This window comes from Pleurodeles waltl, chromosome 7, assembly GCF_031143425.1.
Source record: "Pleurodeles waltl isolate 20211129_DDA chromosome 7, aPleWal1.hap1.20221129, whole genome shotgun sequence".
Classification (NCBI taxonomy): Eukaryota; Metazoa; Chordata; class Amphibia; order Caudata; family Salamandridae; genus Pleurodeles; species Pleurodeles waltl.
Genome location: NC_090446.1, coordinates 1,461,862,018 through 1,462,006,196, shown reverse-complemented (window position 1 = coordinate 1,462,006,196; position 144,179 = coordinate 1,461,862,018). Strand labels below are relative to the sequence as shown.

At 45.7% G+C, this 144,179-nt stretch overlaps 1 protein-coding gene across 1 annotated transcript; it reads right to left on the bottom strand.

The window, feature by feature from the left end:
• Positions 1–46,863: 46,863 nt before the first annotated feature.
• LOC138246497 (von Willebrand factor-like) lies at positions 46,864–105,896 on the bottom strand. The gene is made up of 4 exons (XM_069201144.1): positions 105,811–105,896; positions 86,554–86,638; positions 69,582–69,608; positions 46,864–48,752 (listed from the first exon to the last, which is right to left on the bottom strand). Exons 2-4 carry the CDS (start codon positions 86,591–86,593, stop codon positions 48,397–48,399), a joined length of 423 nt encoding a protein of 140 aa, XP_069057245.1. The 5' UTR covers positions 86,594–86,638; positions 105,811–105,896; the 3' UTR covers positions 46,864–48,396.
• Between the last annotated feature and the right edge of the window lie 38,283 nt (positions 105,897–144,179).

Here is a 144,179-nt window from a genome sequence, read left to right as displayed (position 1 = left end):
ATGCTCTCTCTCCTCTAAATGTTGTTGTTGCATACTGGTAACCCAGTATTTCACCCACAATTGGCATACTGGTGCCCCCTTATAAGTCCCTAGTATATGGTACCTAGGTACCCAGGGCATTGGGGTTCCAGGTAATCCCTATGGGCTGCAACATATCTTTTGCCACCCATAGGGAGCCCATGCAAAGGCTTCTGCAGGACTGCCATTGCAGCCTGCGAGAAAAGGTGCATGCACCCTTTCACTGCCATTTACACTGCACCTGGTCACTTATAAGTCACCCCTATAGCAGGTCCTCCAGCCCTGAGGGCAGGGTGCAGAGTACCTGTGTGTGAGGGCACCCCTGCATTAGCAGAGGTGCCCCTACAACCTCCAGGACCATTTTGGTATCAAACATGTTGGAATTATACCCCAAGGCTTTTGCAAGCATTGTTTTTATGATTCCATGCACTCTTGGGGCTCATTAGAGGACCCCCAATATTGCCATTCCAGTCTTCTGAGGTTTTCTAGGCAGCCCCAGCTGCTGCCACCTCTCAGACAGGTTTCTGCCCTCCTGTTGCTTGAGCAGCTCAAGCCCAGTAAGGCAGAACAATGGATTTCCTTTAGGAGAGGGGAGTTACAACTTCTCCCGTTGGAAATAGGTGTTAAGGCTTGGGGGCTTGGAGGGGTAGCCTCCCCAAGCCACTCAAAATGCTTTGAAGGGCACATTTGGTGCCCTCCTTGCATAATCCAGTCTACACTGGTTCAGAGACCCCCAGTCCCTGCTATGGCGCAAAACTGGAAAAAGGAAAGGCGAATGACCACTCCCCTGTCCAGCACCCCCCCAGGGGTGCTGCTCAGAGCTCCTCCAGAGGGTCCCTGGGTTTTGCCATCTAGGATTACAAGATGGCAGGGAACTCTGAGAGCATCTGAGTGACCAGTGCCAGCAGGTGATGTTAGAGCCCTCCCCTGATAGGTGCTTACCTGTTTAGCTGACCAATCCCCTTTTCAGGGCTATTTAGGGTCTCTCCTTCGGGAGGCTCTTCAGATTTGGATTGCAAGACTCCAGTAGGAATCCTCTGCATCCTCTACTTCACCTTCTCACCAATGAAACTGCATCTGGACCCACCAGGAACTCTACAAATTGCAACAAAGAAGCAAAGACGACTTCTGCAACATTGTATCTTCAGCTCCTGCCAGCAACTGCAACTGTGTCCCATTCGTGCATCCTCAGAGGACAGCCTGTCTTCAGCCTGCACCAGAAGAGCAAAGGAATCTCCCTAGGAGTGAAGGAGTCACTCCCCTGCTTCAGCAGGCACCTCTCTGCATCGACGACAAGCTGCATGGATCCCCTCTCCTGATGAGCTGCATCACGGGTTGTGGATTAAGTGGTCCCGATGGTCCTCACGTCCTACTGTCCAACTTTGGTGGAGTTAAGAGCTTGCCTCCCCACGCAAGACAGTACCCCGTGTACCATGGGTTTTGCAGTTGCCAAGGCTTGTTGGCATCCTTCCACAAAGTTCTTCATGCACCGTGCAGCTCTGGCCCCCTGCACTCTATCCTGCGATGCACATCTTCCTGAGTGGTTCTCTGGAGGCGTGGGATCCTTTGTGGTAGTGCTGCATGGGCCTCCTTTTGCACCTTCTTTGTCCCCGTGCTGTGGGAATCCTGTGCACACTGCCTGGCCATTCGTTGAGCTCTCTGTGTTGCTGGAAGCCCTCTCTGACTCCTCTTCCTGGGTAGAGTCCACCAGGTCCCTCCTGGTCCCAGGAGCACCATTTTCCGCTAACCGTGAGCTTTGCATGTGCCAAGGCTTGTTTGCGGACTCCAGTGACGCAAACGCAAACCAGACTGCAATCTGCCATCCAGTGTGGGACTTCATCTGCACCAACCAGGAACCTGAATCCATCTTCTTGGGTGCCGAGTACTGACTGTTCTTCCTCACCAGTGGTTCTTCTTTTGCACCTTCATCCGGGTTAGCAGGGGCTCCTGTTCTCTTTGGACTCTTCTGTGCTTCTTGGACTTGGTCCCCTTCTTCCACAAGTCTTCAGGTCCAGGAATTCACTGTTGGTGTTTGGCAGTCTCTTTTGGTTCTTGCATAATCTTATTTATCGTGTTTCTGTGTGTTCTGGGACAGTTACTGTGTTTCACTCCTGCTTTCCTTGGCTCTGGGGTGGGTTCTAATACTCACCTTTGGTGTTTTCTAATACCCCCAGCGCCCATCTACACACTACACTTGCCTAGGTGGGTACCCACCACAAACCAGGCCAGCCTCCTACACCTATTATAAAAATTACAGATGTTAGCAAATTCCATCCTTTTTATAAACAGGAAAACCCATCTATTAATGTTTTGAGAATAGGTTAATATTCCATTTAAATGTAATATTGTGTTAAATATTTGTAATATTGTATTGTGTGGATAGGCATAGATGTTATGTTGTTTGGAGTTGGGAAATGTAACCCATATAGTTTCTCCAACTTCTTTTTCAGAGGGCAAAGAATTAGATTCAGAGCAGCAACCTGACACACTTGTGTCTCATGACCTAAACTCCTAACTGCCCTCCGTGAATGATAAGACATTTAACCAAATCCTAGACACTTCAAATGATTCTCTTCCTATTCTGGCAAGGGATAAAGATGTTGCTGTGTTACCAAGTAACACAACCCTGTCTTCTTCACAACCGCTGCCTGTGTAATGTGCCCCAGAACCTGACCCTGATGTAGAAGTCAGGTTTGAGCATTAAGTGGTTGGGGTAGGACAATGGTTGGTGGAAGATATCATGTTGGGGATAGAAACCTTGGTGTGCACTCAAGAAGAAGTTCAGAGGTGCCTAAGCCCCCACAAGAGCTTGACACAGTCTATTCGAGGCACCCGTTCTTGGCTTCATGTAATTAATGCGTAAGCAGCTAACATTACGGTGTCATGAGGAAGAAGAGTCAACAGCATCACCTTTCTCCCCCATGCACTAGTGATGTTGCCACACAGCTAGGGCTCATCAATTCTGCCATCTGTTCTTTCCATCAGAGAAGGTAGCCAATGATGAACTCCTTCTTAGTCCCCATGAGTGCCCTCAACAGCAACTTTGTTGCTGTTATAAGAAATGAACAGGGTGCTGCTAAGGAATGCAATGCAGCCTTCATAGCTCTCACTAATGGGAAATATATCTTACATTCTTACTCTGATAAATTAGCAGTAGACCAAGGTCATGCCATGCCTGCTCCTGAATCTCTACTATCATCAATGTTCATCTTTGGATAACAAACTTAATTTCAACATAGAGTCTGGTAGCTAAACCCATAGTTTGTTGATCTTGACCTGTTAGGGCCTTGCTACTGTGTTTGTAATCATGCATTCTTTTTCAATTTGTAAGGCACTCCATTGGAGTTGCTATGGTTGTTATATTGTCCATGTACTCTTTGTCAGAAAGCTTTCATTTTTTATAAGGTTTATTTTTAAATAATTTCCATTCCAAATAAATTTTACACACGTTTATTTCCTTGTAAAAATACTTTTTGTGGTACTTGTTTTCCTCCTCTGGGAAGTTGGCTTTTCTTCTATCAACAATGAAAAGGATAGATAATTCAACATGATAAAATAATATTTGTTGTATAACATTTCTTTTCATTGTCTTTATACAATATTTAGATTGATGTGTCACACATCTCCTGGAGTTCGTTCACATAGAAATTTTGCTTTTCAAACATACAGCACACATTTTTTTAACATTTAAAATTCTGTTACAGCTATAGGCAACATTTCTCTTAAAAACATTTATTAGAGAAAAGTTGAAAAATCTAAGGGCCGTATTTATACTCCGTTTGCGCCGAATTTGCGTCGTTTTTTTCGACGCAAATTCGACGCTAAACTAACGCCAACTAACGCCATATTTATACTATGGCGTTAGAGGCGTATAGCGCCAAAGTTCCCGGAATGTGCGTCATTTTTTAGCGTGAACCCCTTCCTTGCGTTAATGATATGCAAGGGAGGCGTTCCCGTCTAAAAAATGACTCCCAGGCCTTTACGTGGTATTTATACTCCCGGGCAAAAGAGACGCCCGGGAGTGGGCGTGGCTAAAAACGGCGCATTTGCGCCGCTTTTTAACGCCTGGGTCAGGCATGGCGTTAAGGGACAAGTGGGCTCAAAATGAGCCCAGAGTGCCCTCCCCTGCCCCCAGGGACCCCCCCTGCCACCCTTGCCCACCCCAGGAGGACACCCAAGGCTGGAGGGACCCACCCCAGGGACATTCAGGTAAGTATTTTTTTATTTTTTTTTAATAATTTTTTTTGGCATAGGGGGGCCTGATTTGTGCCCCCCTACATGCCACTATGCCCAATGACCATGCCCAGGGGACAGAAGTCCCCTGGGCATGGCCATTGGGCAAGGGGGCATGACTCCTATCTTTACAATGATAGGAGTCATGTTGATGGGGGATGGGCGTCGAAAATAAATGGCGCAAGTCGGGTTACGACGATTTTTTCGACGTAACCTGACTTGCCCCATTTTAAGACGCCCATGCGCCATTTTCCCCCTACGCCGGCGCTGCCTGGTGTACGTGGTTTTTCTCGCGCACACCAGGCAGCGCCGGTCTGCTTGCGCCGGCTAACGCCATTCAATAAATACGGCGCCCGCATGGCGCTTCAGAATGGCGTTAGCCGGCGCAAAACTTTTTGACGCTAAACTGCGTTAGCGCAGTTTAGCGTCAAAAAGTATAAATATGGGCCTAAGTATATAGCTAAATTTACAGAAAATGACAGAAGCATAGATTTCGCCTTCCCCACATTAACAGATGTTTGTTTTTACATGTGACCTAGAGCATTATTCATTACTTGTGCAATAATTTTTGTAATATGTATGACAGTGAGTAATTATCCTAAACAACCATCGCACAAACATGTATTGTGTGGCATTGCATGGGCGAAATAGTGTAGTACTATGCAAATCATTAGGTTACACCCCAGAAATAAGGCAAAGGTTGTGGATAGCTGGAGTATGTTTTTCCATGTTACTTTCAAATTCTCTTTGGTGTGTTTGCAAGTTGGTGGTGTACGAGATTTTGGAGAGAATTTGGTCAAATTTGAGCATTTTGTTGAGTCTTTTTGTGAGTGTGTTTGTGGTATTTACTTATTCTTTCATCAGTGTACATTGTCTTTCTCAAATTATTTGTATTCATAGTCTTATTCTTGAATGTCCGTTTGTGGTATAGTTGAGGTTTGTTTTTGGTTTAAATTATAGTTAGATAGGTTATTATAGATAAATAAAAATATGTCTTGGAAGGGTAGGGCAGATGATTATTATGAGAGGGAGGTAGGTTCCTTAATTTGGCTCATTGTTTACAACCTCTTCCAGGTGCTTGGTGCTGGCTGAAATGTCAGCCAGGGCTGCCCATCAAGGGATTGACTAGTGTTGGGAGAGAATCGGGAAGAATTTACTCCCAGTCACTTGGTGGAACTCACTTCTCATCACCTACAGCACCAATGGGCAGATACTGTTTTCAGGGAAGCAGACTTGCTCAACCATGTTGGTCTTGAGGTTGCTGGACGAGTTGATAAGTGTGTTTTACATATGTTTACATATGCAAATGTTATACTAGTATGGTATGCTCTAAATATAATTTATTTGCCATAAAAGAACAACATACACAATATAAAACCATATTTTTATTTAGGTAATGATGTATTTTTTACTAGCTGCAAAAAGTATATAGTGCTATGTTAAAAAGCATCTTTTAAGGCACATACTTATTCACAAAGGGCCACATTTGTTAGTATTGTATGCACCACGCTACATCAAGGTCACTTTCAACTCAGTGTTTTATGAAAGTGAGAGTCGAAAATCTATATACTTAGAAAGATACCTGTAGTCACTTCTAAAGAGAGCCGACCCCTTCCACTCTTATGATGCCAGTGCCATCAAAACAGGTTGTGGAGCCCATCAATTTGCCATTCAAGAGAAATAAAAACAAAGCACTCCTCTATGCCTTCTTATGGAGTTTATTTTTCATTTGTAGAAGTGGCTTGTTATCATTTCTCTTGAATGGCATACTTACAAAGATATGGAGCATTTCTCCTTCAGCTCGGACACTGTATGCCACATAGTGCAAAGATGCCAGCATTATGTGTATGATTTCCTTTTTTTTGCTGGAAGGGACACTAAAAAAATAACTTAGAGGCAGAATAGTCTTCAGGGAAAGTGGCAGTAACCGGGAAAAATTAAGTTATATTTCATCATGATTTCTTGGTTCTGTAGGTGCACAAGATGTGTGCAAACCCAGATTTAAAAGTATTTTTAAATTTGTGTATGAGTCCAAATAAATGGATCAATGCATATGAACAGCCATGCTCCACCCATGTAATGTCAACCCAATGCAAAGTAAAGCAAGGCTGCCCTGTGGCCTGCCGTGCATTAATTTATATGTACCACACAACACAAAACCACATTAGTGGCTTTGCATAGCTTCATCATGGTAAAAATTATCTTGATTCACGCAAGCCAATGCAAAACCATAGTAAATCAGGACCATGGTGTCTGTAATGTACAATAATGATTGAAATAATACATTTTTAGTTTTGTCGGACTTTTTGACAATATTGAGTTATAACAATATAAAATGCTTTGATCACTGCAAATGAATATTATGATGTTTATGCTTGTATATTTATATTTATACTTATCTATATTTATAGATATATGTATACCTACAACTGTATTATATGTATATTGTTTTTTTGTTAGGTGGATACCAGCCTTTAAATGACGCTGAAATTGACTGCTTAAGTGAACCTGGAGCTGATGGTATCTACAAATATATAGGTATGTTTTTAACACTAGATTACTTTTTGTACACTGCTTTCGAATACATAAGTATCATATATCTAAGCATTAACATATTTCTAACAGGTAGCATTCCAATTTTAATTTTGCTCAAATTACTTTACCATTATTAAAAACGAAGTACAAATTGGGTGCCACATTTAACATTACTTTACACAAAGCAGTGCATCAAGGGATCCACCCATGGAATTTTATGCTATTCCAAATTAACTAAAGGTAGAAAACCAAGGATTGCAGCAAAATGTGCCTAATCCAAAGAGAAACATCAAGGAGAGAGACTTCATTTTTATTCATTTTTATTTTATTTTTCTGATAGTTGCTTTCAGCATCGCACATAGACAAAATTGCCTCTTAGGATGGATTCTGAGCAGGTAGGTGTCCATTCCTGGGAAATAAAGTTCCTGGCGCTAACGCAGCCATCTATGCACCATGGTGCAGGGGTGTCTGCATTAGTGCTAGGCAGCCTCAATTGTGCCAATGTTGGTAGAGAGCTTAAGACAACATATCACTGTGGTTATGGTGCTCATCGGCTCTCCCTGGTTCATGCAATACAACATACAAACCTAGCTGCTTGGTTTATTTAGTTTATGTGACTGGTAAATCTGGTCATCACTGTATTTTGAAAATGAACGAAGCCTATGGCTACAATGTTAAGAGTTAAGGGTAGCTAAGGTATGAGAATACAAACATCACCCAAGGAAGTGATCACTTAGAAAAATATGTGATTGGAGTTTAACATTGCATTTTAAAGGTGTATTTTATTGTGCCCAACTCAGGAAAAGAATGGTGAAGAAACTTAATTTATTTTTCTTTATTTCCCATTAATACAGCATATGTAGCCAACTTCACAAACCTTAAGTGGCAATTCATGATAAGACTAAATATTTTTGGTTGATGGGAAACTTTATAGAGTAATTTTTGTAATAATAATTGTATTGTACATCTAATAAGACTCAGCAGATGGGTTTGAAACTCGGCACATACAAATATAGGACTGATCTATTAATTTAGGTGCTGAGTCTATGGCCAAACTGCAGAGTGTACACAGTCTTTTTCAGTAACATTATTAGATTTACACTAGTATTTTGTAATTGAAGACAAGATAGATACCAATATTATAAAGTGTAATTTCACTTATACAGTGTGCTTATTAAATTGGTGATATTTATGATTTACTGTCAATCCAAAAATAATTCAAAAGAATGTTTCTGTGGTGTTTGATTCAATGCAGGAAAACTAGAGAGACCGGCTACACAGGTGTCAATCTTTTGGGTAAGGTCCTAGAACAGACCCCCCATTATTTGCCAAAACTTCAAATAAAGTACCACAACATTTTATTACTCTACTCACCCTAATACTTTCACCTCAACAGCGGAAGGTATTACCTACACTCATAGATTCTGGAACTACAGAAAATGTTTTAGACCTAGCCTTCGCTAGTTCTTTAAGTATACCACACACTAAGAAACACAAACCTGAACCAGTTAGAACTGTGGATGGCTCTGAGGTCTCTTCTGGGATGATTACATATGAAACCATCCCTGCAGCTCTAGTGTGTGAGAATGGGCATACAGACACCTTGACCTTTGCTCTCATTGACACACCCACCTTTGGCAAAATATTGGGGGTTCTCTGGCCTCAGCTTCACAATCCCTCATAGATTGGCCGCTCCACCTTGTCACCGTGGTTTCCCACTATTGTCGAACCTACTGCTAGAAAGAACCACAGGAAGTTTTATCTCCTTAGACATGTGCAGCCCTAAAACAAGAATGTATTATACAACTTCCCCAAGAATAGCAGGATTTTCAAGATTTCTTTGATGAACAAAAAGCTATGCAGTTACCCACCCATAGGGAATGTGACTTCCACATTGATTTAATTCTGGGCACAGCACTTCCTTGCAGTTGTGCCTATGCACTCTCTGAGCCCGAGGCAAAACAATTAAAAAAATACCTAGATGAGTTTCTAGCCCTGGGATTCTTCCTTCGTTCCACCTCCCCTGCATTTTGTCACTGTTCTTCATGCTGAAGAAGAATGGTCAGTTACAGGCATGCATAGACTATAGAGCATTAAAAATAGGTTAAATAAGGTTACTCATCTGCTTATCACCCACAAACCAATGGGCAGACAGAGTAAGTGGATCAGGTATTGGAACAGACGCTCCATTGTATTTTAACATCAACTCCTAAAGAATGAGAATCCTTGTTACCATTTGTTGAATTTGCGTACAACAATTCACAGCATTCTGTTACTGGGATATCCGCTTCTACTGTGTAACAGGCACCCATCCATGCATGTTACCTGAAAATGTTATCCTCCATCTGAAAATGTACCTGCTATACAAAACCTTGTAAAACATCTCTCAAACTCACAACAAGAGGCTTTAACACACTCACTTTCAAGAGGCCAAATTAAACATGGGTAAAGAATGCTAACAAACACCACCAACATCCACCAGCTTATAGAAACGGCGATCAGGTTTGACTGGCCACAGAAAACCTGCGATTGCAGGGTCCCTGTAAATTGCAACATAGATATATTGGGCCCTTCCCAATAGAGAATATCATTAACCCAGTAGCAGTTGAACTCCATCTGCCAGAAGACTTACTCATCCACCCCATTTTCTGATGTATCCCTCCTAAAACCCTATCATGTCCAAACCCATCCCGCTCCTCTTCTACCACCTAGACCCTCAATGACCATCCGGAATTTGAAGTACAAAGAATCCTTGACTCAAAACCTGTTATGGCTGTTTATTTCATTTAATTGATTGGAAAGGGTATGGTCCTGAAGGACAGTCTTGGGAACCAGCCAGCAATGTTTATGCCCCTTGCCTGGTTCGTTCCATCCATGCCCGGGACCCAAAAAAATCACATCTCATTGGTCCTTCCTTGTTGGGGGAATGATCACAACACTCTCTTGTGCTCTCTGTGCTGGGGGTTTTACAATCCTTCCCATGTGACACCTCTAAGCCTCGTGCAACCCATGATCCCCCTCCCAAAGCTCCTGAACCCTTAAACCTTCTATACCATTGTTCACATAGTCTTGCACCTGCAAAAGAACCACGTTTCCTGGGCAATCAGCTACGTCCTCCCTGACCTGTTGACTTTAACCATAATGCTCTTGGGTTCCACTAATCATGATTAATCATTTTCAACTGCCACTTGCATCTGCCACCTGCAAGGTTCATAACGTTTTTTGTAACATGTGCTCTTTCCCAGGTTTCTTTGGACCTTTCCACTCTTCCACGTGACTCTTGTGTCCTTCTGGAACAGTCTCTTTCATCATGTATAAATACACCTCTGAACCTGAATCGGGGCTTGACCTCATTCCACAAGCATCCTCCCTGCACTCATCCTTAGCTGGAACCTCCAGCCCTCTAGTCTTCCAAGCCTTCCTGCTAATCCTTTGATCCTAACTCCTACGACGCTTCCTGTGTCTTTGTTCCAGTGCTATGATTTCACGGTCTCTTGGGCTTCTTGCACCACAGCCTTTCGTCTTCCTTTACATTCCAGAAAAAGAATGAAAACAAGGCTAAGTACTTGATCTTCAGGTTAGTTAATACTAATCCATAGATGAGTTTAGTTAAGCTGAGACTGAGTTTCCTGAAGACATATGCCATCCTCGGAAATCAGATATTGTTTGTTTCACTAAGATCCTAAAAGTCCCAGTGCCCTGGATTCTTTTTCTAGTGGGCGCTCCAAACTTATTTGCACCAATGAACCGATGGTCTTCTACAGTATTTCTTGACAAATATATGGAGAAACCTTAGAGGGCACAATTATTGCACTCGAGTTTCAACTGAACGCTGTATGTTCAGACTTTCATGGGAACGCCCAAAACTCCATCATATTTTGAATTGTCCCTCCTCCTCTCATGCAATAGTTGTTATGAAGCCTGTACGTTTACATTATTGGAAATAATTGCTAAAACACTGAGGGGTGAGAATTGTAGATAAACAATGCTTTTTGTTGTTTCTAGTGCACCACACCTCCATCAACACTAATGAGGTCCAAGGAGTACAGACCCTCCTAAGCAGTGTTGCAAGGCAGCAGAGCAGACCCAGTGATGCTGTTCCATTTTTTTTGTTTTCTCCAACCCCACCCCTTCCTCTCAGGGATAGTGAGTGAATACACATAGTGGTTACTTGTTAATTCACTGTCCGGGGCGGGATAGGAGGTCCAGGGGCCATATGTATTATGAAATTAACCTACCCAGGGCAGCAATCAAATGTACTTAGATGTTTGGCCTGAAAGTGATAGATCATAACAGTACCATAGTGAGACTCATAAGCCAATATTCTGCTCCATGACAATGGTGGCCTGCTTGTGACTGGGTAGGCACTACACAGGAACCTTAGCGCCATGTTGCAAGTGTGCATGTCCAATGAGCAGTATTGATTTAGAGCAGTAAGGGATAACTTCATGTTCAGAACTAGATTACAAAATAAACTTCCTCTTTTTGTGAGGCTGAATGAATCAAACATATAAAGAGAAAGTAAAATATAACTGAATTATTAATATCATTTAGCGCTGTCTGTGTTAGGCATAAAAATGTTAAACAAATGCTGCATGACTATAGTTTATCAATACAAGCTATAGTTACTATACATATGGGGATGCACAGGAATGTCCATGCTCCAACACTGTAACACCACCATTACATTTTCTAATATGTCACACATGACCATGCAATTCACGCCTTTCATGCCTTTATTTTGAATAAGTGAAACATTATATTGGCCTGCGTTGCTTTACACAAAGAAATTTCAGTACAAATGTTTTCAAAAGCCTTTTTTAGTAAAGAATCTTATTACATTCTGAGCCATGAATAGTATGTGGAAATATTTGTTATTCCTTTCTTACATTCCTTGAGCAAGTGGCAGTCCCAGCAGCCTAGAACTTGACAGTGAGTGGTAGTGCAACTGCTCAATACCCTGTCTTCCATAGGTCCCACCTCGCTTCTCTCTCTCGCACATTGACTATCTGTCTCTCCACTCTGTCCTGTGTCCTTCACTGCTTATGCATTTTTATTGTGATATGTCACCTTTGCTTAATGTACTTCAATGCTCCCCGTTGTCAACCATCATGATTTGATGTTGTTTTTTATTTGTGCCAATAATGCCTAACTATTATTTCGTTACATTACTGTCATTCTATTTTTCTGCCATTTATCTTTACATTCATGACCCTCTTTAGAGATATTGCTTCTATACTTTCACCGTCCACACCATTCTTTCTTCACCAATACATCCTTATATGCTCCCTGGACCTTCTTCAATCTCTCTCATGCTTTGGTGTCCACCATCCATAACAGCCACACACACCACCACATGTGGTCAGCTACCCTCCCTTGACATTCCTATTTGCAACCACGGCACAGGCACACAGCAGCTGTGTGCAGTGGGGTATTACTGGCACAAAAAAGCAAAACAAAATGAAGTCTGCCTGCACACATATGCACCCCGACCAGACAAAGCACGTCTAAACCTGCTCATCAACAATTACAAAAATATCACTCTGTGCACCTACACTCCATCAGAACCTGATTATCCTCACCAGGCTACAGCAGCACCACAACAAACAAAAATTAAGCAACCTTCACCTGCACCTCGAAGCACTTCCCATGTGTCTGCAGCACCACACACCCTGACCCTACAATTACCTCAACCAATAGTTGTCAGCCCCACCGCACAACACCAGACACATCCTCAACCCTATGTGTAAATCATTACACAACATAATACTATAAACAATCGCCTTTATCACCCAGTCCAATCACAAAATTGACAGTTTATCATGCAACATTCAACACCACAGAACATCCACCATAAGTAAGCACTGTCAGGTTAATAAGGATCAACATATCACAGGTGGAGTTTACCTTAATGTTGCAGGAAATAGTACCTTTGCTCAGAGCCCTCCTACCCAGCTTACAGCAACACATTTAACAACTGGGACTATAGCTGCGACTAACTCCTGGTCCCACAGACAAAAAGGCAAATCTCAATAATGATAACACACCACCGAGTACACAGAGGAACTCTAAATGAGCAAACACCATTGCAAACAACTTGAGCAGAGGTGTAGGGCAAGCCAGGATGAACCAGAAAAGGACATAACTCTCAGTCACATATCATCCACATGTGCAACACCATAATGAACAACAAAAACAATAGGAAAATACTGTTGTCCCAATCAAACAAATCACACAGCACCAGCATACACATTTTAAATGTGCATGACTGAAGTGGCCACCTAGATGAAGTACAACTGCCTCAAGAATAATGCACACAAGACCATAATGGTGGTGTATTACTAAAACACCTTGCAATAGCAATGGACTTGGTGGCCTACAGAGGTGGGAAACAACACCCCCTAGCAAACTAAGACGTAATGTTGGATTCTTTATCAGCAAACAATAGAACATGTTGTCGCAAGTAAACTCAGTCACCATGTAGGGCCTCTACACATAGAAGTAGAAAAATATATTCAAGCAGGTTGTAGTACAGGAACATCCTTTACTAAGGACTAACAAATAGAGGGCCAGATATACCAAGGATTTTTCTGGTCGCAAACAGCCCATCAGGCCTTTTGCATCTGGAAAAATGTCTTTTGCCATGTACCAAAGGCAAAAAGCGACTTAGTAATGTGTTACCGCATCGCATCTTGCTTTAGCAATTTGGTATTAGGGAGAGGGTATTTAGGACGTCCCTTCCTAATACCAAATAGCACAGGTATGTAAGAATGTTTTGCAACCAGAATGCAGTCGTAAAACAATCATATTTAACCAACTCGGTAGAGAAGGTGGTAACCCAATCACAAACGGGAAGGGGTCCTTAAGAGATCCCTTCCCCTTCGTGAATGCATGTGGAAAAAAAATTTAAGGGCAGGCAGTGGTCCCACGGACCACTACCTACACTTAAAAAATGAAACTGAAATGTTTTATTTTAATTTTTTAAATGCATCCTGGTTTGCTTAAAGAAAAACGGGCTGCATTTAAAAAAAAAACTTGTGTTATTAAAAAGCAAACACAGACATGGTTGTCTGCTGTCACTAGCAGGCCACCATCCCTGTGTCTTTAGCGGTTCCCATTGGGTTGCAAATTGTGAACTACCTTATGAATATTAATGAGGTAAGTCAATTACGACCCCCATCGGAAATCATTAATGTGTCAAGGACACATTAGTGCATAGGTGTTTGCAATTTTCTAATAGCGAATCGCAAAGATTCGTTATTAGGAACTCGCAAAATGAAACCTACGTACATGTGGCCCAAAATCATTAAATAAATTCAGAATATCCAGAATGCAGCAGGAAAACACATTCTCTACCTCCTATAACAAACTAATATCACACACACACAATTGAGGAAACTCCAGTGGCTCAAAATAAATAAGGGCACACAATTTAAGGTATTCAGCCACAAATACAAAGCATAACACAACACAGCCCAAACCTACCTGGATGGGCACATGCATAAAAACTAAAATAGACTACTCCACTCAGCCTGATTCAGAGTATCACACATTGCACACATACACACTAAAACAGAGCAGAAGTTTATTTATGAGGAATGTATTATTATGTTATTACATTTAATAAACACATAATAAGTTATAAACATTTGTCAACACAAATATTATGAGGCTATAATAAGACAAGCAGATTCCATTATTTCGAGTTGGTAAAACTCAATGGTTATAAATAAATTCAGCATTTTTGCAATGCAAAAAATATTAATATTTGGAGAAATCTATTCCACTGTGATTTTTTTTTTACCAGTTAATTTCACCTCCTACAGCCTTCACTTGAATCATTTACTGGTCAGCCTGAACTTGTGACTTTCCCCCGCCTAGCACAACCAGATGATGATGAGTGGTGCTTTGTGCTTTTAGGCACTATTTTCAGCTAAATCTTTAAAAATGCATATCTTTGGTTCTACTGATCATATTTTTGTTGTTCTGCTCTCATTTTATTTATTAAATTTGACTCAAAATTGGTGTGGGATTTTTACTATTTTGCATTTTTACTTCATTACTGGTTGCGTGCTACACAAGTACCTAACACAGTGCCTCTAATTTAAGTCTGACTGCTTTGCGCCAAGCTACTGGAGAGTTAAACACAGGTTAATTTAGTGACTTTTCTGGTTCATGCTGACAAGGATTATGTTTGTTCCTCAAGAAGGATTTACACACCCTCAATCATTAACCCAATTTCTTACAATTATGCTATGAGCCTAACGCACCAAAGGATCAACTCGGTTAACCAGATACTCTTCTCTTGTTATGCTCCTTGATATCTCCTGTAGTTCACAGAACTATCTTCTGTAAATACGACTGCTTTTGCTCTGAGCAGCGGACGCCAAAACTTGATGTGAAGACTACTACTAATTTAGCTGATCAGAAAGGCCTTGATCTCTATGACTTGACACATGACAAAAACTGACTTCTTACAGGTAAAGTAAAAAACCACATTGACCTGTCTTGATCCCAACCAATGACTCAGTTGTGTAACAAAGGCCCCTGCAGCCCCTGTAGGGGGGGGCAACCTCCAGGGGCCCCCCTCAGCACAATACCGCCTGTGAGCTCCTGAATGAGTTTGAATGCGGCCCCTTCATGAACTTTGCAGGGGGGGCCCCTCAAGTCTTGTTACACCATTGCAATCACTTCCATTCCAGGAAATCACATTACTTAGTCAACTTGCTATATCTGAGTTTAGTTTGCAGTTAAGGGACGGGTTCTCAGACATAAACACACAGAAGATTCTGAATTTTGTCTACAAATTTTGTCTACAGTTGGTGTGAGGGATTTATTAGTAGCTGACGTCAAGCTGGGTCGCAGGCTTCATATAATTTACTTCTTTGGGAACTGAATCTCAAATGGAGTAAGGGAATGGGGCAGAAGAGTGTTATAGGTGCTTCTGCCCTGGTTATTATGAAGAGGTCAGAGAAAGTGTTGGGGACTTTTCTTACAGGTGTGGGGGTAGAAGAAGCACAAGAGGATTGTAACTCAGCTGAAGCCGAGAAGTGGGATAGGATCTTCTTTACCAGGTTTTAAAAATTGTAGTTCAGATTGTATATTTCGACAGACCTATTTTGGAAAGATTTTCTTATCGAGGTTTAGTAAACTTGCTCAAATGTAGCACAGGGAAACAATCACTTTGGGCTGCAGCATTATTTTGGTTTCAAATGACTGAAAACTGGGTAGTACACCAGTTCGCCCTCTAGCCCTTTAAGTTGGATACTGTAAGGGGCATATTTATCAATATTTTGCGTTGCCCTAGCACCATGCAAAGGTGACATAAAACATAGAAGAGATTTACCAAGCCACACATCACAACCTTGCATGGCCCTACAGTGCTTGGTATATGTGGAGTAACACAAGACAGCACAAATCATTGTCTTGCGTTACTCTGTCTCAGGGAGGCGTTCCATGGGTAGGGCATTGGTGTGCCCACGCATCCACCCATGGATTTTGGTGCACCGCCAGATTTACCATGAGGAGTAGACCTGGGAATACGTCTGACTGTTAAGCTTTCCCAGGGAAGCATAATAAGGAATAATATCTTTATTTCTCCTAGTTTTGTTTCCCTCTTTCTATGTGTTGCCTTCCTGCACAAAAAAACAATACTGCCTGTAACGCAGGCACCCTTGCTTTATGGTGAATGGTGCCTGCATTGGTGCTAGGCAGCCAAAAGTGCACCATCACAAAGAGAGAGGAGGAATGAGCTATATCTTGATAGATATGGTCTATTCCTGCCCTATCCCTTTCACGCACTGCAGCAAGGTGTCTTGCTGTGTTGCGTGACAAAATGATAAATATGACCCTAAAGGCCTCATTTACAAGAACCCAATGCATCAGCATTGAAGTATCAGATTTCTTGCTCTTCCTGCACATCCCCTAACAATGCCATGGATGAGCGGTATTTATAATACAGAGCTCCATGGCGCACGTTTTCACAGATGCAGCAGAAATTCTGATGCATCTATTGGTGCTAAACTCACGCATTGCTGGACTAGCGTCATTAAACTGATGCTACTCCAGCAATGTGATGAGTCCCCCATTGTGAAAAGCCCTGCACCAATTTTAGGTCTGCTCTGAGAAGGCACTAAAATTTTGACACAGTGAAGTCATAGAATGACGCAGGGAAATGTTGTAAATTTCACAACGTCAGTTCTGCGTGGCTTTTCCCGTGGAAATGCGTACCCTGCATGCATTATACCTGACGCAGGAATAATGTGATGCAGTGCTTTACAAACTGACGCATTTGGCCTAATGCGTCAGTTTGTAAATATGGAGCAGTGAAGTGCACTGCTAATGCCACCCTGCATCAAAAAAAAAATGATGGTGCAGTGGTGCAAAGTGCTGATAAATGAGGCTCTAAGTATCTCATTGAGAAATCTCAGGCTCACATCCCCCTATCATTATTGCGTGAGCTATGCCCCTGGCCATAACTCAGGCATAAGCAAAGAGAGAGAGAGGACAGAAAGAGAGAGGCTGGGGGCAGAGAGAGGGAGAGGGACAGAAAATGGATGAAACAGGGTAGGCTGGTTAAATTATTTTGCTAGGTTTGCTTTTAATTCCTAGGCTGGCCCAGTCTGCAAAGGGATGGAGTTGCTCACTATGGTTGATTAGTGCAATATAAGGCTTTTACTAAAGCATTTTTTTTTGTTTCCTATTGTTGCTGAGGTGCCTCCCTAAGTATGTAACGTGGCTGACTCGCCTCAGCTGCACTGACATTTAATACGCGCCAGCCTGGGCCTGACTTGACCATATAATTTACTTGTTCTAACTCCAGTCTTCAAGTATTAAAGAGGCGTTCATTGTGAAGTATTACTGGGACAAACAAGCATTTCCAGGTACTGGTGCCTCATCAATACAGCACAATGCCCCTGGACCATGGGAAGAGTTGACAGGACTCTGAAAGACTGCCTTACAGTGAGGCTTCCTTGTTCAGCTTTATTTCATTTCCACATAATAAAAAAGGTCGCTTGGATTAATCTGGAGAAGTTTTCAATTAACGGGAGGTTTGAAAAAAAATTCTGCTATACAGATTGGTCTTTATGTTTCTTGGGTGAATGGGCCGAGTTTCAGTTAAAGAAATCATTCAATTCCTTAAAGAACAACAAGAACCTTGCCTTTATCTAGTATCTTAGATGAAAGGGAATTGGAATTTTTTTTAACAACAAAGCGTTTTCCAAATTCCATGGAAACTTGGACTCCTGAGAAGACCCGTGGACCCTTCCCAGAAACACGGACTCCTGAGAAGACACGTGGACCCTCCCAGATCGGACGGAAGTCCAGAACCCATCATTGTTAAAGATGGGACTAGGTGAGTGCTCGCGCTCTGGGGCATATTTACAAGCAGCCTCTGTTGCCGGTGCTTCACTGTTTGTGATGCACCCGGCGGCACTGGCTGCAGACCAATATCGACAAGGCCATGCAAAGCCACTTTGTATGGCTTTTCATGGCCTTGTATATGTGGAGTAAGGCAATGTAGCCAAATACCTGTGTTGCCTTACTCTGCGTCAAAGAGGTGATTTGACGCATTCCCAGATTTACAAGGATTTTTAAACCTTGGAATGGGTCAAAAGCCTACGCCTGCCCAAGGGAGGTGTAACAAGGAGAAATAACTTCTCCTCATTTTTTTATCTCTTTCTATGAAGAAGAAAAACACCTCCATTGATTGTTTTTGTGCAGAAAGGTGCCCCATTGTACAGAAAAACAATCATTCCTCCAAAGCAGTCACCCTTGCACCAGGGTGCAAGGGTGCCTGTGTTGGCACAAGGCAGCCATTTGTGTGCCAGTGCAGTGGTAGAGGACAGGAATGAGCTGTTTCTCATAGATATGGCACATTCCTACTCTTTTCTTTTGATGCAGGATAGCGCAGCAAAAGGACTTGCTGTGCTGCTGTGTGTCAAAAAGTAGTAAATAAGCCCCACAGTATGTAGCGTGACCATTAATCAAAAAATAGGATCACAGGTATATCCAGTTTTGGCATGCAGAGCAAGGGTCACAACTGTACTTCATGAAGGGGACACTTCTGTCCCATTATTGACTTATTATGCTTTAAATCAATCAATCAGTATTTTTTGAAAGCACAGCACTATTACCCCTCAGGGTATCTGGGGGCTGAGGTTGCTGTATCGGTGTCAAAAAGCAAGGTCTTGAGTTGCTTTCTGAAGTCTGACAGGGAGGGTGCTGTTCAGAGGTGGGGGGGAGGTCATTCCAGGCTTTGGCAGTGATGTGGGAGAAAGCGCGGCTCCCACTGTGGTTGCAATGAATGTAGGGGACATGTGCAGGGGTCAGTGGGTTGGAGCACAAGTGCCTTAAGGGAAGCCGGTGGTTGATGTAGGAAGGTCCTTGTTTATGGAGGGATTTGTAGGTGAAGGCATGTGTGAGTGTCTGAACAGGCATATTTTCTGGTCAAGGATCCGGTGGAGTTTGCTGAGTGGGAAGTGATGTGGCTACGCTTGGGGAGGTCCAGGATGAGTCTGTCTGCCGCATTCTGTATTGTCTGAAGTCTTCTGAGGAGCTGGGATGAGGTTCAGGTGTAGAGTGCATTGCCGTAGTTGAGGCAGCTGGTGATGAGGGCTTGTGTGATGATCTTGCTGGTTTATACTGGGATCCATCTGAAGATCCTGCGGAGCATGCGAATGGTGTGGAAACAGGAGAAGGTGACTGCATTGACCTGTGGTTTCATGGTCAGTTGGCTGTCCAGGATTATGCTGAGGTTGCAAGAATGGTTTGCTGGTGTGGGGGGTGAGTCCAAGTTCTTCCAGCCACCAGTAATGGTCCCAGGTGGAGGTGTTCTTTCCAAAGATCAGTATCTCGGTTTTGCAGAGTTCAATTTGAGGCAGTTGTTTCTCATCCAGTCGGCTGCATTGGTTGTGGCATTGCAGAAGTTGGTTTCAGTGTTCGTGGGGTCTCTGGTGAGTGAGAGGATGAGTGAAGTGTCATCGGGGTAGGAGATGATGTTCAGTCCATGGGATCTGACGTTGTTCGCAAGGGGGGTCATGTAGATGTTAAAGAACATGGGGCTGATGGATGATCCTTGGGGAATGCCGCATTTGATATTTTTGAGAGTGGAGGTGAAAGGAGGTAGACGGATGCTCAGGGTGCATACTGAGAGGAATGAGATGATCCACTTGAGGGCACGTTGTTGGATGTGATGTGGAGTCTGTGGATGAGGATGTGGTGGGTGACAGTGTCAAATGCTGCAGGCAGGTTGAGGAGAATCATAGCCACTATTTCTCCTTGGTCGAGGTGGGTTCTGATGTTGTCTGATGTGGTGATGAGCTAGGTCTTGGTGCTATGGTCGGTCCGGAAATGTGATTGTGATGCGTTGGGTAGATGGTTTCATTCTAGGTAATTGGTGAGCTGTTGGTTGATGGCTTTCTCTAGTACTTTGGCTGGTATGAGAGCAGGGAGATGGTTCTGTAGTTCTTGAGGTTGCTGGGGTCGACTGAGGAATTCTTTATGAGGTGTATGTCGGCTTGCTTCTATCCGTCTGGGAAGGATGCCGTGGAGATGGAAGTATTGAGTAGGTTGGTGCATTCAGTGTTAAATATGTTGGATCCAAGGTTGAAGAGATGGTGGGAGCAGACATTGGTGGGTGACCCTGAGTGGATGGAGGCCATGATGGTCATGGTGGTCTGGCCGTCAAGTGGGGACCAAGTGGTTATGGCTGGGCTGTGGTTTGCTGGTTGGAAGAGGTTGTTGAAGCTGAGTGTGGGGGGTTGATGGTTATAGTTGTTGTAGATGTTGGCAATCTTGCTGTGGAAGTAGTCGGATAGTGAGTCGCAGAGTTGTTGGGAGGGGTGTATTGTGTTTTCTGTGGCAGTGGGTTGGAGAATTCCTTGATGATTGTGATGGTTTACTTGGTGTGGTTGGCTGTGGCATCGATGCTGGTTGTGATGGTTGCTCTTTTTGCCTTCTTGATGTGCCGGTGGTAATCATTGAATGCTGTTTTGTGTGCGACACTCTCAGACAGGTTTTTGGAGATGCGCCATTGCATCACGAGTAGAAGATAGTTGCGCTTGGTGGTTCTTAGTTCTGGGAGTGTACCAGCTGGCTTGCCTTGATGTTCTGTTGGCTTTTGCTGGCTTCAGAGGGTTGACTTTGTCAGTGCATTTGCTGATCCAGGCGGAGGAGTTGTGGATGGCCTGGTCAAGGTTGGCTGATGTGTCAGGTGGTGTGGTGCCGAAAGCCTGCGTCCTTTGACTCTCAGTTACTTTTCCCCAGCTGCGGTGGGTGGCACTTTGGTGCTTGGCGAAGGTTTCCTGGTTCTTGAAGATGGTAAAATAGACGATTATGTGGTCGATCCAGAAGAGTTCTGTGGTGTGGGTGAATTGGGCTCCGTCACTGGAGGACAAGATGGTGTTGAGGGTGTGTCTGACTCTGTGAGTGGGTTTGGAGAATAGTTGGGTGATTCTGATGTTGTTGAGATTCTCCAGTAGGGATATGGAGTTGGTTTCTTCGGGGTCCTCAATATGGAAGTTGAGGTCGCCGAGCAGCATGTAGTGGAGGGAGTCGATGGCAAGGGGGGTGATGATGTAGCAGATGGCATCGCAGCAATGCTGGCCGGGATCCTGGTGGTCTGTATGCAAGGATACCTCTTATGGTTGTCTTGGCGTCGATGTGTAGTAGGAAGTTAAAGTGCTCCATGACAGGCATTAGTTTGTCGTTCGTGGCAGAGCATTGGATTGTTTCCTTGAATATTATGGCAATTCCTCCACCATGCTTGTTGGGGTGGTCCTGGTGTATCATCTTATGGGTGTGGCAGTGGCAAAGTCGGGCCTCTTGGGTCGGGTTGAGCCATGTTTCAGTGATGAAGGTGACATCTGGGGTTAGGGTGGTGATGGTGTCCCAGATTTCCGCTGCGGGAGTCTTGACATCTGGGGTTGAGGACCAGGAGCTTGTCTACAGAGTAGCGTTGGATGGTGGGAAGACCAGGGGTCTTGGCCCTGCTCTCAGTCCAGGCGCAGACAGCTGCAGATGGGCTTGCCTTTGGCGCGTCTTCGGTTTTGGGATTAATGTGGACATGCAGATATGTAACTAGTGAATTGGAGTGTTTGGTGAATTTCTTTTGAGAAAATTGTGTACAAGGTTAGAGACTGTCTTAAGAAATGGGAAAATTTGGGTGATCTTGAAGAGATGCATAATTGCTCTAATACCTTATGCATAATATTGCAGTGGTATTTTAGACTACCTGAAGTGTATCGCTCCTCGGAGGATTACACACAAAGTACTCTACGACTGAAAAATGTGTAGTTTTTGGGACTCGATCACTTGAAGTGCAATCAGTAGCTGGCAACGGTTGTATGTCGGAATCACGCAGGCATTTACCACGCCTGTCCTAACAACTCAGTCTGGACTACGAATGCATCTTTACAACTCATTCCTTTACCACGTAAGTCGTTACACCGACTCCAGTCTGGCAACAGTAGGGAAAATGTTGAACTTAAATTCCAACATCAGTCCAACACCTCTTTCCTTAAGGTGAGTCATTGTAATGACATGCGTGGTAAAGGAATGCGTTATAAAGACGCATTTGTGGTACGGGCTGTGCTGTTAAAGCACAGCATGGTTCGAGCCCCATTGTAAAGGTTGTTTCCCGCTGGCAACTATTCTGTTTATGATTCTAATGTCTGAATAAAAAATACAATGTTAAAAAAGTATTTAAAAAATGTATTTTAAAATATTTCTCTTAGTATAAGCAAATCCTAATATATAACATTTATAATCTAAGACAGTCCAATGAGAAGAAAGATGGTGCCTGATATATGGCCAGATGTAGTGTAAGGAACTGCGCAGCAGGGAATACAATTAATTAAAATAAAATTATTAAAATACCACTTTATTTCATCCAGCACTATCAAACAATAACATATTGACTTGCTTGGAGCCCGCCTGTCGCTCACCTTTCATTGGTTTGCATGGCACTCTTCTTTACAACCTTGTAATTCGTCAAGGCAGGCCTACCATTATTTCCATTCCTCTCTGTGGAGCAAGGACCAAGCACTGATTGATTACACCTAATTAGTGCCCATCTGCAGCTCCCGACATGATTGAGGTACTATTTTGTTCCTTCTCCCTTCTAGTGCCCTTCAAACAGAAGGATTGTGACTGGCAATAACATGCCCAGCGGGACAAACAAAATTGCAATGTGATATTTTTTAAAGCTAACTTTCTTTTATTTTGCCAAGGCATCTTCTCTCACTTGTGTTTGCTTGTGCGCTCTCTTCTCAAAGAGGAATATTAACTTGTTCCAAATATTGCAAAGCAACATTGTTTCTTTATTTTGTGTAATATCTGAAATGATGCTTTAACACATAATCGTGCAGTACACCCCAATCCACCCCACTACAATTCACCCAACTCAATCCAATCTAATCTGCCCCACTCTGATTCACCCCATTCCATTCAAAAGCAATCTGCACCACTCAAAAACAACCTGACTCACTCCAATCCAAAATAATCTGCCCACTCCAATAAAAAACAATCTATCCCACTCCACCCCAAAACAATCTTCCCCACTGCAGTCTGCTGCACTCCAATCCAAAACAACCTGTCCCACTGCATTCCAAAAGAATCTGCCCCACTCCAATCCAAAACAGTCTGCCCCACTCCAGTCCACCTATCTCCATTCTGCCCCACTTTAATCCAAAACAATCTGCCCCACTCCAGTCCGACCCATTCCCATCTGCCCTACTCCAATCCAAAACAATCTGTCCCACTGGAATCGGCCCCACTCCAGTCTGCACCACTCCAATCCAAGACAGCCTACTTCAATCCAATTCACCTCACCCCAATCCATTCCACTCCACTCAATCCCAATTCACCTAACTCTCATCCAATCCACCCCACTCCCATCCAATCCACCCACCAGCCCAAGCCCCCCTCACTCATATCCAATCCACCCTAATACACTCCAATCTATAACAATCTGTCCCACTCCAGTCTGCTCCACTCCAATCTGGCCGAATCTAAAACAATTTGCCCCACTCCAATCCAAATCAATCTATCCCACTCCAATCCAAAACAATCTGCCCCACTCCAGTCTGCCGTACTTCAATCCAAAACAATCTGTCCAACTTCACTCCAAAACAATCTGTCCCACTCCAGTCTGCCCCACTCCAATCTACCCCACCTTAATCCAAAACAACCTGCCCCACTCCAACCTTCCCCACTCCATCCTGCCCCACTCCATCCTGCCTCACTCCAATCCAATCCACCTAACCTCACCTCACCCCTATCCAATCCACCTCACTTTACCCCACTACAATCCAGTCCACCCGACACCAATCCACTCCAATCCACCTAACTCCAGTGTGACCCACACCACTGCAGTCCGATCCACCCCACCCCACTCTACCCCACTCCAATCCACATCACTCGAATCCGACCCACTCCAATCCAATCCATTCCACCTCAACCCAAACCACCCAAATCCAACACACCCTACTCCAATCAAACCCACCCTACTCCAATCAAGTCCACCACTAACCAATCCACCTCACTCCTATCCAATCCACCCACCAGCCAACCCCCCTCAGTGCTATCCATTCCACCCCATTCCAATTCACCCTAATACACTCCAATCTATAACAATCTGTCCCACTCCAGTCGGCTCCACTCCTATCTGCCCCATTCTAATCCATATTAATCTGCCCCACTCCAATCCAAGTCAGTCTGCCCCGCCCCAATCCAAAACAATCTGCCCCACTCCAGTCTGCCCTACTTCAGTCCAAAACAATCTGTCCAACTTCACTCCAAAACAACCTGCCCCACTCCAATCTGACCCACTCCAATCTACCCCATTTTATTCCAAAACAACCTGCTCCACTCCAACCTGCCCCACTCCATCCTGCCTCACTCCAATCCAATCCACCGAACCAAACCTCACCCCAATCCAATCCACCTCACTTTACCCCACTACAATCCAGTGCACCCGACACCAATCCACTCCCGTCCAATCCACCTCACTCCAGTCTGACCCACACCACTGCAGTCTGATCCACCCCACCCTACCCCACTCCAATCCGATCCACTTCACTCCAATCTGACCCACTCCAGTCCAATCCATCCCACCTCAATCTAACCCACCCAAATCCAACCCACCCAAACCCACCCAAATCCAACCCACCCTACTCCAACCAAACCCACCAGACTCCAATCAAGTCCACCACTAACCAATCCACCTCACTCCAATCCAGTCCAGCCACACCAGCCCAGTCCATCATACTCCAACACAATCTACTTTAATCCACCCTCTCCAGTCCAGTCCAGTCCATATTAATCCACCATACTCTAGTCCAATCCACCCTACCCCAAACCATCTTAGTCTACCCCACTTCAATCCAGTCCACCCCTCTCCAATCAATCCACCCCACATCAATCCAATCCAGCCCACACTAATCCAATCCACCTTACACCAATACAATCCAACCCACTCCAATCCAATTCAACCCTCTCCATTCCAATTGAACCCACTCAGCCCAACCCACAACAATCCACTCCACGCTAATCCACTCCAACCCAGTCCAATCCACCCCAGTCAATCCAATCTAATCCACCCCACCCCTACCCAATACACCCCAATCCAATCCACCACACAGAATCCAATCCACCCACCCTAATCCACCCTACTCAATCCATATCCCCCCACTCAATTGAATCCACCTCACTCAGTGTAATTCACCTCACTCCAAGTCACTCCACCCCACCCCACCACAATCTGATACACCCCAATCTGTCACCCCACTCCAGTCCATCCCATTCCATTCCAATCCACCCCATTCCAACCCAATCCACTCCACCCCAGTCCAATCAACCTTACCACAATGCAATCCACTCCAGTCCAATCCACCCCACCCCAGTCCAATCAACCTTACCTCAATGCAATCCACTCTAGTCCAATCCACCTCACCCCAATCCAACCCACCCGATTACAAATCATCCCCACCCCAGTCCAATCCATCAAACTCCAGTCTGACTTATTCCAGCCCAAAACAGCCTGCCCCACTCCAGTCTCACACACTCCAGTCCAAATCAATCAGCTCCACTCTAATCTGGGCCGCTCCAATCCAAAACAATCTGCCCCACTCCAATGGAAAAACAACCTGCCCCCTCCAATCCATTCCAGTCTGCCCCACTTTAACCCAATTCAACCTGGCCCACTCCACCATGACCCACTCCAATCACAAACAACCCACTCCAATCCAATTAACTTCATCTCACCCCAATTCAATCCACCTCACCCCACTACAATTCAGTCCACCCACACCAATCCAATTCACTCCGCACCAGTCCAATATGGCCCAGTCCAATCTACCCCACTCCAATAAAATACACCTCACCCCAATCCAATCCACCGAACCCCACCCCAATCTTCTCCAGTCCACTTCAGTCCAATCCACCGACTCCAGTTTGATTCACCCCACTCTAGTCTTATCCACCCCACTCCAATACAACCCACTTCAAACCACCCCACCCCAATCCATCCCACCCTAAACCAACTCACCCTACTCCAATTCAACCCACCCCACTTCAATCCAATCCACCCCACCCCAATCAAGTCCTCCGCTACCTAATCCACCTCACTCCAATCCAATCCACCCACCTCAATACAATCCACTTTAATTCACCCCACTCAGTCCAATCGGGTCCACATTAATCCACCCCACACCAATCCAATCCACTCCAAAACAATCTAATCCGCTCCACACCAATCCACTCAACTCCACACCAATCCAATCCACCCCCTCCAATTCAGTCCAGACCAACCCACTCCAATGTAATCCACCCTACACCAGTCTAATCCACCACAAATTACTCCAATCTAGTCCATGGCACCCAACCCCATTGCAATCTACCCCAACCCAATCCAATCTACCCCACCCCAATCCAGTTTACCCAAATCCAATCTACCACACTTAATCCAATCCACCCCACCCCACTCAATCCATTCCACTCAATCCACTCCACCCCACTCAGTCCAATCCACCCCACTAAAATTCAATCCATCTCACTCCAGTCCACTGCACCCAAATCCAACCCACCCTAGTCTAATCCCACCTTTCCCTCTCCAATCCAACCCACCCCACTCCAGTCACGTCATTGCTACCCAATCCACCTCACTCCAGTCCAATGTACCCACACCACTCTGGTCCATCCCCCTCCAATATAATCCACTTTAATCCACCTCACTCCAGTCCAGTCCAGTCCATAGTAATCTACTCTAATCCAGTCCAGTCCACCCCACTCCAAACCACCTTAATGTACCCCACTTCAATCCAGGCCACCCCCATCAATCCAGGCCACCCCCATCAATCCAATCCACCCCCACCAATCCAATCCAATCGCCCCACCCTTCCAATCCTCTCCATACCAATCCAATCCACTCCACGCCAATCCAATGGAACCCACTCCAATTCACCCCACTCCAGTCCAATCCACCACAATAAAGTCCAGTCTAATCCACCCCACTCCAATCCACCCCAATCCAGTCCACCCCGATTACTCCAATCCACCCCACCCCATCCCAATCCAAACCACCCCACCCAGTCCACTGTGATCCAATCCACCACACTTTATCCAAGCTACCCCACCCTACTCCACTCAAACCAATCCACCTCACCCAATCCACCTCACTCTAATCCACCCCCTTCAGCCCAATCTGATACACTGCAATCCGATCAACCCACTCCACTCCAACCATTCCAATCCACCCCACTCCAATCCAATCCATCTAACCCCAGTTCAACCCACCCCAATTCAATTCAACCCCAATCCACCCCCTCCAATTCACCCCACCCATTCCATTTCAATCCATTCCAACCCACCCAGCTCAAATCTACCCACTCCAATCCAGCCCACTCCGCTTCAATCCACCCCACTCTACCCCAATCCACCCAACCCCATTCCATCCCAGTTCAGACCATCGCTGTCCAATCCTATCCATCCAGCCTACCCCACTCCAATCCACCCCACTCCAGTCCAATCCATTCCTATCCAATCCACTACAAATCCACCCACCCAATCCGGTCCACCCCACCTATCCCAGTTCAGTCCACCTCACTATAATCCAAACCTTCCCACCCAACTCCAATCCACCTCACCAGACTCCAATCCATCCCACTGCATCTCACTTCTCCTTAATCTAATACACCCCACCCCATTTCAATCCACTCCACTTCAATCCAATCCACCCCCTCCATTCCGACCCACCACACTCCAATCCACCCCACTCACTCCAGTTCAACACACTCTACTTCAATGCACCCACTCTGTCCAAATCTAATACACCCCACCCCATCCCAGTTCAGTCCACCCCACTCCAATCTGTCCAGCCTGCCCCACACCAATCCATCCAGCTCACCCCTTCCCAATCCACCCCACCCCAGTCCAATCCAATCCACCTCACTCCTTTCCACCCCACTCAAATCAATCCACTTCACCTCACTCCAGTCCAATCCACCCCACTCCAATCCAATGAATCTAATCCACCCCAGTCCAGGCCAATCCAGCCCACTCCAGCCCTTTCCAATCCACCCCACCCCAGTCCAATCTAATCCACCCCACTCCAATCCAAACTACCCCACCCCATCCCTATCACTCCAATCCAAACCACTCACCCAAATCCAATTGAATCCACCCCATTTACCTCACCCCATTTTAATCCACCCCACTCCAATCCAATCCACCCTACACCTATCCACCCCACTCAGTCCAATCCAACCAATCCACCCCACTTTACCCCAATCCAATCCACCACACTGTGCTCTAATCCAATTCACCCCACTACCTCAGTCTCTGCCAACCCATTCTACTTCAATCCAATCCACCCTACACCAATTCACCCCACTCAGTCCACCCCAGTCAATCCATCCCATTCTTCCCCAATCCAATCCATCCCACTCTTCCCCAATCCAATCCACCCCACTGTACTCCAATCCAGTCTACCCCACCTCCTCAATCCACTCCAACCAACTCCACCCTATTCCACCCCACCCCATGACACTCTCTTCCACTGAACTCCCCTCCCCTCTACTCAATTCTACTATAATCTACTCCTCCTACTCCACTGTATGACATACCAACAAATCCACTCTTTGACACCACTATGTTTTAGCCATGCTGAGCAGCAGCCACACTGGTGTAAGGCATGGTAAAACATGTTGCCAAAGCCAATAACTCTTGTGTAGGCGAGACCTTTTGGCTTTGTCTATGCTTGTTTTTTTTTTTTTTTTGCAGTTTTATAGTGCAAGCTCGACCCAAAGGCATTGCAGTGCTTTATATGAGCACCAGTTGCATTACACAAGGACACATTCATTTTTGGTAGGCACTGGGAGATTATGGCTCTCATTACAACCCTGGCAGTCAGTGTTAAAGCGGCGGTAATACCGCCAACAGGCTGGTGGTAAAAAATAATGGGATCACGACCACAGCGGAAACCGCCAACACATACAGCCACTTTAACACTCCGACCGCAATGGCAGTAGCAACAAACACCACAACGGTCACCGCCAACAAACAGACGGAAGTCAATGTACCGCCCACCCCATCACAACCCACCCATCCGCCAGCTTTTCCGGGGCGGTACCAACGCCATCAAAAGCACGGCGGAAACAGTACCCAGAAGGGGAACCACTCACCTCTCGACACTCAACTTAGAAGCAGGACGCCATGGAGCCCGAGCTGCACGTCCTGCCCATGCTGGTATACCTCCTCATCTACCAGGAGTACGAACGGCGGCGGTGACAACCACGTTGAGTACTGCACCCAGTACAAGGGGGGGAGGAAAAAGAGAGTGACACACACGCAACACCCCCACCCTCACCCTCACCCACAATACCATACACACAAACACATGCACCAACATCACATTTACACCCCGTAAACCCCTAGAAAAATGCAAGGACATAAGGAATAGAGTCAAATCAGTGATATGTTAGAAATAGTCCATAGTACATAATAATTTGAAAAACAGTATTTATAATAATATACAATATGTACATAAGGCGGTACAGTGTCCACTCAAAATGTCCGTGGGCCACTGGGCCAAAACTCATAGGCCAAGCCCACACTTGACTCCTGCCTCAATACAGAGAGAACACTGCAGGGGCATCAGGTTGAAAACACACAGGCACCTCAGGGGGACGGGGAAGGGAAGGTACCTCAGCCGGAAGATGGAATAACACCACTGCTCCTGGATGGGACTCCATGCCCACAGCGATGTCCTGGGGAGTGCAAGGCCAGAGTCTCTCAAGTGGGTGGGTTGCCCACTGCTTGGTCCTGGGGAGTGCAAAGCCACAGTCTCTCTAGTGGGTGGTTTGCCCACTGCTTGGTCCTGGGGGTGCAAGGCCACAGTCTCTCAAGTGGGTGGTTTGCCCACTGCTTGGTCCTGGGGAGTGCAAGGCCACAGTCTCTCAAGTGGATGCATATCTCCACTGGTTCAGGATGGGGCTTTGTGCCCAGTGATGCATCTCTTGGGGTGTGGCAGTTCACAGTCCCTCACCTGGGTGTCTGAGGCACAAGATTTGCAGGGACCAGGTTGCATGATAGTCCATGGAGGCCGGGCTAGTCTCCATCCGGCGGCAGCTATGGCTGCAAACTGGTGGTAGTGCCGGTGCTTGTGGGGGTCCTGCCAGTGGTGGAGGGAGGCTCCAGCCCCTCTCCTGCAGCCTCAGACGGCTGCCCACTGTGGCTGTTGCTGCTGGTAGTGGTGCTACTGTCAGCGGTGCAGGTGGTGATGCTTGCGGCAGTGCTGCCGGCGGTGCAGGTGGCAGTGCTGGCTGTGGTGCAGGTGCTGATGCTGCCAGTGGTGGAGGGAGGCTCCAGCCATTCTCCTGCAGCCTCGGACGGCTGCCAACTGGGGCTGCTGCTGCTGACAGTGGTGGTGCAGGTGGTGGTGCAGGTAGTCGGGGCTTGTGGTGGTGCTAGTGGCGGGGCTGCTGGCGGTGCAGGTGGCGGTGCTGGCAGTTGTGGTGGTAGAAACCAGGCCTTCACCTGCAGCCTCGGACGGCTGAAGTGCCTTGGCTGGTGTTTTGTGCCCCTTCCCTACCTTGGCAGATGGTGGTGTGACCTTGGGTCTGCCAGCTGGAGTCTTTGAGGTGGCCTTGCTGGGTGGTTGTGGCTCCTTCCCCATGCTGGATGCTGTCCCCCTCTTCACCTTGTCAGGTGGCGGAATGGTTTTGGCCTTGGCAGGGGTTGGTGGCACACTGGCTGGGCTGACAGGTACCCCTTTGAGCCTCTGATGGCTGCAGGAACCACAGCGGATGTCGACTTGGTGGCTGAGGTGCTAGGCTGGGTTCTGGCCAGAGGGGAAGGACGGGGGGATGGGTAGTGAAGAGGTCAATGTTTGCCAGGAGAAGCTTTTTAGGGACACTGGGGCGGGAAGAGGGAGAGGGTTTGGGAGTGGAGGAAGGAGTGGTTGTAGGAAGTGTCTGTCTGCTGAGTTTGGGTGCAGGTGCATGGGCTGGATGATGTTGTGAGGTGGATGGCTGTTGGGTGGGTGGGTGCTTGCGTTTGTCTACTTTGGGAGGAGGGGTCACAGACACAGTGGGAGAGGACACAGGGGATGTGTGCATGGATGTGGGCGTGGTGACTGCCCGTGAGAGGTGTGTTGTGATGGGCGTGCTGGTGATGGAGGTAGTGGATGAGGATGTAGTGCATGCAGGTGTGAGTGAAGATGCTACTGGGAGGGAGGTGGATGACGAGGAGGAGGGGGACACAGTTAAGGCAGTGGATGTTGGTGTGTCTGCATGGGGATGGTGCTTGTGTGAGTGCCTATGAGATGAAGTGTGGTGCTTGTGTTTGCCTGAGCCACTTTTGTGTGTTGATTTGGGTGAATGCTGGTCTGAAGGTGTGCTTGGGATAGGCTGGTGCTGAGGGGTTTGGGACTGGGTACAGGAAGTTGGAGGGGGGAGGCAAGAGACATAGAGACAGGGACAAGGGCTGCCATCAGGGAGGAGGCCAGAGCCTGAAATGCTCTCTGTTGGGCTGCCACGCCAGAGTGAATGCCCTCCAGGTATGCATTTGTTTGTTGAAAATGCCTCTCGACACCCTGGATGGCATTCAGAATGGTTGACTGCCCAACAGTGAGGGATCACAGGATGTCAATAGCCTCCTCACTGAGGGCAGCAGGGCTGACTGGGGCAGGGCTCTGGGTGCCTGGGGCGAAGGAGATGCCCACCCTCCTGGGTGAGCGGGCAGGGGAAACATGCTGAGGGGCTGCTGGGAGGGCGGTGCTGGAAGGGGGGGTGGCGGCTGTACCTGTTGTTGGGGTGGGCACAGAGGTGTCCGACACCACCAGGTAGTTTACATCAGAGGAGGAGTCGCTGTCTGTGGTGTCCCCTCCTGTCCCCGTCGTGGTGCTCCCCTCGCCCTCCGTCTCACTGGTGCCCTCACAGTCGGTGGATTCGGCCTCCAGGTCCATGTGGGATGCAGCTCCATCCGTCGCTGGTGCCTCTGCTCCTCTGCCAGATGATGCTAATGCACACAAGGACAGGGTGACAAAACAAAAAGGGGGGGAGAGACAGAGGATACGCTTGGTCAATGCCAGCAACACCACTACCGTTGGCGTACACAACACACAGGGAGCAGCCCTATGCACTAGGCCATGCACTACCAGTTACTAAGATAGTCACCAGCCCATGAGGTACAATGCCTAACGCCATTAGCTGCACACCTGAACTCACAGTACCCTGCCCAGTAGTAGATGGCCACTAACACTATTGGGGTTGGAGTGCTTCAGAGCCTGCCCAACAAGGGACCTACCCTGCCATGTTCACCCTGGCCTAGGGGCACCCACAGCCCACATCACCCACCCAGGTAAACCTTACGGCGCGCACAGTCATGATTCTGAATCTGTACTCACCCCCTTGTGGCTGCTGTGATGCCTTCAAGCGCCCATCCAACTCCGGCACCGCCAGGATGCAGAACATCGGGGGGTCAGGGTACGACGGGCACCCCTTCCTCTTTGGGAGGCCAGCCCCAGCTGGGCCTCCACCGCCTTCCTTGCCCAGTGGCGCAGGTCCATCCACCGTTTGCGGCAGCGGGTGCTCTGCCTGTCAAAGACCCCCAGGGTCCGCACCTCCTTGGCGATGGCACGCCAAATACCCTTTTTCTGATGGGCGCTGACCTGCATGGAAAAGACATCAGAAAAAGGAATTAGTTAACAGTCCGGACCGTCACGCTCATGGCCCACCAGATCCCTCCCATCCCCTGATGCACATACATTGACCACCATACATGCAGCACTCAGGCCAGTACGCCTCAGCCCCCCCTACATGTGGCTTACACACACAGCAATCCATACATTCATGGCCCACGCATCATGCTCACAGTGTATTCACCTGTTTGTCTGGAGGACCGTAGAGTAACATGTACTGTGGTAGGACTCCATCCACCAGTTTCTCCAACTCCTCTGCAGTGAAAGCAGGGGCCCTTTCCCCAGACACATGAGCCATTGTCGCTTCCAGACACAGGTCACTGCAGCACTTGCAGTGTAGGTCCTCTCCTGTTGAAGGTCAGGTAGCAAGTGAGTGAATAGACAGAAAATGGCGGTAATGTCCGCGGCGGTGCATAGCTTCACCGCCGGCGTACATCGCCATTGGCTCCTGGAACCCATAGGGCCCAATGATAACCAATGCGAAGTTGCGCAGCGGTCATCGACCGCCTACCGCAACGGCGCACAACGCCAGCGGAATTACCTCATTTCCACTTGTCCCTCCTCAGAGGTCAGGCAGCCCCCATTTCAGGGGGGCACAGGGCATGGCACCTAACTGCGTCACAGCAGACATTGGCACAGCAACTGACTCTCAGATTCACATACAGGTTCTGTAAAGGAAAAGATGCATCATTATTTCAATTGATGTGTGAATATGACCCTCTCCTCACTGTTTTCCTCCATAGGCTTTAACCGCTGAGGATGAATATGAGATGGCGACATCCTCCGGTGTACAGACTCCTGGTGGACCTTGCGACAGTGGAGGACAGACACATTATCATAACATACAGACTTGATCGGGCCACAATCCAAGAACAGTGTGCCCAATTGGCGCAAGACCTGATGTCAGCTATTGTCACAGTGTCCTTTCCTCGGGATCTGCACGTTGCTGAACAAAAGGCCCACCTTCCGGAGTCACAAGCTCAGAAAGCTATTATAGCACAGAGTTATGATGAAGCCAGTCGGGGGGAAGGGAATTAGGGTAGGGAACAGCAGGGAGAGAGATCTGAAAAGAAAACGTTAGAACAAATCTGCATTTACTCATTCATAGAAATATAACTCATCAATAGACTCTTGACTCAAATGCGTCTCCGATATCTGATGGAGACCCCTTTTGAAATTAGGACAAAGCCCCTTCTTTGAATCATAGAACAAGAATAAACTACGACCTCAGTACCAAGAGATGGCAAGAGCTTTGAACTATGATTATACTCAGAATATCAATCCTATAACATTTATGCATTCATAACATAAACCTTTGATCATGACCTAGAAAATCTCAAAGAATTAAATATGCTTTTCACATATTATGCTTTCCAAAAAACAATGAAAACTATGATTTGCTTATCTCCAGAAATACTTTCACATTCACAACTATAAAGGCCGAAAAGTTTTTACTTATTGAACTTGAAGAGCTTTACTTATAACACTAGAAGCGCTTTTACTTGTCTTGCTCGAAGCGCTACACTCGTTATGCTAAGGGGGCGCTTTACTCATGTGGCCTGAATCACTTTGATTGTTGTACCAACAGCCTTTTACTCCTGTGGATTGAAGCGCTTTGATTACCGTGCCAAGAGCGCTTTTCATCTGTGAACTGAAGCGCTTGAGTTGCCGTGCCAAGAGCGCTTTACACATATGGACTGAAGCGCTTGAATTGCCGGGCCAAGAGCGCTTTACAGCTGTGAACTGAAGCGCTTGAGTTGCCGTGCCAAGAGCGCTTTACATCTGTGGACTGAAGCGCCTGAACTGCCGTGGCAAGAGCGCTTTACAACTGTGGACTGAAGCGCCTGAACTGCCGTGCCAAGAACGCTTTACATCTGTGGACTGAAGCGCTTGAATTGCTGTGCCAAGAGCGCTTTACACCTGTGGACTGAAGCGCCTGAACTGCCGTGCCAAGAGCGCTTTACATCTGTGGACTGAAGCGCCTGAATTGTCGTGCCAAGAGCGTTTTACACCTGTGGACTGAAGCGCCTGAACTGCCGTGCCAAGAGCGCTTTACACCTATGGACTGAAGCGCCTGAATTGTCGTGCCAAGAACGCTTTACATCTGTGGACTGAAGCGCTTGAATTGCTGTGCCTAGAGCGCTTTACATCTGTGGACTGAAACGCCTTTGATCATTGCGCCTAGGCCGCTGTAACCTGGAAACTGAAAACGCTTTGCTCGTTGTGCTAAGGGGCGCTTTACTTCTGGAAGAAATGACTTCCTCCAAAATTGAAGTCATCAAGGCCTTACCACTACGAGTACGAACTACTTATTTTTGAATTCACCATGGAAACAAGGATACTTTGATCGGATGCCACTCTGCCATGCAGGAACTCTGCTCTTCTTCAGAGAATCCCCCACGAGGTCTGACTGCATCGAAGTCTTCAAAATAGTGAGCAATGTGCTTGGGTGTGGCTGGGCTTTATAGGCCTCCCACACTAAGATGGCTGCTGCCTCTAAAAACATGGGAATTGTAGTCCCTTCATGGAATAGTACTGATAAGTGCATCTTGTCCACCAATGTCCTAAACCTGCAGCTCTATGAGCTTTGCCACAGGGCAGACGATGCTGATGGCCACCTTTGGAGCAAGAGGGGATGACAAGTGGTGCACAGAAAGCGTGGCAGAGCCGCGCAGAGGAGTTTCGGGCGGGACCTGGACCACGCATGGTCTTATTCCTGACAGCTATCTGCCAGCCCACAGGTATCCCCCCTCTAGTGCAGGTCCTGTCAATGCTCCATTTCCTGGCAAGTGGTTCCTTCCAAACAACAGTGGCCATGGCACCAGGGATGTCTCATCCAATGTTCTACAACGTGTTGACCAGAGTGTTGTCACCCCTGCTAAAACACATGTGCAGCTACATCGTATTCCCCCAGGTGGAGGATTTGGCCACAGTTAAACCTGACTTTTATGACCTGGGACATATCCCCAACATCATTGGTGCCATTGATGGTACACATGTGGCATTTGTCTCCCCCCGGAGAAATGAACAAGTGTTCAGGAATAGAAAAAGCTATCACTCTATGAATGTGCAGATGGTGTGTTTGGCGGACCAGTACATCTCCCATGTGAATGCCAAGTATCCTGGCTCTGTGCATGACGCATTTATATTGAGGAATAGCAGCATCCCATATGTGATGGGCCAACTCCAGAGGCACCAGGTGTGGCTAATAGGTGAGCCCAGTATAAGTTGGTGTCTGGGTATGGGGTTGTCCCTAAGGGTTAGTTGTGTCTAACAGATATCCCTCGATATTTGCAGGTGAGTCTAGTTACCCCAACCTCTCATGGCCACTGACCCCAGTGAGGCATGCCAGGACAAGGGCAGAGGAACGTTACAATGAGGCACATGGGCGAGCAAGGAGAATAATTGAAAGAACCTTTGGCCTCCTGAAGGCCAGGTTCCAGTGCCTCCATCTGACAGGTGGATCCCTGTACTACTCACCCAAGAAGGTGTGCCAGATCATCGTTGCATGTTGCACAACCTGGCCTTGAGACGCCAGGTGCCTTTTCTGCAGGAGGATGAGCCTGGAGATGGTCTTGTGGCAGCAGTGGAGCCTGTGGACATTGACAAAGAGGAGGCAGAGGATGAAGATGTGGACAACAGAAGTAATATAATACAGCAGTACTTCCAGTGACACACAGGTAAGACACTGTAACTTCACTTTACATTTCAGTTTTCTGTTGGACATTGTACATGGCAGCCTGATTTCCCTATGTTTATGGCCACTTACTGTACCCTTTGACATCTCTATTTTCAGATCTCTGTGGCCCACTCTGGCTCCTGGTATGTTTACTGCTGCCCACTAAAGGTCATTCCAATGTAAATGTAACTGTACATATGACTTGCAATGCTTTGATAATTTTGTACTAATACATATTTGAATCATTTGACAGACTCCAGATTTGCATTTGTTTCAAGGGTGTTTATTTAAGTACTCATAAGTAGAGGGGGATGTGCAATGGGCTGGGGTGATGGTGGAGGAATGTCCAGTTAGAGTCCAGTTTTTGGTATCACAGCTGCATTGTCCAAGGGGGCATAGGAAGGGGGGCAATAGCAGTTCAAGGTGGACAGGGTGACAGAGTGGGACAGAAGTGTGACATTCAGGGGAGTCTTATTTCCTGGAGGGGGTCTTGGCAATGATCTCTGGCTTCTGCCTGGATCGCAGGGACCGTTTGCTGGGGGTGGGGTGCTGGTGGCCTGTTGTTCCTGTGGCAGGGCCTCCTGCCCACTAGCGCCGGCGGAGGTATAAGGCTGTTCATCGGTGTGGCTAGTGTCAGGGGCCTGTTGGTGTGCCACTGCCTCCCTCATGGTGTTGGCCATGTCTGCCAGCACCCCTGCAATGGTGACCAGAATTGTGTAGATGTGTTTGAGGTCCTCCCTGATCCCCATGTACTGTCCCTCCTGCAGCCACTGGGTCTCCTGCAACTTGGCCAGTATCTGGCCCATGGTCTCCTGGGAATGGTGGTATGCTCCCAGGTTGTTGGTGAGTGCCTCCTGGAGAGTGGGCTCCCTGGGCCTGTCCTCCCCCTGTCGCACAGCAATCCTCCCAGCTTCCCTGTTGTCCTGTGCCTGTGTCCCCTGAACTGTGTGCCCACTGCCACTGACCCCAGGTCCCTGATCGTCCTGGTTTTGTGGGTGTTTCCTGGGTTCCCTGTAGTATTGGACACACTGCTGACTGACGTGTCCTGGGAATAGTGGCATGGGCCCGCTGGGTGGGTGCTGTGGTGGTGTTTGCTGAGGGGGAGGCTCTCTGGTGGGTTGGGACTGTGGCAGGGTAACTGACTGTCCAGAGGTCCCTGATGGGCCAGGTTGGTATTCGTGATCCAGGTGTGCAGAGCTGCTGTCGTCACTGTGGGCCTCTTCTTGGGGGAGACTGGATTTTGCTGGCAAGTCCTCTACGGTGACGTTGAGTAGGGGTCCTGTGGGGATGCAGATGCAGTGTTATTGTATCTGTGTGTGCCATCTTGTGCATGGGTGTGTTTCCCTGTATGGTTGCGATTTCCCTGTCAGCTTTGCCTTGTGTGCGTGGTGATTTTGTGGGCTAGGTGATTCTCTCTACTGGGCATGCTGTGGAGATGGGTGTCCATGCAGGTCTGTGATGGGGGTCCATGGATTGTTGTGGCATGCAGGGCTTGGTATTGGGATGGGTGGGTTGTGATAGTGGGGTATGTGTGAGGTGGTGGAGTGATGGGAGTGAGGGTGAGGGTGGTGATATGTGATGGCATGCAGGTTGGGGGGTGATAGTAGTAAAGATTTGACTTACTAGAGTCCAGTCCTCCTGCTACTCCTGCGAGGCCCTCAGGATGCATGATCGCCAAGACTTGCTCCTCCCATATTGTTAGTTGTGGGGGAGGAGGTCGGGGTCCACCGCCAGTCCTCTGTACTGCTACCTAATGTCTTGCAGCCACGGAACGTACCTTCCCCCGTAAGTCGTTCCACCTCTTCCTGATGTCATCCCTTGTTCTGTGGTGCTGTCCCATGGCATTGACCCTGTCCACGATTCTCCACCATAGCGCCATCTTCCTTGCAATGGACATCTGCTGCACCTGTGATCCGAATAACTGTGTCTCTACCCGGATGATTTCTTCCACCATGACCCTTAGCTCCTCCTCTGAAAACCTGGGGTGTCTTTGGGGTGCCATGGATGTGGTGTGAGTGGTATGTGTTGGGTGATCTGTTGGGGTGTGTGGTCTGAGGTGCGTGGATGGTGTATGGGTGATAGTGTTTTGTGGCTCTGATTGAGTGGGTGCTCCTGACTTGTCTCTCTCTGTTTTCTATCTTTTTTTTGGTAGAAAGACTTGTGGGTAATGTGGGTGTGTGTTTTATATTGGATTGGGTGTGTGGGTGTGGTGTGTGTATGTGTGTCAGGTGTGTGTAGTTTGAATTGTCCAATGTGGTGTAGTTTTTTATGTGTGTGTGTATTTTGAGCGCAGCGGTGTGTACCACCAATGGTTTACCGCGGTTGAAAGACCGCCACTGTGATTCGTGTGTCCTGATACCGTGTGTGTATTCCTGTTGGCTTAATGGTGTGGGTTTTGCTACTGCCAATTTATCACTGACCTGTGGTCTGGCGGACTTATGTGGGTGTCTGTATAGTGGCGGATTTCTCAGTGTGGGTCATAACACCCATAGCGGAATACCACCACGATCACGTTATGTTGTTGGCCGTCAGCACGGCGGTAGGCGGCATTTATTGCCAGGGTTGTAATGAGGGCCTAAGAGATTTGTGCAAATTCACAGGATATTAAGCAGGCGCTGAGACCTGAACATGGTTCCCCAGCTCCAAAGTCACCAGCTCTAGTCTACACCACATCCTCTCCCCAGTAGAGAGATAATAGATAAGGTAGGTCACCTTACAACTCCCATGACTTTCTTGACGCTAGTGACATCACAGATGACCTCATCAATGACATGCCTAGTGACATCACATCTCACATCTATGATGACATAATTGATGTTGCTCAGTACCGCTGCCCACAACGCCAACTTGTTTGACCGCTGTTTTCCCCAACAGGCTACAGGGACAGATAATGTCAATGGGAGGGGCTCTATACTGAACACCCATTTCCCCTGAGCATCACTGTGCCAAGTAGGTTTAGGATACAGGATGCAGGGCTCAGATCTAACACCTAGTGCCGTAAACTTTAGGACCCTCAGAGCATGGGAAATGGCCATGCCCAGTGTGCTACTGATGCAATGCAGGGCCTTTAGTCGCACAAGGTGCGCAATTCCCATTCTCCCAGCGACCTCACAGAATGGCCTTTAGCAGTACCCAGTGAGCTGTGGGAGGTATGGAGTACCCTGCACCCCTGCTGCCGGGGGCTGTACCTGTTCTTTAATGGAAGGATAGGCACAACCAATACTGGTTGTGCTGCACTTCTTTTGTATGTGTGAACATGGGAGGCAACCTTACAATGTTTCTGTCAGTGCTGTGACTGTTCTTTAAGTGTGCTCTCCAGCACTGGTTTAAGGTTTGATGATGGGGCTCCCTTACAGATAGTATTGAAGGGCCCCTCAGACTCCTGTAGTGCACAGATATTCATAAGATTTAGGTGGAATGAGGGCATCCGGAACTGAGCACAAGACCTACAGCGGTTGTTGTTATGTACCTGGAACACTGATGTACTGCTGGAGATCTGTGGGTTGTAATTTCAGGCCCCTCTAGTCTACCAGAATGCCATGCCTCAGAATCTGATCCAAATAAACTGTGCAGTCTGAAGGGCCCAGAATAGACCTACGGCCCATCAGACATGCATTTATTATTTTTTCTCTTTTTTGTGGTGAGGGTCTGGTTGTGCGCTGTCAGCACTAGAAATACCCTTGGAGTGCAAGAGTGAAAAGAGGTGGGATGTCTTAAGTGTTAAGCTACCCCTACTCTTGACCTCTCATTATTCTGACGTTCTTGCTTTCCCCATATTTCCATGTGTTTCTCCTCTCATCTCCTGTGTCCGGTGTAGCTAGTCTGTCATGGGCCCTGTTGCAAGGAAGGAAATGGGCCCATTGGCTGCCGTTTGAAATGTGAAATACGGCAGTAATTGGGGTTCAGTGGGCCATCTGGACCCAGGGCCCCATTAACAAGGGCCCATTTTCTTCCTTCCACTGGCACCCATAACACACTGGCTGCACCATAGGCTCTCTATAACAATAAATGAAACATTGTTGCAACTTTGTGTCTTCTGCGTGCTCACTTCCAGCACAGCCCAAAGAAGAGGATGGTGCCAGCCAGGAGCAGTAGTTGTTCTCCAGGTTTTGCAGATCACACTGACACAATGTAGGAGTGCTCCGTGTTACGCCCCTGGCTGTGTTATAATCACACAAAAGGTGATGGGAGGAATGCTTGCACTTTGTCTAACCACTGGCAATCCTTAGGGGTAACATTCTAACCAATCATTCTTTTGCCCACCATGCCACCTCAGTTTGAACCCAACCATATGAAATTCATCTTTGCCCCTGGTCCAATAGGAACAACCCGGCCCAAACTGCCAGGCCAGATCCTCACTGAACAGGAACACAAGCAACCTAGGACCAGGTTCGCTCTGACTGGTGCTTATCAGCCCGGTGCAGATTGATTTCAGCTGCACATTAAGTTACTCTTCCAGGACACTTTCATAATCCCAAATCATGGTGTGCATCTTGATTATTAGAGCTTGATGGCTCGCTAATAATGGATACACTAGTTGTTGAAGGCCTTTTACCCCAGTTAATCACTTCCACTGCAAGCTTTTAGAGTATTCTAAATAATGAGGGAAACGTGGTAAATGAAACAAGGAGAAACTGAAAGACTAAGGGGATCTCGGAGCAGATAGCCACACCTATCCAATTTTCCTGCCTGTAACTTTGGGAGCCTCATTGATGACAACAAAGTTCTACGGCCCTAATAAAGCTTTCAAAAACCAGAAGGAGGAGGATTCAAAGTATTCTGTTTCATGAATGCGAGTGGCAGTGAATACATGACCTTCGCTGGTTAGAGAGGAACAAAGACAGGCAGCAATTATGCCACCATCCCTTGATTAACACATGACTAATATTGGCAATGCACTCAATGGTGGCAATGCAGAATATACGCACATACGAAAGTAGCCTACGTTGCAGTGGTACATATAACATTTCAAAAGACATTGCATGTACAGGTTCTAATCCGGTGAGATCACCCTGCCACAAGGTGAAAGTACCCGGCCTGGAGAACCAGAGCAGGGAAATGTGTATCAGAACACCAGAGCACACTCCTGGATTAACATAAAAAATCCACTTAATGCACATTAATCATTCACAGTGGGTTGGCATTTTCGTATTTAGGATTAGTCAAGATTATTATACCTCACTCCTACCAGGATTGTCTCAACAGGTTTGATCAATATTGGCTTTTAGATGCCAGCGTTTTGAACACAATGGGTTTAAAGTGTGTCCTTGGTTGAATTATGTTGGTACCAATTATTTTCAAATAGGTGTTATTTGTAGCCTTAATAAAGTCCAGAGGACAAAGCACGTGGCGGCTGCCACATTGCTGTGGCCTTTATTGTTTTGACTACTTGTGGAATAAATCAGCACTTCCATTTACCTTGGATTAATTGTTAAAGTGGACTTTATATGTTACTCCAGCAGTGTGCTCTGGTGTTCCGATTTGACTAATATTTACCTTGGTGGTGCAGTGTGGGCGGACACAGCTTACTGCAAAGGATCTAAATGATAAAAATGACTACATAAAGTTTTCCAGGTTATTCTGTGTGCGAACTCGTGACATATTCCAATTGTTCAGGCTCTTTTTCAGTCAGGAGAATCTTTCATTGAGTGTGTGTCTTTGTGAGTGTGTGTGTGTTAATGTTAGGACTATGTGCCATATATATGTGTATGCCTGTGACCGTATTATGACGGTGTATGTATGAAAGTGTGCACATAAGAGGTGCCCACAGTATGAAGATGTGAGTGAGGGCAGAGTGTCCAAAGTTCAAATGAATCTACACACAAACAGGTGATATGGGAAGATCTATAAAAGTGAAACAGAAATCAGTGAACAGAGGTGGGGATGAGATTACTGCAACCAGGCTAGAGAAAGCTTTCTGACCATATGAGAATGGGTGCTAGATGTCTGGGGCTAGGTAGACCGATAGAGGGATCTGAGTTGTAAACAGATTAAAGGTTAAATACACTCAGGTGAAGGAACTAGGTGCAAATCGGCTAAATAGAGACTGCTGTAAATAACTTAAATGAGCTATGTGCACACAGGCAATAATGTCTGAAAACCCACATAAAATAGATTAGGTTTCCAAAGGTGAAAGAAAACTACATGCGCACAAATGAGAGTGTAGTTATGTGTACACTGGATGACCACTGGAAGCTCAGTTTGCTCCCTTTAAGTCTGAGTAGCTGAGGAGGTTTGGTGTGAGGAGATAGGATCACACATGCGAGATGTGGTTTAGTGCACACAGATGATAGTGTTTCCTAAGGGCACACACACAAGATGGATGTGCAACCTACACACTGGTGAGATGTGACAAAAAGAAGAAATGTGCAATAGGACTAGGTATACATTCATGAGAGGTGTCTACATGCACACATGGTGGTGCACACAAGAAAGAAGTGGCTAGATGCACACCCCTGTACATTCTTCATGTGGTATTTGTGCATGAGACTCATTAGGAACATCCTGTGTCTAAACTGGTTAAGATAGGCAAAGCTTACACATTTGTATCACCCAAAATGAGGTTTTGTTTAACAAATATTTGTTCATGTATATTGGGTTATGTCTGGACATCCACTGGTTTTGGGCATGTGGAAATTCTGACTCAACTTTGACTATATTTTCGTCTTTGAGGCTATGTCTATGGCTTTAGTAAGGTATGATGTCTGATACAGGATGTTTGAGTGTGCAGCTGAGCATTTTAAACTAGTTTCAAAACATTTGAGGATTGTAGTTGGCCTATGATTTCTGGTCCCCTGGTTTGTATCGATGGCTTTTTGTGGCTGGGCCCCTGGTACACATACGAGATGGAGGCAGAAACTACACACTGGTGAAATGTGGCATAAACAAGACATAAACAAGAAACATGCAATAGGACTAGGTGTACTTTCGCAAGATGTGCCTACATGTACACATGGTGGTGCACAAAAGCTGGCCTTTGATTGCTGGTTCCCTAGTCATTGCTGATGACTTTTTATGGTTGTGCTCCTAGTACATGATCACAGTTGTGTAGTCAATAGTGCACTTTTATTTACGCTAGTAAACTATTAAATGTTTTACTGTCACTGTTGGAAATGGCCCTTTCTGCAGGGTCACCACCAAGCTTTTTGTCTTTTACCCTCCACTTGTTGCTGTATCATTCTGTTGGCTTTAGGACTCTGAGCACTTAACCTTTGCTAACCAGTCATAAAGTGCATACACTTCTCTCCTGAACATGGTAACATTGGTGTATACACAGTTCGCATGTTTATTGTACTTGTAAGTCCTTTGTAAAGTGGTAAACCATATACCCAGGGCCTGTGAATTGAATGCTAGTAGTGGGCCGGCAGCACTGATTGTGCCATGAACTTCAGTAGCCCTTACACATGTCTTTGGCCTGCCATATCAGAGCCTGTGTTTTCAGTGTCACTGCCACTGTGATTTGGCATTTAAAACCCCTTGCCAAGCCTTAAATTTGCCTTTTATTACATATAAGTCACCCATAATGTAGGCCCTAGGTAGCCGGCAGTGCAGAGTGATAAGTAAGTAAAAGGTAGGACATGTTCTTTTAAGTTTTATATGTCCTACTAGTGAAAAACTTCGAAGTCATTTTTCACTACCATAAAACCTTCTCCTCTCATAGGCTAGCATTGGGAATTCCTTAATATACTTTTGAATTGTAATTCCTGATTGGAAAGGAGTAGCTACATCATGTTTTACATCTTTGGAATGGTAATGATAAATCCTCTTTACTGTTAAAGTTGGATTTAACATTACTATGTTAGAAATGCCACTTTTAGAAAGTGGACATTTCTGTGCTCTTACTGCTCTGTGTGCCTTGCAGCCTGAATTCAATCCATGTCTGGGGCAGATGATAGCTCCATTTTGTGCATTCCCTCTAGACAGCCACAAACACAGGAAGGATGGGTGTGACTGACAACTCATCTGCATTCTGAAAGCTCTTCCTGGGCAGGAAGGGGGGAGGGGATGACATACTTCAATAAGCAGTGTCCTCTGTCCCACACAAAGGGCTGATTACACCCTACTGATAGTCTGGAGCCAGGGCTGGGATGAAAGATGGACCTGTGCACTTCAAGGAGCTGCTTTGAAGTCACCCATACTTTGAAGGCACATTTGGGTATAAGTACTCAGGCTCTACCATGAAAATACATTACTGGACCTGGGAAGACCTCTCCTGGTGTAAAGACTGCTGTGCTGTAAGGATTGTCACTTTGCTTTGACTGACTGTTCTGAGGAACTCCTCTCTGCTTGGCTGAGCTGCCCTGCTGCTTGCTGATCTCTCCCCTGCTGAAGACAAGGACTGGACCAATCTCACTTGAACCCGGAGTGACTCCAAGGGCTTGCTGGCTTGCCTCCTGTTTTCTGAAGTCTCAGGGACACAAAAGACATCTTCCAACTCACCTACTACAGATCCTGGATCTGTCTTCAATCAGCTCCTGACCCCCAAGAGGTGCCACTCCAGTCCTGGGTCCTTGGAAGTGGTCTTTCTGCTCTTCAAAACAAGCTTTTGGACTCTTCACAAATGGGCCAGTTCACACCGGAACCGCCCCACTCGCACAAACAATCAGCACCTGTGGGCACATTTTTCTCTTATCGCACAGCAGCATCGCTGCTTGTGACTGCGAGGCTCCTGCCCATCTGTCCACGATGCCCGGCGGTTCTTCATACCCGCAAGCGGACTTTTGGCACCAAGCTAAGAAGGTAAAACTATAGCAGGACTTACCTGAAACTGTATCTGACCCATGCTCTATCATGGATTCGGATTTGCACCGGTCCCTCACAACCTCAAGTAACCTTTTGACCACTAGTGGCTTCTATGCACTATTTTTAGTTTATTCTTTTAAAATTCATATCTCAACTTCTACTGGTTGGCTTTTTGTGGTTTTGATTATGTCTTACTCAGATAAATGCTTTCTATGTTTCTAAACCTGTGTGGAGTCTTTTTGTGGTTTTTTCATTGTTTTACTGTATGAGCATGTTGCAAAAATACTTTACGCATTGCCTCTTTAGATAAGCCAGACTGCGCTGTGCCAAGCTACCTGGGGTGAGAACAGGTTATCTTTTAGTGTATATCTGACTTACCCTGACTAGGATTGTGGTTCCTACTTGTACATGGTGCATATTCTGACAACCAGAAACCCAATTTCTAACAGTTACCTAGTGAGTTTTTTTCCTTTTGTCTCAGACCTGTTAATGTTGTTAATGTCACTAGGGTCAATGATGTATGACATCCTTTCCTGGGATGTTACCAGGGTCAAAGATCATATAACGGCACTTCTCACAATGGAATGGGGCAATGGGCATGCAAATTCACTTCCGCTGCCTCTGACATTTAGCAGAATCAATGTCCATCGTCTCTATGGAAAGTGTTCCTCTAATGGATGTTTTCTGTCCAACACAGCCACAGATATATGAAGAGTAGCCTCCTCCCCAGTGTGGTCCCAGTAAATGACTAGGCCCAACACGGAGCTGTAAATCACACAGGTTTATTCCCCTGTGTGTACCTGTGAACTCCAACATCCTAAACCAAGCTTTCATTACATTCTCTTCTAGCAATTTATCACACTGATACGGAGTCCTGAGGGAGCCAGAAAGGTTCTGTTCTAAATCATTCAAGACACTACATGAAGCATGGTTTATTAGGCAATAATGGCACACAGCCTTGATTGTTATGGTTTTCCAATCTCAGGACAAGATCATCTCAGACCTCAATACAAATGTCTACTAAGGTTTGTACAAGATTGAATTAACGCACACAGACTGACTTTGATAAACACACTTTTCCAAACAACAGCAATAGTTAATCATGAGCACCAAGTATGAGAGCTGGAGCGTGTGGCATCGCTGCAACCAGAGCCTCCTTTTACAGAGTTCACCCTCTTGCTGAACTGGTGTAGCAGGCCACGCCCCCTGCGTTCAAGTTCAACTAATATAAACATTTGCACACATCAAGGGATGCCACATACAGCGAATGACAACACTGTACTTATTCTGGTTTTTCTGATGAAGTGACATCCCTTGCATATTCTCAACCCCTTCATCTGTTTCTGGATAAGATTTCAGCTTTAAAGCACAACCAAAAGCATTATTTTATTGATGGCTGTAAGAAGCTCATTTATATCTCAGGAACATTTCAACAAGAACGTTTCAGACATCTCAATTGATATTGTATGCAAACTTTATTTTTGTCAGTTCTTTGAAGCAGATCAGATGTTTATGTTTACATATTCTGGTGATAGTTTATAGGTGCATACTATTAGCAGGGAACGATCTAAAGTAGATCTGAATTGCAAGCCACAGTCTTGGGTGCCTGGAGATCGTAGAGGGAGCAATCTCTATTCTGCAAAAATGTTTATACATTTCACATGTCCACGTACCCAAAGAGGAGCAGATGGTGCATAATAAACTGGTGTACCACACAGATGATGTTGGACCTTTGTAGTGGTAGGCACATGGGGCCAGATTTACAAGAAAGTGGTGCAACAGCTGCGATGAGGCACTTTTATTGCGCCCTCCTCATGACACCGTGTGCGACATATTTACAATATGGTGCACAATAGCGTCCAAATTTATGACGGTATTGTGGCACTTTGCAGGATTAGCGCCATAATTGTGGCCCTAATCCTGCAAAGTAAAGGGAGGCCCTTTGAAAGTAACGGGCACGTCATTTTAACACCTGCTCTGAGCAGATGTTGAAAATGACGCTATAAATGGTGCAGTGACATGTTGTAAATTTCACTGTGCCATTTTCACGGGCCTCCTAATGGGGGAACGCCCGCTCTTACATACATTATGCCAGGCGCAGTCATAAGGTGCATCAAGGGAGTGCAATGCAAGCATTGCGCCACTTTGTAAATATGACGAAGGAGAATGGTTTTCTTAATGCCACATTATCATTAAAAAAATGGTGCCGGCGTGGCTCTAATAGGAGCGAGGGCATTGTAAATCTGGCCCATGGTTTTAAAGTGAGTTAAATGATGATTAATGGGCAAAACAGGTTTGCATGGGAATCATCATTGTGAGCTGTGTGGTTATTACCACATGGGGTATACTTTTTCCTACACTCCTACAACATTCCCATCACACATTTCACCAGAAAAATCCTAGTAAAATCTATCGGGGGGGGGGGGTAACAAGAAACATGTCATACTCTCTGCTGTAAACACTGATTTCTCATTGTACGGATCATTCTGCACAGCAAACCTTAACCGGAAGGAGTTTATCACATTGTGTAATTGCCCCACCCTAGATAATTGTATTTATCATGTGCATAAAAACCACCCTCTGTTTTGTTCTATTCGTAATCAAAGTTTGGACTTTTGCCTGAAGACTTTTGCATAAGTGTTTGGAAAAAGGTGTAGAGAAATGTGCTTGTCCGAGGTGTGTCCTGGTGCCCAATCCAAAATCCACACACCCTGCAGCATGTACTGCTGTCCTCAAGCTCTCTAGAGATGGAGCTCAGGAACTGAGATTACCACAGCGCACCCCGTTCAAAAGACTGTCGATCAAAATGTGGGCAAAGCTCGGGCCATTCCCAATGTGGCAGCAGCGGTCGGAGCAGCTCTCGGGAGATATATGCTGGAGAGGCTAAATGAGCGTGAAGGGTAGCGCGCTAGCTGCGCAGCTTGGCTTTTGCTCTCAGAAACATAAACAAGCAGGGGTGATGCGCTCCCTTCTTTCAGCATCCTGGCGCTCAGTGCTTGACGCACTCACTTGTGTGAATGCACTTGCCATTGTGCAAGGCATATCCTTTGTCACAGACACACCCGGGCGCACACATCATGGGGCAGGGAATGTTTTCTTGTTTGTAGTTCTCGCAGGTTCGCTGGCATTTTGCACCACACTCACTGAAATGGGTGTTTTTTGGGCAGGTTTTGCAGTGCCCTTTCGGGATACAGGTGTGAGAACCCGCGCGCTCCAGGATCCATCCCTTGTCACAGACGCAGCCAGCGACGCACATCTTGTTACAAGGCTTCGGCTCATTTCGTTCTTCGCAGTTTATTTGACAACCGGCCCCGCATTCGGAATGATGTTGGTGCTCCGGGCAGTCTGTGGAGGAAGCAGTACAAGTTATAGCAACTGATTTGAAAACAGTACAGTCCATCAGACCAACAGCAATTGTAACAACAAAACCCTACTTGCGCTCTGCTGTAGATCCGAAGGTGTGGGGGGGGGGGGGGGTTCAAATTATTATTCCTTGTTTTATGCTGGCTCATGACATGAACCGGGCATTCTGGTAAATAAAGACATACCAACTACTGGGGCCTTGTTTAAAAAATATTTCCTGTGTGCAGTTGTGTTTTTTTTTCTGCCGTTGCAGTTGTGTTATTTTCTGCCGTTGGTGTAACTGTCTCCTGAATTCCCAAGAATATTGCACACACATGAAATAAAATAATTCTGAATGAATTCGACTCATAGACACGTTTACCGGCTAAATATCTTCCAAATTCATGATTAATGGAAACCTAGATGTGCTCTTTATTGTTCTAAGTCTTTGATATAATTAATAACAATACATGTAACATTATGATATATTGATATTTAATCACTTTGACCTAGGGTCCTCGATGTAATCTAAGAGCGAAATGCATATTGCTCACAAGCATTTCACAGTTATTCTTTGCACATGGACATCTGCATCAAAATTGACAATACGTATGTCCTAATTTCAAACCCTACAGCAGGCCAGATGTAAAGGATTTTGCGATGGTAAGCCCTCTTGGTTGCAAAATCACTTGGTTTGCAAAGATCATTTTTGTAATGTACCAAACCTACTATACAAGTTACTATACAAGTTGGAAAGTCATAACATTGTTTTTTATGACCCTTGGCAAATTTGGAAGCGCAGCAAAAGGGTCATTCCTCACCAGTTGCAACTCGGAATGCAATACATCAATTGTTTGCAGCTGCAGTTCCACTCGCAAACCATTGTAGAGTTACCAACACATGGACCGAGGCAGTAGTGAACTTGGGAATCGTGGTGGCTTCTCAAGGGGTCAAGAGACGCATCCTGCTTCCACTCATGTTGTACCAAATTGATTTCTTAATATTTTTTTGTTTTAAAATAGCTCATGTTCCTAAGGAACATGGGCTGCTTTTAAAAAATAAAGTTTTCCATTGTGAAATCCATACACTTGGATGGTGGTTGTGAGAAATTGGGTTATTCATTGAGGGGGGCAAAACCCTATTCAAGCAACAAGCACAATACCTATCAGGATGAACAATACAAGTAGCACTAACAACACTAAAATAACCTGTGCTTAACCCTCTGGTGGTTTGGCACAAAAGCAGTCAGGCTTACCTTAGAGGCACTGTGTTAAGTATTTATGCAGCACACAAGCAAAAATAAAGTGAAACATTCTCAATCCAGTTTAGAAAATCTCAATAAATAAAATAACACTAAAACAAATTTCATCCAATCAATAGAATCAGAGTTAACATTTTAAAGAGTTTTTAGTGAAACCTAGTGCCTAAAAGATCGAACCACGAATCGCAGTTATCTGTTTGCATGAGACCAGGGCAAAGTCAAACGTTAAGATCAACTGCGATGGAACACGGCCTGAATATACGCAGCGGACTGGGCCAGGGCTCAGCTTACCTTCAAAAGAAGAAATGTTGATGAAAAGTTCCTGAGGAGATATAGTTCAGAGGTAAAGAGAAGGTAAAGTTCAGCGGTGCAAAGCAGCTTGCAGTGTCTGAGGAGAATCGTCATCGTCAGAGAGCCGCTGGATGGAGTTCTGGTGAAGATTTCCACCTTCAGAATTTGTCCCTTTTTTTGGAAGTTGAAAATCTTCAGCTCAACAAAGCTGCAGTCTGGGCCCGACAAAGGCTCCATAAAACAAGAGACCTTAGCCGAGAGATCCTGCTGAACAGAATGTGCTGCTGTGGTGAAGAACAGAGTAGGAGCTACTGCATAGTCTAGCCACCCAGCGATGAACACACTGTGCATTAACAACGCGGCCTGAACCACATATGTGTCTTTACAACGCATTCCTTAACTACGCAAGTCATTACAACGACTTGCCATAGGGAAAGCGTTGTTGGACTGATGTTGGGCTTTAAGTCCAACATTTTCTTTACTGTGGCACAGACTGGAGTTGGAATAGTAAATTATACTATTCCAAAGTCCATCGCTTTCCCCAAGGCAAGTCGTTGTAATGACTTGCGAGGTAAAGGAATGCGTTGTAGGAATGCATTTGTGGTTTGGGACGCGTTGTTAAGGCAGGTGTGGTAAATGCCTGCGTTGTTCCGACATACAACCCACCTTAAGTGGATCCGCGAGCAAGAAGGTCTTGGTATTCTGTTGGTTCTCAGGCCACTGATGCACACCTTTAGTTTTGGGCAGGAGCAGCTCCTTTAACACCATAACAAAGGGTTCAGTACTTGCAGGGTACAACCTGGGGAGTTAGTACTCACACCAACAGAGGCCAAGTGCAGGGTTCAAGGTCTCTTATGTCCCTGTTACTCTCACAGGAGGCCAGCGAACTAGCCCTTGGAGTCACTCTGATGGTTCTGGGTTCGAGCAGCAAGATAGGCCTCAATCAGCAGGGCAGTCCTCTGCGGGCCAAGGCAAGCCTCAAGCAACAGGGCAGTCCTCTGAGGTACAAGGCAGTAGCCAAGTCGCAGGGCAGTCTTCTGGGGGTCCAGTCAGTCCTTCTGAAGTCTTCCACAGGTACAGCAGTTCACTGATTAGTGGGTCAAGAGTTTCAATATTTATACTTGGTGCCAGCCTTTGAAGTGGGGGAATCTTTTAGGGTGCACCCACATCGAGTTCTGGTTGTGCTTTCATGGCCCCAACACATTTGGGGTGACAAAAGGCTAGTGTGAGGTTCCTTTGTGTGTGTGCTGGAGGCATTCCTTTGAAGTGTAAGCGGGGCAGAAAATAGCTCCAACCCAACTATCTAGGCAGAATGTCCCATCCTGCCAACATCTAGTCCCATTTTGTCTCGCTGTGTGGGGGGAGTACACAAAGCCCAACAGCTAATTTATTCACAGAGATGTGACCCAAAACACTGGCAGCAGGCACCAAATGGTCAGGACAAGAAAATACCAACTTTCTAAAATTGTCATTTTCAGAATTGTGACTTGGGGGTCATTCTGACCCTGGCGGTCTTGGACCGCCAGGGCGCAGAATGACGGAAGCACCGCCAACAGGCTGGCGGTGCTTCAAAGCCCATTCTGACCGCGCCGGTAAAGCCGCGGTCGGAAAACCGCCTAGCAGACAGTGAAAAGCGCGAAGGGTGCAACTGCACCCGTCGCACGGCCGCAACACCGCCGGCTCCATTCGGAGCTGGCTTCTGTGTTGCGGCCTCATTCCCGCCGGCGCAGCGGGAATGTTGGAATGCCGGCAGCGGTCTTTTGGCCGCATGGCGGCCGATTGGCGGCCGATTGGCGGCTACCGCCGCCCGCCGAAGTTGGAATGACCGCCTTAATTTCCAACTTTGCCATTCAAGAGTATTTTAAAGAACGCGTCATTTGTATTGAATGTAGTAAGGTAACACAATGTTATCCTATTAGAGAGGTAGGCCTTACAGTAGAGAAAAACTAATTTAGGAGTTTTTCACTACCAGGTCATGTAAAACTTAAAAACACATTTCCTGCTTGTCAAATATAATGCTCTATACCATATGGCCTGTGAATGAATTAAAAAAGAAGTTTTAGTGAATTGGCAGATTTAAGCTGCACCACTAGCTCCAATGGTAGGCCTGAGATATGTTTTAAAGTGCTACTGTAGTGGGTTGCAAAATGAGTGCTGCAGGTCCACTAGTAACATTTAATTTACCAGATCTGGGTAAATGTAGTACCACGTTCTAGGGACTTACAAGTAAATGAAAAATGAGTGCTGCAGGCCAAGAAGTAGCATTTAATTTACAGGTTCTGGGTAAATATAGTACCACATACTATGGACCAATTTGCTAATCTGGTGTAGACCAATGTTATAATGTTTTAAGGAGGACAAGCACTTCAGCACTGGTTAGCAGTGCTAAAGTGCATAGAATCCTAATGCCAACAAAAACACATTGTAGAAAACATTTAGGAGAACACTACACCAAGAATGTCAGGTCTAACAGTGATCTGATGTCTCTTGCAGGCCACTGTCTCTATGTTTCTAGCCAAAGGGCTTGGAACACAAATTCTGACCTGCCTAATCTCCTCAATAGACAGTTAATTCCATGTTCCCTTGCAAATAGTGAAAACTGACCTAATGGTTCAGACATACATTTGTAAAATCACTGTATGAATTGTGACCACATTTTGCAAACAGTATAGTAGTACACTTTGCCCAACAGTATGAAGGAGTATTAGAACACTGACATGTGCATGCTCACACATTAAATCCAAAGGTACAACATATGTCCATTGTATTTGTCAGGGTTGGTGGTAAGATGCAAGACTAACCCACATTATGGAGACCAACGATAACAAAACCTACTATCCCACTGGGCCATACTCAATTGGGCTAACCCAAACTCAGACTCTCAAATAATGGACAGTGCGAAGGCACGACATGATGTAACATAGATTAAGTACCATGACTGTAGGAAATCTACCTTTCTGCATTGTCATCCCATATTTTTGCCTTATTCTGGATCCTATATTTTTGCTGGTGTTAGAACTCTGTGTACTTTACCCCTGATGACCACAAGTAAAGTTCCTGTGCATCCCCCCTTAAACAAGGGTGAATTGGCATACCTCTAATTGGTATTTTAACTTACCTACAATTCTCTAGTATATGGTGAACAGATGACCTGGAAGTTAAATATCACCAGTGGACTGATTGTGCCACTCACTTCAGTGGTAAGGCAGACATGGCTTCAGGCCCACCACTCTCTCCTGAATGTGGCAGTTTAAACACTGCAATTTGACCTACAAGTCAAAATCTGACTTTTAATTATTAATAAGTCACTCCTATGTAGGCCTTATTGTCCACAATGAAAGATGCATAGTATTTAAAAGAAAGACATTTAATGTTAGAATGTCCTTACGGTGACCAACACCTCTGTAGAAACCAGAGTACAGATTAAAATCATAATATTGAAGGAATGGGGCTTATTAGAATGGTAACTAACCAACTATTTTCTAATAGTTTTTAAACATCTACTTCAATGGTGACTTCACATTTGTAATAGCTATTAAAGAAAAGTCGCTTTCAGAAGTTACCTTTTCCTGCCAGAAGTTTGTGGAGGCTAAATTTGCATTTGCTGCCTCACGTCTGCCAGCCATGGATTAGTACTTGAATAGATGTGAAAAGGGTGTGAAATGCATCCTAAGAGCAAACAATAGGCTGACCTTAATGGGCAGAGATGACTCCGATGAACTTGAAGAATATGCAGGGAGGGGCCTGTGAGCAATTGTTTTGACATTACTATGTGAAATCCTGCCTGAAAGACAAATCCACCTCCTGCTTGAAGGACAGGTCTGTTAGGTTTACATAACGCTTTAGGACACACTTCAATGGATGAGTGACAGGATGCCAAAACAACTGCTGTGTATCCACTGTCTGGTTGCTGAAAACCCTAATTTTTTCTACCGGAAGACTGTCTCTGGGTTTATTGTAGGTACAGTGGCTGTCTCAAACTGAAATTTGGTGTTAGATGTTAGATGTAGGACAAAGTATTTTTGTAACACTTCAAACAGTAAATCAGTGAGAACACCACACAAAAAGATTCTACACCAAGTTAGAAAAATAACTATGATTTTAATAAATAAAACAAGACAAAAGCAATAAAATTCCAATTAGTAGAACTGGAGATATTGAAGTTACAAGTTTTTAAGTACAATAGCGCCAAGAAGCAAAAAACGCTATTGGGGATTCATGCCGGAGAGGGACAAAGTTCAGATCAACCGAGATGGAGCATGGGCCAGTTCAGGGACCCACTTAGGCCCACTGAACCAAGTACCTTAAATCCTGGTTGCGGAGTGTTGTGTGGACCCGTGTTAAAGAAGCATCGTGCAGCAAAATGTGATGCCTCTGCTCTGAGATACGACGAGGCTGCGCTGTGAGGTCCTGATGCGCCGATGTCGAGGATTCTGTTGGCGGTGCTTGCAATGCGAAGTCTGGTGTTTTGGATGCGAGGCACAGCAGAGGCAATGAGCCAATTCTGATGAGCGGTGAATGTGCAATGCAGAGGTTTTGCATCATCGTCCACTTGTCAGGGTGCAGTCTCAAATAGCAGAGTGCAGGTGTAGGGGTTGAAAGTCTTTTATGATCTTGAGACATCAGATCAGGAGGCTAACCAGCTAGCCCTTGGAGCCACTATGGAGTCTGGGGTCAAGTGATGCAGGTCCAATCCTTCACACCCAGGCAGAAAGGCAGCAGGCCTGCAATTTAGCACAGCAAAGCAGCAGTTCAACAGAGTAGCAGTCCTTTTTCTTGGCAGAGTATCCAATGGTCCAAAAGAGTACTGAAGTGGCAGTGTGTGAGGACTAGTACTTATACTCAGAGGTACCTTTGAAGTGGGTGAGACTGCAAAGACAGGGCTTTGAAGTGTACAGATGCCCTGCCCCTCCTGTCCTGGCTCCAGACTCACTACAGAGGGATTTGCAGCCCTTTGTGCGGGGACAGGACACAGCCTATTCAACAGTAAGTGAGGCTGGGTCCAGCTCTTGCCTCCCATCCTGCCAGGATGGCTCATCAAGTTACTCCTAAGCTCCCATTTTATGTGGCTGTCTAGTGGGAAGACATAAAGCCCAGTTGTCACTCTCTCCAGACATGTGATTAGAGACTGGCAGCAGGTACCAAATGGATGAAGTAAGAAAATGCCAACTTTCTAAAAGTGGCATTTTCAAAATTGCAATTTAAAATCCAACTTCACCATAAATTAGAATTTTAAATTGTGACTTCAGAAACACTAAACTTGATGCAGTTGTGTCCTTCCATTTGGAAGTTACGTCTATAAAATGTACTAATGTAATCCCAATGTTACCCTATGGGAGATTTGGGCCTTGCAGGAGTGAAAAATTTGATTGAGGTTTTTACTACCAGGCCATGTAAAACTTAAGAGTACATGGCCAAGCCTTTTAGATACACCGCACCCTGCCCTCTGGTTTGTCCAGGGCTACCTTAAGGATGGCCTATATGTATAAAAAGGGGAGGTTTGGGCCTGACAAAAGGTTTATTTTGCCAGGTCGAAATGGCAGAGTAAACTGCAGACACAGGCTCTGAAATGGCCGGCCTTAGACATGGTTAAAGGGCTACTTGCGCTGGTGGCATAATTAGTGCTACAGGCCTACTGGTAGCATTTTATTTACAGGCCCTAGGTACAGATAGTATCACTTTACTAGGAACATATAAGTAACTTAAATGTGGCAACTGGGTATAAGCCAATCAAACCATATTTAGGGGAGTGAGCACAAGCACTCTAGCACTGGTTAGCAGTGGTAAAGTGCACGGAGCCCTAAAGCCAACAAAAACAAATTCAGCAAAAAGGGAAGGAAGAAGGCAAAAGGTTTTGGGTGACCGTGCAAAAAGAGCAATTTCCAACAAAAAGGATTGACATAGTATACTCCCTACACACACACACACACACAGACACCTGTCTGAGCCCAAGTTAAGTGTGGCTGAAGGCTTTCACCAACTTGAAAATGCCCAAAGTGGGTCAGGTTTGCACAGGAGTTTTTAACCCATTGATTAATGTGTGCCCAGGAGTCCTTCCCACCCACTAATTCATGCCAGGCATAACTGTAGCATCTCCTGGTATCCACTTGAGAACACTTGTGGATCAGAGGAAGGACAGAAAAAGACTGTCTGTATTCCGAGAGGAATCCCAAAGAACTGGTCCTGCTCCTTCCTATACCGAGGATAAAGATATGGACTCCAAGGTTATAGGAAACTGATTTTTTTTATCTTCCTCCCCATTTTTCTGGACTGATGTTGCTGTTTTTTAAACCTGTGAACTGGGGCTGAGCCAGCAGCAGAAAAATAAAACAATACTGAACTATCGTCATAGCGAAGGTGCAGCCTCTGGTCTCTAGTCTACTCCACCATGATATATGTTTCGAAGACCAAACTCCTAGCAGGTCTTTTATTTTGTTCAGAGTTTTGTGTTCATTGGAGGTGATCAATTCAGCAAGATTATTGGAAGATTATTGGAAAACCACCAAATACCAAGGTATTTGATGGAGGGCTTCCATTGGAAGTTGGAGGAGCCAAGCATGGAGGGGTGGCAATGGACGTTAAGGGGAAGGATCTTCATTTAAACTTTGATCAGTGAATAGCCAGAGGACTAGGCAAAGTGGGTAATATAGGACAGAACTGCTCATACGGCAGGACCAGGGGATTCTATGAATATCAAAATGTCGTCAGCATAGACAGCTCTTTTATACTGCAAATTGTTGAAGGAGATGCCAGGGATATCAGCTGCTCCACTGAGCATTAGGAGGAGGGGGTCAATTGCAAGTAAGAACAGGAGTGGGGATAGGGGTCAGCCTTGGCGTGTTCCTTGTTGTAGGGAGAATGGTTGGGATAGTGATCCGTTAATCCTCATTCTGGATGTGGGAATCTGGTGTAGGACCATAGCCCTTGTAATGAATTCTGGTCCTAAGTCGTGTTTAACAAGGACAGCTTCAAGGTAAGGTCAGGAAACCTTATCAAAGGCCTTCTCTATCCAGGGCAATAGCCGCAGGGCAAAACGGGTTAGAAGTTTATTTGATAATATGTGAAAAGAGACAAATGTTGTTATTTGCTAAACAGCCTTTAATGAAACTGGTTTGTGTGGGGTGTACTATTCTGGGAATGAGGGGAGCAAGGTGCATGGCAAGTATCTTTGCGTATATCTTTGCCTCCATATTAATGAGCGATATAGGCCTGTAGTTTTTGGGATCCAAGTGGTCCTTTCCATCCTTGGGAACGACTACAATAATGGTTTTGGCAGCTGATCCTGTAACCTTGCCAGCGTTGGCGAAATGGGATAAGGTCTGACTTAGGGTCTCAACAAGGTTGTCTGTAAATCTTTTATAACATTCAATAGGTAAGCTGTCTGGGCCTGGGGCTTTCCCCGAGGGAATAAATTTAATTATTCGTAGAGTTTTGTCTCTTAAAATTGGTTTTGCTAGGTTTTGCCGTTCTGTTTTGGAAAAGTGCTTAATTGGTAAGGAGTTCAAAAAGTCTAAGCAGTCACGGAGGGGTGGTAACAGAGGGTGTATAAGGTTTGGTGTACAATCATTGAAAAGCTTTGAGAATCTTGTCAGTAGATGATTGTAGTTTGTTTTGCTCGTCTTTGATCAAATGGATAAGATTATTGTTGTGTTTGTACTTTAGATAAGCTGCCAGTGATTTACCAGCTTTGTTACGGTGGAACAATTTCTTACCTTTTCGAGTGTGGAACCAGGGGTGCGCCCGTTTGCTTACCATAGTATTAAGCTCGTACTTAAGGTGCTTTAAAATGCCAAGGTGGTGGGACTGTTCTTTTGGCGGTAAAGTATTTATTTTGATTTTATTTCTGCTGATAGCTGATCAAGTTTTAGTTTGATGAGTTTGTTTTTCTGACCCATACGTATAATGGATTGGCCTCTCATAAAGCATTTCAGGGAGTCCCAAAGAGTTATTAGTAAGTGACTGAGTTTTTGTTTATTCTAATAAAATGGGCGAGCCCTTCTTGAAGTTCTTTTGTTGTCTCTAGATCTTCCAGAACTTTCAAATACATACAGCAAGTCTTTTGGGGGCTTAGGGATAATTTGAAGACACAATGTTACAGCTCCATGATTTGAAATGATGATTGGCTTAATTGATGTTAAGGCGGTGTATTGTTGAAGTGCGAAGTCGACTAAAAGTTAGTCAATTCTGGAGAACGAGTTTTGGGGGGAGGGGGAGAAGAAAGTGTAATTGCGACCTTTAGGGTTGTGACTTCTCTACATGTCAATTAGTTTATGTGCTGAACATAGAGCATGCATTGCCTTATGTGACTTTGGTATTTTGTATTTAAAAGAAGCAGATTGTTTATCTAATAGCGGGTCCAATGGTAGCATGAAGTCGCTCCCCAGACATGGCCTGTTTTGAAGCATACAGCAGATAACTGCCTTTAGGATAAGCACATATGTCCACTTTGCGATTGACTTGGATATTTGGATCAACTTCATAAGGGAACAACAACCCTACTTGTCTTTTGGATCAGTTTCCCAGGGGAACAAATACAGCAGCTTTACTTCTAAAGGAGCCATTGATCTGCATCCGAGGCCTGGGGTGTCACGGTGAGGAGTTTAGCGTGACAGGGGTTTTCAGCACAATATAAATAACACAAGATTAGCATTATAACACTTACCATTACTCAGAACAAGGCACCAAATCACACCTGCATGCATCCACTCCTACGTGTGACAAATGGAAAAGGGTGGAATCTATGCCTGTGAATGATGGATATCTGGCCTCATGCAGGGATGGAGACTCCAATGACCCAAACCATGACGCTAAAAGCATCACTGGCCTACAGTGGATACTGCCATAGGCCAAAATGGAAATGAAGAGCTTTAGAACAGTAAGCCCTGTGTCGTGTGTCACAGTTCATACAGTTGATTTACTGCCTGGCTTCTGTCTCCTGATTTAGAACCAAGTGGGGCAGGCAGCCTGGTACAGACAGCCCAGACTAAATTAAATACATTGATTTGTTTTGAGATAGAATCGTATCTCTAAACAAATCAAACTATTTAATATTTTTTTATGTAAATGTGTAGGAATTTCAGAGGGGTGCAGCCCCTAAACCGTAATGGAGAAACCTCCTCTGCCTTAAGTTAAGCCTGTCTGCTTTGTGTCATTGCTACCAGAAGGATGAACTCAGTTTAATTTCGTGACTTTGAGGGTTAACTCTGACAAGGGTTATGATTATTCTTTGAGGTGGGTAGTCACCCACCCCAAATAATAATAATTTCTTACAATGACATATCATAGAAGAACATAAGTAACCATCTCAGTAAATAACAATTATGGTTCAGTTTGGATGATAGGTAGAACTGAAGATTAGATTCAAGAAAGATGAGTGTAATCAAACTGGTAAAGAAACACGAGCTATGCACAGATCAGGACAAATAGTTTTGGTGACTTTGTGAATTTTGAGCATAAATATCTTTGCTATATAGTGGTGCAAATTTTATGTACATGAAATGTACAGAAAAGCGACTTATATTTAAGATTAAAGCTAAACAATAACAGAAAACTAATATGTAACACTAATTTACAACTGCTGAAATGGTCAAAGAATCACTAATGCGTACATATGCGGCGCAGAGTGCAGAGTGCATACCCATATCTATGAGGTTGCACAAAGACACTTTGCATGGCTTTTCATGGCCTTCTAGAAATTATGTAAAGCACCGCAGCACAAGTCTCTACGTTGCCTTACACTGCATCAGGGGGAAGTTCCATGGGCATTGCGGTGGGTTTTCCCACGCAACACCCATTTGTTTTTACGCATTCCCAGATTTACGAATACATGTAAACCTGGCATGTGTAAAAACTGTACACCCCCCCAGAGAGGCCTAACTATGAGAAACATCTTTATTTCTCTTTGTTTTTTCCTCTTTCTATGTGTGCTGCATTCAACCGCTTAGGTTATCCATACTTTTCAGTGTTATTCTGTAGCATTAGGAGACACTAGCTCAACTGTTATTTCTATCCCTTGTCGAACACAGTTTGATCATTTCACTTATGATATTGTTAAAGGATTAATCAAATCCATCAAATCAGGATTTAATTGTGAAATACGTCGGGCATTGATATTAAATCTGGGGTTAGACAGATTCTGTCCTGGAATCACTGCCATTTATGATTACTCTTCATTAGCCACTCAGGTGTTACTGTCCTGGAACATAGAGTGGTTTACACACTGTTTTCTTGAATGGAATCCCATGCTAGATTGAATGGAATTCCATACTAGATTCAGCTCCATCTACATTTAGACCATTCCTCTGTATCAAATCAGCTTTGATATCAGTAGTGGATGAACTGCGGTAGGTGCTTAAGAGAGGCAGCAGAACCACTTTGATTCTCCTTGATCTCACCACCGCATTTGACACTATCTCCAATGAAATTGTAGCATCCCAGCTCTCTGGTATTGGGATTGAGGATCCTACCCTTGACTGGATTACCTCTTACCATCAAGGTCATACCCAACTTGTGAAGATATCGTCATATTACTCCAGAACTAAATTAGTGTCTCACAGAGGTCCCTTGCTTGATGCAGAGCATGCTTAAAATCCATAGCACACTTCTGGCCCACCTCAATAGGCTATATGGCTTCACTTTTATGACCTACAAACCTGACATTCAGTTAATAATCTGTTTAGTCGATCCAGTGGTTCAGAATTACGAGAGATTCAAAAACTGCCTTTCACCATTGGCTCTCTAGATGTGAGACAATGCCTTCAAATGTGATATGGGGAAGACTGGTGTCCTCATCTTTGGTGGTTCTAGAGAGATTTGTTTGGGCAGGGTCATGCTGATCATATTTGGTCTTCAGAGACACAGTAATCTTTTTGTTCTAAATTAAGCTTTACTGGCTAACTGTCAATTGAAGGGTTTTGTTCAAGGCGCACATTATGGAGAAGAGTAAAAGGTAATTTCTGGTCACCAAAGCTCTTTACTAACTAGATTTAAGTTCTTTAGTATGAATGCCATAGATGTGTACACATTAGTAGGTGGTTCCCTGTTAAGGTTCTCAGGACTGCATATAGCTAATCCAAGATTGGATAGAAGATTTGACTGACAATGTCATAAAACAGTGGTTGAAACAGTCCATAGGATGAATGGGGCTGACTCCAAGTCTACTCTTTATGTATTATACAGAAGTGATCTCGTACACAGGTAAAGCTGTGAAGCCAGACATAATCAGTGTTGCCTTTAACAAGCCACTGCTATTCACTATAGGCTGAATTGCATACCATTTTTGTTCACTTAGCCTTTAAAAACCTGGGCCATACAAATACAAGTCAGCCTTGACCCTTTCTAAGAGGTCACTGGCTAAGCTGAAAAACTGGGCATTATCATCACTTATTACTGGAACACAAGCTACCACTGACATAATCTAATCTTGTCATGCACTAATTGAGGGGAAATGCCCTGAACCACGACTCCATAACAACGAAGTCGTGGACAACGAAAGCGGAACAGCGCTTTCCTTAACCACGACTTCCTTGTTTTGTGCCTTAACCACGCATGTGCTGAACCACGCACATGCGTGGTTAAAGGCACAGAACAAGGGAGTCGGCTGAGAAGGACGACGCGATGAGTCGGGTAAGTGGGGCTGTTTTAGGGGCTGGGGGGTCGGGTATTTTTAGTTTTAGGGGCGGGGGTGGGGGTTTTAGTTTTAGGGGCAGGGTCGGGGTATTTTTAGTTTTAGGGGGGGTTGGGGTTTTAGTTTTAGGGGTGGCGGTCAGGGTATTTTTAGTTTTAGGGGCGGGGTGGGGGGTTGGGGTTTTAGTTTTAGGGGAGGGGGCGTTGGGCGGTTTAGGTTTAGGGGCGGGGAGGGAGATTAGGGGTATTTTTTGTTTTAGGGGCGAGGGTGGGGGGTCGGCTATTTTTAGTTTTAGGGGTGGGAGGTCAGGCGGTTTAAGTTTGGGGAGGGGTATTTTTTGTTTTAGGGGTGGGGGGTCAGATATTTTTAGTATTTGGGGGTGGGGGGTCGGGGTGGTTTAGGTTTTTAGGGGTGGGGTGGTTTAGGTTTTAGGGGTGGGGGTTGGGGTGGTTTTAGGTTTTAGGGGTGGGGTGAGGGGTTGCAGTAATTTTAAGGGTGGGGGTTGGGGTGGTTTTAGGTTTTAGGGTTGGGGGTCGAGTAATTTTAGGGGTGGGGTGGGTGGTAAGGGGGGTTTTAGGCTTTAGGGGCGGGGTGGGGGGCTCGGGTAGTTTTAGGGGCAGGGGTGTTGGGGTGGTTTTAGGTTTTAGGGGTGGGGGTTGGAGTAGTTTAGGTTTTAGGGATGGGGTGGGGGTTGGGGTTGTTTTAGGGGTGGGGGTTGGGGTGGTTTTAGGGGTGGGTTGGGGGATGGGGTAATTTTAGAGGCAGGGTGGGGGATTGGGGGGTTTAGGTTTTAGGGGCGGGATGGGGGCTCGGGGTAGTTTTAGGGGCGGGGTGGTTTTAGGTTTTAGGGGTGGGGGTTGGGGTACTTTAGGTTTCAGGGATGGGGTGGGGGTTGGGGTTGTTTTAGGGGCAGGGTGGTGGTGGCGGTAATTTTAGGGATGAGGTGGAGGGTGGGGTGGGGGGTTGGTGTGGTTTTAGGGGAGGGGGTCACAGTAATTTTTAGGGGTGGGGGAGGGGGGCCAAGGGGGACGCATGCTGAAACCATGCATGCCTATCACTAATGCCTTTACCAGGAATGCCTTTAGTGGTAACAATGCGGTCGTTGTTCCGACCTCGTTGTTCAGGCATGCGTTGTTCCAGCATGCGTTGTTCCAACTTACATTCCTAGTTGAGACCACAGGGCACAGAAAAAGACAGGACTCATATATGAGGATATGCTTTTTAATGCCGGTTTTCTTCATTAAAGGAAAATGGGATGTGTTTAAAAAAATGAAAAGTTTCACAAACTTTTTTTAGTAGTGTCCCATGGACTAGTGCCTACTCCTAAAAATGTTTTTAATCAACATTCACAAAGGTAATGTCCCCCTGGTAAGCCCTTCAGGTTTGTGAATGGATAACCACTACCTTGCAACTGTATTTTGGTTGCACAATATTAATACAGGCCATGAGGAATTAGCACTTGGAAGGATGCCTTAAAAACTCCCCTTCCAATGTTTTCTAAATTGTTCAATGGGCTTAGTACATTTGAAAAAGGGTTTTGCCATTCACAAACCCTCTGATTTTCTGAAGAGGATTAGGAAATGGCAAAGCCTTTTGTTCATCTGGGTCATCATCTTTTAACTTCCCTCTCACATACTGTTTTTATTTTGACGGGTTTGAGATTTTGTGTACTGCGTCATAGTGTGCGTCTCCGTTTAACTGGTTTTACCCAATTGCTTTGTTTAAGTCTCCTTAAAGGTTAAGGTAAGGAGGAACATGAGTAGCAACAGGGACTTCAGATTGTGGTTACACCACACAGAAATATGAGCAATGTGCATTGCTCTAGAGAGCAGCTCTGCTAAAAGTGGACTGCAGTTTAAAAGCAGTGCATAGTAGCATGGGAATAAACCTGGAGCAAGAAGACAGTTAGGCAAGGAAAATTGTGGTGCACCAGGGGCAGTTCTTTACCCTCTTTATCCTCTTATATAACTAGTTGAGAGGAATGACCTGGATGGAGTAGATACAGGAACAAGGAAGTCAGATGGCACCGTTTTGAATTGGTTTATTTAAAGCAAAGAGTAGACTTGAAAAAAAAATACTAGGACTGAATTTCAACTAATGTAGACCCTGCTTGCATAGGTGCTCTGCCCTGTCCCAGTACAGGCAGCTGTCTAGATATACATGTAGCACCTCAATATGGAATATATTAGTAATATTAGGTTGGTTAAATACCCCTCACTACAGCTTTGTTTCTAGTAGCTAGCATATATGTAACATCCTGATCTTCTATGTCAATTGCTTCTTCTGCTGTTTGTGTATGTGTGATCAGTGAAGATGGATCAGTTTAGGGACATATGACATTTGTTATTAGTGTGTTTAAATTTTATAAGTAACACTCATATATCATTTTTGTATTTATAATATTAAATTGCAATCTAATTTCAATACTACATTTAAAAAGATAATAATATATATATCCCATGAGTGTTTCTTTCATTGATCTGCAAACTAGTTATAACCTTAAACTTTAGTAAAAGCTGACACGGACTATTGTTTGGATTTTGGATACCAAATGGCTTGTCAATAGGTATGTGTAAGGAAATGGCTCCCTGTTGCAGTTACCCCCCACTTTTTGCCTGATACTGATGCTGACTTGACTGAGAAGTGTGCTGGGACCCTGCTAACCAGGCCCCAGCACCAGTGTTCTTTCACCTAAAATGTAGCATTGTTTCCACAATTGGCACAACCCTGACACACAGATAAGTCCCTTGTAAAAGGTACCAGTGATACCAAGGGCCCTGTGACCAGGGAAGGTCCCTAAGGGCTGCAGCATATGTTGTGCCACCCTAAGGGACCCCTCACCTAACACATGCACACTGCCATTGCAGATTGTGTGTGTTGGTGGGGAGAAAAAGGCAAAGTCGACATGGCATCCCCCTCAGGATGCCATGCACACAAAATGCTGCCTGTGGCATAGGTAAGTCACCCCTCTAGCAGGCCTTACGCCCTAAGGCAGGGTGCACTATACCACAGGTGAGGGCATAGCTGCATGAGCAATATGCCCCTACAGTGTCTAAGTCTATTCTTAGACATTGTAAGTACAGTGTGGCCATATTAAGTATATGGTCTGGGAGTTTGTCAAAAACGAACTCCGCAGCTCCATAATGGCTACACTGAATACTGGGAAGTTTGGTATCAAACTTCTCAGAATAATAAACCCACACTGATGCCAGTGTTGGATTTATTAAAAAATGCACACAGAGGGCATCTTAGAGATGCCCCCTGTATTTTACCCAATCCTTCAGTGCAGGACTGACTGGTCTGTGCCAGCCTGCTGCTGAGAGACGAGTTTCTGACCCCCTGGGGTGAGGGCCTTTGTGCCCTCTGAGGCCAGAAACAAAGCCTGCTCTGGGTGGAGGTGCTTAACACCTCCCCCCTGCAGGAACTGTAACACCTATCAGTGACCCTCAAAGGCTCAGGCTTCATGTTACAATGCCCCAGGGCACTCCAGCTAGTGGAGATGCCCGCCCCCTGGACACAGCCCCCACTTTTGGCGGCAAGTCCAGAGGAGATAATGAAAAAAACAAGGAGGAGTCACCCACCAGTCAGGACAGCCCCTAAGGTGCCCTGAGCTGAGGTGACCCCTGCCTTTAGAAATCCTCCATCTTGGTTTTGGAGGATTCCCACAATAGGAATAGGGATGTGCCCCCCTCCCCTCAGGGAGGAGGCATGAAGAGGGTGTAGCCACCCTCCAGGACAGTAGCCATTGGCTACTGCCCTCCCAGACCTAAATACACCCCTAAACTCAGTATTTAGGGGCCCCCAGAACGGAGGAAGACAGATTCCTGCAACCTTAACAAGAAGAAGGACTGCTGACCTGAAGCCCTGCAGAGAAGACCGAGATGACAACTGCTTTGGCCCCAGCCCTACCGGCCTGTCTCCCAACTTCGAAGAAAACTACAACAGCAACGCATCCAACAGGGACCAGCGACCTCTGAAGCCTCAGAGGACTGCCCTGCAACCAAGGACCAAGAAACTCCTGAGAACAGCGGCCCTGTTCAACAATCTGCAACTTTCTGCAACAAAGAAACAACTTTAAAGACTTCACGTTTCCCGCCGGAAGTGTGAAACTTTCCACTCTGCACCCGACGCCCCCGGCTCGAGATGCGGAAAACCAACACCTCAGGGAGGACTCCCCGATGACTGCAAGCCCGTGAGTAACCAGAGACAAGCCCCCACACCGACGCCTGCAGAGGAAATCTAGAGGCTCCCCTGACCGCGACTGCCTGTAACAAGGGACCCGACGCCTGGATCCAACACTGCACCCGCAGCCCCCAGGACCTGAAGGAACCTAACTCCAGTGCAGGAGCGACCCCCAGGTGACCCTCTGCCTAGCCCAGGTGGTGGCCCCATTGCTTTCAATACAAAACCCGACGCCTGTTTGCACTCTGCACCCGGCCGCCCCTGTGCCGCTGAGGGTGTACTTTCTGTGCCTGCTTGTGTCGCCCCTGGTGCCGTACAAAATCCCCCTGGTCTGCCCTCCGAGGACGCGGGTACTTACCTGCTGGCAGACTGGAACCGGGGCACCCCTGTTTCCATTGAAGCCTATGTGTTTGGGCACCTCTTTGACCTCTGCACCTGACCAGCACTGAGCTGCTGGTGTGGTAACTTTGGGGTTGCCTTGAACCCCCAACGGTGGGCTACCTTGGACCCAACTTTCAACCCTGTAAGTGTTTTACTTACCTGTGAACTTAACCTTACTTACCTCCCCCAAGAACTGTTGATTTTTGCACTGTGTCCACTTTTAAAATAGCTTATTGCCATTTTTGACAATACTGTATATGCTATTGTGATTATTCAAAGTTCCTAGAGTATCTAAGTGAAATACCTTGCATTTAAAGTATTAAGTGTAAATCTTGAACCTGCGGTTCTTACAATAAACTAAGAAAATATATTTTTCAATATAAAAACCTAGTGGCCTGGAATAAGTCTTTGAGTGTGTGTTCCTCATTTATTGCATGTGTGTGTACAACAAATGCTTAACACTGCCCTCTGATAAGCCTACTGCTAGACCACACTACCACAAATAGAGCATTAGTATTATCTATTTTTGCCACTATCTTACCTCTAAGGGGAACCCTTGGACTCTGTGCATGCTACTTCTTACTTTGAAATAGCACATACAGAGCCAACTTCCTACAGTATGCAGTTTCTATATCAAATGTCAAACATTAAACAGTATTCAAAATGTAAATATCTGTAGTTGTCTTCCTTGATGCACTAACGTCAATAGGAGTAACTCTTTGTAAAGCCCACAGCTGGAGAGTGGCCTCATTAATTTTCTCTAAAGGTGACACTGCTTCATGAGAGTTGGCACTTCCACTTGTTGCATCTACCTCCTGTTTCCTGGGGGCTTCTGCTTTTACCTAGGGTTGTGCAATCTTTTGCCTATCTCTTCAATACTTTGATTGATCACCCAACAGCATTATTTTGGCTTTTATTCTTTTCCAGATTAGTTTATTGGTTGACCTCCGATCTGTAAGGATGACTACCTTTCTTTCTCCGCATCACACTCTTCCACAAAGATTTCCAACTCCTTATCAATAAATTTCTTTTTCTGCAGACGTCCTCCTGTGCCTCATGTGTGGGCATTTCAATGTTTTTATTGAGCCCTAAAGATCCATATTCCTTAAGCACCTGGAGGCTGTAGGCTATTGGAATTAAGGGGCTCATTATGTGTTTGGCAGTTTTCTGATACTCACGGATGGCGGTGAGTCTGCCGCACTCCTGGCAGACCACCAGGGAACTGCCGCCACCTACAGGATCACAGATCCTGATTGGTGGCAAAGATCGGAGTCGTAGTCAGCCAAGGCGATGCCGAGCTGCTCACAAGTCCACTTTCCACCAGCCCTTTCAATGGGTGTTTCACCTCCATGGAAAGGCTGGCAGAAGGCAGTGCTGGTGGCCAGAGGGAGGCCTAGGGCATGGGAGGTGCAGGAGCCCCTCTGCCAGCACCCTCAGAATGTGCACTGTCTGCTCTTCTGTTGTGCGACGGCATTGCTAAGGGAGTCGAGGCCAATGCTGTCGCACTGTTTCCACTGGCTGGCCGGCGGAAACTGCCTAATAACTATCCTAACCCCCCACCCACCCCTATAAACTAAAGTACCCTGACACTCCACCTGCCCTGAATCATAAAAAAAACTACCCCTGCCCCATAAAACTAAACTACCCAGACACCCCCCACCTGCCATGAGCCCTAAAAATCAAACTACCCTACTCCCAGCCCTATAAACTAATGTACCCCAAAACCCCCCACCACCTACCCTGAGCCCTAAAAAAAAAACTACCTCAGCCCCCACCCCGGCCCTAAAAAGTAAACTACCCCAACACCCCACCCGCCTGAGCCCTAAAACCTTCCCTCCAATAAGTAAACTACCCAACACCCCCACCCGCCCAAACCCTAAAACCTTCCCCAATAAGTAAACTACCCCACCTGCCCTAAAAACATAAAACTACTCCAAACCCCACCCCTAAAAACTAAACTACCCCAACACCCCCACCCGCCCTGAGCCCTAAAACCTTTTCCCCAATAAGTAAACTACCCCGACACCCCCACCCGCCCTGAGCCCTAAAACCTTCCCCCGATAAGTAAACTACCCTGACCCCCACCCACCCTAAGCCCTAAAAATAACTATTCTGACCTCCCTACTCCTGTGCCACAAAACAAAATTACCCTGAGCCCTAAAAAAACCCTGAACGCAGCACATGCCCCTAAAAACTAAAGTACCCAGACACCCCCACCCACCCTAAGCCCTAAATCCACCCCCACTGCTAAAAAGTACACGCCAATCCTGCCCAACCCCACTTACCTCACCGCGTTCTCTTGCGATCCTTCCTCCTCTTCTCTCCTCCCTTCTCCCGCCCTTCCTTAAACCTTCCCCATCCCTTTAAATTAAAAATAAACTACCCTGCCCCCACCCTTAGCAATAAATAAGAAAATTACCCAAACTTCCACCCCACCCCTAAAAAAATAATAATACCCGACCCCCCACCCTAATCCCTTAAAATAAATACTCAAAACCCCCAGCGCCGCCCCTTAAAAAAAATATCCCACCCCAATCCCTTACTCTAGCCCCCACCCCTGCCCCGGCCCCACTTCCCTCACCGCATTCTCTGCATTCTCTCCCGAACACCGCGTGGCTTTTTCTGTGCCTTAACCACGCAGATGCATAGTTTAGCACATGTGTGGTTAAGTCAAAGAAAAAGCCATGCGCTGTTCAGGCAAGCGTGCTTATGCTTGCTGGGAAACGTACGCGTCCTTAGGGACACATTGTTAAGGACATTTCCCTCTTTGGATCTACATGATGATGCCCATTTATTCCATTAAAAAAAAATAAACACACAAACACAGCTGGCCTCACCATGAACCAATTCCAAATGCTGAACTGTAATTTCCTCCGGGCAGGCCCAAAAAGGAGACATTATCACATTCAACAAAAAACCCTTCTACCTACAATGTTCAATTTTTAGAGATTCTAAATTACCAATGTGCGTAAAAATATGTGCCTCTTTTTAATTTTGTTTTCAAATGATGCTTATTCCTAGCATCTATGTTTACACAGTTTTGAACAGCTTACTTACGATAAAAGCAGAGGTTTTTTTTAGGAATTCTTACCTCCATGCACCCACATCAAGGAACAATCTGTGAAAAGAGAACACAAGCAATCATGTCAGTTCACCTATGGCCAGTTAGGCTGCACAGAGGGTGCCTTAGCATAATCTTGAGATACATCATAGGGAATTTGATGAGAGCAATACAGAATGACATAATACAAATTAATAGTTTGCTTTTATTAAAACATAAATAGCAATGTGGGACTTTCCAGGCTTTTCAGTCATGCACGTAAGGTGTATTTAGAAAGGTTCTGTTGTGATATGATTTTGAAGCACATGCAGAGTTCTACAAGGGGCCATATCATTATGGGCTTCACTGGCTCAGCACAGAGCGACCAGCTGTTTTAATGAACCTGCAGTGGGTAAAATGAATTCACAAAACACATTACTTCTTCAAATTGTTGCTTGGTATTCAGAGAGAACAGCTCAGAAGCTGACCTGGGTGCTTCTGAACTATGCTGTCCAAAATAATGCACTAACGCAGAGTAACATAAGCTAAATGAATTCACTATGCAGGTGCATGAGCAGAAGTACTGGGCTCTGCGCTGAGCCGGCACAGCCCATCATGCTACATCCGCAGAATATCATATCTAAAATATTGTGATACAAAATATTATAGGAATGTGTATGTATGGATAAGTATAATTAACAATAATACAATAGTTAATTCTGTGTAAATGTAACTTGGTATCTATCTGTCTATCTATCTATCTATCTATCTATCTATCTATCTATCTATCTATCTATCTATCTATCTCTCTCTCTCTCTCTCTATATATATATATATATATATATATATATATATACACACATATATACAGGGAGTGCAGAATTATTAGGCAAGTTGTATTTTTGAGGATTAATTTTATTATTGAACAACAACCATGTTCTCAATGAACCCAAAAAACTCATTAATATCAAAGCTGAATATTTTTGGAAGTAGTTTTTAGTTTGTTTTTAGTTTTAGCTATGTTAGGGGGATATCTGTGTGTGCAGGTGACTATTACTGTGCATAATTATTAGGCAACTTAACAAAAAACAAATATATACCCATTTCAATTATTTATTATTACCAGTGAAACCAATATAACATCTCAACATTCACAAATATACATTTCTGACATTCAAAAACAAAACAAAAACAAATCAGTGACCAATATAGCCACCTTTCTTTGCAAGGACACTCAAAAGCCTGCCATCCATGGATTCTGTCAGTGTTTTGATCTGTTCACCATCAACATTGCGTGCAGCAGCAACCACAGCCTCCCAGACACTGTTCAGAGAGGTGTACTGTTTTCCCTCCTTGTAAATCTCACATTTGATGATGGACCACAGGTTCTCAATGGGGTTCAGATCAGGTGAACAAGGAGGCCATGTCATTAGATTTCCTTCTTTTATACCCTTTCTTGCCAGCCACGCTGTGGAGTACTTGGACGCGTGTGATGGAGCATTGTCCTGCATGAAAATCATGTTTTTCTTGAAGGATGCAGACTTCTTCCTGTACCACTGCTTGAAGAAGGTGTCTTCCAGGAACTGGCAGTAGGACTGGGAGTTGAGCTTGACTCCATCCTCAACCCGAAAAGGCCCCACAAGCTCATCTTTGATGATACCAGCCCAAACCAGTACTCCACCTCCACCTTGCTGGCGTCTGAGTCGGACTGGAGCTCTCTGCCCTTTACCAATCCAGCCACGGGCCCATCCATCTGGCCCATCAAGACTCACTCTCATTTCATCAGTCCATAAAACCTTAGAAAAATCAGTCTTGAGATATTTCTTGGCCCAGTCTTGACGTTTCAGCTTGTGTGTCTTGTTCAGTGGTGGTCGTCTTTCAGCCTTTCTTACCTTGGCCATGTCTCTGAGTATTGCACACCTTGTGCTTTTGGGCACTCCAGTGATGTTGCAGCTCTGAAATATGGCCAAACTGGTGGCAAGTGGCATCGTGGCAGCTGCACGCTTGACTTTTCTCAGTTCATGGGCAGTTATTTTGCGCCTTGGTTTTTCCACACGCTTCTTGCGACCCTGTTGACTATTTTGAATGAAACGCTTGATTGTTCGATGATCACGCTTCAGAAGCTTTGCAATTTTAAGAGTGCTGCATCCCTCTGCAAGATATCTCACTATTTTTGACTTTTCTGAGCCTGTCAAGTCCTTCTTTTGACCCATTTTGCCAAAGGAAAGGAAGTTGCCTAATAATTATGCACACCTGATATAGGGTGTTGATGTCATTAGACCACACCCCTTCTCATTACAGAGATGCACATCACCTAATATGCTTAATTGGTAGTAGGCTTTCGAGCCTATACAGCTTGGAGTAAGACAACATGCATAAAGAGGATGATGTGGTCAAAATACTAATTTGCCTAATAATTCTGCACTCCCTGTATATGCTCATAAAACATAGGGCTTAATGACGAGCTTGGTGGTCCTAGGACTGCCAAACTTCCAGAGGAGACTGGGCAGCCGCAACTTTGGTAGTCCGACCTCCAAATTTGGATTCTGGCAGTCTGACCACCAGGAGACCACAGCCAGGATCATTGATCCAGATGGTGTGGCGACGATGTAACTCATGCTCAGCCACCGCGGTGCTGAACTCAGCACTGCTGTGCTGATCATGAGTTAACTGTCCACCAGCCTTTCCATGACTGGTTTCCTGCCATAAAACGGTTGGCAGAAAGGCAAAAAGGGGGCCAAAGGAGAGCCACTGCACTGCCCACAACCATGCTGTGTGCATTGCAATCTACATCTGTAAAATAGCTGTCACCTTGTATCAGCGCTAGGACAGCCAATGAGGAAGCTTGGACCTCTGGAGTCAACACAGGAGGGGGCTATTCTTTGACATTTTGGTGGGAATATTCCCTGCAGTGACGTGAGTGAGGGGTGGAGTTGAGGCACCCAGGGGAGATGTGACCAGTGACTTCTAAGTGGCGACATATTGGATTGTCTCAGCATGCTGTGGAGGAGGGTTTAGACAGGAGGTGATGGGTGATGTGGCATCCTATGATTGGCCACCAGTGCCTGGATTCTGGAACTTTTCCGCCCCCATTTAAAACATCTTGTACAAAGGAGAATAATTGTGGTTGGATTTGGACACTTTAACTAGATGGCGGCAGCAGCCCTGGGCAACTGGAAAGACAAGTCCCCCTGACCCCCAATAGAACAAGCATTTGCAATGCAATGGGTCTTGTGTTTGCTCAAGTTAGAGCTATTAGCATTGTAAATTCTTAACTGGACTTTTCTTGACACATATATTGAAAATGAAAAGTAAATCAGTTGACATAAGCGAGCCAATTCAAAGCGCCACGGCCTCTATGAGCATGAGCGTGAAGGAGACATACAAAAGGAACAAGCATTTGCAATGCAATAGGTCTTGCATTTTCTTGGGTTATAGCTATTGGCATTGTAAATTCAGAACTGGACTTTTCTTGCCACATAAATTAGTCAAACCTGTCTCATATTTTCGTCTTTTCCTCCCATGTTTTGGTGGTTACTGGTGGCTTCTGACATCAGAAATCACAATCCCTTGAGGAGAGACAAGACGATGACTGCACTACTTCCAGTTTCACTACCTCCAGTTGTGTAAATGTCTGAACAGAAATTGGAAAATACGTCTGGAAAAGTATTTTATTTTTATTTTAACAGAATGAAAAGTCTTGCAAGCATTCCTGCCTCGCATTTCAAGGAGCAGAGCAGCGTGAGAATATTTATGGCCCCAAGAAAGGAGGTAAGGAATGCCCTGTGTGCAGTGTCATGAGTGCTGGCAGAGAGGTGCCCTGGAGAGAGAGACACTCCACATGCAATGCGATACTGAGCAAGTTTTACATCATTGCTTCTAGGTTTTGCTACATTCTTCCTGAAAGGGCATATTGTGGCTTTTATTAAGGACCGAGTGTTTCTTTTGTAAAATAAGCTTATTTTCGGAGCCTGAGGTAAACGAGGACAGCACTGGAATAAAGCCGAAACATATGTCAGCGATATGGGAGGAGATGGGAGGAACGGAATGCTGCAATAAAAGGCAGGCAGCTACCAGCCTAAAACACCCATAGTGAAAGGGCAGCCCCAAAAAATAACAAAAATAGTCTGTCACAGCAACAGATAAAGAAACCAAAGTGGAATAATACAGTAGTCACTGCTCTGAAAAAGAAAAAGGAGGGGAAAAAAATTCAGAACTGACTACTAGCGAGCAAGAATTTTAAAGACTCTGAAACCAACAAATGAAATAGCTTTAAGCCATAAGAAATACACTAAAAATCTACACGAGGTCGAACGCTTACACTCCACCTAAAAATGAAAAGTAAAACAGTTTCCATAAGCGGGCCGATTCAAAGCACAACGGCTGCCATGAGCGAGAAGGAGAGACACAAAAGGAAAAATAAGTTTGCTTGCAGTCAAACATATCCGCAAACGTGCAATTATCCATGTAACAGGCCCGGTGTCTAAGGCGGTAGCAAAACCACCCAAAGGAGGGACACACGTAAAGCATTTACCAATGATAACAAAGGATTTTGAATGGCAAGCCCAAGAACGAGAAAAAGTGATTGGCCTAAGGTGGGCGTAGTTACAAGCCCACATAGATACCAACACGTCAGAAAAACAGAGCTTGCCCGCTGCTATGCTCAACCTAAAAAGGACTCTGCCTATAACGAGTGGGTCTCTCAAGGACCACGGAAGCTGTTTTCCTTATACCCCATATGGACCGATTGGGGGAAGATGTGGACTTCTGTGTCTCATCAGGAGGATAGGAGCACCAGAGACAAAGGAAAAAAGGAAAGCTGGAGCTGGGAGCCAGTAAAGCTAGCTTGTTGCAGAATTCACCATCTCAGAAGTGAGGAGGTCTGCTTACTACCAAGAGAAATGAGCCCCAAATCATCAAAATTGGCCCAATATGGCCTGAATTAAGACCTTTTAAAGGTTGGCAGCCTTTGACCTTTTCAGGACACCAAGGGTATGGGTCTCAGCTGCATGTTTAGACATTATACCTGGAGTTAGCCTGTGCCGGGGGTCAACACAAGATTTATTCCATCTTTGGGGCCCGTCAAGAAAACAAGAAGGAGGAGCACTATTGTAGCCCCCAGAAAAGTAGAAGAAAGGGGCACAGGGCCCCAACTTTGGGACACCAATACTGGCGGTCTCCTGCTCTCCGTGCCCATATTGAGGGGTGAGTGGGGGTGGCCGCTGCACCAGAATCACCCTGCCCACATGGAGCGGGCAAGGGAGAAGTCGGTTTTCGGCTCATGAGGTGGCAAAAATTGATGCCAGCCAGGGCAATAGCAGGCTGGGGCAGCCGGGGATAGAAACTGGAAAAGTAAAAAATAAAAGATCAAAGGAGGCAGCCAGCTTTTAAAATATTTACTGCTTAACAGAAGGAGCACCCCCTTATGACTCAGAAGAGGCTTATTTGCATATTGTCCTTGTCTTGTGGTTGCCCCAGGAGGACAGGGGCACCATCAACAAAATTAAAGAGTGTTGAGGAAGCTATAGGAGTTACAGCAGCCCACCAGAAGTCCTTTTTGAAAAATGACCCTATGTTTTTCTGGGGCAAGGAAAGTCTGTTCCCCAAGATAATCACCCTTATTTTATCAGTACAGTGAGGCCAAATGTTTACAAAAAAAAAGAATAGTTAGAATGATTTAAATAGTAAACACTGATGTTATACTAAATCCTCTCTGCAAAGAACATTTTAACACATGCCATTAAAACATAACCAGAGTTCGGGTGTAGTCTATAGAACCAACTATGTTCAGGAGATGATGCATGTAAAAAGGCGAAACATTGTGTAAACAGAATCTTCATGGTGCTCCGCTGGCAATGGCTTGCAGTATTTATATGTCACATGGCTACAATATAGCTGCAAGGAATTGGGGTGCTAAACATTAATGGATCTTATATACTAGGTAAAACATAAAAAGACAGAGTGATGCAGGCAGTGCTTATAGCAATTGGTTTAGAATATATAAGGTAATGGTGGTGACCAGTACATTAAATGGAGGACAGAGTTATCAGGTATTATCTGTCTGCACCAGGTTCTTTTTGAAGAGATGAATTTTCCTTTCTTTGAACAAATGGAGAGGGGTGGCGCCTATAGAGCTGGGATGGCCACATGAATACCAGGAGGAGACCTGTTATGTGGTAATTGGCCTGCATTTTCATAGCTTTAACATTGTGATGCAACATGTGTACTCCATAGGAGATCTTAACCCCTTTGCTGCCAGGCCTTTTCCCCCTTGGGTGCCAGGAATTTTTTCGGCTATTTGGGGCAGTTCGCACTTAGGCTGTCATAACTTTTTGTCCACGCGAAATTTACATACTTTTCTTCCAACATCCTAGGAATTTAAGAAGTACCCGGAGTTTGTGGGTTCTCCTGGAGGAGACCAAGAAATTAGCCAAAATACAGCGAACATTTTGGTTTTTTTAAATGGGAAAAAAAGGGCTGCAGAAGAAGGCTTGTGGTTTTTTCCCCTGAAAATGGCATCAACAAAGGGTTTGTGATGCTAAAATCACTATCTTCCCAGCTTTCAGGAACAGGCATACTTGAATCGGAAAACCACATTTTTCAACATCATTTTGGCATTTTACTGGGACATACCCCATTTTTACTATTTTTTGTGCATTTAGCCTCCTTCTAGTTTGTGACAGAAATGGGTGTGAAACCATTGCTGAATTCCGGACAGCTAAACATTTCTGAAAAGTAGACAACATTCTTAATTCAGCAAGGGGTTGTTTGTGTAGATCCTACAAGGTTTTCCTACAAAAATAACAGCAGAAATAAAATATATTGAAATTGAGGTGAAAAAACAAAAGACAAAATTCCTATTTGAGCAAGGGGTCATTTGTGTCGATCCTACAAGGTTTTCCTACAGAAAATAACAGCAGAAATAAAAATATATTGAAATTGAGGTGAAAAAACAGCAATTTCTCTCCACGTTTTACTCTGTAACTTTTTTCTGCGATATCAGATTTTTAAAAGCAATATACCATTACGTCTGCTAGATTCTGCTGGCTGTTGGGATGAATAGGGCTTGTAGGTTCATCAAGAGCCCTAGGCATGCAGAGCCAATAAAGGAGCTGCACCATGTAATGGCTTTTCATTGTATACCAGGTATACAGTAATTCATTTGGTGAAATATAAAGAGTGAAAAATTGGTATCAAAGAAACCTTTGTATTTGCAAAATGGGCACAAGATAAGGTGTTGAGAAGCAGTGGTTATTTGCACATTTCTGAATTCCGGGTTCCCCATACTATCATGTGAATTACAGGGCATTTCTCAAATAGTCGTCTTTTTCACACACTGTCTTACATTTGGAAGGAAACAATGTAGAGAAAGACAAGGGGCAATAACACTTGTTCTTTTATTCTGTGTTACCCCAAGTCTCCTGATAAAAATGGTACCTCACTTGTGTGGGTAGGCCTAGTGCCCGCAACAGGAAATGCCCCAAAACACTTTGTGGACACATCAAAATTATCAAATACAAAACTACCTGTTTTTGCAGGGGGGGCACCTGTGTTTTTGGTCCTGGGCTCAGCAGCCATCTAGGGAAACCAACAAAACCCTGACATTTCTGAAAACTAGACACCCAAAGGAGTCCAGGGACGTGTGACTTGCATAGATCCCCCAGTGTTTTCGTACCCAGAATCCTCAGCAAACCTCAAATTTAGCTAAAAAAATCACATTTTTCCAAAATTTCTGTGTGGGATCACCACACACGGACAAATTTCCTATCACCCAGCGTTCCCCTCAGTCTCCCGATAAAAATAATACCCCACTTGTGTAGGTGGCCAAGTACCTGTGACAGGGAAGAGTCAAAAACATGTCAAAATTGAGAGGGAACCAATCAATCAATGTATTTGTAGAGCGCACTACCCACCTGTAAGGTTCTCAAGGCGCTGAGGGGAGGGGGGTGCTGCTACTGCTTGAATAGCCAGGTTTTGAGGCATTTCCGGAAGGTCAGCAGGTCTTCAGTCTGTCGTAGGGGCAAAGGAAGGGTGTTCCAGGTCTTGGCAGCGAGATGGGAGAAGGATCTGCCTCCGGTGGTCGTTCTTCGGATGTGGGGGGCGGTGGCGAGCGCGAGGTTGGTTGAGCGGAGTTGGCAGGGCAGGGTGTAGAAGGTGAGTTGTCTGTTGAAGTAGGCTGGACTGGTGTTGTAGAGCGCCTTGTGTGCGTGGGTGAGGAGCTTGAAGGTTATCCTTTTGTTGACGGGGAGCCAGTGTAGGTCTCTCAGATGGGAAGTGATATGGCTGTCGCGGGGGGCATCGAGGATCAGGTGCACGGTGGTGTTTTGTATGCGTTGCAGTCGTTTGAGGAGTTTGGCCGGGGCTCCTGCATAGAGGGCGTTACCGTAGTGAAGTTTGCTGCTGAAGAGGGCCTGGGTGACTGTTCTTCTTGTATCTGTGGGGATCCATCTGTAGATCTTGCGGACCATGCAGAGGGTGTTGAAGCAGGATGAGGAGACAGCTCTGACTTGCTTGGTCATGGAGAGTGTTGAGTCGAGGATGACGCCCAGGTTGTGTGTGCGTGATCGGTGGGAGTCGGGGCTGCTCCCAGAGCGGTCGGCCACCAGGAGTCGTCCCTGGCTGAGGGGTTGGCCCGAGGATGAGGACCTCCGTCTTATCTGAGTTCAACTTCAGTTTGCTGTTCTTCATCCATTCGGCGACTGCCTTCATTCCTTCGTGGAGGTTGGATTTGGCGGTGAGGGGGTCCTCGGTGAGGGAGAGGATCAGTTGGGTGTCGTCAGCATAGGAGATGATGTTGAGGTTGTGTAGCCGGGCGACGTGGGTGAGCGGGGCCATGTAGACGTTGAACAGCATAGGGCTGAGGGATGATCCCTGGGGGACGCCGCTGATGATCTTGGAGGCTTCGGATCGGAAAGGGGGAGGCGGACGCTCTGTGTTCTGCAGGAGAGGAAGGAGGTGGTGCACTCCAGAGCTTTGTCCCAGACCCCTGCGTTGCAGAGGCTTGTGCGTAGGTTGCGGTGGCAGACAGTGTTGAAGGCGGCAGAGAGGTCCAGAAGGATGAGGGCCGCGGTTTTGCCGTTGTCGAGCATGGCCCTGATGTCGTCGGTGGCAGCAATGAGGGCAGTTTCGGTGCTGTGATTGCTGCAGAACCCTGACTGGGATGGGTCCAGGATGTTGTTTTCTTCGAGGTAGTGGGTCAGTTGTCTGTTGACGATCTTCTCGATGACCTTGGCCGGGAATGGGAGCAGGTAGATGTGGCGGAAATTCTTGAGGTCTCTCGGGTCCGCCATGGGTTTCTTGAGTACGGAATTGATCTCAGCATGCTTCCAGCTCTCAGGGTAGGTCGCAGTCTCGAAGAAGATGTTGATGACTTTGCGGAGGTGGGGTGCGATGGTGGCGCTTGCTTTGTTAAAGATGTGGTGCGGACATGGGTCTGACGGGGATCCAGAGTGGATAGGGTTCATGGTTTTGATTGTGTCGTCTTCGTTCACGTTGGCCCAGAGGAGCAGGGGGTCGTAGTTGAGGGTGGGAGGGGAGTCTGAGGAGTCAGTAATTGGCGGGGTGGTCTGGCTGTTGAAGCTGTTGTGGATGTCTGTGATCTTGTGGTGGAAGAAGGCGGCGAGGGAGTTGCACAGGTCTTGTGATTGTGGGATGTCGTTTGTGCTGGAGCTGGGGTTGGAGAGTTCCTTCACGATGTTGAAGAGCTCCTTGACGTTGTGTGCGTTGTTGTCATGAAGGAGGTTTTCTTGGCAGATCTGATGAGGTGATGGTGTTTGCGGATGGCGTTCTTGAAGGCAGCATGGTTGTCCGGTGTCTGGTCCAGGAACCACTTTCTCTCCAGTTTCTGGCAGGTTTGCTTGGAGGCTCGAAGGTCTGAGGTGAACCAGCTGGCTCTCTTGTTGGCGCCTCTGTTGGGGGGGTTTATTGAGTGGGGCGATAGTGTTGGCGTAGTCATTGATCCAGCGCCAGAGGTTGCAGGCTGCGAGGTCGGGATTGGTGGGTTTGGTGGGTGGTTTTCGGGCGAGGCTGGTGTTCAGCTGGTCTTGGCTGACTTTGCTCCAGTTGCGGGGGGGATCTGATGGGTGCGGTGGTGCACGCTGGGTTTACGGAAGTTGAAGTGGATGCAGCGGTGGTCGGTCCATGGGAGGTGGGGGCTAGCGGAGAAGACGGGGTCCAGCGTGTGGCCGGCGGAGTGGTCCAACCAAAGTGGGTCCAAAAGGGCAGTTTGGAAAAAAAGTTTTTAGGTTGACAAGTGGGGCAGAATTTTTATCGGTATAGATGCAACAATGATGGGTGGTAGGAATTGTGTGTATTTCTGCAGATTCCTGAAGGTTCCATCACAAAAATGTTGGGAAAATGTGTGATTTCAAGCAAAGTTGGAGGTTTGCAGGGCATTGGGTAAGAAAATAGTGCGGGGGCATGTGAAGCACATCACCCTGGACTCACCCAGATGTTTAGTTTTCAGATGTGTCTAGGCGTCGTAGATTTTTCTACATGGCAGCGTACCAAAGTCCAAAAAGTGCAGCCCTCACCATTCCAAGGGGGACGATTTTGAGAGTTAGACAAGCTCTCTTGGCCCAAATGTGAAATCAAAACTCAAAATAACCAAATGTCCTCTTAATTGCCGCTGGGATAAGATCTTTTAGTGTGCGGGAGGAGAGCTGAAAGACTGTTACCCCCTTCAGTTGGGGTGGGAGCATAACCATGCCCATAGTGGTTGGTAGCCACCACCCCACTATTTTTTTGTTTGTTTTTTATTTCCTGGCATCTAGTAGGCTTTCTGCCCCCCTCCCCCCCTCGAGGAGTGGATTTGAGGGTATTTGCCCCATCTGCGTAACGGTGGGCAGAACAACTTTGTCCCCATTTATTTGGGGTGGGGAGTATGGCCATACCCCCATCCTCTTTTTTTTGACAAAAATTATTTCCTGGTGTCTGGTGGGCTTTCTGCCTTCCTTGGGGGAAGATGGGCCTTACATAAATAGGCCGATCTGCCCCCAAACGGGGCAGAAATCGCTAACAGTAAAGTTCCCCTATGGGGAGCAACCCTTGCCCAAGGGGCTGCCCCCCAAAGAAAAGACACACACACCAATCCCTGGGGCCTAAGTGGTTTCTGCCCCCCCCCCAAAAGAAATAGGCTGATCTGTCCCCAAGGGGGGCAGAAATGGCCCAAAATAAATTTGCACCACATGGGAGCGACCCTTGCCCAAGGGGTCACCCCCCCCCCCATCTGTAAAAAACAAAATAAAATAAAATAAAAAATCTCTGGTGCCTAGTGGTTATTGCCCCCCTTGGGGGCAGATCGGCCTAATTATAATAGGCCGATTTGCCCCTAAGGGGGGCGGAAGTGGCCTAAAATAAACTTTCCCCCAGAGGAGCGGCCCTTTCCTAAGGATTCACTCCCCTTGCATGAAACTGATGTAAAAAAAATCCCTGGTGTTTAGTGGTTTCTGCCTCCCAAGGGGACAGATTGGCCTATTAAAAATAAGGGGGCAGAAAAGGCCTCATAACTAATTGCCCCCCAGGGGAGCGACCCTTGCTCAGGGGGTTGCTCCCTTTTGTTGTTTTTGTACAAAAAAAAAAAAACTCCCTGGTGTCTAGTGGCTTTTGCCACCTCCTGGGGGCGGATCGTCCCAGTTAAAATAGGCGACCCTTGCCAAAGAGGTTGCTCCCCTTTATTGTAAACATCACCAAAACAAAGATCCCTGGTAGCTTGTGGGCATTTCTGCAGCCCGACCACCTTTCCTTTCCTTTCATGTCTCTGCCTGCCCCCACCCCCAGATTGGAAGAGAAATGCTCTGCGTTTCTCTTCCAGCCAGCGCGATGGGGGCGGCCTCTGATGAGGTCAGCACGCGATTGCACGCTGATGTCATCAGACGTCACAGAGGGAGGGTATGGGGGGTCTGGGGTGGAAGAGGAAGTGATTCCCCTTCCATCCCTGCCCATGGATGTGTCCTTGGTGCCTCAGCACTGCAGCCAAGGGCGTAACCGTTACGTCCATGGCAGGGAAGGGGTTAATCTTCATTGCTGTGTTTTGTGGTGGCCCAAGTTGACTGCCTTTTAGACAGTCCCACAAGTATTGCTTATGAAACCAGTGAATAGTGAGTACCAGCGGAGTTCTCTCAGGTTTTGGTGAGGTTTTATTGCAACTTCAAAGAACTTTCACTAGAAAAAGTCACTACAAGGAAGAAACATTTCACTGGAATCAGGTGAGGGTTTGCACCAAGGTGATCACCTTGGTAAAAAACAAATTTGACTACTGAACTTGAAGTTTGTGTCATCTTGAAGATCCATTTCTGTACCTATTGCAGATTTCAGTCACTGGTAATGATTATAGAGTTTATCTTGATGTAGTTCAATTTGAAACAAACTTTGGACATCTCACACTTGATTATAGTGAGATAATCCTAAAGGTGATGAATATCATAGTCAGAGATTGTGATTTCAATATATAGTGACAGATTCTAATTCCTTTCTCAACAAGCTGCAGACTGAGGCTCCATTGGATCTGGCCCTTTATACAGGGTCATCCTTAAAGTTTTTTGTCTTCACCCGCCTATTTTGTGAATTCATTTTTGTTTGCATTAGGACTGTGGGCACTTTAGCACAGCTTGCGCTCTCTCCTTAAATCGTGGTAAAATTGGCCTTCACCTGATTGGCATATTTAATTTACTTGTGAGTCCCTAGTAAAGTGGTCCTGCAGTCACCCACTGTCAATAAATTAAATACTACTAGTGGGTCTGCACTAAAGTAGCACGTAAAAACATGCCTCAAGCCTGGTATTGCAGCCTGACGTTTTTAATATATATCAGTCATCCCTAAAATAGGCCCTAAAGGCCCATTGGGCAGGGTGCATTGTTTTTTAAAGTAGGGGACATGAGGGTTTACATTTTACATGTCCTGGTGGTCTAAATCCCCTAAATTAATTTTTCACTACTGTAAGGCCTACCCCTCCCATGTACTTATATTCGGTTGCCTTATCACATTTAATAAGTGCTAACGTTTGGATTGGGAGCAGGTAGAAATATCATGTTTAGACTCAAATGAGGTGTAATATAAAATCCTCTTTAGTGTTAAAGTCAGATTTTAAGTCACAATTCTGAAAATGCCACCTTTAGAAAGCTGGCATTTTCCTGCCAAAAGGTTTCTAAGGACTTCCGGGATTTTCCTGGGCCGATTAATGGCTCCCGCATTAAGAATAGGTTTTAGGCCCAGACCGTGGCCATAGGGACTAGATGTCCGGGAGTTGAGCTGTGCCCTGCCCCACTTACATTTCAAAGGGTTTGCCTCCACCACATACAAAGGAACCTGAGACTAGACTTGTATCACCTGGGAAATTTTGGAGAATTGACAGGGGAAGAGGAGAACTTTAAAGAGCCAGGTGTTGGGGTAGCATAGGGAATCAACCCAACCTCAAAGGCTGGCACCAGGTATAAATAGTGGACCTCCTGGTCTAGTAGACATTACAGAAGAAGAACTGCCTTGCTCCCCAGAGGACTGCCCTCAGCTTGAGGCCTGCTTGCTTCCCAGAGGACTGCCTTGCTGCTACCAGAGGACTGCCCTGCTGCTTGATGACCGCCTTGTCCTCCAGAAGGCTACCTTGCTGTTTGAGACGGAAGACTGGAGCTGCTCCCTTCTTCTCAGGCTATCTGAGTGACTTCAAGGGTCAGTTGGCTGACCTCCTGTCTGTGCAAGCTCCACTGGCCGCCAGTGGCCTCCCTACAACTGCAAAGCTGGCCTGCTGCACTGGAACAGCCTGGACTTGCAAGTGAACCTACTTGCAAATGTGACTAGGCCCCTTTGCTCTTAGACTCTGCTGCCCGTGATGACTGCTAATGCAAAGTTCCTGTGAACCTAACGCTGCATTACAGCGACAACCAGTGAGGTTAATCAGGTCCACTGGACTCATATCACAAACAGGGTGCACAGACCTGGTCTGCACCACAGTCTGGGGCTATGCACTCAGTTGCAATGAATGAGCTGTTACCAGCACAGCTGTAAGCTCAATCTTGGGAACAGTGGATTAGTGAGAGGCGGATGTCTTCTTGAAGCCGCCACCCTTCTTTCACTGTGCAGGTGGCAACCCAACCTCCATTTGAAAGGGGGCAGAGATCTCCCTGCCAGAGTGACTTTGGTCATCTACAGGCGGATGTCCACATCACTTTCTCTTCAACCTTCCAAGGTCCACCTACTGGAGGTGCACTGAGCATGTGCCACCTGGTTAGTGCTCCTTTGGTTTTGTGCCCATGTCTGTAATAGAGCACAGGTACTGTGACAAAGTGTTTCATCATTTGTATGGGACTAAGCTCCATGTGAATGTGGGAACATGCTCTGAAGATCACACCAGCGCACATTTGGCGCCAGCACAGTATGAATTGCAGAAGGGGCTGCTCAAGCGTCTGTGGCCTGTTCTGTAATACCAAAGGGCCTTGCGACGAAAAAAGCAGGTGTACACATCTACTGCCCCTATGGAGCACTTAGTATAATATGGCCCTTTGATCTGTTTACATTCCCTCCTTCATATGCCAATCATTGCTATGAAACATTTTGTTGGACCTGGCCCTTTTTGCAGGGCCATCCCCAAACTTTTTTGTCTCCTTCCTCCTATTTTATCTGACCTATTATTGCTGGCTTTAGGACCCTGGGCACTTTACCACTGCTAATCAATGTTAAAGTGCAAGTATTATTTGTCTAAATGGTATTGGTGATTGCTTTATCCATGATTGGCATATTTGATTTACTAGTAAATCCCAAGTAGAGTGCACAGGATATGCCCAGGGCTTGTAAATCAAATGCTACTAGTGGGCCTGCAGCACTGATTGTGATACCCACATGAGTAGCCCTGTAAACATGTTTCAGACCTGCCACTGTAGTGTCTGTGTGGGCAGTTTGGAACTGCCAGTTCAACCTGGCAAGTGCACCAACTTGCCAGGCCCAAACCTTCCTGTTTACTACATATGTCACCCCTAAGGTAGACCCAAGGCAGCCCCAGGGGCAGGGTACAATGTATTTAAAAGGTAGGACATGTACTGGTGTGTTTTACATGTCCTGATAGTGAAATACTGCTACATTAGTTTTTCACTATTGCAAGGCCTATCTCTCCCATATGTTAACATGGGGATTTCCTTGAAATATCTTCTAATTGCAATTTCTCATTGGAAACAGATAGAGATATGGAGTTGGGGATCTCTGAACTCACTATTTAAAAATACATCTTTTGGTGAAGTTGGTTTTTAAATTGTAAGTTTGAAAATGCCACTTTTAGAAAGTAAGCATTTTCTTGCTTATTCATTCTGTGCCTTTGCCTGGCTTGAAATACATGTCTGGGTCAGGATCTCACATTTGGGCTGTTTGTGGATTTACTCTAGACAGTCACACAAAGGAAGCTGAAGTGTGCCTTGCATATCCTGGTGAGCCTTCCTGGGCCAGATTGGTGGGAGGAGCTGACACTTGCACCTGAATTGGAGTGTGCCTGTCCTTACACAAAGCAATCTCCGACCCCCTGGAGTGTATCTGGGGCCAGGGCAGGAAAGGCAGGGTGGTGTGCACTACAAAGACTTTCATTTGAAGTTTGCCTATTTCAAATGCAGAAATGAGTATAAGTATTGGGCCCCTGAGACCACAACTTCAGAGCACTTCTGGACTGAGGAAATTCTGTCATGAAGAAGAGCTAGATGCCGTAGGAGGGACTGCCACTCTGCCTGTTGCTTTGCTATGCTGGCCTGCTGCTTGCTGCTTCTGTCCTGGAAGTGGAAGGACTGGACTTTGCTTTTTACACCCTGCTTTCCAAGTTTCCCCAAGGACTTGAACTGAGCTTGCCTCCTTTTAGAAGTCTCAGGGACATCAAAAACTTCATCTGCCAGCACCTGGGCTCTCTTTCTGAGAATCCTGACTCACCAAGTGGTGCCACATCCAGTTTCTGGGCATTTGGGAGTGAGTTCTGGTGTAACCGAGAAGAAACCAAGTGCATAGACTTCAGAGCAACTGTGGAGCTGGCGTCCCTCTCTGACTCCACGCTGCTGCCTGCTCCAGCAGCAGTGGTCCCCACTGAGTGCAACGCCCGCAACTGATGCCGCTGGCCAGATGCCGCTGGCCAGATGCCGTTTCAGTGACCTCTGAAGTCCTGCTACAGGGCGAGTCCTGAGTGCTGTATCCTCAATGTCCCAGAATACCCGACTCTGCTATAGCACCTGTGCCCCTGTGGTGAGATCGTGTCTTGACCTTCTGGATTCATTGACCCCACCAGATTGTAAGTAACAATGCCGCATCACCCCCCTGCAACCATAAGGAACCGACACCTCAGCTTCCCTGCCTGGCAGTAAGGAATTGACGCCTCACCTCCCCGGTAGCAGTAAGGAACCAACGCTGCACCGGCTACAGGATGCCTCATCTCCCCGACTCTGTACAATGTCTTTGTGTCATTGTTTTCTAAAGGTACTGTGCCTGAAGTTCGTGCAACTCTGTGACTGACTTGCACTCCCTTGTGAGTGGCGCCAGACTGTTGGGAATGACTCTGTCAACGATGCTGTGATAGCCCCAGTTGGAGCTTTTGTGTTATTGAGATTTAGCTTTTAAAGATTTGTATCTTTGCTTGTGTGTGTTGGATGTTTGTCGTTTTGGTCTTGTTTTACTCAGGTAAATATTGGCTATTTTTCTAAACTGGTGTAGAGTACTTGTGTGTGTTTTCTCTGTATTACTCCATATGTGTGTTTGTGTACAAATACTTTGCACATTGCGTCTGGGATAAGCCTGACTGCTCGTGCCAAACTACCAAGGGGGTGAGCAGGGGTTATCTTAGCTGTGTGACTCCCTTACCCTGACTGGAGTGAGGGTCTTTACTTGGACAGGGTGCAAACCACTGCCAACTAGAGACCCCATTTCTAACACATTTGTACAAAACATAGTGTAAATAAAAGCAGCGCTCGTTTTCTGCCTCTATCATACCCACTTGAAAATCTCTTATTACAAAAAGCATGCTGCATGCTCCAAAAACTCAATTTAAGTCTTAGAGTTCATGTGCACTCACCGAGGACGAGGAGGAGAAAGAAGAGTTGAGTTGTCATCATAATGAAATTCGGCTGCTTTGGTAGATCACAGGTAGAGCTCTGAATCTGAGGCAAATAGAGAAAGTTTCATTGTTCAATTGATCACTAAAATGATGTAGGGAGGCGATGATAGTACAAATCAAATATGATTTATTTACGTTGAAGTCAAAACACCCCAGCCATCACACCTGCTTCTCATTCCCAATGCACAGCTCTCTCCAACTGCGCTTGAGCTCCACGGAAATCAAGGGCACGTTTCATATGCATTATGATATTACTACATTCCATTGCCAGGAAAGCTAGTGTGCTTAATATGAGGATACTACAATCACCTGTTTTAGTATTGAATGACATTGCTTTGAAAGTTCATACACAACCTTTTATATTAACTAATTTGACTAATAACAGACAGAACAGATGGATGGTAATTAACTAAAATTACTTCTCGAAAATAATGGTCTAGGGCCCTAGGCTAGACAAGTGAACCAACAATGAGGATGTAATATGTGTGTTTAAGAATTGATACTTGCTAGACTGATATAGGGAAGTAATCAAAGTGTCCCTACTTTCAATTGTGGGTATCTGTCTAGTTTACCCTTGCATGTGAGCAACTGAAGGAGAACAGGAAGAGTATGCCTATTGGCAACTTTAGCATATATATTAAACTTACATTAAACATTCAAAGATGAAGAAGGAAGAGTATGCAGTCTCTCAAAGCGAAAACATTATACACAATAACAAACTCAGCCCTTTTCTTAAATTGTAGGTATTCAAAACACTATTACTAATGTAAGAATTGACAGCAAGACTGCATGCTGAAGTCCAGCATCAGTAAGTAAAAGTTCTGTTTAGGTCCTGACTTAGATTTTGGCAGAACAATTCTCCATCGAAACATGATGCATACCCTGTCTGCCTTATTATGAGTGCCATAGTCAATAATGAACTTATAATATGTGAGACAAGACAGCTGCCATATTCCACCTCCTAAGCTTCAAATTAGGCTTGTAATGTCTTGTTTCATTATACAAGACTATTAACATTTTACCAAAATATCAATCTTTTATTAAAGTTAACTCATGTTTTTTGCTTTGAAAATTAAATATTCAGGAATGACAGTAGAGCAGATCCGTATGCCTACTTCTGCATGCATACACATTATTGTTGAACACCCTTAGGAAATTTGCCCGTTAGACAATGCTCAATTTCTATACCCAAATGGAACCACTTCATTGACACCTTTAGGTTTCCAGATATCCCTACCATTTGTACCCCCCTCAAAGTTCAACCTTGTACCCTGTCCTCTTCAACCATTTACATGGATCTCTTTGAGAAACTACTTGTCAATATGCACATTAAAATTCACCAATATGCTGAAGACGTTTAATAGTCTCTGCCGCTCAGTAGATCCAGTTCTCAAACTCTCTCAGCATTTCATCTAGACTAGGGGTGGGTGGAACTCTTGATGTTTTACTCCTTAGAATTCTGCTTTGTTACATAACAAATCAGCAAAATGTTGTGGAGCTCTGACAATGGGTTGCAATCAGGGCTAAAAAATCAATGCGAATTGCACTACACATTTTGCAAGTGTGCGTGGCCATTTGAGTTGATTTTGATGCCACTCAAGTAGAAAATCTCCTTGAGCGGCAACAAATCTACTCTAGCAGCAGCCCTCTGCCCACAACTGCCCACAACCGCCTGTGTTAGAAAATCATGCTAGAAACATTTAAAAACACCTTGTATTGTTCTACAAGTTAAGATGTCTGCAATTTCCTTTCCCCTCTTTTAATTGTTAGGGATAACATTTTCGTCACTTTACCCAGTTGTTTAAAACATACTCAATGTGTGAAACATTAAAATCTTACAACAATAGAAAGTCTATAGATTATGGCCCTCATTATGATTTCGGCGGTCTGTTCCATAGACCGCCGAAGTCACTGCCGCCATATGACTGCCATATTATGACTGCTGGCTGCTCTCCACCACTATTTGGTGGGGAAGCCGCCAGCAGTCATACTGGCGGTCGGCGGTCTAGTGGAGCATGCTGCGCCGCACATCACCACAACACAGCCTGCTGTATTACAACATTGTAAACGGAGTGGCGGTGTTGTGTTGGCGGGGTGCTGATGGCGGAGCAAGCCCCATGGACCCTGTTCCCTCCCGGACGTCCACCGCGACCACCAGGCAAGGTGATCGTCCAACGGGGGAGGGGGTTTTGAGTGTTGTGTGCATGAATGAGGGTGTGTGTGCATGTTTATGTGAATGGAGGGGGGCAGGGGGTGTTGTGTGTGTTTGTGTGTCTATGTGCTTGTGTGATTGCGTGTATGCTGGGGGTGAGGGGGTGTCATGGCCATTTCATGGCCGTGTGTGCATGTTTGTGTGAATGAGTGAGCGTGGGTATGTGTGTGTATGTATGTAAGTGTGGTGTGTGCATGCGTGGAATTGGGGGTATAAGTACGGGGATTTCAATATGAGGACCGGGGGGAGAGAGGGGCATCGCTGCTTGGCGGGGTGGGGGGCTTCTGATGGGGTCGGGGTGGGGTCTCCTACATGGAGGGGGGAGTACTGTTGTGGTGACAGGAATTAGTATTCCTGTCGCCAGTATCCTTACCGCCAGGGATTTTGTGGTGGGGTTGCCACAATGGAATCCCTGGCGGTAAGGATACTCATTATACCGCGGGCGGTGTTAGGTGGACCGCCATGTCGAAGGTGGTCAACATTCGGCCAGGCAGCATCACCGCCCTGGCGGTACAGGCAGTGAACTTGGCTGCTATGGAGCCAGTTCACTGCTGCGGTCATTATTTGTCAGTCCTGCACAGCCATGCTGTCGGCGGTCAGACTGCAACCGCAGGCGTGGCGGGGCAGGACTGCCAAGGTCATAATGACCACCTTTGTCTTTTGGAATTTTCCTTCCCTTATTTTAAATGCTAAAGATAAAACTGTTGTCACTTGACCCCCTAACTTTGGGTGTAGAGCCCTTACAACAGAAAATAATAGCCTCACATACAGTTCTTATTCTTCTGTATTAAAAGAGTTTTTCAGCTGCTTCTTTCTAATGTCATTTAGTTCATGGAATAAGCAAAGTATATGCTTCAGTGTTTCCATCTCTGTCTTAAAAAGGAAGCACATGCTGTTAGTACATAGGGGTTGTTTCCATCGACCATCAAACTGGAGAAATGGCAGGTAAAAGAGTCCAAAGTGTAAAAAGGTGGAGATAACCTTAGAATTCAGGTTGAAGTCTTGGTGTGGGTACCATTGCAATAAGTAGAATTCCATGGTGTACATACTACATTTATGTTGAAATGCTCTCTGTACTTTCCTGGCTGTTTAGATTTCTTGCTTTAACAAAAGCTTCTGAGAGGCTTGGTCATTTTGGATAGTCTGCTTAGGGGTGGGAGATTTTAATTGACCAAGCGATTCTTCACATGCGAATCTGTCACTGGAGAATCATTTTTTTGAGTTAGCCAGTTCTTTGTTTATAACATATCTTATTGTATTATTGGACATCCCCATACAGTCTACCCAATAATTAATGTGGTTGATGTTTGTTTGGACCATGATTGTAATCCAAAACAACTTGTCCCACTCCAATCTATTTCAATCTGCCCCACTCCAATTTTCCCCACTTTAATCCAAAACAATCTGCCCCACTCCCTCCTGCCCTACTCCAACCTGCCCCATTCCAACCTGCCCAACTCTAACCCGCCCCACTCCCATTCATCCCACTCCAATCTGCCCCACTCCAATCCAGTCCACCTCACTCAAATCCAATCCATCCCACTCCATCCAAAAATAAATCCACTCCAATCCATCACAATCCACCCCACTACAATCCAGTCCGCCCCATAATTGTCAAATCCACCCCATACCAATCCAATCGACCACCACTCCAGCTAAATCTAAGCTACCCACTCCAATCCAATACTCCTCACCCCATACCAATCCACCTCAACCCAACCCACTCTAGTCCAATCCTTCTAACTCCAGTCCAATCCACCCTACTCCAATTGAACCCACTCCAATCCAACCCGCCCTACTCCAATCCATCCCACTCCACTCCAGTTCAACCAACCCCTGTTGAATCGTCCAACCCAATCCAACCACTCCAATTAATTCCACCCCACTCCAGTCAATTCCACAGCTACCCAATCCACCCCACTCCAATCCAGTCCACCCCTCCCCAATCAATCCACTCCATACCAATCCAATTCACCCAACTCCAATCGAATCCAACCCACTCCAATCCAATGCACCCCACTCCAGTCCAGTCTACCACAATCCATTCCAATCCACCCCACCGCACTCAAACCCTCCCCACCCCAATAATACACCCATCCCTATCCAATCCACCCAAATCCAATTCACCACATCCAATCCAATCACCCCACCCTAAACCACTGCTCCCTATTCCACATCACTCAATCCAATCAACCCAACTCAATCCAATCCACCTCACCCCAATAGACTCCATTACACTACAGCACACCCCAATCTGATCCACCGCTATACGATCCACCACAATCCGGTCCAGCCCACTACAGTCCACCCCACCCCAACCCACCCCACTCCAATCCACCCCACTCCAGTCCTGCACATTCCATTCCAATCCACCTCACCTCAATACAATCCATCTCACTCCAATCCAACCCACTCCAACTCACTCCACTCAATCCAACTCACCCTACCCCAATGCAATCCACCCCATTCCACTGCAATCCACTCCACTCTACCCCAATCCAATCCACCCCACCCCATCCCAGTTCAGTCCACCATACTCCAATCCATCCAGCCTAACCCGCTCCAATCCAATCCACTCCACATCACACCAATCCACTCCACTCCAATCCACCCCACCCTATCCTAGTTCATTCCATCCTACTCCAGTCCACCCCAATAAAATGCAATCCACCCCAATCCAATCGAACAACTCCCCACCCTAATCCGATCCACCCCACCCCACTCCAATCCAATCTATCCCAATGCAGCCCACTACAACCCAATCCAATCCACCCTACCCTTTTCTAATCCACCACAACTCCTATCCAATCCACCCCACTCAATCCACCACCCCACTCCAATCCACCTCGCTCACTTCAATCCTCCACACTCTACGCCAATCCACCCCACTGTATCCCAATCCAATCCACCCAACCCCATCCCAGTTCAGTCCACCCACTCCACTCCATTCCAATCCAATCACCCCACTTCAATCCAATCCACCCCCCTCTGATCCAATCCATCCTACTCCAAACCAGTGAATCCAGTCCATCTCACTCCAGTCCAATCCACCGAACTCCCATCCAGTGAATCCAGTCCACCCTACTCCAATCCAATCCACCTCACTCCATTCCAATCTAATCTACCCCACTCCAATCCAATCCACCCCACTGCAATCCAATCCACCCCACCCCAGCCCTATCACTCCAATCCAATCCAACCACCCAACCCAATCCAATCTAATCCACCCCACTCAAATCCACCCCAATCCAATCCACTTTACCCCATTTCAATCCACCTCATTCCAATCCAATGCACTTCACACCAATCCACCCCACTCCACTCAATCCACCCCACTCTACCCTAATCCGATCCACCCCAATCCAGCCCAGCCCAATCTATCCCACTCCAATCCACTCTATCCAGCCTTCCTCACTCCAATCCAGTTCACCCCACTCACTCCAGTTCAGTCCACACCACTCCAATCCACCCCACCACATTGCAATCCACCCCACTCCAATCCACCTTAATCTAATCTAACAACCCCCTTGCCCAAATCCAATCTACCCCACCCATGCCAATCCAATCCATCCCACTGCATCCCACTGTAGGAGGCTGGCCTGGTGTGTGCCGGGTACCTATGGTACTTACACCTTATACCAGGCCCAGGTATCCCTTATTAGTGTACTGTAGTCAGTGTCTATAAGCCAGGCTCTCTAGAGGTAGCTGTGGATGAGAAGCCAAGCTTATCTACAAGACATGCAAAGCTTATGCAATACCACTTTAGTCCCACTTAGTACTTACATACATGAAAGAACACACTGTGTTACAAAAATAAAGGTACTTTTTGGTGACACAAATACCAAAAATACCATAGAGGCTAAACCCCCTTAGGAGGTATGTAATACACAAATTATATATGTAGGAAAGTTCAATCTTTCTTGACATGTTACCCCCAATTTCTGCCTGTTTGTCAGTGTTTTTTGCCTGTCTCACTGGGATCCTGCTAGCCAGGACCCTAGTACTCATAGTTTGTGGCCTAATGTGTGTGTTGTCAGTATGCTTAACTGTGAAGCAGAACTCCTCTGGTTATGCTTTCTCTACTTACCAAATTAGTCACTATAGATTAGTGACTCCATATTCCAATTCCAATTGGCACACTGGCCCCCCCCCCCTTATAAGTTCCTAGTATATGGTACCTAGGTACCCAGGGCATTGGGGTACCAGGAGATCCTTATGGGCTGCAGCATTTCTTTTGCCACCCATAATGAGCTCAGACAAACCTTTCTTCAGGACTGCCACTGCAGCCTGAGTGAAATAGTGCACACACTATTTCACAGCCATTTTCACTGCACTTAAGTAACTTATAAGTCACCTATATGTCTAACATTCATTTACTGAAGGCTAGGTGCAAAGTTACTAAGTGTGAGGCCACCCTGGCACTAGCAAAGGTGCCCCCACGCTGTCCAGGGCCAATTCCACGGACTTTGTGAGTGCGGGGATACCATTACACGCGTGCACTACATATATGTCAATACATATATGTAGCTTCACAATGGTAACTCAGAATATGGCCATGTGAGGTGTCTAAGATCATGGAATTGTCCCCCAATTCCGAATGTGGTATTGGGGGGGCAATCCCACGCATCCTGGGGGCTCCACCATGGACCTCCAGTACTGTCAAACCAGCTCTCTGAGGTTTCCACTGCAGCCCCAGCTGCTCCCACCTCAGAGAAGGGTTTCTGCCCTCCTGGGGTCTGAGCAGCTCAGTTCCAGGAAGGCAGAACAATGCATTTCCTTTGGGAGGAGGGTGTTACACCCTCTCCCTTTGGAAATAGGTGTTACAAGCTTGGGAGGGGTAGCCTCCCAGAGCCTCTGGAAATGCTTTGAAGGGCACAGATGGTGCCCTCTTTGCATAAGCCAGTCTACACCGGTACAGGGACCCCCAGTCCCTGCTCTGGCGCGAAACTGGACACAGGAAAAAGGAGTGACCTCTACCCTGCCCAGAGCTCCTCAGGTGTGTCCCTGGCATTAGCCATCTTGGATTCCAAGGTGTGGGGACACTCTGGAGACCTCTGAGTGGCCAGTGCCAGCAGGTGACGTCAGAGGGTAGGTAGCCAATCCCCCTCTCAGGGCTATTTAGGGTCTCTCCTCTGGGTGTTTCCTGTCAACATCAGGGCAGTGCGCGCTCTACGGGCGACTAGAATGCAAAAACCTAGCAATTTCAAGCTAACGTAATTTATGCATTGCGCTGATATGCTGTTGTTTAACCTTTTGCATTGCAGAGTTTAATTCTGAAGACTTATGTTCAGCGTGCATATAAATACTGTTCATATGCAATGTATTGCTGCAGGCTTTCAGACTGTGCCAGGGTGTGGTCCCTTTCCAGGGCCTTCTAGAAGCTTTCCCTGCAGCATGCCTGGGTGTGGTTTGTGGGCTGGGCTAAGCCTCTACAAAAGGGAGCCAGCCCAGTTCCATGTGCTCACTATTCAGAGGTCCTGGTACAGAGCAGCAGCAACTTCCTGACCTCCTGTTCCGAAGGCCTACTTTGATCTTCCAGGCCTTGCCCTTTTCACTTTGCCGGTGATTCTAGATCAGGGCGGTAAGACGGAGGTCGGGCTGGGCCCCCGATCCCGTTCTCAAAGGCTTTCGAGTTCTTGGGCCTAATTTGTATGATAAAACAATTGGCTCTCATGCGTGTGAATGCGTGCTCGAAGTTTGATGGCATTTCCATGCTAACTCTTGAATCGATAAGACGCGCGATTCTTTACTCGTGCATAATTCATGCTATTCATTGTGCGCTACCATTTTATGGCATTTACTAGGTAGCTTTCGAATTGGCACGACGCGCGATTCGTTTCCTGTGTTTAATTCATGTTATTCAGTGTACGCTACCATTTCTTGGCATTCATATGGTGGTATTCGAATCGGCACAACGCGCAATTCATTTCCTGTGTTTAATTCATGTTATTCAGTGTACGCTACCATTTCTTGGCATTCATATGGTGGTATTCGAATCGGCAAGACGCGCGATTCATTAGCTGTGCTTAATTCATGTTATTCATTGTACGCTACCATTTCCTGACATTCATATGGTGGCATTCGAATCGGCAAGACGCGCGATTCCTTTCCTGTGCTTAAATTCATGTTATTCCTTGTACGCTACCATTTCTTGACATTCATATGGTAGCCTTCGAATCGGCAAGACACGCCATTCCTTTTCTTGTGCTTAGTTCATGATATTCAGTGTGCGCCACCATTCCTTGGCATTCACATGGTGGCCTTCGAATCGGCAAGACGCGCGATTCATTTCTTGTGTCTAATTCATGATATTCATTGTGTGTTACCATTTCATGACATTTATGGGCTGACATTCGAATCGGCAGACCGCGCAATTTATTTCTTGTGTTGAACCCAGGCTATTCATCATGCGTTACCATTTCATGGCATTTACTTGATGGTACTCGAATCGGCAATACGCGCGATTCATTTCTTGTGTTTAAAAAATCGCGATGTTCATTGTGCGCTACCACATCATGGCATTTACTTGGTGGCCTTCGAATCAGCAAAACGCGCGATTCATTTCTCGAGTCTAACTTATGTTATTTATTGTGATCAATCATTCCATGGCTTTTACAACCTTTGTGAATATCTGCAATGTGCGCAGTTCATGTTCCAGCAATTTAAGAAAACTAAAGTGCTAGAATTCTAGATGTGATATTGTATGTGCATAATAAGTTCCTCAAGCACAATTCATATGGTGGTATAGAAATCATTCAGATTATTTCCTGATTCTAATGCAAAAGACTATACTTGAATTTGAAAGTTGTATTTAACCTTTCTTGGTTCCCTCACAGGTATCCAGTCATCTTGAAGCCTGGCTATTTAATTCCATGATTAAGTTGTCCATGTTTTCAGTATGACAATGCTTAGAGTCATAGCCTAGTACTGATTAATATGATATAATCTTGATATTGTGTGTTTTAACCTTTTGCTTCCCACAGGTCTCCTTCCCAGCCGTTCCCTACCTAATCCCCTTTTCCCCACTTGGACTCTCTTAGACTCTGTGACATTCTAATCAGAGTATTGGAGCTGTCTTGTGGTGGAAATGTTGGGAATGTTCACAGACCCCGAGGATCTGGTGACTCTGACATTTCCTCAGATTCAGCTTGGAAGACTCCTCCAGGAATCCTCTGCATCCTCTGCTTCAGCTTCTGACCGTCGGATCAACCGCAGACTGCTCCAGGAACTGCTGTAACTGCAACAAAGTATCCAGGATGACTCCTGTGACCTGCAACTTCAGCTCCAGCCAGCATTTGCAACAGTTTCCAAGGTGTGCACGCTCTGAGGAGTCCCTGTCTTCACCTTGCACCAGAAGAAGCAAAGGAATATCCTGTGGACTGGCAGAGTCACTTCCCTGCGCCTGCAGGCACCCTTCTGCGATGACGACCGGTTCTCTGGGACTTCTCTGCTGACGACGAGTGTGCTCCCTGGAACACAGGTGGTCGACCGACATGACCCAGACTGTCCTAAGGTCCAGCTGTCCAAATTTCGGGGAGGTAAGAGCTTGCCTTCCCGGTTTGCAAAAGTACCCCTGTGCACTGCGTCATCTCCAGCTCCTTCGGCTTTTGTGCACTTCTTCCAAGAATCCTTTGTGTACAGTGTAGCCCAGGTCCCCAGCAGTCCATCCGGGGATGCACAACTCGCTGAGTTGTTCTCCAGCGGCATGTGACCTTTCTTTGTTGCACCAACCGCACTTTGCATCTTCTTTGTCCCCGTGTCCTGGGACTCCCATGGATGCTGCCTGGTCTTCTGCGACTCTTCCAGTGTTGAGAGCCCCCCCTGTCTCCTCAGTCCGAGTTGAGACCCCCAGGTCCCTCCTGGGTCCGGGCAGTGCCATTTTGACGCAAACCGCAAACTTGCTTGAACCAAGGCTTGTTGGACGAATCCAGTGACGCAAACAGCCTGCATCCAACAACTCGACGTGGGACATCTCCTGCACCATGCAGGAACCTGCAGTTATCTTCTTTGGACACTTCTTCTAACCGGAGAATCCACTTTTGCACCATCTGCTAGGTTGGCAGGGGCTCCTGTCCTTCCTGGAATCTTCTGCGACTTCTGGAGTTTGTCTCCTCTCTTCACAGATCTTCATGTCCAGGAATCCACAGGTTGTTGATTGCAGTCTTGCTTGGTTCTTGCAATATCTCTTATCACAACTTGTAGTGTGTCCTGAGGAAACTTGCAGTACTTTACTCCTACTTTCCTGGGCTCTGGGGTGGGGTACTTTACTTACCTTTGGTGTTTTCTTACACTGCCAGCACCCCTCTACACACTACACTTTCCTGGGGGGGAATTCATGATTCGCATTCCACTTTCTTACTATATGGTTTGTGTTGCCCCTAGGCCTATTGCATTCTATTATATTTTCTACTGTTTACACTATTCTATGACCATTTACTTACCTAATTGTGGTCTCTAGTATATAAATTGTGTATAATACTTACCTCCAGAAGGAGTATTGCCTCTAAGATAGTTTTGGCCTTGTGTCACTAAAATGAAGTACCTTTATTTTTGGTAACACTGAGTATTGTCTTTTATTGTGTATAAGTACTGTGTAACTATAGTGGTATTGCAGGAGCTTTGCATGTCTCCTAGTTCAGCCTAAGCTGCTCTTCTACAGCTACCTCTAGACAGCCTAAGCTGCTAGAACACTGCCTACATTTCACTAATAATTGATAACTGGACCTGGTATAAGGTGTAAGTACCTTAGGTACCCACTACAAACCAGGCCAGCCTCCTACAATATACATTAGATTGCAGAAATAGGCATAGAAACAGTTAGAAAACAGTGCAATTAGTGAAAATCACGATAGAAAGAAATAGGCCTAGGGGGAGCACAAACCATATACTAAAAAAATGGAATGCCAGAGTCTGTCCCCCACCTAGGTAAGTGTAGTGTGTAGAGGGGAGCTGGGAGTATCAAGAAAGCCCAAAGGTAAGTACCACAACCCACACCAGTGACCAGGAAAGCAGGAGTAAATCACTGTAAATTTACCTGATCACACACAGAGGAGAGAAGAAGAATTATGCAAAGCCCAGAAGAGACTGCAAGACACCAATACGGATTCCTGGAGAAGAGGACCTGTGGAAGAAGGGGACCAAGTCCAAGAACCACAGCAGAGTCCAGGGAGGGCAGGAGCCCCTACCCGCCAGGATGAAGGTGCAAGAAGTCAAGAAGGAGAGTCAGCACTGAAGACGAAGTTGGGTTCCTGGAGGATGCAGGTGATGTCCCACGCCAGAAGGAGGATTGCAGTCTGGTTTGCGTCTTTGGCTTCAACCAACAAGCCGTGGAACACGCAAAGCTCTTGGTTAGCAGAAAGTGGAGCAGCCGGGAACCAAGAAGGACCAGGTGGACTCTTCCCAGGAGGGGAGTCAGCACCCCAGGCAGCGCCCACAGGGGTCCCACAGGATGGGGACAAGAAGGCTACAGAAGAGACCCACGCAGCACAACGCAGAACAACGAGAAAGGATCCCACACCGCAGGAGAACCACTCAGCGAGCTGTGCATCACAGGAAGGAGTGCGGGGGGCTGGACTTCAGGATGCCTGATGATCTTGTGGAAAGGATGCCAACAAGCCTTGGCAGCTGCAAAGGACACAGTGCATGGGGGTACTGTCCAGCGTGGGCAGGCAAGGGCTTACCTCCACCAAAGTTAGGAAGTTGGAAGAGAGGACAGTCAGAACTATTTCAGTCTACCACCCATGATGCTGGATCCACGCAGCTCAGCATGAGAGGGTATCCACAAAGCCGGTCGTCATTGCAGTTGGTGCCTGCAGAAGCAGAGGAGTGACTCCTTCACCGCAAGGAAGATTCCTTCTCCCTTCTGATGCAGGCTGAAGACGGGCTGTCCTCAGAGGATGTTGGGGAAATGTTGCGGTTGCTGGAAGGAGGCAGAGATACAATGTTGCAGGAGGCATCTTGCTTCTTTGTTGCAGCTTGTAGGGTCCTGAAGAGTCCAGATGCATTTTCTTCAGTCAGAAGTCGAGTTTTCAGAGGATTCCTGCTGGAGTCTTGTACTCTGAATCTGATGACCACCCAAGACAGAGACCCTAAATAGCCCTGAACCTATCAGGAGGAAGCTCTGATGTCACCTGCTGGCACTGGCCTCTCGGATGCTCCCAGAGTTCCCTGCCAACCTTGAATTCAAGATGGCAAAACCCAGGGACCCTCCGAGTAGCTCTGAGCACCACCCCTGGGGTGGTGATGGACACTGGAGTGGTCACTCCCCTTTCCTTTGTCCAGTTTCGCGCCAGAGCAGGTACTGGGGGACCCTGAACCAGTGTAGACTGGTTTATGCAAGGAGGGCACCAAATGTGCCCTTCAAAGCATTTTCAGTGGCTTGGGGAGGCTACCCCTCCCAAAGCTGTAACACCTATTTCCAAAGGGAGAGAGTGTAACACCCCTCCACAAAAGGAAATCCTTTGTTCTGCCTTCCTGGGCTTGGGCTTGAGGATGGCAGAAACCCGTCTGGGAGGTTGCAGCAGCTTGGGCTGCCCAGAAACCCTCACAAGGCTGAAATGGCAATAATGGGGGTCCTCTAAGGAGCCCCCAGAGTGCATGGAATCATACAACCAATGCTTGCAAAAGTCTTGGGGTATGATTCCAACATGTTTGATACCAAACATGCCTATTTTCAGAGTTACCATTATGTAGCTGTACATAAGTATTCACCTATGTCCAGTATACGCGTAAAATGGTGTCCCCGCACTCATGAAGTCGGGGAAAATGGGCCTGGACGGTGTGGGGGCACCTCTGCTAGTGCAGGGGTGCCCTCACACACAGGTACCCTGCCCTCTGGGCTAGAAGGCCTGCCATAGGGGTGACTTATAAGTGACCTGGTGCAGTGGAAAATGGCAGTGAAAGGGTGCTTGCACCTTTTGACGTAGGCTGCAATTGCAGTCCTGCAGAACCTATTGCCTGGGCTCCCTATGGTTGGCAAAATATATGCTTCAGCCCATAAGGATCCCCTGGACCCCCGATGCCCTGGGTAACTAGGTACCATATACTAGGGAATTATAATGGGGCACCAGTGTGCCAATTGTGGGATGAAATACAGTGATAACAGTTACCAACAACTACATTTAGGGGGAGAGCATAACTACTGGGGTCCTGGTTAGCAGGATCCCAGTAGACAGAGTCAAACACACTGACAAACAGGCAAAAAGTGGGGGTAACCAAGCTAGAAAGAGGCTACTTTCCTACACCCACCACACCCCAATCCAATTCACCGTACCCTGTTTCAATCCACAGCACTCCAAGCCAATTCACCCCACTCCAATACACCCACTCCACTCAAATCCACCTCACTCACTCTACTCCAATCTACCCAACTCTATCCCAATCAAATCTTCCCCACCACATCCCAGATTAGTCCACCCCACTCAAATTAAATCCATCCAGCCCACCCCACTGCAATCCACCCCACTCAAATCCAATCTACCCCACTCCATTCCAGTCTACACTACTCCAATCCTATCCGCCCCACTCGAGTCCAAACCACCCCTTTCCAATCCAGTGAATCCAATCCAATCCACCTCACTTCAATCCATACACCTCACTCCAGTACAATCTAATCCACCTCATTCCAATCCACAACACCCCACGCCAATCCAATCCACCCCAGCTCTATCACTCCAATCCAAACCACCCAGCCCAATCCAATCTAATCCACCCCACTTGAGTCACACCAATCCAATTCACCTCACCCCATTTCAATCCACCGCACCCCACTCCAATCCACTCCACCTGACACCAATCCACCCCTTTCCACATAATTCACCCACTCTACCCCAATCCATTCCAATCCAGCCCAGTCCAACTAATCCACTTCAATCCAATACACCTCACCTCATACCAATCCACCTGAACCCAAGCCACTCCAGTCCAATTCATACCCACCCCACTCCAGTCCAATACATCCCACTCCAGTAAAATCCACCCTACTCCAATCCAACTCACCCACTCCAATCCAACCCACCACACTCCAATCCATCCCACCCAACTCTAGTCCAACCCACCCCATCCCACTCCAGTCCAACCCAATCCAACCATACCACCCCAATCTTTCCAAGTCAAATACAGTCCACTTTAAATCACCCCACTACAATCCAATCCAGTCCACATGAATCCAGTCGAATCCATCCCAATCCAAATCATCTTAATCTACCCCACTCCAATCCAGTTCACCCCTCTCCAATCAATCCACCCCACACCAATCCAATCCACCCCACTCCAGTCCCATCCACTCCACTCCAGTTCAACCCACTCCATTCCAATACAACCCAATCCAGTCTAATCCACCACAATCCATTCAACTCCACTCCACCCTAATAATCCACCCCAATTCAATTCAACCCATCCCTATCCAATCCACCCTAGTCCAACCCACCACACTCAATCCAATCACCCCACCCTTATCCTCCCACCCCAATCCATCCCAGTCAATCCAATCTACTCCACTCAATCCAATCCAACCCACTCAATCCAATCCACCTCACTCTACTCCACCCCCACTCCCACTCCAATCCACCCCACCCTAATCCAACTCATCCTATCCCTATCCAATCCACACCACTTCACTGTAATCCACCCCACTATACTCCAATCCACCCCACTCTACCCAATCCAGTGCTCCCCACCCCATCCCAGTCCACTGCACTCCAATTAAATTCATCCAACCTACCTCACTTCACTGCAATCCACCCCACCCCACTCTACTCTAATCCATCCCATTCTACCCAATCCAATCCACCCCACCCCATCCTGGTCCACCGCACTCCATTCCAATTCATCCAACCTACACCACTCCAATCCACACCACACCAATCCACCCCACCCCAATTTAATCCACCCCACCACAATCCAATCCACCTCACACCATCCCAGTTCAGTCTACCCCACTCCAATCCACCCCACCACAATGCACTCCACCCCACCCCAGTCCACCCAATACAAACCAACTCCCCACCCACTCCAATCCACCTCACCCCACTCCAATCCAATGCATCCCACTGCAGCCCACCGCACCCTAACCCAATCCACCCTACCCTGTTTAAATCCACCCCACTCTAATCCAATCCACCCCACTCCTCTCCACCTAACTCACTCCAATCCACCCCACTCTACTCCAATCCACCCCACTCTATCCCAATCCAATCCACCCAATCCCATTCCAGTTCAATCCACGCACTCCAATCTACCCTACTCCAATCCAGTCTGCCCACTCTAACCCTATCCACCCCTCTGCAATCCAATCCACCCCACTGCAATACTATCCACCCTACTCCAGTCCAATCCACCTCACTCCAGTCCAATCTAATCCACTCCTATCCAATCCACCCATCCCAATCCAATCCACCCCATCCCAGCCCTATCACTCCAATCCACCCCAATCCAATCTAATCCACCCCATTCGAAAGCACCCTAATCCGATCCCCCTCACCCAATTTCAATCCACCCCACGCCAATCCTATCCACCCCACACCAATCCACCCTACTCCACTCAATCCACCCAACTCTACTCCAATCTAATCCACCCCATTCTAATCCAATCCACCCCACTACCTCAATCCACTCCGCCCCATTCCACCCTATCCCATCCCACTCCACTCTAGAACACTCTCTGCCACTAAACCACTGCACTCTACTCCCCTCTACTCAACTCTTTGACACTCTATTCTCCCTACTCCATTCTACGATACTCCAACAAATCCACTCTATGATACTCTGCTCCCCAATTCAACTCTGACACTCCATGCCACTAACTTTTAGCCACCATGAACAGCAGCCACACTGGTGTACAACATGGCAAAACACATTGCCTAAGCCAATAGCTCTTGTATAGGCGAGACTTATTGGCTTTGCCAATGCTTGTTTAGTAATTTACTTTTAGGTGCAAAACATGTTTTGTGAAGGAAAGTAGTTTGAAAGCACTGTAAACCAGCGTGGAGCACTACTTTGCATTTCTTAGAGTCGAGAGGCTGTTCCATGGGAGGTAGATGAGCATTCCCATGCAACCACCCATAGTTTTTGATGCACAGCCCTATTTACCAACAATAGCAGACACGGTTTTGACAGGGTTTTGAGCTACTTGCAAGCAGGACTTAAAAAGATAAATGATTTAATTTCTTCTTTCTTTTCTGACTTTGCATGTGAGCTGTATTGTTCAGTACACATAAAAAGTAGAAAAAGTTTTGAAAGTTAGTCTAAACATAGTATTTTGTACTGGAAGGGAGCCCTTCTAGTACAAAATGTATACCAGGCTTAACCTCACACCATTTCATTATGGCTCAAAAGTGTGTTTGTGGCACTCAACAACAAAATTTTGTGGAAGCAGTGCTAGGCAGAGGGGAGGAGAGTGCCATATCTCTGTAGATATGGCACTTACTTACTACCTCCCTGTCATGCAACCCAGTACAGGAGTTTTGGCTGCTGTACTGAGTTGGGTGACACTTTCATAAATCTGGCCCCAAATGTGTAGTTTCAGGCACACTTGGGCACATTTCTAAGTCAAGTGGTAATTGCAATTAACTGACTTGAGAACTCACTCATTTACTTACTCATTCTCTCACTCACTCAATGTATTCTTCACTTTGTTTTCACTTGTTAACTCTTAAGCAGGTTTTGTCTATTCCCTGGAGTATTAGAATAGGTTCAATGCCATTTTCAAGCTAGCAATGAGCAAAATTATAGTAATGTTTGTGTGATGGTATAAAATTCATCAGTTTGCAATTTCACGAGTTTACATTTTTTGCTGTTTTACCTCTGTCAACATTCTCTGGCTTTTGCAGGAAAACATTCCTGAAAATTCAATCTCTAGCCAGCTATTTTAGAAAAATATTCTGCTAAAAATCAGCACAACGTCAAATGCTGCTTTTTCCACTAGCATTTTCTGCTGTCTTTTAAAACTATTTGATCATTTCATAAAATTTTTCCAAGTTCTCAAAGAATTTCACAATCTATGTAGAAGCTAATTTTTACAGTTTCACACAAGCCCCATAAAATCAACAAAGTAGCCCGTGTTTCAGTTACATTAATACGTAAGTGGCATAATTCAGTGAATGAGGATTTTAAACATGAGGAGCAGTGGAAACTGCCATGTAGAAGCTCAGTAGCGTTGAGGGCCTCATTTGTAAGCCCTCGGCACCACTGTTGCATCATTTTGTTTTACGCAACGGTGGCACAAGCAATGCTCTACACTGCTCCACATTCACAAACTGACACATTAGGCCCAGTGCACCAGTTTGTAAAGCCTTGTGTCACATTTTACCTGTGCCAGGTATAGTGTATGCAAGGTAGGCATTCCCACGGGAAAAACCACGCGCAACTGATGAAATGAAATTTACATTTCACTGCTTTATTCAGCTACTTCACTGTGTCAGAATTTTACTGTCTGCTCAGAGCAGGCTTTTCTCTATGGGAGCCTCCTTGCATTGCTTGAGTAGCATCATTTTTTTGACACTAGTCCAGCAATGTGTGAGTTTAGCGCCACAGATGCATCAGAATTTCTAACGCATCTGTGAAAACGTGCTCCATGGAGTTCTGTATTGTAAATACAGCGCATCCATGGCATCGTTAGGGGGGTCATAGGGCAGCGTAAAAAATCTGAGGCATCAGAGCTGATGCATCTGATTCTTGTAAATGAGGCCCTGAATGTGTAAAAAGGCTACTGATAGTATATTTAGTCAGTCTGCTGACAACCTTTTGGCGAAGGATCCTTTTTAGGCGAGCCTGGTTACATCAATACCTGGGGCTGTAGTATGAACAGTTGCACTTGGTCAGAAAAGAGCTGATCAGTTCTTTTTGCACAATCGTGCTTTCTAAAATGCCTACATATAACTTTAAATTTTCACTTAGTGCATGAACTGCAGACGGGCAAGCTCAGAAACAGAGAAAGTGCAGTCACTACTCAGTGGTTCCAACTTGTGCTTATATAATGGGTGCCTATAAATGCATTTTGACTCCTTTCTTGAATGAAGGGATCCATACTCAGTGAATCATGAGCATTGCATTCACTAATCTAGTGTAGGTTGATGCATAGCTATCAACCGTGCAGCACGTACGGTGGCTCTGGGGTACAGGTCTATGAGAGGCCATCTGCATCCTGATTATGGTTCTACTTTTTTACCAAATTGGTATCGGGTGCATTATCTGTGCTTGGATTTGGGCCCATTACATCATTGATACAAACCAAGTAACAGGCTGGATACAAACACCCTTTGCACTTTGCATTTCCCGGGGCTTTGCACCTTGGGTGAACACTGCTGGCTTTAATCCTTGCACTGACGTTGTCTTGGAGGTGACAACTACTATTGTCCTATTGATAGACGTGGCAGGTGTCTGGTTCTGAGTTTGTGAAGTGTTGTTATGATTTATTGCGTTCTAGAAATGTGGGGATATTTGACCTGTTCGATGGTTTATTGATGAATGCCCAATGCAATGTCCATAGATGACTTTATCAAGGACCTGCTATCCTCATCCTTCCCACCCTCCCATCGCCCGAGTCCTGTGATATGGCACATATTGATCGTTGTAATGTAGAATAAATGAGAGACCTCTTAACAAGATTAAAAAAATACAAGAACACATGCAGCTGCTTTGTTTCCAGCAACAGAAAAATACTGGGTCAAAATGGATGCTAGTTCTTAATGATAAGAGAATCCTACATGTTCCTCAAAATGCATAGGATATGAACTACCACTTGTGAGACTGTTACACACTTACACAGGGGGTGCAGTATCACAGTTGACAGTAAGTGCAGAGTGTAATGAAGCAAGTACTGCCTATATGTTATCCTTTTAAATATATACTATTATTTGTTTTGTTGTCCTGACGGGCATTAGTATAAAGTTAAGAAACAGTTGTTGAAAACTGAATTCAAATAAACCATTGGATTGAAGACAGTGAAGCTATTCTGCTGAGCAGGTAAACACATGAAAAATAATGGATTGGTGGATAAAACTCACCTCAGCTTTTTTTTGCTTTCTGAAGCACCACTGCCTGAAAGCCGTTGCTGCTAGGAGATGTGTCAAGTTTATATAGCCAATGATGAATTTTTTGAAAGGGATTGTCATAGTAAATATAATGTGATGAGCTTATGACAAGAGCAGCATTGCCAAAAATGATGTAAGCGACAACATCCTACTGGGGGATTCTTAACTGGCTGCACAAAGACGCGCACATATTATGTCTCATGACAAGCAGAACACATACAAGGATGCATGCAAATGTCTCATAATGAGTGTGAGAAAGTGCCTATCTTCACTTGGCCACTCCTTTTTTTGGGAACTGATACAGCTGCTGTTTTATTGATTGTGCGCACTGGGACATTGCTAACCAGGTCCCAATGCATGTGCTCTGCCCACTAAAACAGGTCAAAATTGGCTAAAACCCTCAGTGGCATATTTAACTTTCATACAAGGCCATCATATATACTGCCTAAAGTACACCAATAACATGGAAATGTCACCTGCAGCACTACGGTGCCACCCATCCAGTAGTGTGCCAGGACACACACAACTCAAGTCCTACCATAGAAACCTGGGTGCTGCAGTTTTAAAACTGCAACCTGTAGGAAAGTACCCTCTTTTTGGCATGTTACTCCCAATTTCTGCCTGATGTCAGTGTGTTTGACTGTGTCACTGGAGTCCTGCTAACCAGGACCCCAGTGCTTTTGCTCTCTCTCCCCTCAAATTTGTCACTACATGCCGATAACCCAGTATTTCATCCCAAATTGGCATACTGATCACCCCTTATAAGTCCCTAGTATATGGTACTTAGGTACCCAGGGCATTGGTGTTCCAGGGGATCCCTATGGGCTGCAGCATTACTTTTGCTACTCATAGGGAGCCCATGCAAAGGCTTCTGCAGGACTGCCATTGCAGCCTGTGTGAAATGGTGCATGCACCCTTTCACAGCCATTTTCACTGCACCAGGTCACTTATAAGTCACCTATATGTCAGGCCTTCCAACACTGAAGGCTGGGTGCAAAGTACTTGTGTGTGAGGGCACCCTTGCACTAGCAAAGGTGCCACCACATCGTCTAGGACCATTTTCCCAGACTTTGTGAGTGCGGGGACACCATTTTATGTGTACACTGGACATAGGTCAATACCTATGTCCAGCTTCACAATAGTAACTCCCAATATGGCAATGTAAGGTCTCTAACACCTGGGAATTGTACCCCAATACTGATTCTAGTATTGGTTGTACAATCCCATGCACTCTGGGGGCTCCACAGTGGACTCCCAGTTCTGCCGTACCAGCCTTCTGAGGTTTTCCAGGCAGCCCCAGCTGCTGCCACCTCACAGACAGGTTTCTGCCCCCCTGTTGCTTGAGCAGCTCACGCCCAGGAAGGCAGAACAAAGCATTTCCTTTAGGAGAGGGGTGTTACACCCTCTCCCTTTGGAAATAGGTCTTACAGGCATGTGAGGGGTAGCCTCCCAGAGCCTCTGGAAATGCTTTGAAGGGAATAGATGGTGCCCTCCTTGCATAATCCAGTCTACACCAGTTCAGGGACCCCCATTCCATGTTCTGGCACAAAACTGGACAAAGGAAATGGGAGTGACCACTCCCCTGTCCATCACCACCCCAGGGGTGGTGCCCAGAGCTCCTCCAGAGTGTCCCTGGGTTTTGCCATCTTGGATTCCAAGGTGTTGGGGCACTCTGGGAGCATCTGAATGGCCAGTGCCAGCAGGTGACATCAGAGCCCTCCCCTGATAGGTGCTTACCTGTGTAGCTAGCCAATCCCCCTTTCAGGGCTATTTAGGGTCTCTCCTCTGGGTGTTTCCTCAGATTCGGATTGCAAGACTCCAGGAGGAATCCTCTGCATCCTTTACTTCATCTTCTACCGACGAAACTGCATCTGGACCCTCCAGGAACTCTACAAACTGCAACAAAGAAGCAAAGACGCCTTCTGCAACATTGTATCTTCAGCTCCTGCCAGCAACTGCAACTGTTTCCAGGTCCTGCAGCCTCCGAGGACTACCTGTCTTCAACCTGCACCAGAAGAACTGAAGGAATCTACCTTGAAGTGAAGGAGTCACTTCCCAACTTCAGCAGGCACCTCTCTGCAGCGACGACTGGTGGTGTGGGTCCCCTCTCCTGACAAAGTGTGTGGATCCAGCAACACGGGTGGTGGACTGAAGTGGTCCCGATGGTCCTAAGGTCCAGCTGTCCAAATTTGGTGGAGGTAAGAGCTTGCCTCCCCACGCAAGACAGTACCCCTTTGCACCTTGTGTTTTGCAGTTGCCAAGGCTTGTTGGCATCATTCCACAAAGTTCTCTTATGCACCATGCAGCTCTGGCCCCCAGCACTCCTTCCTGCGATGCACAGCTTCCTGCATGGTTCTCCAGCGGCATAGGAGTCCTTTGTGTAGCACTGCATGGGCCTCCTTTTGAACCTTCTTTGTCCCCATGCTGTGGGACTCCTGTGGGTTCTGCCTGGTCTTCCGAGGGCTCTCTGAGTTGCTGAGAGCCCCCTCTGACTCCTCCTCCTAGGTAGAGTCCACCAGTTCCCTCCTGGTCCAACGCAGCACCATTTTCTTCAAACCACGAGCTTTGAATGTGCCAAGGCTTGTTGGGGGAATCCAGTGACACACACCAGACTGCAATCATCCATCCAGCGTGGGACATCATCTACACCAACTAGGAACCCTCATCTGTCTTCTTGGGTGCAGTACGGACTGTTCTTTTTCACTGGTGGTTCTTTTTCACCTTCATCCGGGATAGCAGGGGCTCCTGTTCTCCCTGGGCTTTTCAGTGCTTTTTGGACTTGATCCCCTTCTTCCACAGGTCTTCAGGTCCAGGAATCCATTGTTGGTGTCTTGCAGTCTCTTCTGGTTCTTGCATAATCTTCTATCACAATTTCTTGTGTGTTCTAGGAAACTTAATGTGATTTACTCCTGTTTTCCTGGGCTTTGAGGTGGGTTCTAGTACTTATCTTTGGTGTTTTCTTACACTCTCAGCGCCCCTCAACACACTACACTTGCCTGGGTGGGAAACTGACATTCACATTCCACTATTTTAGTATATGGTTTGTGTCCCCCCTAAGCCCATTGTAACCTATTGATTTTCACTATCTGCACTGTTTTATAACTGTTTTTACAGCTATTTCTGCATTCTAGTGTATATACTGTGTATATTACTTACCTCCTAAGGGAGTATAGTCTCTAAGGTATTTTTGGAATTGTGTCACTAAAAATAAAGTACCTTTATTTTTGTAACACTGAGTATTTTCTGTCATGCGTGTGAGTACTGTGTGACTACAGTGGTATTGCAAGAGCTTTGCATGTCTCCTAGATAAGCCTTGGCTGCTCAGCTACAGATACCCCTAGACAGCCTGGCTTCTATACACTGACTGCATTTCACTAATAAGGGATAACTGGACCTGGTATAAGGTGTAAGTACCTTTGGTACCCACTAAAAAGCAGGCCAGCCTCCTGCACAACCCCTTCAAAATGAACCCTTTTGAGATGAAAAAAACATCTTTTAAATATTAGTAATTCGACCATGTATACGCCCTGTAGCCCACAAGGCAGGGTGTATGGAATTTAAAAGTAGGAAATGTATCAATGTAAAATAACATGTCGGCACAGTGACTGGTTTACAAAAGGTATTTTCAACATAGAAAGGCTGGCTGGCCCTTAGAGAAACACTGGAAGCAATATTACATTAATTCTGCTATTTCAAACCAAGGACCTGCTAGAAAAAAATTCAAGGACTGTGTTTAATGTTTCTTTTAAAAAAACGAACTCAATGGGGAATTTAGATTTTCAATAAATATTAAGGAAAAGTCACTTTTAGACAGTTTCATTTTCCCTGTCTGAAGCGCCTGGAGGCTAATTTGCATTAGCCTCCAGCTGTTACCTAGCTAGTGAATAGCCCTGATGTGGTGTGAAAGCTGGTCCCAGAGCAGAGACACTATCACTACTGAATCTTGTGCCCTATGTTTGGTGGGTATTACTCGACAACCTCATGTCATTCTTTTTACTGTGGGGCCCTTTCATCTCGAATGCTCCATGACTCCTCCCTCCCATTAAGTCTGAACCATTGACCTTCCTGTTGTGTTGCTCTACAAGTTCCATCTAGTTGGCACCTGCAAATGTCACTCAAACTGTTAGGATAGGTCTGTTTCCACTGTTAACCATTAGGATGTACCATCATGCACTTGGGTTCTGTTGTACTTGTTATTATCAATTGCCGTTTGCACCTGCTGCTTGGTAAAACATGCCTGTTTGATGTAGCATGTGACTCTTCCCAGGTTTCTTTGGAAATCTCCAGGTGTGAAACGCGCTCTTCTGGGACACTCTTTGCTTTCTTTATAAATAGCCCCTCCAAACTTGCATTGCAGATTGGCCTCATACCTGTATCCAGACCCACATGATTCTCCATCCAGTCCTGTAGAAGCAGCTTCCCTGCACACACCTCCCAAGTCCCCTGTCCCTGTATCTCATGTGTTCCTGTTTAGCACAAGTTTCATCCCTACACTCAGCCCCACTAAGTTAACCGGACTTCCCTAGCTTTGTTTCTGCACCGTCTGGCAAGTCTCACAGAAACTACCCGATGTCTCAGTCTACCAGGTTCTTTCCGATGACTCCAAGATCCTGACTCCTCAGACACTTCAGAGCCTCTCCACCATGAGCTACGATTGTGTCTCATCTTAAACTTCTAGCAACAACTCGCCTGCTGTCTCCGAACTCCTGTAAAGTGCTTCTCAGATTAAGGACCTGATTCCAGGTGTTGGAAATGGCCTTTCTGCAGGGTCACCCCCAAACTTTTTGCCTTTCTCCTCCTCTTTTTCTGACCTAATTTTTGCTGGCTTTAGGACTCTGCACACTTTACCACTGCTAATCAGTGCCAAAGTGCATATGCTCTCTCCTTAAAACATTGTGACATTGGCTCATACCCAACTGGCTTATTTAATTTACTTGTATGTCCCTAATGAAGTGCACTACATGTGCCCAGGGCCTGTAAATAAAATGCTACTAGTAGGCTGCAGCACTGGTTGTGCCACCCACACAAGTACCCCCCTAACCATGTCTCAGACATGCAGGGCCTGTGTGTGCAGTTTCACTGCTACTTCGACTTGGCATCTAAAAGTAATTGCCAAGCCTTAAACTCCCCTTTTTCTACCTATAAGTCACCCATAAGGTAGGCCCTAGGTAGCCCATAGGGCAGGGAGCTATGTAGGTAAAAGCCAGGACATGAACATGTGTGTTCTGTATGTCCTAGTAGTGTAAAACTCCTAAATTCGTTTTACACTGCTGTGAGGCCTGCTCCTTTCATAGGATAGCATTAGGGCTACCCTCACAAACTGTTTGAGTGGTATATCCTGATCTGAAAGGAGTAGACAGGTCCTATTTAGAATGGCTAGAATGGTAATGGAAAGTCCTGCTTATTGGTGAACTTGGATTTAATATTGCTATTCCAGAAGTGCCACTTTTAGAAAGTGAGCATTTCTCTACACTCAAATCCTTCTGTGCCTTACAATCCACATCTGGCTAGGTTTAGTTGACAGCTCCCTTGTGCATTCACTCAGAGAACCCCAAACACAGGATGCTCGGTCACACTTGCACACATCTGCATACTGAATGGGTCTTCCTGGGCTGGGAGGGGGGAGGGCCTGCCCTCACACAATAGACTGCCACACCCCCTACTGGGACCCTGGCAGACAGGATGGAACTGAAAGAGGACCTTGTGCACTTCTAAGCCAATCTTTTAAGTCTTCCCCACTTCAAAGGCACATTTGGGTATTTAAACAGGGTCCCTGACCCTACCAACTTAGACACTTCTGAAGTTAGACACTTCCTGGGAAAGAGACTCTGCACCAGAACCTGCAGCCTGCCAAGAAGAACTGCTTGGCTGCCCAAAGGACTCACTGACGGCTTTTCTGCAAAGGACTGCTGTCCTGCTGTTGCCCTGCTGCCTTGCTGTCTTCTGGTTTTGCTGAGAAGTGCTCTCTAAGGGCTTGGATAGAGGTTGCCTCCTGTTCCTTGAAGTCTCAGGCCAAAAAGACTTCATCCTGCAAAATAACTCCTTATGTAGCGGAAATTCGACGCACAGCCTGCCAGAAAGGATGCACAGCCTACATCACGTTGAAAAATCAATGCACGCTGAACTGGAACGATGCAGCCCGGCTCCCTGAGAGGAGGTCAATGCAGTGCCAGCGTTGCGACCGGAACTTGGACGCATGGCCCACTGGATCGACGCATAGCTGAACTGGAACAATGCAGCCCAACTTCCTGCAAGAAGAATCGACGCAGCGCCTGCCGTGTGACAGAAATTTCCCTGCATCGCCCACCGGATCAACGCAGCTCCTGTGACTTCATCCTGCACGCCCAGGATTTCTCTGCATCGTCCACAGGGCGTCCGAGTACTCCGCAACCGAAGAGGATCCAAGTCAGCGCATTGGAAATCGACGCAAAGCCTTCCCTGTGTGGAAAATTATCGACGCATCGTCTGTGTGCACCCAGAGAAACCAACGCACACCTCCCTGTTTTCCACGCATCTCCTCCACTGCGGTCCCTTGCGAAGACTTTGAATGCAAACCAGGTACTTTGTGCTTGCAAAAGGCACTTGCTGCTTTTTAAAGACTAAAGACTCTTTTTATCATTTTTTAAAGTGATATTTCAACGTGTACTTTTTGAATCTTGATTGTTTTGACCTGTGTTTAACCAGATAAATATTGTATATTTCTCTAAACACTGTGTGGTATACTTTTGTGGTGTTATACTGTGTTATTGCATGATTTATTGCACAAACACTTTACACATTGCCTTCTAAGTTAAGCCTGACTGCTCAGTGCCAAGCTACCAGAGGGTGGGCACAGGATAATTTGGATTGTGTGTGACTTACCCTGAACAGAGTGAGGGTCCTTGCTTGGACGGGGGTAACCTGACTGCCAACCAAATACCCCATTTCTAACACCAGGTTATTGCGCATTAATCTCCAGTAGTCCTTGCAGGCCTTTCTCTTACCTCTTGTTTCTGTCATTGGACATCTTCGTTAAATGTTGGTGTTCTGAACTGTTGCCTATGGCCTAGAAACTGTCTCCTGGATCAACCTGTAGCTCCAATTCTTGAACTAAATGTTATTGAGTTTTTATGTCATGCCTTGAGAGTGTTAACGACTCCAATCTGGAACAGAGAGTTATTCAGATTTCGAGTATATCTTGGGAGTGCCTGAGATTCCAATCTGTGTTGCAGTGTTTACTGTGTGTTTATATTATTGGGAGTGTCTCTCACTTCAATCCATGTTTCTAATGAAACCTTGGAAATCTCAGAGATTCCAACCATGTATCTCAATATGATCTTGTTTCAAATATTGTTGTGTTTTCAAGTGTCAACTTATGACCAGAGTTTAATCCTGGGAGTGTTGATAACTCCAACCTTGTATCTAGACCAATTCTGTTTCGTGTGAATGTACCTTGTAGAGTTCTGTCTTATGTGTAATGCAACCTCAGAAATGCTGGTAACCTGGCCTTGCCATACTTAGTACTTATTTGCTTTCTGACTTCTAGTGTAGCACAACCTTGGGAAAGCTGGTATACCAACCTTGTGTTCCTTCAAGTCTGGTTTCCAGTTTGTGTAGTTGGGAATGTAATACAAATCCAATTGCAACCTAGCCTCAAAACATACCTTGAGAGTTGTTTCACTGTCAGCCTATGTGCTCATCGAAAACTGGTTTCCTATTTTTCCAAATGTCTCTGACTGCAAAGATATGCAACATGTACTCTGTTTGGAGTGGCATTAACTCCAGTCAATGTTCTGGGTTTCTCGTGGAGTGACATAACTCTACCTAGTACTTCCATTTCATCTTCGAAAGTTTCATAAGATTTCTCTAGAGTATCTGATTCATCTGCTCCCATGTCATGAGTGTTTAAGAAACCTGGACGTTTGAAATATCTAAAGTATTGTATTGTAAACTGTGTAGAGAGTCTGTGGCTTCTTGGTAATTACCTCATCTTGTTGCTTTCAGTGCACAGTTTGTTCACGATAACCAGAAGTACTGACTCACAAATCTAGCACCAACAGGATCACATGATTGAGAAGTGTTGATCTAGTTTGGCAGAGTGGTCCTGTAGTAGAGCAGAGCCTGTACCTAAGGTTTTCTAGTTTGTTGTTTTGTACCTTACCCCCTTCTAGAAGTCATTGGATATTAGGAGTATTATCACAGGACCTGATTTCTTCTAGATTATGGAGTAGGGGTCTAGCATCGGCTCCATTGTCACCCCTGCAATTTGGAACCAGGTGAGTGCTTTACAGACAAGGCCTGGGTGTGACGAGGTATTTTGTTCCTTTGGTAGGAAGACCGGTTGTCAGCCTTAGGGTGGTCTTCCCCCAGAACTTTGCCTATTTACCTCAACTTTTCTGCTGAAAATCACTTTTGTGGCCTTAGGACTCTGTGCACTTTACCACTACTAACTAGTGCTAAAGGGCTTCTGCTTTCTCCCCTCAACATGGTTGAATTGGTTTACACCTGATTAGCATGTTTAATTTACTTATAAGTCCCTTGCATAGTGATATGCCATATACCCAGGGCCAATAAATTAAATGTTACTAATAGGGCTGCAACACTTATAGTGCCACCCACTTAAGTAGCCCCTTAAAACATGTCCCAGGCCTGCAATTGCATCCTGAATGCAGTTTGAAGCTGCTGATTTAGCTTGACAATGTAACCCCGCTTGCCCAATCTTAAACTCCTCTTTACTGCATATGTCACCTCTAAGGTAGGCCCTAGGTAGCCCATAGGGCAGGGTGCATTGTAATTAAAAAGTTGGACATGTACATTTAAGTGTTACATGTCCTGCTAGTGAAAAATTCTTAAATTTGTTGTTCACTACTGTTAGACCTGACATCCTTGGCTAGGGTTCCCCTGTCTTTTTACCTCTGCTTCTTGTATTTTTGACTGTGTGCTGGGCTTAGTTTTTGCTGGTTTTGGTACTATGGTCACTTTACTACTGCTGACCAGAGCTAAAGTGCAAGTGCTCTCTGTGTAAACTATATATGTAATTGACTTTTCCATAATTTACTTATTTGATTTACTAGTAAGTCCCTAGTAAATTGCACTAGAGGTGTCCAGGGCCTGAATATCAAATGCTACTAGAGGGCCTGCAGCACTGATTGTGCCACCCACATGAGTAGGCCTGTAAACATGGCTCAGACCTGCCACTGCAGTGTCTGTGTGTGCAGTTTTAAACTGAAAATTAGATCTGGCAAGTGTACCCACTTGCCAGGCCCAAACCGTATCTTTTTGTACATGTAAGTCACCCCTAAGGTAGGCCCTTGGGCAGGGTGCAGTGTATGTTAAAGGTAGGATATGTACTGATGTGTTTTACATGTCCTGATAGTCAAATACTGCCAAATTCATTTTTCACTATTGCAAGGCCGATCCCTCCCATAGGTTAACATGGGGACTGCCTTTAAATATCTTTTACTTTTCCCATTGGGAGCAGATAGAGATACGGAGTTTGGGGTCTCTGAACTCACAAGTTAAAAATACATCTTTTAGTAAAGTTAGTTCTTAGATTGTCAGTTTGAAAATGCCACTTTTAGAAAGTGGGCATTTCCTTGCTTAACAATTCTGTGCCTCTGCCTGCCTGTGGAATCCATGTCTGGGTCAGACTGACAGTTGGGCTGTTTGTGAATTTCCTCTAAACAGTGACACAAAGGGAGCTGATGAGTGTCCTGCATATCCTGATGAGTCTCCTGGGCTAGAGTGGGGAGGGAGGAGCTGCCATTTACACCCTAAAGTGCTGTCCCTGTCCTCACATAATGCAGTCTTTAACCCCCTGGTGTGTGTCTGGGACCAGGCCTGGGCAAGGCAGGATTTTGTCAACAACAGAGACTTTCCTTTGATGTTTACCTACTTCAAAGGCAGTAATGGGTATAAGTAGTAGGCCCCAAGCCCCAGATCAAGAGGAACCTCTGCCAAGAAGATGAGCTGAAGAACAGGAGGAGGAGTGCTGCCCCTTTTCTGTGTGTGCTTTGCAGGGTTGGCCTGCAGTTGCTGGTTCTGCCTAAGAGAAGGCAAAGATTGGACTTTGCTGTGTATCTTGCCTGTGAAGTTTCTTCAAGGGCTTGGACTGAGCTTCACCTACCAGCCTCTGGGTTCACTTACTGTGGACTCTAACTTGCCAGGTAGTGCCTAATCCAGTTTCTGGGGCCCTGGGAGTGAAAGCTGGTGAAAAACCAAGTGCATCAGACAATAGCGGACTAATGCCACTGCCTGACCTCACAACGCCGCATGCAAGTGAAGCTGTGGTCCACGCTGGAGTGTAACAACCCGACCCTCATCGCAGCCGCTGACTTCACATGACCTTGTGAGTCGTACCAACGACGTTCATGACACCCAACTCTGCCGTGGTGCTTGCACCCCCGTAGAGTGACCGTGACCCCGTGAGGTCACCTCACTGCATCTTGACCCGCTAGACATCATCCCACCAGAACTGTAAGGAACCAATGCTTCACGCCAACACTGCCTCATCTCCACTGCTCTGCAGCAAGGACCTGACGCCTTACTCCAACACCTCCGCTCTGCCCACCGGGACCGACGCCGCACCAGATCCAGCGATGCCTCGCTCCCCGACTCCGTGCAGTGTCTTGTTTCCTCACTTTCACAAGGTACTGCACCTGGGGGTCCGTGTGACTCCGTGACTGACACCATTCGCGTCGCATTGTTGGGAACGACTCAGTCTACGTGATAATGCCAAATTGCAGCATTTGTGTTTCTAAGCACTATTTTCAACTTTAATCTAATAATTAAATAAAAGTTCATAACTTTGCTTGTGTATGTTGGATTTTTGTCGTTTTGGTCTTGTTTCAATCATATAAATATTGGCTATTTTTCTAAACTGGTGATGAGTCCTTTTGTGGTGTTTTCACTGTGTTACTGTGTGTGATTGTACCAATACTTTTCACACTGACTCTGAGATAAGCCTGACTGATTGTGCCAAGCTCCCAAGGGAGTGAGCAGTGGTTAACTGAGCTGTGTATCTCCCTTACCCCGACTAGAGTGAGGGGCCCTGCTTGGATGGAGAGTAAACTGACTGCCAACCAGGGACCCCATTTCTAACAACTTCTGTGAGGTCTTCCTATCCCATAGGATAACACTGGGTTGCCTTTTTACATGTAATAGGTGATAACGTTTGATTAGTGCCAGGTAAGCATTTCATATTTGGTATCTATGAAATTGTAATGGAAACCCCTCTTTAATGATAAAGTAGGATTTTAAATTACAATTTTGAAAATTATGCTTTTAGAAAGTTGGGATTTTCCTGCCCATAGCCATTTGTTGTCTGCAGCCTCTTCAGGGTCACATGACTGGGTATAACTGACAGTTAAACTTTGTGAATTTCTCCCAGACAATCACACAAAAGAGGGATTAGGTGTGCCTGAACAGGCCATCTGCTGGCCACATGGTGATCGCAGAGCTGGGCACAGCCCCACTTGTAACTGAATAGGCTGTGCTCTGCCTCCACATTTTCACTGGAGCCAGCTTGGAGCCAAGGCAGGGGAGTCAGGCAATCCTAAGCACTTCAAAGATTCCACTTTCTGAACCTGCAGAAGGACTCTCAGAGGGCTGCCTCCTACTGTGACTTCTGTTCACTCTGCAAGACTGCTTTGCTGTACCTGGAAGGACTGCTTTGCTGCCTGCCCCCTGCCTTGAACCCTCAGAGGTCAGCCCTGCTGTTTGATGTCCTTCATCTTCACCTGAACACAGGACTAGCAGAGTGACTCCAAGGGCTAGTTTGATGGCCTCCTGTTCAGAGCCACAGGGACACAAAAGGCTCCCACCATCTTGAACCCGCACATGGACCCAGCCTGAGTGAGTCCTGAATCCTTAGTTGTGGTGCTAAAGATGCCCAGATAGCCAAAATCCCAAACTTGGGACTTTGTAGCTAAAACTTTCTCTGAGAACTGAGGGAAGACCAGGACTAACTTGCTTCGATCTGCCCAAGGTGCATTGCCGGTCAGCCTGATTTTGCGGATGCTTCCTTTATGTTCTTCCCCGCAGCAGCAAATCTTGTGTCAGCAGTCCTTCTCCAAAGGGGTATCCAACCTCCTGGAACTGTCTTCGGCTACAGCCTTCTGCCTCGCCCCATTGGAGATCTTCAACTTCCAAAACAGTGATTAAGTCTGAACATAGAAATCTACACTGCAACTTCATCCATAGGCTCCCCAACAACACTGCTCCCTCCTAGGACACTGCCTTCAGCATTGCCCTACTGAACTTTACTTTCTCAGAATAGTTTTCTTGCAACTTCTATTAAGTCTGAAGGTACGCGTTGACCAGGCCCAATCCACTTCTTGTATCAGAAGCGTGCTCCATCGTGATCCATTCTATTTTTATATAGATGTCCACAGTTGGTGCTTTGAGCATTTAGGTGCTTGTTTTTACTTAAAACTTTAACAATTCATAACTTCAGTTCTACTGATTTCTTTTTTGTCATTTTGATGTCACATAATTTATTGAAACATACTCTATTTTTCCCATTTATTGTGGCATTTTTCTTATGTTGTGATTTCACTTTATTACTGTTTGTGTACTACATAAATATGTTACACTTTGCCTCTAAGTAAAGCCTGACTGAATTTTTTGACAAGCTATCTAGGGCTATGCAGCAGTTAATTTTGTGACTTTTTGTGGTTCATCCTGCCAGAAATGTTGCTGTTGCTTGGCTAGGTCTCACATCTCAGTCAACCAACAACCCAATTTGTGACTGACGGGCAAAGCAAGGAACTTAATTTACATCAAAGGGGCCTCCCCGCCATAAGTCCATGTCAAATGACACCTGCACAGGTCCTTCTTTTGTCCTACCAGTCAGACAGGCACCAACGCCAGTGGGGGAAAAGCTGCCCCCTGAACTGGTTAGGAGTGACAAAGGAGGAGTAGACTCCTCATTACCCTGGCTACACGTCTGGCTGGGCACATAGCCTTAGCACAAGGGGAGAACGCTTTCTACATCTTAGATTTGGTGAATGAGAGGTACTGTGGGATTGTTTGCAGTAGGACACACAGGAACTATTGTAAAAGTGTTTAGGGTCACCTCTCTGAACTTTTTCTCTATTGGTTAGGAACTGGCCATGAGTCACTCCCACCCACAAGCTAGTGCCAAGCATAAATGTGGCATCCTCTGGCACCTTCCTCAGGCCATTATTGGACCTGTGGAAGAATAAAAGAAGTACTGTACCTGTGGTTTGAGACTAGCAAGGAGACCTGCATGGCTGTAACTCCTCCCACTCATACCCAAGACAAAGAAGTGGACTCCATGGGTCAGTTGACTGACCTCTTGTGTAAGCTACAGGGCTGCTAGGGGCCTGTTCACGAAGGTTCCAGGTGACTAGTCATGATTGTACCTGATGGCTTCTGCAGGAGTGAGTCTTCACCATGGAGTGCTGTTCTTAAGGACTGGGGGCCCTCTAACAACCATAACACATGAGACACGGAAAACCTTTGGACTTCAAGACCTCAGGACCAACCTGCCAAGCTGATCTGCCAGTGCATGTTGCTGCTGGACTGAAGAAAGAGGTTTCCCCTACTAAGAGCTTCACCGCAGCAGCCAATGCACTTCATTGGGTCCCCCTTGAAAATGTATCTGGCATCATGGCACCTATTCCAACACATCTGGCATCCAGTATTTTGAGCTCTAAAAAAGAGATTAATGGCCTTTTTTAATTATTGATTGACAGGCTACCATTCTGCCATAGGAAAGGAGTAAACCACTCGGTTTTCATGATGGAGGGACTGCCTCTCAAATTATTAATAACTACCTAGCAGGCACTCATTTAAAAAGCATTGGCAAGAACCACTGCCACTTTCGTTCCTGTCAATTCATCTTGCTGCAAGGCAGCATCAGTATGTTGCAACCCTGCACCAAAGAGTTTTATTATTTTTAAAAAGAAAATCCCGAAACAGGACTTTTTTTCATAAATAAAAAAGTAAGCCCCCCCCATCATGGGAGTCATCTCCCATGCAGGGGGAGCATATTTTTTTTTTTTTACTGTGTCTCATCACCAGGGTTTGTTTAGCCGTAGAGAAATGGCTACTTGTCCACCCATCCCCGATTGGGTGGGCAGATATGTAGCCATTACTATGAAGGCCCCTACTACATCGGACAATCTGAGAAGTTTGGGTTTGGTGATGACAGAGTAGCCAGAGCCGTAGACACCCATATATAAATCAAGTGGGCCGACCTTTGTGTTCATGATATGTATAATCCATAGCCTTTGCAACAGAGTATACACACTGCCAACATGTATATTGACTCTAAGTCCAAAGATAGACATCTTGACTAAATGAAGGTGCCAAAACTATCTGCCCAGCGGTAGGACGTCCATAAATGCGACACCTGAATTTCCTCCGCTCTGAGCTTTTCCTGCCAAAACCAACATCTTCAACTGGATCTCGTCCAATGCCTGTACATTGTTATGAAGACCACATCATATACAGCTGGCTGTCATCCCTCTGAAGATTTTGACTTTCGCAAAAAAGACTTTGGCCCTGATTTAGATTTCAGTGGACAAGTTACTCCGCCACAGCAGTGACGTACAGCCCATCCACCGAAATATAAATCCCATTATATGCTATAAGATTTATGTTTCGGTGGACGGGCTATCCTCTGGTCTCAAGGCAAAGTTCCAAGTAGGTCAAACCTATTGGGTCTGATTGTGACCATTGCAGTTCATCTGATATCACGCCTAGACCCCAGTCTACAGCAACAATTGACTACCTTTTGATATTTTTACCCTTTTTGACAGAATTTTTACTTAAAATTTAGAAATTCATATTTCTGGTGTCCCTTTGTTGGATTTTTGTTTTTTCTGCTGTAATTTTGTAAATTAAATCCTAATATATTTTTATAAATTGGAATGGGATTTTGATTCTGTTGTCTTTTGGACTTTTTAATTAGTTTGATACTTCTAAATGCTTTGCATATTTTCTTAAACAAAGCCTATCTAATTTGTGCCAAAACTAAAGTGTATAAAAAAGTGATGGATGGAATGCTTGAATTAATCTCAGCCCTGGGCAATCATGCAGGCTGCATCCCAGTGTTATTTTGCACACAATGCCACCTTAGTTTGGACACAGCCATTTGCAAATCATTCTTGGCCCTGCTCCAATAGAAATAATCCAGACCAAACAGCTAGATCAGGTCCGCCCAGAACCAAAACACAATCAACCCAGATCCAGTCATAGCAGCCTACAACACCAGCGACACTCTAAGTTTGCTCACCTCAAAAGTTTGCTTTTCAAGCAAAGTTTTGAAGCATAGGATTAGCACAGTACCATCCATGCCCATCTAGAAAGGGACCAAGTCTTTGCCATAGTTTAAGTCAAAGCAATACCCTTTAACTTGAAAGGATATTGCTTTAACTTATACTGGGTGGTCCCTTGTTTCTGGACGAAGCTGGACTTCTCTGAAGAGCTGTAATGATGGTGAACCACATGTCAGTGGTTGCTTTTGTTTATTCCAGGTTGGCTTAGAAAGTATTTTACCAGTCCAAGGCTGTGGTGCTGTGCCTGGAGTGGTGAACGACTTTTGTCATTTTGCAGCACAGCGTCGAAGGCACTGTGCCAATCCCATGCTTAAAGACTTTGCTGTATAAATGGCAAAAGATTTTGGGCCTCATTACGAGTTTGGCGGTCCGTGGACCACCATGGCAGCATTTTCGGTCCGACTGTGGGGCTTACCACCACTAATGTTTTGCAACAAGCACTTATTTTTCTTCAACAGACTTTGATCCAGGGCAACAAGGAGAAAAACACAAAAAGGGAAGAGATGACGGAATATAAACACATAAAACAGTCACAAAGGGAGAAAGCATGGAGGAAAAAGAACCTCCAAGAATGAAATATGTTCAGGGACTGTCTGGTGGTGTAAGAAAGAGGTAGAATCAAAACAATACAGCTTTGGTATTCTGCACCCTGAACTTCGATAACACTGGCTGCGACAGGCTTCTGAGCTAAACCGTCGGACGGTACTTATTTTTTTCCAAGCTAAGCACTGTCAATATTTACCATTTAGGGAACATGTATACAGCAATCAGTACATGTAAGAAAACATAGGTAAATCCATGGTATTCGGGCAAAATACTGAGTTGGAAATATCGGTGAAAAATATTGTCACACAAAAATATTGTGATGCAGAAATATTGTTGTCAAGAATATAGATTTTTAGGTAAGTAATATTTTTATGACAGTTGTTAATATTGTTTTCAATAATACAGTTGTGATAAATATTGTTTTTTAAATATCTTTATGTGTGTTAGTTTATATATTAATTTTGTGGGTTATTATTATTTGTAGAATCATTAATAATATTTTTAAATATAGTTTGTAATGTTAAGAGATTTATAATTGTTAATTTATTTATAATAGTAATTTCTATTGTAATGTTATATTATGAGGATTTATAGAGCGCGTGGCTACCCAAAGGCCTCCCAACGCTTTACAGAAATCTTGGGAACACATACAGGGGGCACAGATCAAAATAGCCAAGTTTTAGGCAGACGACGAAAGGACAGTTTGTGGTTGGTTAATCGTAGGCCTATAGGCAGAGAGTTCCACAACTTAGCACCAAGATAGGCCATGGACCTTTCACCCCATTTAGACTTTCTTATTGGAGGGATTGCAGCCAGAGCCGCAGAAGATGGTCTGAGATGTCTAGCAGGATTGTGAAAAGAGGAAAGAGTTTGAAGGAGCGGGGAGGGCTCTGTGAATGCAACACAGAGTTTAACATTTTTAAAATTGTATCTGTTGCTCAACTGGGAGCCAATGCAGAGTAGTGAGAGCTGATTTAGTCGATTTGTGTCTAGGTATATTAAAAAGAAGATTGGCAGCAGTGTTTTGCACCACCTGTAGTTTCCTTTTAACATATTTCGGCACCCCCAGGTACAGGGCATTACCATAATCAAGGCAAGAAATGATAAGTGCCTGGACAATGAGCCTCTCAGCAATAGGTGGGAGTATTTTAAACACCTTTCTGAGGAGTCTTAGTGTACCAAGGCAGGTGGATGAGTTTTTCTTGGCCTGGTAGTCCATGGGTAGCCATGGATTGAGCCATACTCCTAAGCTCTTGATGTATTCCTTAGGAGGGGGCAGTTCACTCAAGGAGTGAAGCACAGGAGAGATAGAGTTTGGCCGAGAATGATGGCCTAGAATCATGACCTCTGTCTTATCCTCATTTAATTTGAGTTTACATTCGGACATCCCCTTGGACACTGCCCTTAGGCAAAGGGCAAGAACTGTCTCCGATGAGTTCTGCTCCGTTGAGAAGGAGACTAACAGCTGGGTATCATCCGCATATGAAACTAGTGAAAGATCATATGGCTCCACTATCTTTGCCAATGGTGACATATATATGTTAAATAAGGTAGGGCTAAGTGAAGAGCCTTGAGGCACTCCCCAGCTGCTATTAAAGCAACTGGAAAGGAACAAACAAACGGTCAGGTACCTGAAATGATCTTGCCTCTAAAAAAGAGAAGAGCCAGCTCAAAGCCTTGCCTGTCACTCCAGTTTCCCTCATTCTTTGAAGTAAAATGCTGTGATCCACTGTGTCAAAGGCGGCTCTGAGATCTAGAAGAATAATTGCTGACACCAAGCCCTGATAAAGATGCTTCCTGGCCTCCTCAGTAACTCCAATCAGCGCTGATTCCTTGCTGTGTAGAGGTCTGAAGCCAGTCTGGGAAGGATGCAAGATATTATTATCCTCAAGAAAATTGGAGAGCTGTGTATTCACATGCTTTTCCAGTATCTTGGATAGAGCTGACAGCAAGGAAATGGGCCTGTAATTGTTAAGTATGGATGCATCTAGGTTGGGTTTCTTGAGCAAGGGTTTCACTATAGCATGTTTCAACTGATGGGGAACAATACTGCTGGATAATGACAAATTCAACATATCAGTCAAAATGTGGACTATAACGGATGACCCCAGCGCTAAAATAGTGGGAGGTGCTGGGTCTAGGGGGGAACCCGATTTGAACGAGTCCAATAATGTTCCAACTAGTTCTGAGGAGAGAGGCTGTAATTGTGAAATCGCTGCTGTGCAGATTATAACATCCTCCTTAAGAGTATGGGAACTGTGGGTGCCACTCAGGGAGGCCGAATAAATGTCTAAGATTTTTTTCTATTTGTTACTTTGTTTATGAGATGCTTCCATTTAATTATTGTAAGAGTGGAAATGGGCAATTTCCTTTAATAGCTGAAAGTCTCTGTAGGAGAGTTAGAGCTCTGTTTTATGTTAGAAGCATAATAGATGATTTATGCTGATTTAATTTCTGCATGAAACAGTCTAATGGCCTTCCTATATTCGGCTTTCAGCAAGGTCTCATAAGTTTTTCTCCATCTTCTTTCTAGACGTCTACAGGTCCTCTTTAATAGACGTAGATGGGGAGAGAACCAAGGAGCACCTTTTTTCAGATGTCCTCTTGACCTTGATGTATAAAGGATAATATCTAAGCTTTTGGTAATCCAACTATTAAATAGCTCTAAGGAACAAGTCACATTCCCCCTTAAGGCAGGTTTCAAGCTCTCTAAAGTGCTTATCCATTCTTCGCGTTAAGCGTATGCCAGCACCTATAGGGCTGAGTTACAATTTAGGGGGTTTTGCTTGCTACCTAAGAAGACAAGTTGAGAGTAATTAGAAAATGGTCCGACCAGGCCAAAGGAGTAGGGGGCAAGGCAGTTAGACCGACGGCATTACTGAAAACTCTGTAGATAGTGTGACCTTTATTATGTGTAGGGTCTCTGACCAATTGTACTAGGTCCAGGGCGGCCATATCAGACGGAAATCTTTTGGCCGAAGTATTGTCGTGATTCTCTGCATGAATATTAAAATCCCCAAGAAAGTGAAATTTGGCTTGTTACAGGTTGATTTAGCGACCTGTTCCGGGAATGATTGTAAAAACTGTTGCGCTGGACCAGGAGGACGATATACTAAGGCCCCTGAAAAACTACACTGTGGATTCAATAAAATAGAGAAAGCCATACTCTCGCAATCGGGCAGCTGGAGGGAACGGGAAGTGACCTTAATTGAGTCCCTGCAAATAACAGTAATTCCCCCTCCTAGCTGGTTGCTAGGTTTGTTGGGGTGTAAGGTGGGAAGGTAATTAAGTATGATTAATTAATAATGAATTGTCAAATCATTATTAATTATTTAACTGATTATCAGTTATGTTAATTGTGTAATTTTTATATGTTTTAAGTTAATTGTTAGGTGTCAGTTGCTGGGTTGATAGGAGTATAAGGAGGGAAGTTCATTAAATAATAAATAAGTAACAATTAACAATTTATTATTAATTATTTAATTGATTATGACATATGTAAATTTTGTAATAATTATATTTGCACGTTATCTGTTGGTGGGTTTAGAGGGGTGTAGGGTGGGAAGTTATTTAATAAATTAATTAATTGATTATTTAATCAATAATGATTAAATAATGTATTGATTATTCATTTATTGATTGATATTTAATTCGTTATTAATTATGTTAATTGTATTAAATTCATTTTTTAGTTATATTTTAAGTGTAGGGTGATAGGTTTGTGGGGCAGTAGTGAAATAAATAGTGGATAATATTTTTTTATTGATAATTATTAAATTGGTTAATAATCATGTTCACTGTTGAATTGTTTTTTATACAGAGATTTTTTTGGTTAATTAATAAAGTTTACATTAGGAGTTTTATATTTTTAATTAATTATTAGGTTTATGTTTCCTACATGTTATGTGTTTGAAGTGAAGCACTTTCCCTATTTTTGCCTAGACTGGGAATAGTGAATTTTCCTCCTCCAAAGTCTAACACTTTCCCTACTGTTGCACAGACTGGAGTGAGAATAGTAAATTTTACTCCTTCAGAGTCCAGCACTTTTCCTACTGTTGCATAGACTGAAGTCGGAATAGTAAATATTACCCCTTTGGAGTCCAACATTTTCCCTACTGTTCCACAGACTGGAGTGGGAATATTAAATGTTACCTCTCTAAAGTCCAGGGGTTTCCCTACTGTTGCACAGATTGGAGTGGGAATAGTTCATGTTATCCATCTGGAGTCCAACACTTTCCCTACTGCTGCACAGAATGGAGTAAATGTTACCCCTCTAAATGCCAATGCTTTCCCTACTTTTGCACAGGCTGGAGTGGGGATAGTTTATGTTAGTCCTCCGGAGTCTAACACTTCCCCGACTGTTGCAGAGAATGGAGTGGGAATAGTAAATGTTACTCCCCTGGAGTCCAACGCTTTCCCTACTGTTGCACAGACTGGAGTGGGAATCGCTAATCTTACCCTTCCGGAGTCCAATGCTTCCCCTACTGTTGCACAGACTGTTGTGGGGATAGTAAATGTTACCCCTCTGGGGTTCAATGTTTTGCCTACTGCTGCACAGAGTGGAGTGGGAATAGTAAATGTTACCTCTCCGAAGTCCAACGCTTCCCCTACTGTTGCACAGATTGGAGAGGAAATAGTAAATATTACTCCTCTAGAGTTCAAACCTTTCCCTACTGGTCCATAGATTGGAGTGAGAATAGTAAATTTTACTCATTTATAGTCCAACGCTTTCCCTACTGTTGCAAAGACTGAAGCGGAAATAGTACATTTTACCCCTCTGAAGTCCAATGCTTTCCCTACTGTTGAATAGACTGGAGTAGGAATAATATATCTTTTATTATGAGACTTTAACGTTTTAAATATGTTTTAAATATTTGTAATATTATTTGTTAATTTGTTTAATCTTATATGTATGTATATAGTTTTTTATAATATTATTTTGAAAATATTTTTTGTTTTTTTTAATTTAATTATTTTGGTAATTTATTATAAGTTTTGTTTTTGATTTGTTAACACTTTTTATGTTTGATATGTTTGATACATTGTGTCAAGTTGGGTCTTGTTGTGCATGGAAACTTTTGAGGTGATCCGTCAAGCGGGGGCCGAGAAAAAGGGGGGAGAATGTCAGAGTCACTAGATCCTCAGGGTCTGTGCACGTTCCCAACACTTCCACCACAAGACAGCTCCAATCCTCTGATTAGATTTATCACAGAGTCTAAGAGAGTCCAAGTGGGGAAAAGGGGATTAGGAAGGGAACAGCTGGGAAGGAGACCTGCAGGAAGCAAGAGGCTAAAACACAACATCAAAATTACATCTCATGAAATTAGTACTGTGCTACAACTCTAAGCTTTGTCATTTCTGAAAACATGAGCAATCCTAGAATAGTTCTAAAGATGACTAGACCTTAGATGACCGAACACCTGAGGAAGTAACAAGAAAAGTTAAATAGAACTTTCAAATTCAAGTACTTTTTTTAGCAAGAGAATCATGAAAACACTCTGAGCAATTTCTAAACAATCATATGAATCTCCTTTTAAGACTACATATCAGGAACACACAGCATTACATCTAGAACTCTGATCTTGTTGTGTTCTTCTCAAAAACATTGGAAAGTAAATTGCGCACATTGAAGGCTTTTATCTGTGTACTAAACACCATAAAGGATTGTGCACCATGAAATCACACAATGTGGATTCAAGGAAATAATCACGCAACTTGTCAACTTAAAATGCTACCAAGGAAATGTCTCAGAATGGTAGCTCACAGTAATTTTCATTATGTATACACAAAGAAAAGAATCGCGCGTCTTGCCGATTCGAACAACACCGTGACACTGCCAAGGAATGATAGTGCGCAATGAATATCATGAATTAACCACAAAGAAAGAATTGCGCATCTTGCCGATTCGAAGGCCACCATGAAAATGCCAAGAAATGGTAGCGCATAATGAATAACATGAAAAGCACTCAAGGAAAGAATTGTGCATCTTGCCGATTCGAATGCCACCATTAAAATGCCTTGGAAATGGTAGCGTACAATGAATATCAAGAATCACACACTAGGAAGGAATTGCGCGTGTTGCCGATTCGAATGCTACAATGGAACTGCCAAGAAATGGTAGCACACAATGCATAACATGAAAAGCACTCTAGGAAAGAATCGCGTGCCTTGCCGATTCGAATGGCACCATTAAAATGCCTAGAAATGGTAGCGCACAATGAATAACATGAAAAGCACTCAAGGAAAGAATCGCGCACCTTGCCGATTCGAATGCCACCATTAAAATGCCTCGGAAATGGTAGCGTACAATGAATACTAAGAATTTCCCACAAGGGTAGAATCGCACATCTTGCCGATTCGAATGCGTGCACACAAATGCCATGAAAATTCCAAATGCACAATTATACGCGCATGAACAAAATGTTATTAACATCAGAAATTAGGCCCAAGAATTAGAGCGTCATCGAAATACGGGGTCGGGGGCCCAGCCCAGCCTCCGTCTTACCGCCCTGACTACGAATCACCACTGAAGTATAAAGCACAGAGGTCAGGAAGGTCAAGGTAGGCCACCGGAACAGGAGCTGAGGAAGTTGCTGCTGCTCTGCACCGGGACCTCTGAATAGTGAGCACGTGGATCTGGGCTGACTCCCTTTTATAGAGTTTTGGCCCAGCCCACGACCACACCCAGGCATGCTGCAGGGAAAGCTTCTAGAAGGCCCTTGAAAAGGACCACACCCTGACTCACTCTGAATGCCTGCAGCAATACATTGCAAATGTACAGTATTTATAATCACCTTAAAAATGAATTTTTGGGATTTAATTCTGCAATGCAAAAGGTTGAGCAATAACATATCATCACAATGCATGAATTACATTACCTTGAGAGTGTTGGGTTTTTGCATTCTAGACGCCCGTAGAGCGCGCACTGTCCTGGTGTTGACAGTACTCCCCTCTCCCAGGCGCGCTCTAGGGGCTGGCTTGTCTGGATTGAGATGATGGAAGCGTCTCACAAGTACTGGAGCATGAACATCAGATGCGGGAACCCATGAATTACTTTCAGGGCCATAACCTTTCCATGAGATTAAGTACCATAGGTTACGCCCTCTCAATTTCGAGTCCAACACTTTCTTGACTTCGTATTCTTCTTCTCCCTGTACAATAACAGGAGCTGGATGAGGGCGGATCTTTTGGACAGTCTTTTTTAAGAGGGAAGTATGGACCACTGGATGAATTCGTAAGGATTTTGGCAATTGCAGTTTATAGGTCACAGGATTGATTTGCTGAAGAACAGTGTAAGGACCTATAAATTTGGGGTTGAACATGTGCTTCTTCTTGAAGTCTATATGTTTTGTGGAAAGCCACACTTTGTCAACTGGTTGATACTGCAGTCCCTCACAATGTTTCTTGTCATAATGCTTTTTGTATTTTTGTTTGGCTTTTTTCTAAATGCTGTTGAATTGATTTCTGAGTTTGATGCAAATGTTGAATTGTTTCTGACACAGCTGGAGTGAGAGAACTTTCTTGAGGAATTGTGATGAGCAAGGTATGAGGATGATAGCTAAACAACCCAAAGAAAGGTGTAATGCCAGTAGAAGTGTGGAAGGACTTGTTGTAGGCTAACTCAGCTAAACAGAGCATTGATGTCCAAGAATGAAGTGCTTTTTCAGCGTAAGCACGTAGGTATTGCTTCAAAATTTGATTTAGTCTCTCCGTTTGACCATCTGTTTGAGGATGGTGGCTCGTAGATAGAGTAGATGTCACTTGGAGTGTTTTACACCATGTCTTCCAGAAGCTGGAGGCAAATTGCAACCCCCGATCGGAGGGGATCACTTTTGGCAGTCCATGATAACGAACCACTCTATTCAGTAAGATAGTTGCCAGTTCACTAGAGGTAGGTAATTTTTTGCAGGCAATGAAATGTCCATATTTCGTGAGACTATCCACTACTACCAGAATTACTGAATGCTGTTGAACCATTGGCAGACCTGTAATAAAGTCTAGAGAGATGTGCTCCCACGGACAACTTGGGGTTGGGAGTGGGTGTAACAACCCTTTCGGTTTTGAATGACTTGTTTTAGTGCGAGCACAGACTTCTCAGTTGTTTACCATCGTTTTTACATCCTTTGTTAAGGTAGGCCACCAAAAATAGCGTTGGATTAATTCAAGAGTTTTAGGAGTACCTGGGTGACCTGCCGTAGGTATAACATGCAACCAATGAAGCACTATCTTGCGAAGTTTGGTTGTGGGCACGAACAAACGGGTGTCATGAAAGGGTAACCCTTGTTTGATCGACCTTTTTTGATCTGCTTGGGCCCATGTCTGCCATTTTTCAACAGTTAATGAATTGCGGATGTCTTCAAAGAAATCTTCTGTTTTTATGATACATAGGACCTTGTCAGGAGCAATGATAGGCCTGGAGGGTTGAGCTGCAGGCAATGTGGTAGACTCTTGGCGGGACAAGGTGTCAGCTTTGCGATTATCTTTACCAGGTCGGAAAGTTCCCACAAAATCAAACTCGGCAAAAAACAGCATCCAGCGTAATTGCCGAGGGGTCAAAAGTCTGTCAGAACTCATGAATTGAAGATTACGGTGATCAGTATACACTGTGACAGTATATTTTGCTCCTAACAAATTATGTCTCCATTCTTTAAAGGCGTCACAAATTGCCAGAAGTTCTTTTTCAGCAATGACATAGTTCTGTTCAGCTTCATTTAGCTTTCGAGACATGTACGCTACAGGATGAAGCTGACCAGTCTCTTTGTTTCGTTGTCACAGAACAGCTCCTATCGCCACATCTGAAGCATCAGCTTCCACTATGAAAGGTCGATCCACATCTGGTTGAGTCAAAACTGGGGCAGTGGAAAAAGCTTCGTTCAAAGTTGAAAAGGCTTGGTCTGCTTCTGGGGACCAAACACATTTCTCTTTCTTTCTTAATAACTTAGTAATTGGAGCCACTGTCTTGGGGAAATGATTGATGAACCTCCGGTAAAAAATTGCAAAGCCCAGGAAACATTGTACAGCACGAACAGTCTTTGGGATGGGCTACTCAGATACGGCTTTTACTTTCCTTTCTGCCATCACCATACCTTGAGGGGTAAGGATAACCCCTAAAAACTCAACTGTGGTAACATGAAACTCACACTTGGTTAGCTTGCAATATAAATGGTGTTTACGAAGGGCTGCCAACATTTTCTTGATATGTTGAACATGTTCATTTTCATTGTCAGAGTAGATCAAAATGTCATCAATGTAAACTATGGCAAAGATATCGAGGTACTCTCTAAGAACGTCATCTAAGAAAAATTGAAATGCTGCTGGAGCATTGCACAGACCAAAAGGCATGACAGTGTATTCAAAAAGGCCATATCTTGTTTTGAATGCCGTTTTCCATTTGTCACCCTCTCTCATTCTGACCAAATGGTGAGCACCTCGAAGATCAAGCTTTGTGTAGATTTTTGCTTTCTTTACTTGTTCCAGTAAGACCGGAATTAGAGGCAAAGGATATTTGTTCTTGATGGTGATTTTATTCAGGCCCCTGTAGTCGATACAAGCTCAAAGCTCTCCATTTGCTTTTGGAACAAAAAACAAAGGAGAAGCTGTGGGAGACTTAGAGCGGCCGTTTAAACCATTCTCTAAGAATTGATCCAAGTATTTTCGTAAATGTTGATTTTCATGTTCTGACAGGGCATACACACGACAGTTGGGAAGTATCGCCCCTGGGACTAGATCAATTTGACAGTCATAAGATCTATGAGGAGGTAAGTTCTCTGCTTCCTTCTCATCAAATACATCTTGATAAGACGAATACTGTTTGGGCAACTGAACTTCTTTCTCTGCGGTGGTAGCTATGTAAGAATGGCAAACTTCCGATTCTTGAGTCCTTTGGAGACATTGTTCTTTACATAGCACTGATGAGAACATGATCTTTCGTTCTGCCCAATTAATCTCTGGATTGTGATGAGTTAACCATGGCAAGCCAAGGATGATCCCATACTGGGGAGCATGGATCACGTCAAGGATGAGTTTCTCTTTATGTTTCTTTCTTTGATTAGTACTTTCACAAATTACTGTCAAGGGGACAGTCTGAAGAGTTACCAGACCTCCAGTCAAGAGTTTTCCATCAACTGCCTGGATGATTTCTGGGGTCTTCTTTTCAATACATGGGATCCCCCATGCACGAACCAATTGGGCATCAACAAAGTTCCCAGTAGCCCCAGAATCGACTAGAGCCTTCTTGAAATAAGTATTTTTCTTGACCTGAACTCTTATTCCCAATTTAAGATGTCTGGATTGTGAAGGGTCCACGGTGACACCCAAGAGCAACTCTTCTCTGCATCTTGGGTGTTTTCGTTTTCCGACTCGTCTGAGGCATTGGCTGCCACCTTCTGAACTGGACCTTGTTTGTTCTTTGGTTTGATTGAACAGTCTTTGACGAAATGACCTTTTTTTCCACAATAGAGACATTGTCCATTTTTTCTGCGTAGGTCCTTTTCATCTTTGGTCAAAGGTCTCCTGATGGTTCCTATCTCCATCGGTTCAGGCATTCTTTCTTTCAAATTTCTTGAGTCTCTGTTCTCGTGAAAACACCAAGAATATTTTTCAGTCTTTTTACGCGTTCCTCTTCGTTCAGTTAAACGATGGTCAAGCCTCAAGACAAGGTTTATTAACTCTTGAAAGTCTGTGGGTTGCGGGTCGATATGCGCCAAGATATCTTTTAACTCTTCTTTGAATCCCTTGTAAAACAAGGCCGCTTGTTTTTCCTCTGGCCAGGATGTCTCAGCGACCAGTCGATTAAAATTGGCTAAATATGACACTAAGTGATGATTCCCCTGACGTGAGTCTAATAGTTAATGATCTGCTGATAGTGTTACAGTTCTACGATCAAAAACTCGCTCAAATTCACAAACAAAATTTCTCCAGTTGTACAACAGGGGACTATCTTTGCGCACAAGAGGAATAGCCCAAGTAGCTGCATCTCCAGACAGATATGACAACAAGAAAGCCACTTTGGACTGGGCATCGGGAAAAGTATGTGGTCTGCATGTGAAGTGTAATTCCATTTGAACCAGAAAAGATTGCGCTTTCAAGGGATCACCTGAGAAGCGTTCTGGGGGAGCTAAAGGAATGGCTGAAGGAACATTGATGGAAATGTTATTCGGATTACCTCCAGAAGTCTGAGAAGAAGTACCTGGCCAAGACACACCTGTGGGACTTTGTTCTTTCTTCTCTACCTTATCCTGTAACTGACTCACCCTCTCAGCCAGACTATTTATCAAATCCTTTGATGATACCACTTCTGACTGGAGCTGGGTGATAGCCTTGACTAGCTCGTCCAGTGTGGCCATGCTGAGAACATACACAAACCAGGAGGATAATAATTTGTGGGCTCACTATTCTGTCAGAGTCACCAGATCCTCGGGGTCTGTGCACGTTCCCAACACTTCCACCACAAGACAGCTCCAATCCTCTGATTAGATTTATCACAGAGTCTAAGAGAGTGCAAGTGGGGAAAAGGGGATTAGGAAGGGAACAGCTGGGAAGGAGACCAGCAGGAAGCAAGAGGTTAAAACACAACATCAAAATTGCATCTCATAAAATTAGTGCTGTGCTACAACTCTAAGCTTTGTAATTTCTGAAAACATGAACAATCCTAGAATAGTTCTAAAGATGACTAGACCTTAGATGACCGAATACCCGAGGAGGTAACAAGAAAAGTTAAATAGAACTTTCAAATTCAAGTACTTTTTTTAGCAAGAGAATCATGAAAACACTCTGAGCAATTTCTAAACAATCATATGAATCTCCTTTTAAGAATACATATCAGGAACACACAGCATTACATCTAGAACTCTGATCTTGTTGTGTTCTTCTCAAAAACATTGGAAAGTAAATTGTGCACATTGCAGGCTTTTATCTGTGTACTAAACACCATAAAGGATTGTGCACCATGAAATCACACAATGTGGATTCAAGGAAATAATCACGCAACTTGTCAAACTTAAAAGGCTACCAAGGAAATGTCTCAGAATGGTAGCTCACAGTAATTTTCATTATGTATACACAAAGAAAAGAATTGCGCGTCTTGCCGATTCGAACAACACCGTGACACTGCCAAGGAATGATAGTGCGCAATGAGTATCATGAATTAACCATAAAGAACGAATCGCGCATCTTGCCGATTCGAAGGCCACCATGAAAATGCCAAGAAATGGTAGCGCACAATGAATAACATGAAAAGCACTCAAGGAAAGAATTGCGCGTCTTGCCGATTCGAATGCCACCATTAAAATGCCTTGGAAATGGTAGCGTACAATAAATATCAAGAATCACACACTAGGAAGGAATCGCGCGTGTTGCCGATTCGAATGCTACCATGGAACTGCCAAGAAATGGTAGCGCACAATGAATGACATGAAAAGCACTCTAGGAAAGAATCACGCACCTTGCCGATTCGAATGCCACCATTAAAATGCCTCGGAAATGGAAGCGTACAATGAATACCAAGAATTTCACACAAGGGTAGAATCGCGCATCTTGCCAATTCGGATGTCACCATGAAACTGCCAATAAAATGGTAGCGTACAGTGAATATCAAGAATTACACGCTAAGAAATAATCGCGCGTGTTGCCGATTCGAAAGCTACCATGAGACTGTCAAAGAATGTTAGCGCACAATGAATAACATGAATTAATCTCGAGGATAGAATCGCGCGTCTTGCCGATTCGAATGCGTGCACACAAATGCCATGAAAATTCCAAATGCACAATTATACGCGCATGAGCAAAATGTTATTAACATCAAAAATTAGGCCCAAGAATTAGAGCATCATCGAAATACGGGGTCGGGGGCCCAGCCCAACCTCCGTCTTACCGCCCTGACTACGAATCACCACTGAAGTATAAAGCACAGAGGCCAGGAAGGTCAAGGTAGGCCACCGGAACAGGAGCTGAGGAAGTTGCTGCTGCTCTGCACCGGGACCTCTGAATAGTGAGCACGTGGAGCTGGGCTGACTCCCTTTTATAGAGTTTTGGCCCAGCCCACAACCACACCCAGGCATGCTGCAGGGAAAGCTTCTAGAAGGCCCTGGAAAAGGACCACACCCTGACTCACTCTGAATGCCTGCAGCAATACATTGCAAATGTACAGTATTTATAAGCACCTTAAAAATGAATCTTTTGGATTGAATTCTGCAATGCAAAAGATTAAGCAATAACATATCATCACAATGCACGAAGTACATTATCTTGAGAGTGTTGGGTTTTTGCATTCTAGACACCCGTAGAGCACGCACTGTCCTGGTGTTGACAGAGAGTCAAAAAGGTATGTTTCCCATGTTAATTCCCATGGAGATTTAGACATGACTACAGCCCGAACCGCTGGACGGAATTACACCAAATTTGGCTGAAAGTTAGCTTTTGGCCCAGAAAGCACCCTTTCTTATTGGCTGCGTTGACGCGTCTGACCTTGGTAAGTAAACTTACAAGGGGACGCGAATAGGTCAATGAACCTTTTGACTACGCTTAAGATGTTCCCACCATATCCCGCATGTACAAATAATCAATGACAATCAACAACATTAATAATAGGAGTCAGTAATTGACACACAACATTACCTTGCAGTCATGAATAACCACACCTTTATGTTAAAGTTAGAATATTTAAATATTACAATATTACGTTCAGCAGGAACAACATCAGCTAGCAAGCAGTTCTCATGAAAAAGACTGTTAGCTACCAACACAATAGGTCAGCACAATGGAAAATCACAATTCAGCTCACTAAGCAGACATTTTATTAAACGTTTAAGAAATACAGCTTAACATGAGACTGTGCAGCTCGGCCAAAACCTCCGCTAAGTCAAGGCTTTCAATTAATAAAGCTAATACATAGTGCATAACCCTAAATATGATGTATTACTACATTCATCAAACATAAGCTCAACATTTCATATTTGTTAAAAATGGGGTCTTTGGTTGACAGTCAGGTTACCCCCTGTTCAAGCAAGGACCCTCACTCTAGTCAGGGTAAAAGAGAATCACCCTCAGCTAACCCCTGCTTACCCCCTTGGTAGCTTGGCAGAGCAGTAGGCTTAACTTCAGAGCGCTAGGTGTAAAGTATTTGTACCAACACACACAGTAACTTCATGAAAACACTACAAAATGACACAACACCGGTTTAGAAGAATAGGAAATATTTCTCCAAACAAAACAAGACCAAAACGACAAAAATCCGACATACACAAGTCAAGTTATGAATTTTTAAAGATTAAACTCAAAAATAGCGCTTAGAAACAAAAAATGCTTCGATGAGATGTTAACACGTCGTCGTGACGGAGTCGTTCCCAACAAGCCGACACCTGCGGCGCCGGACACGGAGTCGTGTAGACCCCCAAGTACAGTACCTTTGGTGAAGAGTGAAAACAAGCCGATGCGCGAAGTCGGGAATCGCGGCGTCTGTGCGAAACGTTGAATCCGTGCACTTCGAGCGGCGTCGGTCACGACGTGGTGCGGCGACTTCCACGGAGTCACGGACTTCAGCGGGGCTGCTGTGGCATCGGGCCTGCAAAGAGCGTCGCGTTCCAGCGAAGGTCACGGCGTCAGGTGCAGGCGGCGTTACCGGATTCAGCAGCGGCGTCGGTCCGAAGTCGTCCGAAGTCGATTTCCTTGGATTTCACCAGCTTTCCTTTCAAGGGCCAGGGACTGGATAGGGCACCACTTGTCGGGGCAGGAGTCTCTCCAGAGACTCCAGGTGCTGACAGAGAGAAGTCTTTGCTGTCCCTGAGACTTCAAATAACAGGAGGCAAGCTCTAAATCAAGCCCTTGGAGATTTCTTCACAAGATGGAAGGCACACAAAGTCCAGTCTTTGCCCTCTTACTCTGGCAGAAGCAGCACTGCAGGAAAGCTCCACAAAGCACAGTCACAGGCAGGGCAGCCCTTCTTCCTCAGCTATCAGCTCTTCTCCAGGCAAAGGTTCCTCTTGGTTCCAGAAGTGTTTCTAAAGTCTGTAGATTTGGGTGCCCTTCTTATACCCATTTTAGTCTTTGAAGTCACCTTTCTTCAAAGGGGACTCACACCTACTTGTGAAATCCTGCCTTGCCCAGGCAAGGCCTCAGACACACACCAGGGGGTTGGAGCCGGCATTGTCAGAGGCAGGCACAGTCCTTTCAGATGAGAGTGACCACACCACGCCTCCCTCCTAGCAGAGATGGCTAATTAGGAAATGCAGGTTACACCCCTGCCCCCTTTGTGCCACTGTCTAGTGCGAGGTGAAAAACAACCCAACTGTCAAACTGACCCAGACAGTGAATCCACAAAAAAGGCAGAGTCACAAAATGGTTTAAGCAAGAAAATGCTCACTTTCTAAAAGTGGCATTTTCAAACGCACAATCTCAAAATCAACTTTACTAAAAGATGTATTTTTAAATTGTGAGTTCAGGGACCCCAAACTCCATGTGTCTATCTACTCTCTAGGGGAATCTACACTTTAATCATATTTAAAGGTAGCCCCCATATTATCCTATGAGACAGACAGGCCTTGCAACAGTGAAAAACGAAGTTGGCAGTATTTAACTGTCAGGACATATAAACCACATTACTATATGTCCTACCTTATCCATACACTGCACCCTGCCCTTGGGGCTACCTAGGGCCTACCTTAGGGGTGCCTTACATGTAAGAAAAGGGAAGGTTTAGGCCTGGCAAGTGGGTACACTTGCCAAGTCGAATTTACAGTTAAAACTGCGCACACAGACACTGCAATGGCAGGTCTGAGACATGATTACAGAGCTACTTATGTGGGTGGCACAACCAGTGCTGCAGGCCCACTAGTAGCATTTGATTTACAGGCCCTGGCACCTCTAGTGCACTTTACTAGGGACTTACTAGTAAACTAAATATGCCAATCATGGATAAACTAATCAACAATAGAATTTACAGAGAGAGCATATGCACTTTAGCACTGGTTAGCAGTGGTAAAGTGCTCAGAGTTCAAAAGCCAACAGCAACAGGTCAGAAAAAATAGGAGGCAGGAGGCAAAAAGATTGGGGATGACCCTGCATAAGCAAAAAAGTCCAACACGACCCCCTACCAGCCTAAAGCCAGGGGAGAGTAATCAATACCTTGATGTACTTCCCTGATTGGGGCGATAGAACAAGGACCCAGGCCCACAACAGCAGGGGCATGTTCCAGTTCTACGCCTTCCTGACTCCAGTTGGATCACTCTGTCCATACTCTCAGGGCCCACTAAGCTAGCCCATGGGGAACCCTTCTCCACATCTGCAGACTCCATCTGTGCAGCACCTAACTTTACTTTGCTCACAGATGTATCCCAATGGGCAGATAGCACCACCAGGGCCAACACAGTGGTGTTGTCCACTCCACCCCCGGGGTGTGACTCTCGCCCCCCCCCCCCCCAAGGGGCAACTCTGTCCACCAGGACAGCAAGCCATAGTGACCCCTGACAACTGTCAGGGAGGAGAGCCCGACCTCAGACCTCTCTAACCACTGTGACTGTGGAGAGTGGGGGGCGGTAGCCCCAGGTGCCTGGCACCCTTTGACCACTCTCTCTTCCACCAGGTCAGGGATGACAACCTGACCCTGGTCCTCCCCTCTGGGGCTCTGTACCCTCCCTGCAGAAGCGGCACCCCCAGAGTCAAAAACTGTCAGGGTGCTTGTAGAAGCAGTCCTGCACAATTATTCCACCAGTGCAGGGCTGTTAACCTGCAACTGGTCCGCCAACCTGGGGTCTGTACCTTCAGGTTGGACCAGGGCCAGGGGTGAGGCTTCCATCCCCCTGCCCTCCCTTCTGGGGTCCTGCACCCCCCAACTAGGAGTGGCCCCTTCAGAAGACAACATGGGATGGGGACTGTTAGCAGTAGCCCCTTCCTCCAGGTCAGGGGGGACACCCTGAACCTGGCCTTCCAATCCAGGGTCTGTACCCTTAGATTGCACGGGGACCAGGGGTGAGGCTCTTTCTCCCCTGCCCCTACTCTCAGGGTTCTGCACCCCCCCTCAGGGAGAGTACCCCTTGACATCACACCAGGGGGGGTGATTGGGCAAACCGCCCACCCCTTCAGGTGAGGGTTTACCGCCTGCACCTGATCCTCCAGTCCAGGGTCTGTACCCACAGACTGGACCACTGCCTGGCAACCCAGGACTTCCTGGGGGGCATACCTACCCCCCACCAGGTCAGAGTTTACCCTCTGAACCTGGTCATCCAACCCAGAGTCACCACCCTGCGGTTGAACCACTGCCTGGCACACCAGGACTTCCAGGGGGGCACACTTACCCCCCTCAAGGGACACACTGTCCCGAAGGGCCACACAAGAGTCTGGCTGGCACAGGTCTCCTGACCTCTGCCCATCTGACAGAGTCTGGATTCCCCCCAACCCAGAAATGGTCTCACCAAGGTCATTCATGAGGGTCTCTGCTCTCAGAGCTGACCCCTGACCCTCCAGGTTCTCCACTGGGGTCCGCAACCCTTTCTCAACCCTCTGTCTGGACTTCTGCACCCCTCACTAGGAGTGGTACTGCCAGACACCTGAACTGGTGGGACGCTGGCTACAGCCGCCCCCCCCCAAGTTCTCCTGACACTGTGGGGTCTCCCTCAACAGATGGCCCTATGGTACAGGCTTGGCTCCCCTCCTGGTGTTCCCTCATGGAACCCTCCAGGACCTGGGACCGGATCTTGGGCACCTTGGGCCTCAACCCATCCCCATTCCCTCTCCTCTGAGACTGGACATGGGGTCCCTCACCCATCCCACTACACTGGGTCCTACCTGGGACACTACAATCCTTCCCTACCTCACCTGGTTGGGAACTACCTAGACCACTCCTCTCAGGAGCACCCCCAAATGCCTCTTCAGACTGTCTGGTACTCACCCAGAAGTCTGCCTCCATTGTAAGCTCCCTGGGGTCAGAGAACTCACACTCCACCTGGTGTTGGCATAGCTCTGGAAAATAAGGACTAGACATATGCTCTCCAGCAATTACATCACTCAGCCCCTCACATGAATTAACCAAAGTACCCTTCACCCAACCATCCAGTAACTCTGCTTTGAAAAAGCACCCCACATCACCCTCCTGAGACTGGTGAGACAGTACCTGACTGTCCCTGACACTCAACCCACACTCTTCTGGGATGTCTTCACACTCCATAACCAGGACTTCTACCTGGGGGGAACCCCTCTCCCTGTCACTCTCACCTAGAGTCAGTAGAGTGTCCCTCCCACCAGTAGGAATATGACTCCCCATGCCAGTTCCCCAATCCACCTCAGGGACCCTGTGCATCACTGGAGCTACCTCCTACCCCTGAACCTCCTGGTGTGTGTTAACTCCCTCCTTCAAGTAGGGCACCACATCTCTGGGCATGTGCACTTCTTCAGCAGCACTAGATATAAAATTGTTGCTGCCACCATTCCAGCTGGATTCAGCCCTCATGACTTCCAGCTCCTTCATTTTGAGCTCATAAGCCCAAATCCTCTTTTTGATCTCTAAGTCCCTCCTCCTTTCTTCCAACTCCTTCTCCCTTTGCATCCTCAACTCCTTGAACCGGCGAGCCCTCTCTGCCTGTCTGTCCTGTAACTCTTCAGGAGTCAGACCCTTGGATGACACCCTGCTACCCCTCTTGGGGACCCTCCCCCCAGGCGTAACAGGTACCTCCACTACACCACTGTGTATCCTCTGCACTTCCCCACCCACATTCTCCTCCTCTGTGTGCCCTCCAGCCTTCTTGATTGTCACCCAGGCCCTCTGTGCCTTTTGCAGCTCCCCCTCCCTGGTGGAGCTCTCAGTGGGACAGCCAAGATCTTTAAGGAACTGTTTCAATTGAGCAACTGAGTACTCCTTCAGTTTCTCTATTTCAAACACAGCTCCAGCTGTTGCATCTCCAGATTGAGACATGGTGGCCACAAGTGCAAAGTTCCAAAGGCAGAAAATAAGTTCCCAATGAAGTAAAAAGAATCCGTCAAGGGATCAGCAAAATCATGGAAGTAGAACAAAAAGGAGTCCTTAAGAGAAAAAGCAACAGATCACCAAACAAGTAGTATGTGGTCACGTAGTGGTCTGAACTCAAACAGTAGTGTACACTTAATCACTGTATGTCAAGTACAAATACAAGTCCAAATCCCAACCGCTGATCACCAATGTTAGAAATGGGGTCTTTGGTTGACAGTCAGGTTACCCCCTGTTCAAGCAAGGACCCTCACTCTAGTCAGGGTAAAAGAGAATCACCCTTAGCTAACCCCTGCTTACCCCCTTGGTAGCTTGGCAGAGCAGTAGGCTTAACTTCAGAGCGCTAGGTGTAAAGTATTTGTACCAACACACACAGTAACTTCATGAAAACACTACAAAATGACACAACACCGGTTTAGAACAATAGGAAATATTTCTCTAAACAAAACAAGACCAAAACGACAAAAATCCGACATACACAAGTCAAGTTATGAATTTTTAAAGATTAAACTCAAAAATAGCGCTTAGAAACAAAAAATGCTTCGATGAGAAGTTAACACGTCGTCGTGACGGAGTCGTTCCCAACAAGCCGACACCAGCGGCGCTGGACACGGAGTTGTGTAGACCCCCAAGTACAGTACCTTTGGTGAAGAGTGAAAACAAGCCGATGAGCGAAGTCGGGAATCGCGGCATCTGTGCGAAACGTTGAATCCGTGCACTTCGAGCGGCGTCGATCACGACGTGGTGCGGCGATTTCCACGGAGTCGCGGACTTCAGCGGGGCTGCTGTGGCGTCAGGCCTGTGAAGAGCGTCGCGTTCCAGCGAAGGTCACGGCTTCAGGTGCAGGCGGCGTTACCGGATTCAGCAGCAGCGTCGGTCCGAAGTCGATTTCCTTGGATTCCACCAGCTTTCCTTTCAAGGGCCCAGGGACTGGATAGGGCACTACTTGTCGGGGCAGGAGTCTCTCCAGAGACTCCAGGTGCTGGCAGAGAGAAGTCTTTGCTGTCCCTGAGACTTCAAACAACAGGAGGCAAGCTCTAAATCAAGCCCTTGGAGATTTCTTCACAAGATGGAAGGCACACAAAGTCCAGTCTTTGCCCTCTTACTCTGGCAGAAGCAGCACTGCAGGAAAGCTCCACAAAGCACAGTCACAGGCAGGGCAGCCCTTCTTCCTCAGCTATCAGCTCTTCTCCAGGCAAAGGTTCCTCTTGGTTCCAGAAGTGTTTCTAAAGTCTGTAGATTTGGGTGCCCTTCTTATACCCATTTTAGTCTTTGAAGTCACCTTTCTTCAAAGGGGACTCACACCTACTTGTGAAATCCTGCCTTGCCCAGGCAAGGCCTCAGACACACACCAGGGGGTTGGAGCCGGCATTGTCAGAGGCAGGCACAGTCCTTTCAGATGAGAGTGACCACTCCACCCCTCCCTCCTAGCAGAGATGGCTAATTAGGAAATGCAGGTTACACCCCAGCCCCCTTTGTTACACTGTCTAGTGCGAGGTGAAAAACAACCCAACTGTCAAACTGACCCAGACAGTGAATCCACAAAAAAGGCAGAGTCACAAAATGGTTTAAGCAAGAAAATGCTCACTTTCTAAAAGTGGCATTTTCAAACGCACAATCTCAAAATCAACTTTACTAAAAGATGTATTTTTAAATTGTGAGTTCAGGGGCCCCAAACTCCACATGTCCATCTACTCTCTAGGGGAATCTACGCTTTAATCATATTTAAAGGTAGCCCCCATGTTATCCTATGAGAAAGACAGGCCTTGCAACAGTGAAAAACGAAGTTGGCAGTATTTCACTGTCAGGACATATAAACCACATTACTATATGTCCTACCTTATCCATACACTGCACCCTGCCCTTGGGGCTACCTAGGGCCTACCTTAGGGGTGCCTTACATGTAAGAAAAGTGAAGGTTTAGGCCTGGCAAGTGGGTACACTTGCCAAGTCGAATTTACAGTTAAAACTGCGCACACAGACACTGCAATGGCAGGTCTGAGACATGATTACAGAGCTACTTATGAGGGTGGCACAACCAGTGCTGCAGGCCCACTAGTAGCATTTGATTTACAGGCCCTGGCACCTCTAGTGCACTTTACCAGGGACTTACTAGTAAACCAAATATGCCAATCATGGATAAACTAATCAACAATAGAATTTACAGAGAGAGCATATGCACTTTAGCACTGGTTAGCAGTGGTAAAGTGCTCAGAGTTCAAAAGCCAACAGCAACAGGTCAGAAAAAATAGGAGGCAGGAGGCAAAAAGATTGGGGATGACCCTGCATAAGCAAAAAAGTCCAACAATATTAATAAGGCATTAATAAGTACACTTCGTGAACATTGGCAATCACTCACATGGGAACATTTTCAAATGTGTGCATTATTATTTTTCTACGCAAATCCATTACTCAAAATACATGAATGTTCATTAATTTTTTTCTGGGCCTAAGAGCAGGGATGAAGGGTAATCGCTTCCTCTTCCAGCACCCCCCCCCACACACCAACTCCATGACGTCTGATGACGTCAGTGTGCGATCGCGCGCTGACGTCATCAGAGGTCACCTACCAGGAGGCCGAGGAGAAACAGATTAGTTTCTCCTTGGTATGGGGGCAGGGGAGGTCAGGGGGTCATGAAAAGGAAAAGGAAATCTGCAGGAATGCCCACTAGACACCAGGGAGTTTTATGTTTTTTTTCAATGCACATAAGGGGAGTGGCCCCTTGGGCAAGGGCCCCTCCCCAGTGGGGCAACTGTGTTATAGGCCATTTCTTCCCCCCTTGGGGGCATATCGACCTATATTAATTAGGCCCACCTGCCCCCAAGGGGGGCAGAAATCCCTAGACACCAGGGATTATTAACTTTTTTTTTTACTGGAGGGGAGCGACCCCTTAGGCAAGGGTTGCTCTGCTGGGGGGCCAATTTTTTTTTAGGCCATTTCTGCCCCAATTGGGGGCAGATTGGTCTATTTCTATTAGGCCGATCTGCCCCCAGGGGGGGCAGAAACCACTTAGGCACCAGGGCTAGGAGTGTGTGTTTTGTGTGGGGAAACAGCCCCTTGGGCAAGGGTCACACCCCATGGTGACACATTACTGTTGGTCATTTCTGCCCCCATATGGTCAGATCAGCCTATTTTTGTAAGGCCCATCTGCCCCCAAGGGGGTCAGAAAGCTCACCAGAGACCAGGGAAGAATTCTTTCTTTTAGAAAAAGGTGGGGGGTATGACCATACCCCAACCCCAAATAAATGGGGCAAAGTTGTTCTGTGCACCAGTGGGCAGATGGGGCAATTACCCCCGATCCCGATCCACTCCCCGTGGGGGGGGGGGATGCAGAAAGCCTACTAGATGCCAGGGAATTAAAAACAATAGTGGGCTGGTGACTACCAACTAGTATGGGCATGGTTAAGGGGGTAACAGTCTTTCAGCTCTCCCCCGCACACTAAAAGATCTTATCCCAACGGCAAGTAAGAGGACATTTGATTATTTTGGGTTTTGGTTTTATATTTGGGCCATGAGAGCTTACTATCTCTCAAAATCGTCCCACTTGGGATGGTGAGGG

Coding starts and splice junctions, on each gene's coding strand:
- LOC138246497 (XM_069201144.1), bottom strand. CDS start 86,593: ATGATGACAACTCAACTCTTCTTTCTCCTCCTCGTCCTCG. Junction 69,609..86,553: donor CTTTCTCCTCCTCGTCCTCG/GTGAGTGCACAT, acceptor CTCTTTTCACAG/ATTGTTCCTTGATGTGGGTG. Junction 48,753..69,581: donor CTTGATGTGGGTGCATGGAG/GTAAGAATTCCT, acceptor CTTCCTCCACAG/ACTGCCCGGAGCACCAACAT.